The sequence below is a fragment of the Arvicola amphibius genome, chromosome 1, assembly GCF_903992535.2.
Source record: "Arvicola amphibius chromosome 1, mArvAmp1.2, whole genome shotgun sequence".
Classification (NCBI taxonomy): Eukaryota; Metazoa; Chordata; class Mammalia; order Rodentia; family Cricetidae; genus Arvicola; species Arvicola amphibius.
The window spans coordinates 110,741,456-110,885,634 of NC_052047.1; the positions used below are offsets into that span (position 1 = coordinate 110,741,456).

The window sequence follows — 144,179 nt, forward strand, 5'->3', positions numbered from 1 at the left end:
TAAAAGCAGATTAAGGAAGCCATCATCAAGGCATAATGAGTTTTTAAATATTAATTAATATGTTAATAACCATTCTAGGTTGAGGGTGCGGTTTGGGGGCTGTTAGAGATTATTTCTGCTAGGGACCCAGGAATGCCAGCATCCTGCCCCCCCCCCCACTTCCCATGGTCTCCAGTGGGTGCACTAGAAGGATGGAAATCGGGGCTCTGTTTTATTAATAGCCCTGTGCATGTCCAATGTGTCCTTCCAGACCGGTTTCCAGCGCACAGAACATGAAGCAGTGTGCGCTGAAGATCCTCGTGTCACTCCCCCATGCCTAACTGCAGTCTCTGCACCTCCAGAGGATCTGGTTAAAAACGAGAACCCCAGGAGAGGTTCCAGGTACACTTTTCCCAGCAACGCGGAGCCAAAAGCAGTAGGCAAAGGAGAGCTAGCAACCCGGTTCCGAGCGAGCTCATTCCTTGCTTGGGTCAGTAAGGTGCCCGATTACGTGCCTGTAGCCCACATAGCACTGTAGGTTCTGACCAGCAAGCTCTAAAAGCAAAGCCACCATTGGGAGGAGCTGGGGGACAGTGGTCAGAGGATATGTGACATCATGAGAAAGAAAAAGGCATGTTTTCTTCACAGCACTCTTGGCTTCCAGTCTTAGGACAAGCACTTGAGACAGTTCTGTTCCTAGCTGGGTAATTTTTTTCCCCTAGTACCTGAAGCCAATGAACGGGGTGGGTTAGAACGGGACAGTCTCAACGACATCTACACACTTGAACCAAGATTTCACTACTCCCCTGAAGTGGAACAGATAGGGAGGGGGGCACGACAGGGGGCTTCCTGGTAAGCCTGGACTCGGCCCCACGTGGGGCGGAACACGATTCAAATAATCCCGCGCTAGCTCCGAATAGGGTATACTAAGGTTTTGCTTTATTAGAAGGGAAACTCATGGATCACAATGAGGAAATAGGAACGGGATCCAACATCCAGGTGTGGCGAGTGGGAAGGGGCTAAGTGGGCGGTTCTGCAGGCCTTTTGGTACCCAAAGCCACGCCCCATCTGGTCCAGCCCCTCAAAGATCATTGACTGAAGGAGGTTCCTCTTCACTCCCCTTCTCCCTTCTCCCCTCTCTCAAATAACAACCAGCCACAGTGTCCTGGCTAGTACACCATGAATCCCACAGTTGCTAGGAACTCAATGCTAGGGAAGACCCCTGGAATCTGAACCCCTCATCCTTGTTCTGCCATTAAATTCCTACAAATAACCTGGAAGTAAAACTGAAATTTCTTTCTACATGTTAACCCATGTTCAAAATTCTTACTTCTTTGTTGCTTTTTCGGATGAGAAGCCTCTTCTTGGAGGAAGTTTGGAGGTTCAAGGTAGGTACCTCTTTATCCTTGCAGCCTGTATAGGATTCTCCTAGGATCACTTTCAAGATTGATGTTTGGCTCTCAACCCACATGCTCATCTCTAGGGCTAACAGCTCAGGTTATCAGCAGCCCATCGGTCTAGAACACGTCCAGAAAATTCAAGAAATGCTCGCTCAGGTACCCGCATTTTCCCTAGTCCAGCTAAGCCCCTGGGGAGGTGACTCCAGCTTTCTGTCCTGGCATCCTGCCCCAGGACACCAAGGAAGTCTGGATTCTGTGAACACAGAACCTCCTTGCAACCAGATGGGTTTTGACCTTGCTGGTACATGAACTTGAGCCCCATCCGAAGAGCAGCAACTGGGCTTGGAGGAGCCTAGAGGGGCGCCAAGAAAGGCTGATCAGCAGGGAAGGGGTAGGTGAGCTTCCCGCTGGGCACCTGCCTCTCCCTACCTGAAGCCTCCATTCACAATGGGAAACCTCATCTAGGAGGCCCAGCCACAGGCTTCATGCGTAGAGGTTCCAGCCAGGCCCAGGCTGAATGCTTGTTTCTGTCTCTTCTTGCAGCACAGGGGCCATGTTGCTAAGAGGCGTTGGTGCCAATGACCGAACAGGGTTCTCCCCTGTTAATTACAGCTTCAAAAGTCCAACTGGGAGACAGATGGGGGTGATGCTAAACACTGACTTTCAAGAGCAACCCCTCACCACCCCCACCACAAAGTTTGTCGCTCAGAGGTCCTCTGGGTTCTGACTAAAAGATCCCTAAAGGTTTGGAATCAAAGTTCTATTGGACATTGGAGGCCTACAAGCTGGGTAGGGATCGGTCGATAACCTCAGAGGCTAATATTCTCTGTGTGACTATTGAACACAAAATTTGCAGCTGGTGTGAATAAGAAACCAAGCTTGCAAGTTCATTTAGTTCATGTAAATAGCCCTGTGGGGTCCGTGGCTATGGATTAGACAGCATAGCTCTTGGCAGAAGTGAGAAAAGCGGCTCAGATTCCCCTTGGGACCCACAGTTCCTGGCCAGTTGTTTGAGATGATGAAAAACTCCATGATTGTCCTCCAACTCTGTCCTCACCACCAACCAAACCAGAGGAGGGGAGGGAGGAAGAGGCTCAATTGCACCCACTGATGAGGGAAACTATGCCGGGCTTCGAAGGGCTTAGGTCGTCCCGAGGTGGTTAGGAATGCGGGCGAGCCGAGAGTAGTGGCACCCACAGTTCCTCCGGGAGACCTCTTTAACCTGTAGGCCGCAGCTGCAAGCACCCCAAGGTAGCCATCAGCATGCCAGCAAGTTTGTAGATGAAATCACGCAAATTGCAATGCGCAAAGCTGTACACCCTGAGAATGGATAGAAGGTTTAGGTGGCACACCGCAGAGACACCCTGTTGGAGTGTTCTTGTGTGTTCTTTTGCGTCATCGTGGGAATGCCTGGCTTGACCCACTGTGCTAGGGGAGCCCTTTGGAGCTGAGCAGGAGCCTGGGTTGGCAGAGGAAACTGGGAGGCGGAGGAAACTGCCCCTGGGAGGGGCGGGGCTCAAACACCTGGGTGGCACCAGGTCTACAAAAAAGTGGCTCCACACTGCCCCCTAGAGGATGCGCTCAACCTCCTCCCTGCCCTCCACGCAGCAGGGCTGTCATCAGACTCATTGGCTCCCAAGTTCTGAGATGAACTCTGCTCTAAGTAATTACAGCTCTTCAAGTTTCCCGTCCTCTGTTTAAAGAATTCGTCCTCTCGCCCTCAATGCCCCATCAGTTCCCTAATTAGCAGCGCGCAGCGCGATTACACATTCTCCGCAGCTCGCTGGGTCCGGCCCCCCTAATGAGTGTTTGTGGACAGCTGGGAGCCCAGTCCGCCGCCCACGAACCAGGAGTCAGGGCCCAGGAGTGTGAGCTGTCAGCTCCGTGATGGGGCTGGAGCTGGTCGCAGCCCTGCGGGCCTCCAGGAGGAAAAGCCTTGAAATATAAATGAAGATGAATATTCATATTTGGTTCAATAAGTGCCAACTATTAATATACATGTCTGTCGGGAAGAGGAGGTAGCGCAGAGCCAATTGTGCAGGGCATAATTGGGCTCCTAATTCACAATTAGCCTCTAGCTCCAAGCCTCTGCACAGCCAGAGCCTGAGCTCAGGTCCCGGGGAGGGTAGGGGCTGCCTGCAGGGAAGGCCAAACACACCCGGGCCTCCTACCCTTACAGCCTAGAGAAGAAGTGGGGGAAGAAAATGAGGGGATCCCCTTCAGGAACGCTGCAGGAGTTGTTCCGGATGCAGCCTTCGGATGGTCCCTGCTTCCTGGGTCACCTTTGGGCAGATACAACGCTCCTGAAAGCTGGTGGACCGGGTGTGGAGCCGGAGGCTCTGAGGCGCTGGTTCTCCACACGCAAAAGCAGCTCACACTAGGAAACCGGGTGCAGTTCGTGGGATCTGAAGCCAGAACGCTAGTGCTGGGCTCTTCTTGACAGTCAGCCTCTGAAGCCTGGAGTTCCAGCCCTGGACCCCAGAAGGACTAGCACCTCCCTCATTCAGGGTCTCTTCCTGACTGGCTCAGAAGTCTTAATTCCCCAGACTCTGTCAACCAATCCTCCATTGTGACACACTTGCTATCCCCATCTCTTCCCATCTTCTTGGACCTGGGAACGACCCAAGAACTGTGAGGAGCAGATCTAGCGTAGGCGATAGAACATGCAGAGATGTAACATGACATCTGGATGAGTGAGTGAGTCTATACTGGTATGTTCCCTGGCATAGCCTACTAAGAGCACGCAGAACAGTGATAGCCCATGATCGCAAAGCATATCCTGTATTCAAATCTCGGTTTCCAAGTATATGTGCACTCTAAAATGAGCCAGCGCCTTTTGGGGAAATGGCTGCCTTCAGAACTGGGATGGGAAGGTAGAGCCAGGCACACCTTGTTGCCCTGAAAACAGATGGATACACAAAGAATGACAACTGTTGGAAAGACCCCGGACACAGGCACCAACTTAGAACCTCTCCTAAAAATAAGAAACTGATCCCATGCTGACACGAATGAGTCAGCTGACAGTTTAACAAGAAATGGGGTGTTTGCATGGACCCAAAGACCTCTCTGCACAGTTACAGATTGCAAAGACTGAGAGACAGACAGTACCTCAGTCACATGACCCAAAAGGGGCACCAGGAGAAGTCAAGCAAGTCAAGCTGCCCAGTGCGCGCGCACGCGCGCGCACACACACACACACACACACACACACACACACACACATGCATGATAGGGGCATAGAGCAGCCATTTTATTTCCAAGTGGGTCAGTGAGAACAATTATGTGAACTGTCTTGCCACTTTAAAGCCCAGGTTATTTCAGAGAAAATTATAAAATATCAGAGGTTGGTCTTGGTCTAAGCTAAGGCTCAAAGTTGGGAAGACAGAACCCTAGATGTCTGAATCCTAAGGAGGGGACTCCAGGGGTGGCTTGCCGGGAGGAGTTGCTCTAGCTCTGGGCCACTTAAGCATGCATTTGCCTCCAGGTGGTAGAGGACATGGCCAAGGGCAGTTTTTATGAGTGATGATTTCTCTGGGGAGGTCAGGCCTAAAGTGTCACTTCCTTCACCTCCTCCAAAAGATGGGGAATTTCTTGGCAAGAGGAAATTTTTTTTAACTTTACTTTTCTTTCTTGTTTTTTTCTCCCCTCATTTCCTTTGTTTTTTTTTTTTTTTTCCTTTGACTTTTTGATACAAATCTTGCTATGCAGCCCAGGCAGGCCTGCAACTCAAGGCCCTCCTGCTTCTGTCCCCTGAGTGCAGGAACTTCTGACATGTGTCATTAGACCCACTTTAAGCAGGAGAGATTTTGAGGGCACGCAACCTGACTCCTCTGTGCATAGGGGCGAGCCCCAAATGGCAGGGCTGGAGGCCATATGGAACTGGAGCAGCCTGGGCTGCAGGGGGAAAAAGAAGCCTCTGCCCTGGGGTGAGGGTGGGCTTTAGAGCAGTAGAGACTGCCCAGGGGGAGATAAATGTGTCCCCATAGCAAGGTGGAGGCTACAGAACTCCAGATGCCTTAAAAGAATCCCTATAAGAGGGCTGCTGGCAGCATGGGCTGTGACTTCAGGAGATGGCACAAGAGGTTGTGAGGGCAGAGACAGCTTCTTGCTCTGGCCCAGGCCCCCTCAGTCTTCATCTTGCTGAGGAACTCAAAGCAGGATCTGTGGGGTCTCCAGCAGCTCCCCCTGCCTCTCTCTGCTCCTGGCTGCTGCTCACACAAAGGTATCTGGAAAAGTTACTAGTTACTGGAACATTTCTGTGTGACAAACCGTCTAGAATCCCCAGATGAGAGACAGAGCGTTGATTCTATTCCCAGATCTATAGATCACCGGTAAGTCCTCCTTAGGACACAGGCTGGCTGGGTATGGCTGCAGGGCTTTGCTGGTTCAAGGCTGCTCCTCCAGTCTAGCAGAGGGGCCATTATTCCCAGCTCATGAGATCCTCAGACCATCATATAACACAAGAGACTATGCAGAACCATACAAAGCCTTGACCAGAGCTCATACTGTTATGCCTCCGTCCAAAAGAAATCTCAGTGCATATCAGTCTCCCATTCCTTCCTGTGAACAAATAACCACTGACTTCGCGGCTCACAACCCTGGCCATAAGCTCATGAAGTCTATAGGAGCAAAAGCTCTTCACCAGGCTAGAGTTAGGTGTCGTCTTCCGGCTGTGTCGAATTAGGTGTCTTCCAGCTGTGTCTAACTGGGAGTGGGACTCCTCATCTAAGTTCGTTCCTGTTATTTTGGCAGCAGAAGCACCTATGCCCCTGCAAGACTGAGGTCCCCATAACCCTGCTGGCTGTCATCCAGGGGTGCTTTGAACTTCCAGAGGATGTCCTCATTCCTCCCTCCATGGTCTCTCAGTCTTTAAGCTAATTACAGTACAAAAAACCCTGTGAGCTTTAAATCGTTCTGACTTATTTTCTGCCACCAATCAGAGAAAACGCTTTGGTCTTCTAGGGGCTCATCTGATGTCTCAAGCCAAGGACCTCTGTATTTTAAGGCTGGCCAATAAGTGACTTCAACTGTATGTGCAGAATACCTATACAGATTAGGGTTTCATTGGATACGCAGGGGTCAGCAATCTCGGGGAGGTATCTATAGATAGGAAAACATACTACATTCCCAAGGGAAAGGGAAGTAAACTGATGTGACATATTACCATATATATCCTAAGGCCCCCAGGGCACCAGAAGATCCATTCAGCATCCAGCAGTACCTGCCCAGGACCCAACAGAAACAGCAGACTCCAGGCTTCTGTCAGATAATCTGTCCTGGTGCCGGACCTCTATCCTAACCCCAGAGACTCCCCTGAGCCTCTTTCCTTGGGCTTCGGCCTCCTTCACCACTGTGGACCGCAGTCTAGCTTCCCTTCAGTGGACATCAAGTCTTCTGTTGTTGTTCGAATGTGAAATTCCCCTAGAGGCTCAAGTGTCCAGTTGACGGTGCTGTTTAGACTTGTGGAACATTTAAGAGGTGGAGCCTTGCTAAAGGAATTGGGTGGCTGGGGGTGGGCCTTGAGGCTTTTTAACAACTCCTCACTTCCTGCCCACTCTGCTTTCTGAGTGTGGATGCCATGTAACTGGCAACATCTGCTCCTGCTACCCACTGTGCCTCTGGCTTGGTTAGGATGTCTGTTGCTGCAATAAACAGCATAGCCGAAAGCAACGTGGGGAGGAAAAGGTTTATTTCAGCTTAAATGTCCATTCAGACCACAGTCCATCTGAAGAGAAATCAGGGAAGGAACTCAAGGCAGGAACTGAAGCAGAGACCAGGGTGGAGTTCTGCTTAGTGCTTGCTCGTTTTGCTTTCTTACACACTCCCAAGACCACCTACCCAGGAGTCGCCCACCCAAAGTGGGCTTGTCCCTTCCACATTAAACCCTAACTAAGAAAACAACCGCTAGGCTTGCTCACAGGTCCATCTTAAGAGGGCATTTTCTCGATTGATGTTCTCTCTTATCACAGGACTCTGGCATGTGTCAAGTTACATAAAACTAGCCCGCACCACTTCCTACCTGCTGCCACAGTCCCTTTGTGTTGGCCTGTATCTCCCTAGAACTGGAAGCCCGGATAAACCCTCTCCCTGTTAAATTGCTTTTATCAGGATATATTATTGCAGCGTTTGGAAGAGGGACTAAGACACACCCGTCCCAGGCAGTCAGACAAGACTCCTTTGCCCTCAGAGGTCCCAAGTCACTCTGCACATCTCCGTGCTAGACCGGGAGAGGGGCTGTTCCTCCACGGTCCTCTTTCCGCTTCTACCGTTTGCTTTGCCCCCGCCCCGTGATCTTTTCTCCTGTCTCTAGACCTTCCCTAGCTGTCAGGGCCTAGTCAGTCTGCCTTGGTCCTGCTGCCAGTCCCTCTCCACAGGCCCCTGGGCCCTGTCAGCCCTCCACTGAGGTGTCGCCTTACACTGACAGGCTGCCTCGTGCTCACAGGCACCATGTCTACCTACCACGCTGCACCTATATATTCTGGGATGTTCCCAAGAAAAGCTCAGAGAGTGACAATAATATCTCTTGAGAACAAACAGTCTCTGTCTCCTACAGCCCTGGAGCTGTCTCATTGTGAGTGGAGCAGGTTGCTGGCTTCTCTGGGTCCCCCTGTAGATCCTCAGGCGGCAGAGGCACAAGCAGGGAAGGCAGCAGAGCTGCTGAGGGCCTTCATGAACAAGGTCACATCTCAGCAACTGAAACCAGCCAAGCTCCCTCCATCAAGTTTTTAACTAGAAAAATAGTGTGCCCATTTCTCTGTAATACACCTCTGGGCTTTTTTATTATGACTTCATTTCCCCTTGTAATATTGGAACGCCTCTATAATTGTAAAAGTGTAATAGAATCTAATAGAATTTCATTTGGCGCCTGGACTGCTCCGTGCCATGGCCGCTCATTCGGAGTGAAATAATGACGTCTAATGCCCACACACGACTCCCCGTGACCTTATTCAATCTTGGGGCTGATCGGGAAATATATTGATTCAATTATACACTGATGACAAATGAACTCAAAGAAAGAGGAAAAAAAGGTCAGCATATATTTGAAAATGTAAATCTTAGCAATGTCTTTGGGGTTTGCCCAAAAAGAAAAAAAAAAGCCATTTCAAAATGCCATTTGTGGCTAATAGTGTGGAGTTCCAGACTCCGTCAGGGAGACACAGGGTGGCTGGGAAGGCCTTAAAAGGGTGCTACTTCTTAGAGCGGAAATCAGGCCTAAATCCTCTCTGAGATGCTCCTGCCTCGCACGGCTTTGAACCTGAACTGCCTCCTTCAACCTTGGAGCTTCTTCTCTTGCCTCCCCTCCCTCCCATCTCCCTCCTTCCTCCTTTCTTCTTGTTGCCCCTCCTCTCTCCTTTCTACCTTCTTTCTTCCCCTACCTTTCCTCCATTCCCTTCCTCCCTCCTCCTGCCCTCTTCTCTCCCTCTCCCCACTTCTTCCCCACACCGCCCCCACCCTGCCTGGCCCTAACGTCCTTCAAACCACTGGCCACATGCAGACAGAGGCAGGCAGCAGGGCTGGATCCCCAGAGCAAGGGATCTTCAGATAAGGCAAGGTCAGCAGGGACCAGTGAGGGCAGAGAAGGTGAAGAAGCAGTTACAAAGGGAGTCAAAGTGTCAGTCAGTGAGACAAGAATGAGGCAAAGAAAAGTCTAGAAGAAAGAGAATACCAACTTTGGCTAATGTCTAACTGAGGAGCCATATAAACTCCCAAGACACTCTCAGAATTTTCTCACTTTAAAAAATACCAGGGGCTGGAGAGGTGTCTTGGAAGAGCACTGGCTGCTGTCCCTGAGGACCTGGGTTTGATTTCCAGCACCTACATGGTCGTTCACAACTTTCTGTAATCCCAGCCTCAGGTTATCTGATACCCTTCGCTGGCCTCTGTGGGCATTACACATGTAAGAGGCACACAAACTCATGTGCAGGTAAAACACCCATATGTAGAAAATGAAAAAAAAATGGCTAATGCTGTCGCTCAGTGGTAGAGCCCTCACCTACAACACGGGATACCCTGGATGCCATTCTCAGCATCACACACACGTGCGCACACACACACGCACACACACGCATGTGCACGCACACACATACGCACAGACGCACACATGCGTGCACACACATACACACACGTGCGCACACACATACGCACAGACACACATGTGCGTGCATGCACATACACACACATGCGCACACACATACACACACGCGCGCACACACATACACACGTGCGCACACAATACACACATGCACGCATAGGCACACACACTTGCTTGCACATGCACACGCACATGCACACACACACACAAATGCACTCACGAGTTTTACCTGGGAATCATATCTAAAGATACAGATTTTATATACGGTAAAGTACAAGCACCTCAAGTGCATGCCATAGCAATGTATTTTTACAGAGCTGGTAGCCACCACTCAAATCAGGTCTAGAACACAGCAGCACTTCAGCAGCCTGCCTCTTGACCCCCTTCTCGTTAGTCCTCACCCCACCCCCCAGCCGCATTCTGGCTTACACGACACAGATCGGTGTCGCCTGCTTTTGAATTTGTAAGTGTGTACATTTGGGCACCTGGAATTTTTCTCTCCAAACTGTATCTGCTTCGTCTGTCTCTGCCACTGTGTGCCAGCCATCCTGGCTGCGCATGCTGTGGGGGGTGGGTACTGTGAAAATGACACGGAGGTTGGAGCCACACCCAGCAACATCCATGGCAGTGGGGGGGGGATATAGGATTAGTTCTGAAACTTTTAAAAGCTTTTGTCAAAACAGGGAAATATGTATAGTTGGCTAGAAATGTACCATGACATTTTGAAACTGCACAACTGATATATTTAGTGCATTGCAACTTCATGCATTAGAAACATTAAGAATTAAAGTGTTTTATTTCTTCATAGAAGACTTGCCAAGAGGAGCGTGAATAGCAAGTGTGTAGCTTTCAGTGTGGGTGAGTTTTGCACATCTTGGCAAATCATTATATTGTTTCTGAAATTTGAATGTTACTAACATTGTGGGGGAGAGGGTATGTGCTCATGGGCGTGTGCATATGTGTTCCTGTGTGTGCAAGTGCACATGTATGTGTGTGTATGTGTGGAGGCCACAGGTCAACCTCAAATGTCATCCCTCAAGTGCTTTGTTTTTTTTCTTTTTAATAACTTTTAAACACTTACCTACTAATTGTGTGAGTGCACACAAGCCTGAGTAAAACTGACGTAGCACATTTGTGTGAATAGGAGAAAAGCTTGCACGAGTCAGTTCTCTTTTAAAAAATATTTATTTACTTAATATGTATGCGTGAGTTCTTCCATGTATGTATGCATAACATGTGTTTTCCTAGTGTCCATGGAGGCCAAGGGACAAGTTACATGTAGTTGGGAGTCACTTGACATGAGTCCTGGGGACCCAGGTCCCCTACAAAGCATCAAGTGCTCTTAACCACTAGGTCATCTCCCAGCCCAGTGTTGGTTCTTAGGACTCCAGGGAACCAAACTCAGGGCATCTGGCCTGATAGCAAGGGCCTCCTTGTTGGCCTTAGGTTTTTACTTTTTGGGTCTTTTGTTTTGTGTTTTTGTCAGACATGATCTATCACTGGGTCCTGTGGCTCACTGATTAGACTTGTCAGTGAGCATCAGGGGTCACTTTTCTCTGTCTTTCCAGCTCTGGGATTAGAACATGCCACCGCCCCTGCCTTTTTAAAAAACATGTTATTTATTTTTATATGTATGAGTATTTTATCTACATGTATGTCTATATGTCATTTTGTGCTTTGTGCCAGAGGGGTTCAGAAGTTACAGGACACCCTGAAACTGGGATTACACAGATGTGAGCTGCCATGTGGAGCTGGGAACTGAACGTTGCAAGCAGTGAGTGCTCTAACCACTGAGCTATTGCCCTAGCCCAACATGCAATGTCGTTTGACCGCTTTTTGTTTGTTTTTCACGTGGTTTCTGGACAAACTCAGGTTCTCATGCTTCCAAGACAACCTCCTTACTGAGGTCTCAGCCCACCCTCATTTCCAACATTTCACCCTATGTATTTTCCGTGTTCTGAAATATTTCTGAAGGTCAAACGTTATTTCCCTCAGACATCTTCAGCTTTTTGTCGGACCCACACTCCTTGTGTGTGCTGGAAGTTCCTTCACACACTGCCAGTCAAAGGGTGGCAACATCCTGCAGTTTCTCCCATGAGCTCATTAACTTTGACTCTCCGGTCAATTCTAGGATTACTGCCTTTCATTCCTTCACTGCACTTGAGTCACTGCTGAACCCTCTTTCTACTAACCACTTCTGTAAAATGTCACAAGTTTCACAGCCTCAGCCTTTGGAGTCTGTGCATGAAGCAAGCAGTGGATACCCAGTGTCCGATCACGGACTTTGAGAGATGCGACAGAATTGGTCACAGCTCATAATCTGCACCTGCTATTTGTGTGACAACCTGCATGGAACTGTGTGCTTTATATCATTGCTCCTGGTCAATAACGCCCCAGTCTGGTAGCTCCGTGGCCAGAGTGTTTGCCCAGCAGGCGCAAAGCCCTGAGTTCAGTTCCTAGCACAGGCATGGGTTGGGCTTCTATAACCACAGCACTCAAGAGGTCGAGGCAGGAAGATGAGGATACCACAATTTCTTCACCCCTTCTTGTGGTACGTTGACGTCATTTCCAGTTAGCTTCTGTCATGAATGACACTGCTTGAACTTTTCTCAACATACACGTTCATTTTTGTTGGGTGAAGATTTCCCTCCTTGAGTTTCCTAGTTATTCCATGGGACCATAAGTGAGTTGCTACCCTCAAAGGGTTGGAGGCACCATATCTACCTGTGTAAAAGGAGAAGATATGGTTGTATTGAGATAGGAAGGAGAGCCTCCGTGTTCTTTGTCTAGACCCATTTCACAGATAGGAAGACAGACTCTAGATGCAGAGAGAGTGGCACCAGGTCACACAGAGTCAGCCCCTCAGCTACTGTCTCCCCCTTGAGGCTTCTCCAGCTGTGAGATGGGACCTTCCCTTGTTCTTAAATCAAGGGCTCTCATTTTTCTCCAAGGGAGATATGTACCCCCAATCATGGATGGGCTGAGGCCAAATTATATGTGGAGAGAGAAGCCAGGTCACCTTCCCTCTGATATCATGCAAGTTTCCAGGCAAGGCTCAGCCCAACCCTTAGCCTAGGCTGGCCTCCCTATTTAATTCTCATAATTGGCTGACAGCTCATTACCAGCTCATTAGAAGCCCTGGGACTGTGGTGACAGTAACAGATTCAGTGCATCCAGGCAGTCTGGGGGCGTCCCCAGAGACCCGACCCAGGCGGGGACTTCGGGGGACAGCTGGGGATGGGCCCAGCTCGGTGCCACTGGCTGGATCCTCAGAGCTCAGATCCCATCTTGTGAACAAGCCTCCCCAGCCTCCCCACATTGCTATGCTAGCCTCAGGGTTCTCAGCTCTCTTCCTGGGAAGACCAAATATAATGAGGGATCCTAGCTCCAAGAGAGGGAGGGAGAACCCCAAAGCCTTGAGAGGGGCAGAGAACCCAGACTTCCAAGTACAGACACCAACAAAGCCCATGTGGTCCCTGTGCCCCTCTGTCATTCCCTAGCTGCTGGGCATTTGATCTGCCTCCTCTGGGTTCTTCCTCTCTGTCTGTCTGTCTGTCTGTCTGTCTGTCTGTCTGTCTGTCTGTCTGTCTGTCTCAGCCTGTCTTCACTAATGCATTGTCTGCTAGGCACCTGCCGCTTGTTAGTCCTAGCTTAGGTCTGTAGCAGCTGTAATGGTCAACTAGACAGAGTCTATCCAGAAGAAGCTTGTGACATAGTTGGGAAAGAGGCCTTTAGTTCCCACCAGGGAGTTGGGAGGAGCCAACATTCGGGTAGCAGAGGGGGCGCTGCCCAGCAGGCTTTGCCAAGGAGGATGCACTTGGAAGGAGCAGGCGCTCACTGTCTGTCTGTCGTCCTGAAGACACCTTTGCCTCTGCCCTTCTCCCTGCAGGCCAGGCCCTCCACCTTGGGGTCTCAGCCTGTTGAAGGAAGAGGAGAGAGCCTAGGAATTGGTTAGGGTCTGGGAGGCAAGAAGGAATTGAACGAGTTTGTCCACAGAAAGTAAAAGGTGTGGACTCAAGACCAGAATGGGGGTGGAAGAGGAGAAAGAGAGGGGAGGCAAGAAGGGGAATGAGGAAGAAGGAGGAGAAAGAATAGGAGGAGGAGAAAAGGGTCAAGTGTGTGTGTGTGTGTGTGTGTGTGTGTGTGCTGTGCTGTGTCCTGCCTCACCACTGGGCCCCGTCTCAGGCAGCCCAGGGACCAGGGGTAAGTTGCTCACTGCCCTGACTTTACATCTGCATCTGCCCTCTGTGCTCTGACTGCAGAGAGGGCCCACCCTGATGTATGCAGAGAAACCAAAGGTCAGGATGCAGCAAGGGAGGCCTGGACCCAGATCTGGAGCTCCCAGCCCTAGTCATACATCTGCCACAGGGATCGATGGAAGTCATTATCATTGCCACATGTTAATGATACCAATTAATTCCCCATCTGTGGGCCCACTGCAGCCTTCAGCGCTGAAGGTTAAAGAGAGGGGACTTTTTCAGGGTGAGTTTCCCCAGGGTGACATTTCTGGGCCTGCATGTGTGGTTGGCGAGATCTGGGGCCTTGCATTAGGGCTGTATAGCATGTGCACCAACCACGTACTATCCTGTTTGCCTATAGTATAATTAATGTTCATGTCACCCGTGTACACACATGTATTCTAAGTATGCCTGCATTGCTTGTATCCAAAGTTTAAATTCTGTATACATGTATAAGCAAAGTGCTGTATGTCCAGGCTGTGGGCCTCATCCATGTCCATAGCATGTGCATAGAAATCATGCCTCTCATACTTACTTGTGCACAGTGAAGGGCTTATGTTAGTGTGCAGAACATGTGTACAAAAGCTATCTGTTCAAGTCCTGTGTCTGCAAATGTTGAAGATCAGGCTTCTGACCTCTGGCAAGCGAATGATGCCTGGGTGCATATCTTGTCCACGTGCACTGTTGCACAGGTGTGTGCAAGCTGACATCCATGTATTTCTCTGTAGTACGGGACTCCTGTCTGCTCTCTGGTTCTTTACATTCTGAGGTCCTGCCATGGAGCTGGGAGCTCTAAAGAGATCTCTACGTGTCGTGACATGGGCTGGATGCTGCCCAATCTTCAGACGGGTCCTGGAGAGTGGATGTGGCTTTACCAAGCAAGTGGAGCCAAGCAGGAGGAGAGAAGCCCAGGCTAGAGATACTGTTCAAGAACTGCTAATGGCAGGTGCTTCTGTTTGCCAGGTGAGGCCCTAAGTGTATCTTCGCTGCTGTGAGACAGATCCAGTGGGCGTTCCCAATTTACAGATGAGTGAAATCGGTCACAGAGATGCAAGTGGTTTGCCCATCAACACATACTTTGAAAGGGTACCCCACATCCACACATGCTTGCAGGCAGGCACTTGCACACACACAATGGTGTGCATACCACGTGTAGAGAGTGAACACACTTCACTCAGACAAAGGACACACATACACACTCCTGAACTCAGGATGTCTCCTGAGTGTCCTCATCTGTTCAGAGCGCCCAAGGGCAGAGAGGAGTATCTAGGGGGAGGCAGCTCCATCTTGCAATCCTTCCCTAGGACCAGGAGGCAAAGGGCACACCCACCTATCCACACACCCAGTAAGTGGCCATACTTGGGAGCCCTCAGCTCAGCCTCCACTTCGCCATCTGCTGTGGGGGAGGAATGTTGTCCGCCTTCCCTTGAGTAGTCTGTGGAAGGTACTCTCTGGGAAATAGGAGGTCCCAGGTTCTCACTAGGCCTCATGTGCGTGCAGCGTCCTAGAGGGCTGGTACCCACCAGTAGTCACAGAAAGGAAGCCTATATTTAGCTACTGTCTCTTCTTGGACAGGGAGGCTCCCTGAGGCCCAGGATGTCCCTAGCCTAGGCCATCAAGGTCACACTGTACTCTGGTGCCCCTGGAAAGCTCAGAATGGGCAGCTTGCCAGGCCTGCCAGCGCCAGAACGCCTGGCCCGCTGCCTCCCCTGGGCTCTAGCTCTTCTTAATTAACAGAATGCCATTGTGAATACTAAAGAAGAAATTAGCACATGCCAGTCATTTCCGGGTGTTTATAGATTTCTCAATCCATCTTTAATTAACCCCTCTAGTCCTGAAGCCTGGCCCTGCCCTCCAGAAGCTGCAGGCTAGCTGATGCTGCTTCCCTGCTTGCAAGTGGTTTTCCCATCCATCTTAGGAACATTGAGGGGGTCCACCCATCTTAAACTGTGGAACAGTCATATGGTGATGAGAAAGTTGCGGTCTTTGCCCTTCAAGGCCACACCCACGAGCTGATGGGGAAGAGTTATTCACCCATGGGAGCAACACGCAGAGGAGCTGAGCCTGCGTGGCTTCCATCACAGCAAGGTCATGGCCACCAATGTCAGGGCGGCCTCAGAACAGTGGAAAGAAACCTGTGTGTATGCAGGAGAACGGCCTTTGCGCACCGTTTGGTGAAACTATAGGTTGCTAATATGTATTTATAAAGTGACAGAACACAAAATCATATTCACTGAGAAGGAAAAAAAAACCACAAGAGATGGGTGTTTTGAGGTCACCCAGATATTAACAGTGTCTTGCAGTGAGTTTTTCTGCCTGTGCATACTTAGGAAGGTGTGGCCCGGCCATCTCACCAGGTGACTGGTCCTGCTGCCCCAGGACAGACTCAGTCACAAGCAGACCCTCTCATTGGAGCCATCCTGGTACCTGAGACCCAAGCTGAGGGCTAAAGAACTGAGAAAGCCCCAAAGAATATGACTGATGGTGGCCTTCCAGGGGGTGGTTCCTGAAGATGAGTCCGTGGCTGCTCTCTCTGACCTGAACACCCCACGCTTACCACTTACTCCCCAGCTCTTAGCTATGATAGCTAGCCTGCCTTCCCTAGCTCCTTCCTCTGGGGGGTCTCCTTGTCAACACCCTGGTATATGATTGGCAAAGGCTCTCATGACCTAACGTCCTTGTGAGCAACTCTGGCTGTCCACTGGGGCCCTTGCTGCCGCCACCACCACTGTCAGACAGCCCATGACTCTCTACTGCTTCACTCCATGTGGCTCACCCACCCCTCACCTCCCTGGGGTCTTCCTAAACTGCCCAACTCTCAAAGCTAAGTTCCCCTCCCTGCAGCCCGTCCATGCTTTCTCCACAAGCCCCTTGAACCTGGGCCTTTTATGAGGCAGGTTAGACGCAGAAGACTGCCTTCATCAGCTCAGGGGTTTGAGTGGAATACCACACTTGTGGCCAAACCATGTGCACCCATATCCTCTCAGCTCTAAAAGCCCAAGGCCGCGGGCCCACAGGCTGTGTTTCTGCAGGGCCTCTTCCTGGTTAGTAGCCAGCTGCTTTCTTGTGGTCTGGATAGGGAGCCTACGAGCACCCAGGAGAGTCCTCTCTAGGACCTCTTCTTTTAAAAGTGTGTGTGTGTGTGTGTGTGTGTGTGTGTGTGTGTGTGTGTGTGTGTGTGTGAGTGCTGTGTCAATGCCGCAGTGTGAGTGTGAAGATCAGGGGACAGTTGGCAAGAGTTGGCTCTTTCCTCTCAGTGTGGAGATCCCAAGGATTGAACTCGGGTCACCGGCTTGCGCCTTCGCTAGCTGAGCCATGTCACTGGTCCTAGTGTCTCCTTTTATGACAGTTGCTGGGCCAGGCCCTCATACTTATGACGGCTCTTAAGCTTAATGATCTTTGTAATTTCCCTGCTTCCAGGCAGAGTCACAATGGGGGTTGAGGCTACAACAAGGATCTTTGTAGAAACACAAACATCTGACCCGGATCAGGTCTTTATGCAGAGGTCTCCTAGCTAAGGCATTCCTGTCTGCTTCTTGCCTCACAGCAGAGGACACATTATCCCCCACCCCATTACTGCACCCCCATCTCCTTCAACAGCCTCCCAGCCTGTTGAACCTAGGGACCCATATATGGTATTTTGCAAGAAGCATGGTTCCTTTTTAGAAGTTTTTTTGTTATTATTTTTATTTTTAATTGTTCTGTTTTTTTTTAGTGTGCAGACACTGGGTGATATAAGGACATTTTCATATAAGATTACAATGTGCTTTAAGCATATCCCCCATGTCTGCCCCTACCCCCTCCTTCAACCCCCTCCTCCTGTTAGTCCCCTCTGTTCCCCTACACACTTTCCTTTCTCTGTCATGCCATATGCCCATGCATGGCTTTACATATCTATATAAAATCTAGGATCCACAAATGAGAGAAAACATGCAATATTTGTCTTTCTGAGTCTGGCTTAATTAGCTTAATATGATGGTCTCCGGTTGCAGCCATTTTCCTGCAAATGAATCAGCTTCATTCTTCCTTATGGCTGGAAGTTTCTATTGTGCATATATGCCGCACTGTCTTGGCCCGTCCGCTGTTGATGGACCTCTGGGTTGGCTCCACAATTCAGCAGTTGTGAGCAGAGCTGCAGTAAGCACGGATGTGCCAGGAGCCCCGTGATGCAATAGACTGGAGATCTTCGCAACAATACCCAAATGTGGAACAGCAGGGTCATCGGTAGATCTAGCCTTAGGTTTCTGTGGACCTCTAGGAAGAGTTTTGACAAATAACATCCCCACTATATAAACCAGACTAGATGCCCTGTGCTCCCAGAGCTTATGGAAGACTACGCTGCCAAGCCTTCCTAAGACATCTGATAGCACTAGGGCATGGTGGGGCTCCCTATAAATGCCCATTTGTGGGGTGCGAAGGGTTGCTATCCTGAGCTGCAATGGCTTTAATTGGCTGCTATTGCTATTCTACCTTTGAATTAAAGACTACTATTAATTTAGCTCCATCATTATCTCTTTGGCTGCTTATCAGTTAACCCTGAAACATGCAGCGATGCTGACATGCAATGACAGGGGTCCCAGGGTATACTTCTAGAACCGTGAGCATTGAAGGCAGGTCTTCACTTTCCAAGGTGTTCGTTCCTCCCCACTCCCTCCCCGACTGCTTATACAGAAACTCATTATTCGTGATAGACTCTGAATTTGTGTTACTTAAGGAACTAACAATACATCATCAAGGTAAAAATAATAGAACTACTAGATGATTTTCAAGTTCACAGAAAATTGCTTTATAATGTGCTTAAGCTTCTATTCTTTAATGGGATCCAAGGAGTTCATACCCACTGCCAGCAGCAAATTGTGCACGGCTTACTTCTCTGCAAATTCTTTGTTCTGAGAAGTAGAAGCAGATGTGTGGGCCTTGGGCTTAGGGGTCAGAGTTAGGAGGGGTGGGGGAACGCAAGCCCCAATACAATCCCTGTACCGGAGGCACTTAAAGATTTCAAGGCTCCCAGAGGAGCAAGTACAGTTTTGCTTCCTTCTGCAGTGAACCAGACACCTATGGAATATTCCAGGAAGACCCCATGGAGTGAGCTTGGGGTGCTCTTTCGACCAGGAACTCTGGTGGTTACAGAAATCTCAGAGGAGCCGCAGAAACTGTATCTGGGAAGATGAGAGTTCACGGAAGTCCCTCACAGCAGTGACGGCAGGCAGCTGAACAAGCACGTGCTCACATGTGTATATCGTGGAGTGCAAATGTTAGACCCTCCAGCAGGAGCCAGAAGGCAGGAAGCTGGGGGCACACAGAGGATGAGAGAGTATCTGAGGACCCAGGCTGCTGCATCATGCTGTGTCAGATGGGGCCTGACTCTCATCACTTAGGACACATGGCAGCTTTGAACCTCAAGGTTAATGGCCCATCAGAGCCTGCACAGAAAGCTGAAGCGCTGGTAGTAGAAGAACAAGGGACAAGGACATCAGAAGCCACACTTTGTTGAGATGGTCACACTGAGCCTCTGCCTAGGCAAAGCCCAGCCCAGCAGGTGAACAAGGCTGTGTGGTCACATGGGACTCTCTGGACTATTTTGGGTGGCACCGAGGATCTCCCACTAGTGACAAGAGAGAGGGCTCAGAGTCACCAGATTCAGGCACAGATATCAAGTGCCTCCCAGTGTCTATGGGTGAGGATGCACATATGTAGAGGATACCCCGCTTGTCCTGCTGAGGACCCGGGACAGGTGCCATTGGAGCTTGCAAGCCTTTCCTGTTTCCGACCATCCCTTCACAGTAGCAGGCCTGCTAATGAGTTCTCTGGCAGGCCGTCTATTAATTCTGCCTGTGCCTTCTTCTCTCTCCATATATTTCCTCGCATAATTAGCAAGACAGACACTTAAGGAAAACGAGTCTGTCTTCCTGGGTAATCTCAGGGCTCTGTGACTCAGATCCAACCAGGCAGGGCAACACTCACAGGCACGACACTGTAAAAAGGCCCTTTAGTGGTCACAGGGAGTCTGCCAAAGGGCACAGATAGGAAAATAGTCACGCTTCAGGGATGTGTTCTCGGTGAGCCTGGCTGCCACAGATCAGTGTTGACGGGAGTACGAGGGGCCACTCAACAGAGACATGGTGGGCAGACACATTAGAAAAGGTTGGAAAATGTCCGAGGAAGAGTCCAAGAGTGCAGGAGTGTCTGCACAGGAGAGAGCTGCCACTACGGTCGTGTCAGAGGCCAGGTGGCAGCAGAGGAACAACTTGCTCACCTGTGTGACTCCAGGGTGGCATTCATCTGCCTCTGGAGAAAGGCAGCTCCCATCCCAGGAAGCAAGTCCCACAGGTGGGAATTCATAGGACAGGAGCAAACATTCAGATAGGACCCAGTCTGCAAATTTGGGTTTAGGAAAAAAAGATATGGTCTACTATTTTCTGATTTACTTTTGTGTGTATTTTATGTTCATATATGCTTCATGTTTATTTATATATGTGCACATGTGTGCACCTTCATGTCTAAGCAAAGGGTTGACTTCAGCTGTCTTTCTTCTACCATTCTCAATCTGATTGTTTGAAACAGCGTCCTTCACTGAGCTCAGAGGTCATTGATTGACTGGACTAGCTAGCTAGCAAGCTCTGGGGATCCCCTTGTCTTGCCTGCCCAGAACTGAGTTTACAGATGCATGGCATCATGCATAGTTCTCAAATGGATAATGGGGATCCGAACTCGGGTCCTCATGCTTGCCTGACAACTCAGTTTGACTTAGTAAATATCATCTGTCATTTATGTTGTTTCCACAGAGCCTGGTCACTTTGCATTAGGAGTATGTAAAAAATGGCCACTCTTGTTACTACCCTGCCAGCAACTAATATGCCTGTAGGTAAGGCACTCCTGAAAAGATTTAACATAAAATGGGGACTCAGTAATGTCCTTGGTCAGGAGCCAGTGAGTAGAAAGCTGACATGAAATCGAAGTGGCCCGAGAGCTTAAGGTCTCAAATGAAGTTCTGTACTGTTGGGGGAAAAGAATTGAGGCTAGCATCCATTGGAAGAAAATATCCACTTCAGTGATTCGGGAGTTTTGTGTCTGGAAGGCTTTTTCTCTCAAGGTTCTAAACTAGCAAGGAGGATAGTTGGTAAGAAGTGCCTTTCTTCACCTGGGGTCGAAGAATGGACCGCAGCAGAGGGATGGGCAGCACCAGGAGGCACTGCCATTGTGCAGCTGCAGCTGCCCCTCCAGCAGACACCTCTATCTTGTACCATAAATGGCCATGAGGTGCAGACACCATGAGTGCCCCTGACCAAGGGGACAGCAGAGAGCCAGGGAGCAGAGGCATTTATGAACCATCCCTGTAGGTAGGTAACATTTCATAAGTGTGTGGTCTTAAAGAAACTTCTAACTCTCTCTGTGTGTTGGTTGTTCCTCTGTGGAGATGATTACAGTTGCACAAACTTTGCAGGTCATTGAAAGTTAAGAGCTAATGCATGCAGAGTGCCAGGTTCGGGGCCTGCCACCGCTGCTATTACATGCTGACTCTGGAGGGCCTTTCAGAACAGGGCAGGCCGCTAACATCAAAAGAGCAATGTGATGGCTATTCACCAATGCAAGACCCATGGCATTGTGTACAAAAAGGCACAGCCACCATGGACTGCTCTGCGCCTACCTCCTCCCCCTAAACTCCATCTCCTACCTTTCATCACTCAGTAATGACAGAGTTCGAATCCACTGGAGAACCAATCCATTCGCTAGGTCAGAGCACTTGTGAGTGAACCTATCTCTGGAGATGGCCCCAGACATACCCAGAAACGTGTTTACTAATCCCCTAAGTAATTCTTTTTTTTTAAGATTTAAAAATATTATGTGCCTGTGTCTGTGAATTGCAGTTGCAGCAATTGTGAGTCACCAGTCATGGGTGTTGGGAATCAAACCCAGGTCCTGAGCAAGACCAGTGTGTACCCGTTAGTATCTCTCCCATCCTCAGGAGCTACTCATTTATCCTCATGGTATTTGGCCCTCATAACAATTCTGGGAAGTAGATACCGCCATGGCTCCCGTTGTGCAGGTGACAGATGGCAAGTGTGAGGGTTAATATTGGTTGTCAACTTGACAGAATCTAGAATCACTAGGGTAACAGCTCCGGGCATACCTGTGAGGACTGTCTAGATTAGGCTAACTGAGGTGTGTGAAGACCCACCTTAACTGTGGGCTCTTAACCACCTAGCCACCTCCCCAAGTTAGCATGGTTAACTACCCCAAGCGGAGATGTCTGCACTGACGGTTGGGTTACCCCTGAGGTCAGCCTCCGGGCCAGGACAGAACCTACTGTGTTTGGGGGGGACCTCTGAAGACTTCACCCTTTCCCCAGGGTCTGGCTTATATGTTTGGTATCGCTCTGGGCAGCACAGTGCTGGGAAAGGAGGCTAGGTATCCTCCTAGTATCCCACTTTCTGCTTTGTGCTGCTATTTAAAGTGAGGCTGACCCATCGGGCAGAGGTGGGGGGGACCCACCTTGCCTATGCCGCTGGAGGACTTAGGGAAATGTGGAGAACTGGCATAGTGAGTCACACACAAACGCAAGACAGCCACTCAATGTGGCTTTCGTTTGAAGAACAAAGCCAAAGAAAATTGGCTCACCAACGAGAATTAAGTGGTAACAATACGCAGCACGGAAATCAAAATCAGTTCAAAACTGGCTCGCTCAGAAAATATGATTCTGAAGAGGAAATCTGAATTATGGGAGGCCTTTTGAATGTGGTGTTTTAGTTGAAAAGGCTTTTGTAAGGGGATTTTAGTGCTCAGAGAAAGAGAGCTGGTGAAGCCCAGCCCAGGCGTCTGTCTCACTGCAGGTCTCCTGGAGTCTCTCTGAGGGGCAGTGCACACCCATAAGGGCTGTGTGTGTGTGTGTGTGTGTGTGTGTGTGTGTGTGTGTGTGCTCGCGCGCGCGCACACACACGCGTACACATTTGTATGAGTGCATATGTATATGTGCACATAAATATGGAATCTAGCATCTAGGCCATTTTAGACCTCAGATTCACTGGCCTGGCTCCAACTCTGGCGACAGCACCCCTGTGTCCCTCCTCCAACCCCTGTGGCTACCCAGGTACATCATGTCTTCAGGAGGAACTCATTTGGGCTTTGTGCTTCCCACTTTCCTGTAATTTGGTAGGAGCCTGGCAACCAGGGATAAACTGTCCTAGGTCAAGACTACTGAGGGTGAACAAGGGCAGAGTGTTGGGTCCCAGAAGGTGGACGTGCACTTGAATGGGAAGAATGCTGGGGGAGCAGTTGCTTTATGAAGGACTGGGAAAGCTGCATCCCCAGTTCAGGGCACTGGCCTCGCCCTGAGAGCACCCACCAGAAGCTTGCCTGTAAGAGGGTGCCAGGAGGGGCCTGGACCATCAAAAGAGACGCAGACAAAGCCCCACAGGAGGGACATAGGCAGGGGTAGGAGAGGTACCAATGTCTGGATCTCCAAACACCCTCCCTCTGACTTGTTGACTCCTACAATTCAGGGGGCAGGGGAGCCCAACACTGCTGTCCCTAAAAGTCAGCGGAGATGGCAAAGCAGGGAGGACATTTTGGAAGGACAGGCAGAGGACATCCAACTGTTTAGTGACCTTCCTTCTTCTCTGACAAAATACCTGATAAGAAAGAAAGAGGAGGCTTATTCTGGCTCCTGGCGAACAGCTCAAGAAAAGACCAACCACCAGAGCAAGGGACAGTGTGTGGCAGGGAAGGGAGACTGACTTGACAGCCTGCCTCTGCAGTCCAACAGGAGGAGACCTGCCCTGAGTGACCCACTTCCTGCAGCAAGGCTTCACAACCTAAAGATGCTACAACAAACAGCACCGGTAGCCGAGGACCCAAAGGTTCAAACACTTGTCACTTGAGGGATATTTCCTATTCAAACCGCAACACCAGCCCAGGGTCATTTCCCAGAGGCCACAGCTTCTTGGCCTCCAGCCAAGTGCAGCCTTTATAAGACAACTGCTCTGGCCAATTTCAAAGCAAGGCTTCCTGCTGGGAATACCTGTTTGAACAAAGCCTTTATTGTCTGTTCCAGCAGCAGGGCCGGAATTTAAAAAGCTTCATTTTCAAGACTGACTGGCTTTGGTCTGTCCAACCTGGAACTTACATTTTAGAGTCAAATAGAATTATTTAAACAAAGTATTTCTATGATAAGCACATAGTGCTTTTTTTTTTTTTAACACGCTGCCCCCTCCCAACATTTCCAATAAGAAACCAAGGCCCATTTTGTGACTAGCTCTTAAAACCCAGTTTCTCTCAGCTTCTGTTTGCCTGTTCTTTGTCTCTTTGGCCTGTCTGGTTTTACTTGTGAACAGGCTGTGGAGAGGGCTCATCTGAAATCACCTGGCCCAGAGGACACACTGTCCTTGAGCAGTGTTCCAACCTCTGACATCTGCTTCCGGGCTTGACACAGTCACTTGCTGGCATCTGGTTTCATAGACGACCCGCTCTCCCATGTCCCTCTTTCCTAAGCCCCTTCTCTGACAGCAGCTTCCTCTCTGGGCTGCACCAGCCCCCAGCTCCAGGCCTGCATTCCTCTCTGCTCGTCTCCACCCCGAGATGACATTCAAGGGGGAGCAATGGTCAGTATCTGCTCTCCAGGAAATCACACACGTTCTGTACTGTCCCTAGGCCGAGGGTGCCCCTCCAGGTGACAACCAAATTGAGTTCTCCATGCCACAGTGCCCAGGAGGTATCCAAGAGGTTGATGTTGATCCTGAGAGGTGGCCTACTGGTTGCGGGAAACCTGTAGGACATGAAGGAACTGCTTGTCCACAATCGCGGAGGCAAATGCAGACAGAAAGGCCATGGCACTCAGACATGCAACAGGCCCATCACTGGAAACTAAGAACGCAGATGGCCTGGTCTACATGGCTTCCACGCATATATATAAATAAATAGAATGCAGACTCTCTCAAAAGAATGCGCTACACTCTATCTCAATGTTCCACGTGAGTCAGACGGAGGTGTTTGATAGGCTAGCTTCTGCTGTTAGGGGGCTCACAGAATGTATGTTACGACAGGAAGGATACCACCAGCCTTGCCTGCTGTGTGATGGGAAAAGATACGAACACACTGGGCAGAATCAAATTTGCTCTTTCCTACAGGGAGACCAACTGACAGCTGGCCCTCCAGATACCCCCAGGTCCCCGGCTCTTCCCATCAGGGGGAGGTATGCAGCATTGCTCTCTACTTCTAGAGAATTCCCCAGGAAGAGCCATCCCCTGAGCTGTGAAGCCAAGGTCCTCCAGGGTGGGCAAGTTCGTTCCTCAAAGGCTACCTCAGCAAACCTGACACCGCAAGCTCAGGAAACGGTGTATGGGCTCCCGTAGGAGTGCAAATACAACCGCCAAAGCAAAGCGCTTGAAGAAGCTAAAGCTAAGTCAAGGTTGACATTGGGTGTCCTTTTCAATTGTTCTTCCCTTCATTTTGTTTGTTGGTTTTGTTATTATTTTATTTTTCTCTTTTTGTTTGTTTGTTTGAGATGGGGTCTCTCTGTAAAACCCTGGCTGTCCTGGAACTCACTTTGAAGATCAGGCTGGCCTCAAACTCACAGAAACTCACCTGCTTCTGCCTCCCAAATGCTAGTATTAAAGACATGTACCACCATGTCAGGTCACAGTTTGGCTTTTGAAGTTAGTTAATTTAGTGTGTGTGTGTGTGTGTGTGTGTGTGTGTGTGTGTGTATGTGTGTACGTGCATGTGTGTGCATATGTGTGGGGGGCATACAATGACACATTGGTCAGGGGATCAGAGGACAGACTTCTGCAGTGTGGAATGTTGAAATCAGGTTATCAATTTGGGCGGCAGCACCTTTATCAACTGAGCCATCCTGCTAGCCCTCTACCAGGCAAGGTCCCACAGTGGCCTCTTCTCCCCACGCTGGCTAGGCTGGCTGGCCAGCGAGCCCGGAGCCCGCCTGCTCTCATCTCTCCAGCACGGGCATGGCAGGTTTGTGTACCTGTTTTGTTCTGTTTTGTTTTGTTTTGAAGGTGGGTACAGCGAATCTGAGCTCAGGTCTCCACGTTTGTGTGACATGCACCTTGCCAAAGAAGTCATTTCCCTAGCCATCAACTTCAATTTTAAATAAAACCCAATTCACAGTGGGTGTGTTTGAATGGCGGTTTCCTCACCGGAGCTGTGAAAGCACTAAGAGGACACAGGCAGAGCGCTGCTGTGTGCTGGTTTGAAGGAGAACAGCCCCCACAGTCCCTGCTGGAGGGACTGATTGACAAGGGCTAGGAGGCGTGGCCTTGATGGAGGACTTGGCCACTGGGGGCAGGCTTTGATGTTTTAAAAGTCTAGTGCCCTTCCCAGTGTCTCTTTCTCTGCCTCCTTCCTGAAGATCAAGTTGCAGCTCTCTGCTGTTCCCGCCACCCCGCCTTTGCTCGGTATCATGGGCTCTAACCCTCTGAAACTACAGGCTTCAAACTGACTTCCTGCCATACCTTGTCTTGGCAATGGTATCTTTCCGCAGCAATAGAAAAGAACTAAGCTGAGGGTGACGTGGCAGCGTGATCTCTGGCCTGACTGACCACCGTGGGACCTTGTGAACTCGTAACAGGAGGTGCACGCACCTCTTTTAGCTTCTGAGTCAGCTTATGGGTGTGGTTCTTTTGGGGACAAACTGACAATCCTGTAGAGTACAGGATGAAACTGGGTTATTACTTTATAAAGATGAAACAAATTCAAGTTGCTTTTTAAGGGTTTTGTTTTTTTTTTTTGAGGGGGGGAGCTGAGAGAAGCATCCGCTTACCCTGCTTACCCTGCAGTGGCAGAGTTGTTAACCCCAGAGGAAGAGAACCTCCATCACCAGCTCATGACATGTTTCCTGTCCAGTCTCAGGAGACAGAGACAACAGGCCAGCATTAGCTGTCTGGGAAGCATTCAGAGGACTTGCTAAAGTCACCTCTCCTTAACATAAAATGACATGCATGAAGACATCGGGGCTTGTTGATTTAATCAGTACGATGGGAGAAGAGCAACAAGCCAATGCAAGCAGTTACAAAATGTCCTACTTTTCTATGTTTAAAGTAACTTGTCTTAAGCCATCTACAGTGACTAGAACCACAAGGACACTCGAGGGGCTGCATCACTTCTACCACATCGCCTGTGGCCGTGGCCATTTTCTTAGGAATCATCTAACGACATCTCCTAGTGCTGAGTGCTCACAATCATTTAGAACCTCCATCACTGTATTTGGCCTCTCGTTTCCCCTTATAAATAACTGTGCCTAAATATAAGAATTTGAGTAGAACTGAGCAAGTATGGCCCCAGGCTTGCACTGAGAGCACTTGTCCCTTAACCCTGGAACACCTGGAGCTGGCGAGAGCTGCAGCCTGCCCCACGCACACCCATGCTGTCCTTCAGTGCCCCATGCGGTTATGATGCTTTAGTAACTAGCTTCAATTTTAAACTGGTGTAACCCATGCAGGGCTAAGCAGAGCCAAAGGCTAAAAGCTCAGAGCCATGCTATCCCCTCCTGTCCCCTCCCTTCAGTACTGGAGGAGTGGTCTGGTCTTGCGTTGAGCAGCATTGGGCAGAACGCTAGAGCTTCTTCTTTCCTCGTGAAAAGGAAGAGGCTTTCGTGGTGCCCTTAGCTGCCACTGTCTGGCTCGCAGTCCCGGAGCTCTTCTCGGGTTCTGCTTTGAGTTCGGCAGAAAGTGGTTTGCTGGATGTTGAGTTTGAGCTCATGTCAGCGCCATCTACATCTGGCTTCTTGGCAGCAGTGGTGGGCTATGAATGAAAGAAAAGGCCAAGATTAATATTCAGATGTTAAGAAGCATGTACAGTAATGGAAGGGAGCGGGAGACAACAGCATCCTGCAAGACTGTGAGGCCGTGGCGTGCTCCAGAGCATGGGCAACACTGACAAATCTGTAAAGTTACCACTGCGTGCCCCAAAGGCTCTTTTACCTCCTTCAAGAAAACCAAGGCATTTAGAGATTGTAATGAAACCAAAGGGTTGCTTAAAGCTCTGACAAAGAAAATTCACTAAAGGTCCCTGCACAGGGATGTCCACCTGGACACAAAGGCTCCGTCCCTTTCCCTTTCTTCAAACTTGCAGACATGTTCAGTGTGGGTATTGTTTGTAACAGGGGTACAGAGTTGCTGCACTCAGCCTGCCCTCACACCGTCAACCCCTCTCCTGCATTTTTCCCAGGGATCACCTCTTTTACCAGTCAAGCAGGCAGCTTTGTAGGTTTCTGTGAGTCTCAACTCCTCACTGGTCAAAGAGGTAAGACAACATTTGAATGCTCACTTCAAGGGGTGTTGGTAGGAATGGATTGAGGGGGTGGCCGAGAGAACTGCGTGGGGCTACAGCAGGAAAGCACCGGTCAGAGGTGACCTGTGCTCTCAGGTCATCACACTCCGCAGGACAGGACACAGCAGCCTAGATCCTGCAGTCACAGGGAGACGGGGCTCACTCTGACCTTAGGCTCATTTAAAGAGTGATCGTTTTAATTAAGTGAAGCCGAGCAGAGAGTTCTGAAGAGCAGGGCCTGTCCCCGGAGACCTGCAAAGCAGGTCAGAGCAAGCTTCCACTATGCAGAACGACATGGGAAAGGGCACGCGTGCAACAGTGCGATGGCAGACTTGCTTTCAAAGAGGGGAAGATCACACACGCACTAGACAATTGCTCGGGGGTTCCTTGATCTTCCTGCCTAGGTTATGAAAATGTCTACTAATACATTTGTCCGATGAATACAAGTTCCTAGGGCTGCAGCAAACTTCCAGACAGCTACACTCTGGTCCCTGTATTTCAAGAAAGAGGTATGTGGGAGGTGTTGATTGCGGGCACCCCTGCAGAAGGCCTCCTCAGAATGCCCCTCGTGTCTGACTCTATGGGAGTGGCTCTGAGCAGAGAACACTCTAAGAGTGTCCCGTACCTTGGAAAAATCGTGTGAAGTTTGAATTGGAAAAGGTCATTTCCTCTACTCTTCTCCAAATATGCAAGTTGCTGCCACTAAATTCTTTCCAAACCAGAAAATTGAAAAATCTTTCCCATTTGCTACAGGAGCTCCTGCACCTTGTTGAAAATGCACACCATTAGCAGGGCACAAACACCGCTCGGACACTCTGGAGTCTGGCCGGGGACCACGTGCTTCCCTGAGCATGGAATCCTTCTGGATCTTCAATTCCTAAAATTTAACTAATTTTCCACACAAATAACAGCTAAAGGTGAAGCCAAATGCGGCTCTCGTCCTGTTGGACATTCCTACATGGATACTGAGTAGTCAAGGAAATGCTTTCCAATGTGTCCACTACAACATGGACATTCGGGTCTGGTTGAATGCTTCCATTCTGCAGTCTCCCACTTTTGTGATTTTTTAAAAATTTACATTATTGATTTGTTGATTTTTGATGAAGTGATTGATTGTGTTCTGCACATGTGCTACGGTGCATGTGTGGAGGTCAGAGGACAACTTGTAGAAATCAGTTCTCTCCTTCCACCATGTGAGTTCCACAGATCAAACTGGGTCATCACATTTGGCCGGGAGAGCCTTTACCTGCTGTGGTTGTTTGAAGGAAAATGCCCCCCAAAGAGAGTGCGTGGCCTTGGGGAGTAGCTGTGGTCTTGTAAGAGAAGTGTGTCACTTTGGGGGCGGGCGTTGAGGTCTCTTTTGCTCAAGCTTCGCTCAGTGGATGCTGAATCCACTTCCTACTGCCGTCAAGATACAGGACTCTCAGCTCCTTCTCCAGCACCTCATCTGCCTGCGTGCTGCCATGTCCCACCACGATGATAATGGACTGGACCTCCAAAGCTCTGAGCCACCATGTCAATTAAATGTTTTCCTTTGTAAGAGTTGCCATGGTCATGGTATCTCTTCACAGCAATCGAAACCCTAATTAGACAGCGCTGGCCACCTAACTGGCCCCCCTGCAACTCTCAACGGATCTGACTCAGAGGCTACAGGCACCAGGAGGAAACACTACATTTTCACATTCTCAGACTCAACTCCATATGCTCTAGAACTTTCTTTTTGAAGATAGTATCTCAATGTAGTTTTTGGAATTTTATGAAAAAAAAGTGGTAGGAGAAATGAAACAGCCAAGATGTCTAGTTGCTTTTGATGCAGAAGCAGGATATGTCTGCTTCCTTATGTAGCAAGATGAGGAAAATTACATCCCTTAACCACATGAGTTGATTTAAAACTTCAGTGGTCTTTAAAAAGTGTATACTCATGGTTTAATAAAAATCACTTCCTTGCCTCCCAGTTAACTCAAGCCCAGCCTCATAAAACACAGCCAATGCTGTCCATTTACAGTGCACATCTTCTCCAAATCGTACAACTGAATTCCGATTTCAGTGTTGTCACTTCTATGGGGAGTGCTCAAAACTCCCCATGCCTCAGCCTATTTCATCCCAGCTCTTTCATCCTTTCACACAAATGGTAGCGCCGTGCACACATTCCTTCACACAAATGGTAGCGCCGTGCACACATTCCTTCACACAAATGGTAGCGCCGTGCACACATTCCTTCACACAAATGGTAGCGCCGTGCACACATTCCTTCACACAAATGGTAGCGCCGTGCACACATTCCTTCACACAAATGGTAGCGCCGTGCACACATTCCTTCACACAAATGGTAGCGCCGTGCACACATTCCTTCACACAAATGGTAGCGCCGTGCACACATTCCTTCACACAAATGGTAGCGCCGTGCACACATTCCTTCACACAAATGGTAGCGCCGTGCACACATTCCTTCACACAAATGGTAGCGCCGTGCACACATTCCTTCACACAAATGGTAGCGCCGTGCACACATTCCTTCACACAAATGGTAGCGCCGTGCACACATTCCTTCACACAAATGGTAGCGCCGTGCACACATTCCTTCACACAAATGGTAGCGCCGTGCACACATTCCTTCACACAAATGGTAGTGCCGTGCACACATTCCTTCACGCGGAGATGCCAAGCTCATGGTTAGCTTGCAAATCATTCTGTCTGAATCCATATGGCTTACTTGTTCTTTCCCCAGGTTGAGCAGAGACTCTCTTGCTTGGCTAGGCCAGTCCCTTCTCAGCAGATAGTCCGCTCCTCTCGCTCTTTCACTCACATTAATGGTACTGAAAAGTGCCATTCTGGGGCAGTTGTACAAACTGATTCTCTACCCCTCAGCAGAGAGTGTATTTTCTTTGTTAGGTTTGAACTCATACATATTACAGTTGGTATTGGCAAAAAAAAGATTTGTTTTTATCTATGTGTATGTGCGTAAGTGTATGTTGCATGTGTGGGCACATTCGTGGAGCTGAAGGGGGCATCGGACCCTCCGCAGCTGGAGTTACAGTACTCTGCGAGCCACATGGGTGCGGGAACCTAACTCAAGTCCCACAGAGGAGCAGCAAGGTCTCTTAACTGATGAGTGATCTCTGCCGTCCTGACAGCCACATTTTACATAAGTCTCAGAATTTGTTTGAAATCATGGTATCTGTTCCTTCACTCACTGTTAGCATCAACGCAAATACACTTAGAGACACTGCTGCGCCTATGGAGGAGATGCCCTGCGTTCCCACCACCTCCTTTTGCTCAGTGCAGTTGCATCAGGGTTAACGGGCAACTGCTGGGGAAGCAGAGTCCTGGGGTTTCTAGAGTCTGAGTGCCTCCTGTGCTTCCCTGCAGGAACTATCACAGGGCCAAGCCCATCGTGCTGTGCCCTTTGGGGCACGTTCTCTTCACCGGGAACCAAGCCTCTCCTCTCCTTGGGATGTAAATGGCGGAGGCAAATTCCAGATCCCAGGATTTTTCTAGAATTGTACCAATCTTGATTTTTCAGGGTTTTTTTTTTGTTAGGTTATAGACCAGCTAAGTCTGGGGCTTCACCTTTTCTCCTCTTGTGGCTGCTGGGATTTCCCCCAGGGGTCTTTGTTGTCACTGATGCAATTTGACAGTTTTGTAAGTAATAGGACAGAGAAATGAGAAGTGAAATTGCCAGGGCTATGAGATCTTACAGATCATGAAATGCAAACAGAAGGACAGGCACTCCTGTGAGCTTTCCCAGAGCAGGAGAGAAAGGGGAGAGGAAGCCTCATCAATTCCAGGGGAAGCCCTTAGGTGACCATCACGAGGCTGATGCCATCTTGTCAGCCCAGGGAAGGACCAGAAAATCACTGTTGATTGTGTAGTGCAGAGTGCACGTTAAAGCAATGTCCGAGAGCCTGTGGCCACTGGAAAGCATCTGCAGAATTCGGAGGAAACCACATATCCTTACACAAACCACAGTGAAGTCATACCAGCCGGCAGAGAAGGAAGGGACCGGAATCATTTTACCAACTGCTACTAATATGACTACAGGTAGGAATTTCTTTAGAAATTCTTCAGTCTAAAAGATACAGAAAGACTATATATGAAAAAAGGGGGAAATGCCTTAGGCCAGGGATATTGCTGTGCAAGGTTGAGGACCAGTGTTCAGATCTCCATGAGCCATGTATCAGTTGGAAAGCTGCCCATAATCACAGCACTTGGGAGGCAGAGTCTGGGGATCCCTGGAGCAAGCTGGTCAGCTAAATTAGCCAGGATTGGCAAGCTTTGAGCTCAACAACAGAACTGAGCATGGCCAAGAAAGGTATTTGATATTAACTTCAGACCCCCAATGCACTGTGGTCACACATATGGACACACACACACACACACACACACACACACACACACACCACATATGCATGCAAGAATAATAACAAAAGAAAAACAAAGCTAAAGCAAGGCACACAGAAGGGGCGGACCCAGCACTGTGCTGCTACATGTCAGTTCTGTGTGCCATGGCCAGGGTGGTCATGCCAGGGTCACTCTAGCAGCAACTCGTTGTCTGTGACAGATTCTTAGCATTTGAGACGGGGGGAGCAGCTGGTCTGACGGCATAGAGAGAGATGGGAAAGATGACCCTACAAGATGCCCCTCTCCAGGTTTGCCTTTTTCTAATTCAGCACCCTTGGCCTGATTTCTGTAGTTCATACTATTAATCATGAAAAGGGCCTGTGTGTGCAAGGGAAGATATGTAACAGGAGACCAGGCTGAAAACACGCAGTTCACTGCTGGCTGGTGTAACGTCAACCTGATGAACTTATCCGGTGATAATGGGTGCAAAGCCTGTGTGCTCTCGGCACATCCTGCCAGTTAATACCAGAGTGTGATTACTAGAAACTGTTACCATTCCTCTGAATTTTGAGTAAAATACATGCTATTTAAGTAAAGTGGTTTATCGCCATAGCAACCACTTCTAGAGTCACACATTCAAATTATAGGCCTGCACAAGGTCCAAATGACAAAATTCTGAGACAAGTTTTCTGCTATAGTTTTGCTCACAATGGTCACACATCTTATCTCATGTTCATGTGGTTTTCAGAAGGCAGAAGAAAAGGAAAGGGGAGCGGGAACGAGAGAAATAACTTGGAAACACACACACAGACTTTCTTTACAAGGTTACCCACATGAGGATCTGGGTCTTGAATGAAGTTAATGAAAATAAAATTTAACTTGCAAATTAGAGAAAGATGTAAATAGCCTTTTTTCCTTTGCAGTGAGGATATAATTTATATACAGTGGAATACATGGATCACAATTATGCTCTGAGGAGTTCTGACAAACACACAGACCCAGGTAACTGACACCACAGTCAAGAGACGCAGCAGCTCAGGGCATGAGGAGGTGCTCCCTGGGGGAGCACTTTGGACACACAGGCCCTGGGTTCAGTCTTCATCCTGAGAATAAACCCTGTGAAGATCCTTGTGTTCCCTCTCCTTCCTCTTATTTTATTCTAGGGCCACAAGTGTTCTGATATTTTTAGACATAATTAGTTTTGACTCTTAAAACGTCATATAAATGAGAGAAGAGTACAACGTGTGAACCTTTGTGTCTCGTTTCTTTTGCTTAAAATGTTAGTTGAAATTTAATCAAAAATTTCGTGGTGCTGGGGAGATGGCTCAGCAATTAAGGGCGCACACTGATCTTGTTCGGCAAGGGTTCGGCTAACCGCTACAGGTCAGGTGGCTTACAGCCCCAGGGCTACCTGCACTCACAGTCCTTACTCACCCCACACACTAGTTTTTAATTGTGCATGTGCATGTGTGCAATGTGGGGGTTTATGCAGGTTGTGTACCATGCTTGTGTCTGTGAAGGCCAGTGGTTGACATTGAGTGTCCTCTGTTGCTCTTGACCTTATCTGTTAAATATTTTTTATTTTATGTGTATGCGCGGGAGTCTGAATGCATGTGTGTACCACAAGGAAGCCAGAAGAGGGTATTGGATCCCCTGGAATTGGAGCTATAGGAAATTATAAACAGCCATGTTGGTGCTGGGAACCAAACTCAGGTCCTCTGGAAGAGCAGCCAGGGCTAGTAACTGCCAAGTCATCTCTCCAGCCCCACTTTACTTTTTGCAACAAGGTTTCTCACCAGCTGGCCAGATTATTGGTCCAACAACTCCTGGAATTCTCCTGTCCCCACCTCTCAGTGCTAGGATTACAGGCATGGGTCACACACACTTGGCTTTCTGCATATGTACTTGGGGTCTGAACTCAGGGCCTTATTTTTGCATGACAAATACACTGGACAATCTCTCCACCCCTGGTTAAATTCTTTACTGATATATTTGCAGATTATTATATTATTTCAAAGTTTTAAATGTTCACCTAGACATTGGTAATTCATTTTCCTTGTCAAGTAGTATTCTAATAACAAACTATATTCCATTATAAAAACATACCACTACATGTTTACCTCTTCTTCAGTTAATGGACATCTGGACTGTTTCTGTTTTTAGGCTATGTAATTAGTTGTTATAAACATATCCTACAAATCTTTTGGGGTAGTTTACAAATCTTTTGATAAATTTAGAATCAGTGGATGAATGGCAAGTGAATGTTTAACTTTATAAGTAATACCAATTTGTATTTTGAAAGGATTCCCCAGATGGTATGTTTGAATTTCTATCAGCAATATAAGAAAAGTATACTTGTTCCAACCCATGCCAACATTTGGACTGGTTAGTCTTTAGTTCTGGTGATTCTACTATGTATGTGTGATGTCTTGTTAAAGCATTTACATTTCCTTACAGCTGTGAGTGGGGCATCTGTAAGGTACTTTGGCTCTGTCTGCACTGCCTGTTCAAGTCTTGTGATGTTTGTTTTTTGAGACAGAATTTCTCTGTCCTGGAACTCTCTGTCTAGAACAAGCTGGCCTTGATCTCACAGAGATCTGCCTGCCTCTGCCTCTGAGTACTGGTTTTAAAGGCATATGCTACCACCACCTGAAAACTGAGCTATTTAGAGATAGAAACTGTCTGAGCTATTTATTGTTCTGCTATTGTGAAAAGAAAGCATAACCAAGGAAACCCTTACAAGGAAAGCATTCAATCGGGGCTTGTTCGTGGTCTCAGAGGATTAGCCTGTTAGCATCATGGTGGGAAGCAGACAGGCATGGCGCTGGAGCAATAGCTGAGAGGTTTACATCCTCATCCACAAGTAGGAGGCAAAGAGACAGAGACTGGGCCAGGCTTGGATTTTTGAAACCTCGAAGCCCACTTCCTGTGACATACCTCCTCCAACGAGGACACACCTGCTCCTCCCCTCCACAGTCCACAAACCAGGGACTAGACATTCAAACACATGAGCCTATGGGGACCGTACTCATCAAACCACCACAGGAGCAGTTACTAGATTTTGGAGACAAGTCCTTTTTTCTCTCTGCGTGGCCATTGCTTTCCTCATGTGCTTTCAGTGAGCAGGTCTGCTTACTTTTTATGAAGCAATCAACTTCAATCAATTTTAAAAGTCATTATCCGTGTCCTAAGAAATCTTTGACTACTTATTGGATAAAAATAGTCTCTCATGATTTATCCTAGGAATATTATAGTTTAGCTTTTAGATTTATATCTAGCTATCACAAACTAATTTTCATATTCATTTCCAGCTAGGAGATCAAATTTCATTTTTCATTATATAGATGACCTAACATTCTAGCACTATTTATTAAAAACACAATTCCTTCTCTGCTAATGTTTTAAAGACTCTGAAATCAACTGGTCATGTAAGTATGGGTCTGTTTCTGTTTGCCTGCTTTGTCCATTCATCTACTTGTCTGTCCTTAGACAAACACCACTTGCCGTTGACTGTTGTTGCTATGTAGCAAGAGTTAAAATTAGACCATGTAAATAAATCCTGAAAATGTAGTCTTTTCAGTTTTGTTTGGCTAATGCAGGTCATAATATAGTTACAAATAAATTTTAATTAGAAAATTTTATTTAATTTTAATCAGAAAATCAAATGTTGATGATTTCAGTTGGGATTGGTTTAAAGTTATAAACCAATTTGGAAAGAATTGACATCCCAATAGTACTGACTATTTCAATCCATGAGCATGATATATCTCTCCATAATGTGTCAGCTCATCTTAGCTCAAGAATATTTTGTAGATTTGGGTGTAAAATACTTTGTGTATACTTTGTTTTCTTAATCACTTTATTTTGTAAAAGAATTCTAAATTCTAAATCGCATGTTAAGTTTTTGTTCAAGGTTTCTATGTCTGCATTTATGAGAGATACTTACAAATTTCTTCTCTTGGAACATCCTTGTCATATTTATATTAATGCTGTTCTTCTTGCCCTATACACTTCTTGTGCAAAAGTCTCAAGGGTTTATGTGAGTTTCCTCTTATTTCCTTATTAAACAATTAAATTAATCATTAAATTCACTTGACAATGAAACTTTATTTATAGGAAAGATTATAATTTCAAATATTTTGATTACAAATAAATACATAATGATCGAGGTTTTCCAATTTTTGTATATCTGTTTTGGTAGTTTCTAAGGTGGCATTGATAATTTCAGTTCAGTTTCCTAAGCTGGCATATAGGTTCATATCTGTAATCTCCACATTCAGGGGCAGAGGCAGGAGAATCCCTGCAAGTTCAAGACTAGTGTGTTCTATGCAGCATGTTCCAGATCAGCCTATCTCGGGGACTCCACCTCTCCAAAATCCCTCAAAATCAAAAGTTAAAAAATAAGACCTTTCTGCTTGATGTCATTCGTGAGAGTCAGTGACTCTGACACTGACTGAGGGAGCCAGGGTAAAGAGCAGGTGGAAAGCGGTGTGGGATGTGATGGGCTGTCAATAGGTTTCATTGCCATTGGTTAATGAAGAAGCTGCTTTCAGCCAATGGCTTAATAGAATATAGACAGGCTGATATATATATATATATATATATATATATATATATATATATATATATATATAGAGAGAGAGAGAGAGAGAGAGAGAGAGGTGGGGGGGTAGGCAAAGTCAGGGAGAAGCCAAAGCATGTAGCCCTGCCAGAGACAGATGCCGGATGGAACTTTACCTGGTAAGGCACAGTCACATGGTGATACACAGATTAATGGAGATGCATTAGTTTAGAATATAAGAGCTACCTAAAAATATGCTTAAGCTATTGGCCAAACAGTATTGCAAATAATATAGTTTCTGTGTGATTATTTCGGGGGTCTGAGCAGTGGGAACAAACAAGCCCCCCACCCCCTGCCAACAGGAAAGTTTAACCTGATTGGCCTAAGGGACCATCAAAGCAATCATAAACTGACCTGGAATTCAAGGGGAAAGTAAGAAGAATGGCAAATCTTCCCACAAATAGCTGAAGATCAAATCTACCCATTCATAAATCACAGTCAACCTGAGCAGGATCATTGTGAAAAACATGCTTTGCAATATCATAATGCCAAGGATAAAGAGAAAAATCTGAGAGTTCAGAGAACGACGCGATACATATAAATATAACATCTTTATCTAACAAACTCCTAAGGAAACTTGACAGCCAGAAGACACGGGAACAACCTTTAAAGTGCTGACATAATTTACCAGCCAACGAAATAAAAGTCTACAAACCAGGAAGCTCCTAGAATGCTAGGGCAGAACAGAGATGTTTCCAGGTGAAAGACGGTGGAGGGGACCCAGCGGCAGACAACAGCAGAGAGAGTGCAAAAGAGCCTGGGGAATGAAGGGAAACGATGCCAGATGGGAACCCAGACCATAGGAAGGACGAAGAACAGCACAAATGCAAATAGCTGGGTAAACAGAAAAGACATTTTTGCTCTTAATTTCTGGAAAATATACATGACAGTTTAAAATGAAAAGGATACATTTTCTGTGCAGTTTATAATTGTGCAGATAAAATACATGTAACAATTATAGTATAAAGGCACAGATGAAAAGACCAAAAGAATACATGTGGAAGGCAAGCATAATACATCAGAGTTCTCTGCTGCACAGTCAAACAGCCATAGGCCCTAGGAGCAACTGAGCAAAAGGTGGCCTTGAGAGGCAAAGAAGCAAAGGATTCTCTAACAGGTCCCTTCTACCAGGGCACTGTGGGCAAGCTGGCCCTGAAGCCTTAGCCTCCTTCAGGAAACTCTTGGAATAGACGACTTGCTGTGGGCGGGTGTCAGGGTTGCTTACTCACAGTGAAAAGATGCAAAGTGTGGCCAGCGACAGGCACAGCAGTGCACAGCTGCAAATCCCAGCACTCAGGAGGCAGAGGCAGGAGGAGCTCTGTGAGTCTGAGGCCAGGCATGGCTACATGGTCAGCCCCTCTCTCAAAACAAAAGTGAAAAGAAAGGAAAGCAAGAGAAAGGAAGTACATGGAGCGAAGTGTGGCCGCACAGGGCAAAAGCTTCCTACCCCGGAGCCACAAAGGTTGCATGCCATCCGCAGAAGTCAGCGGTGACTGTGCGGGAGCTGGTGCAGAAGCCATGGAGGGCTGCTGCCTACTGGCTTGCTCCCCATGGCTTGCTCAGCCTGCTTCCTTATAGAACCCAGGACCACCAGCCAGGGATGGCCCCACCCACAATGGGCTGGGTCTCCCCATCAATCACTAATTATGAAAATGTCCTGCAGGCTTGTTTACAACCTGATATTATGGAGGAAGTTTCTTAATTGAAAACTAGACAGTATAGATACAGATGCCTTATTGCAATACTTAAAAACTAGAATATGAAAACTGACAAAAATATGAAAATACCATCAAATTTTCACACTAAAACTGATTCTTTTTGACTCAAAAGCTAAAATTTAATTTTTTAGGAAAAAATGTTTTTTGCTGTTTAGCTAAATTCCAGGAAAGTTTGGCTTTTTATCATGAAAGCATCATCATAAAGGGCTTTGTCAGATGTCACTCATTTGAAAACAAATTTGAAGCAGTATAGGGTGAGACCTCCTCTGTACTGAATCTTCCCACCATAGCCAAGGTGAGTGGAGGAGGGAAAGAGAGAGGAAGGTCAAGTGTTCTGGCTTTAAACAAATCCTCACTTTCTCTCTTCTGCCATTGTCTTTTTATATAATTAACTCATAATTTTTTCTTTCCAACTTATATAACTGATATACACTGATGATATATTTCCCTTATTGTTATTATTGGTTTTTATCAATTTAATCTCTCATATATTATATTCCAACCTCAACCCCCCTTCTAACCTCAGTCCTTCCCTTCTCCCCATCTGTTCCTCCTCCATTTCTATTTAGAAAAGAGCAGGCCTCCCAGGGACATCAATCAAACATGGCATATCAAGTTGAAATAAGACTAGGCACCTCTCCTCATATTAAAGCAGGCTGAGGCAACCCAGTATGAGAAAAAGCATCCCCAAAGCAGGCAAAAGCACCCAAAACAGGCATGCTCCCTCTGTTAAAAGTCCCACAAAAGTACTAACCTACACAACTATGCAGGTTGCCTGATTGTCAGTTCAGTCTCAGTGAGCTCCTATGTGTAGGCAGACTTTTCTTTCCCTCCAGGCAGTTCCCAAATAACAACACAGAGACTTAATATTAATTACAAATGCTCAACCAATAGCTCAGGCTTATTACTAACTAGCTCTTACATTTTAAACTAACCCATATTTCTTATTTATAGTCTGCCATGTGGTTTGGTACCTTTTCTCAGCATGGAAAGCTCACATCCTTCTCTGCATATCTTCTGATTTTTAGACTCCTCCTTCTTCTCAACATTCTTCTGCCCCAGAAATCTTGCCTAGCTATGGGCCAGTCAGTTCTTTATTAACAATGTAAGCAATACATATTTAAAGTATACAAAAAGATTATTCCACAGCACCTATGAGTTCAGGTTAGTTGATTCTATGGGTTTCTTTGTGGTGTTCTTGACACTTCTGGCTCCTACAATTCTTCCTTTCCTTCTTCTGCAGGATTCACTGAGTTCTGTTTAGTGTTTGGCTGTGGGTCTGCATCTGTATCTGTTCCCATCATAATTCTCAACAGAATAATCTCAAATTGTCAAGAAACATTTGAAGAAATATTCAATATCTTTAACCATTAGGGAAATGCAAATCAAAAGGACTCTGAGATTCTATCTTACACCTGTCAGAACATCTAAGATCCAAAACACTAGTGATAGCTCATGCTAGTAAGGATGGGGAACAAGGGAAGTACTCCTCCATTGTTGGTGGGAGTGCAAAATATATATCAAAAACTCTGGAAATCAATATAGCAGTTTGTAAAAAAAATGGAAATTGATCTACCTCAAGATCCAGCTATACCACTCCTAGGCATATACCAAAGGACACTCCATCCTACCACAAAAACTTTGGCTCAACTGTGTAGCTTTATTTGTAATATACAGAAGCTGGAAACAACCTAGATGTTCCTCAACTGAAGACTGTATAAAGAAAATGTGGTACATTACACAATGGAGTATTACTTAGCTGTTAAAAAATAACATCATGAAATTTGGAGGCAAATGGATGGAACTAGAGAAAAACATCCTGAGTGAAGGAACCCATTCCCAGGAAGACAAACATGTTATATATTTACCTATAAGTAGATATCGGCTGTAAGTAAAGAATAATCATGCTACAATCCAGAGACCCAGAAAGGCTAAACATCAAGGAGGGCTCTGCCAGTGTCTTAGAGGTGTGACTACCTTGGCCTGTGAGAAACTAAATTTGGGAACTCTAAACAGACTTGAGACTCACCAGGAAAAGTAATAATGGCAGAATGGAAGGCAGACATGATGGGGACCTCCCTTTTCAGTTAAAGCTAAATTTCTATGTTCTGGCTATTATGAATTGTAGTGGCGTTTCATTTCTATTTTAATAAATAAAGCTTGCCTGAAGAACAGAGAGTAAAACAGCCCCACTGGTCAGCCTTACAGACCAGGCAGTAGTAACACATACCTTTAATCCCTGTAGCCACACGAGTTGACATAGAAACCAGGTAGTGCATGCCTTTAATTCCAGCTCAAGAGAGGAATATATGATTGGAGGACACAGCTCTCAGACAGTCTCATTCTGAGATTCTTGGAGGCCAGATTGCTATTTCTGACTGAAGTTGAGGTAAGAGCCAGTGGCAGGCTGCTTTGCTTTTTGGATCTTCAGGTTGAACCCCAATATCAATATCTCTGAGCTTTTATTAATCATGCTTCAATTGGCACCCACTGTGGGGCACAAATTTCCCAAAAAGTCATTTGCCTAATGCTTTTCAGCCATCAGCCCAGGCCAGCCCAGGCCAGAGCTGTGATTAGAATTCTAGCTCTAGGAACTGGAACCCAAACCCAAAATGGAACCCAAACTGGGTTCAGGAGAAGCACTAACGATCTTAGCTCCCATCTGCCCTGGCTTGGGTTCCTCTCCTGTAGTACCTGTCCTTGCTGCTACCCCACGGGGTACCCATACAGTTTCCTGCATCCCACCCTCCAGTTTCCTGTGGCTCCCTCAGTCCTGTAGCTTGTAGTTAGCCCTGTCTGCATGTGGCTTCCATGTGGCTGCCTGGCTACTGCAGTCAAATGCTTGCCAGGAATTTCAGCATAAAGCCTGAGAATGCTTTTAAAAGGGGGGGGGGAATTCTAAATAGACAAAAGAACAGAGTCAAACACGGCTTCTTGGTAACAGCATTTTGTCTCAGGTGGGCTCTGTCTGCTAGAGGCAAGCAGAGGCTTTAAGAGAGGCTTCATGACTCAGAGTTAGCAGCAAAAACCACACAAACCTTTTAAGAGGCCCTGTCACCAAACGCTTCTATAGTGTTTATGAGCGGCCCAGCAGCATGCTTCTTAGAGTGGCATGGGCAAAGAGACTCCACTGAGTTGTGGTAAAAAGTGTGGCTCCTGACAGTACTTCTGTCATGAAGCTAGACTCTCAGGAAGTCAAGGAGTTGGATGGATCCAGTCACCAAAATTGCGACTTTAATCCTAGCCATACCACTTAGCAAATTAAAGACTCATGTGGTCAGGAAAAGAGATATAGTAAATACATATTCAGATGAAAAAAATCTCTAAATGGTTTACAGTGTGTTTAAAAATATGTATAGGCTTGGGAGAGAAAAGAAAAAAGAGAAAGTCCTTTTTTAAAAAAAGAGAGAGAGAGAGAGAGAGAGAGAGAGAGAGAGAGAGAGAGAGTAGCCAGGTGGTGGGGGTATACACCCTTAATCGCAGCACTTGGGAGGCAGAGGCAGGTGTTTTTCTGTGATTTTCAGGCCAGTCTGGTCTACAGAGTGAGATTCAGGACAGCCAAAGAACACAGAGGAACCCTGTCTCAAATAAATAAATAAATAAATAAATAAAAATAAACAGTTTTTTTTTAAAAAGTCATGTGAAGATGGGAAACACACAGAGAACCTGAATGCTGTATGTTACTGTGTTTTTTTTAAAATTGTTTGACTGCTGAGGAAGGAGCATCATCTGCTAAAAGATTTTTTATTATAAATGCTGCTGGATTAATCCAACCTATATATTTTGAAAATGCCTTGACTTTAAATTTTAGGTCAAAAGATATGTTACTTTGGAGAAGAGGTTTTGCTTTTGTTTCCACAGGAAGTAAGAGGCTGTGGATTCATTCTTGGTTAAAAAAAAATGAGGTTTGATCAACAAAGACACCCCCCCTGAAAAATCTTTGATAGGAGCAGTTGGCCAGATGATCCAACGTTTTAGAGCACCTCTGTTGCAGTTTCTTCTGAGTTCTACATCCAGAACAGCTTCAAGACTGCTAGTTGAGATGATCCAGCCTCACAGAATACTCAGTCAGGAATTGACCATAATCCTAGATTTTCTTTGGGTTCCCCATAAGGTTATCAGTGCCTCTACTAAGCAGAAAGTAGCCTGGAAAACTATGCCCACATTTCCAAAAATGGATTATGGATGTTTGTCTTTGTTCAGTGTATTGATTACAAGTTATTATTAGTAATGGTCAGGAAAAAAGTTAAACAAAGGAAATTAGATTCAAAGTCCTTGTTTTGAAAAGAAAAAGGATGTATATATATATATATATATATGTTAGGATAAAGGGTAAATTATTGAATCTACTGTGAAAAAGAGGGGGATAAAGATATGATAGATGGGTAATTATTGAATCTACTCTGAAGAAAGGAAGATATAGATATGATAAGATAAAAGGGTAGATTATTGAATCTACTTTTAAAAAGCAACTACTAATTTTAAATGCCTTACATTGGATTAGAATTTTGCATATCATATATAAATTTTATATATTGATACAAATTTGAGATTAACTTTGTTAGAACATACTGTACATATATTTTCTATGCTTGTTCAAGGTATTGTACCTATATAACTCATTTAACAATGTAATGCAAATTTCTATTTCTTGAAAATTATTATTACCAACTGTTTAGGAGAATAAGGAACTATAAGTTAATAGTTGCTCACCTAGTATAATAGAACTTGTAGTCACCTTAGGTATGCTTTCAAGGTCAAACAAAGATAGATTTTAGATAAACAGGTCATCTTTAAACACATCAGAGATCTATAGAATATGGCATTTAAGATGTTTTAATAACCTAGGTTCTTCTTTTTATGACAATGAGACATGTCTGCTCCTGGCCAACACCAATCTACTTCAGAGAAGGTAACAGGCACTAAAGAAACTCCACATGGAGCTTACTTTCTTTGTGGCAAAAGTAAGTCACTGGGAAAGAAATTGCCCTTGCCTCAACTACCAACAGTATGCTTTCCTAATTGAACAAGCAGGACACAGAAGAAAGTGACAGCCAAACATTGTCAAGACAAGAAGGGACAGCCCTTCAGAATGTCCTGCTTCACAGAAAGGTCTGTTGGATGTGCTAGGCCTGTAGGCCCAAGACAGATGCCCCAATGTTGCAGAGGAACAGTTGTCCAGGCGACCAACTGTTTCTGTCATTCTGTCACACTTTTTGGAAGTTGCTTGCTTGCACATCCTGCTTACTCAGTTAATATTTCCTTCTTGGGTCTCTGAGGAAGTTGAATAGTTAGCACTATAGTCCCCCTTGTTTATGAGACTAAGGAAAGAAATTCACTAAAGAAATGTAAAGTATGTAAGGTTAAGATATATCAAAAAATAGTTTGGGATGATAATGCAAGTTGGGGTAGAAAGTAAATTAGGTACAAGACTTTGGACTCACCAAGATAGGATAGACATGGAGTATATTCTCTGAATTTGTCAAATGCAAATGGACTAGACATTGTTGATGTATTTATTGTCTGTATATATTGTATATAGATATTGTACTTATTGTACATAGTTTTCTTTATATTAGCAATAGTCATTCTATTTTAAACAAAAAGGGGAAATGCAGTGGGATTTCATTTGCCTTTTAATAAATAAAGCTTGCCTGAAGATCAGAGAGTAAAACAGCCCCACTGGTCAGCCTTACAGACAATGAAGTATCATACACCTTTAATCCCAGTAGCCACACTAGTTGCTATAGAAACCGGGCAATGCATGCCTTTAATTCTAGTCTTAGAGAGGGAGATAATATGGGAGGAGACATCTCACAGGCTCAGTCTCATTCTGAGATTCCTGGAGGCAGGATCACTATTTTGGAATAAGGTAGAGGTAAGAGCCAGTGACTGGATGCTTTGCTTTTTGGAACTTCAGGTTGCACCCTAATATCAGTCTCTGAGCTTTCATTAATCATGTTTCAATGAATAATGCTGCTATGAACATAGTTGAACAAATGTCCTTGTAGTATGATTGAGCATTCTGTGGGTATATTGTCAGGTCTTGAGGTAGATTTGATTTCCAATTTTCTAAGAAACTGCCACACTGATTTCCAAAGTGGTAGTACACATTTTCATTCCCACCAGCAAAGGAGGAGTGTTCCCCTTACTCTGTATTCTCTCCAGCATAAGTTATCATTGGTGTTTTTGATCTTAGCCATTCTGACTGGTGTAAAATGGTATCTCAGAGTCATTTTGATTTGCATTTCTCTGATGGCTAAGGATGTTGAGCAATTTCTTAAGAGTCTTTCAGCCATTTGTAATTCTTCTGTTGCAAATTCTCTCTGTTTAGATCTGCACCCCCAGTTTTTGATTTGATTATTTGATAATTTGATGTCTAGTTTCTTAAGTTCTTTATATATTTTGGAGATCAGTCCTCTGTCTGATGTGGTGTTAGTGAAAATCTTTTCCCATCTGTAGGCTGCCATTTTGTCATAGTGACTGTGTCCTTTGCCTTATAGAAGCTTCTCAGTTTCAGGAGGTCCCATTTATTATTTGTTGCTCTCAGTGTCTGTGCTACTTGTATTAAATTTAGGAAGTGGTCTCCTCTGCCCATATGTTCAAGGTTACTTCCTACTTTCTTTTCAATGAGGTACAGGGTGGCTGGATTTATATTGAGGTCTTTGATCCATTTGGACTTGAGTTTTGTGCATGGTGATAGATATGGACCTATTTTCATTCTTCTACATGTTGATATCCAGTTATGCCAGCACCATTATTTGAAAATACTTTCTTTTTTCCAATCCTTAAGATTGTTTTTGGTGAGATTGCCATTGGAAATAACCTAGGTGCCCCTCAACCAAAGAATAGATAAAGAAAAGGTGGTACATTTACACAAGGGAGTACTAATCAGCGGTGAAAAAAAAAAGACATCTTGAAAGTTGCATGCAAATGGATGAAAGTAGAAAAAACATCCCGAGTGAAGTAACCCAGACCCAAATAGACAAACATGGTATGTTCTCACTCAAAAGTGGACATTAGACATAAAGCAAAAGATAATCAGCCTATAGTCCATGATCCCAGAGAAGCTAGGTAACAAGGAGAACCCTAAGAGAAATATACATGGATCCCTGTGGGAAGGGGAAGCAGACAAGAGCTCCTGAAAAATTGGGAGTGGGGGGAAGGGTAGAAGAGGAGGGGGAGGGGGAGGGAGCTAGTGAGAGCTCACTGACTCTGGACTGATAGTGGGGGAACCTGCATAGGACCAAACTAGGCCCACTGAATGTGGGGACAGTTGTGAGGCTTGGGCAGTCTGTGGGGTCACTAGTAGTGGGAACCAGGATTTATCCCTAGTGCTTGAACTGGTGTCTTAGAGCACATTCTCTTTGGAGAGACATCTTGCTGAGATATGGGGAGGAGGGCTTGATTTTGCCTCGAAGTGAAGAGTCAGACTTTGTTAACCCTCCATGAAAAGCCTCACCATTTCTGAGGAGTGGATGGCGGGGGGAGATCAGGATGGAAGAGGGAAGGGAGTAGGAACAGGGACAGCTATGTAAAATGAGAAAAGATTGTATTAAAAAATTCTTTTTTTGTTGTTTGTTTTTTCTTTTTTTTTTTTTGATTTAATAAAGTTTTATTTTTCCAAATGTACAGCTGATTGAACCTGTTCATGCATCTTCACCAGCAGCTGGGGCATCTCCACCCTTTGTGTTTCTGGTGTAAATTACTTGGGCTCTGTGCTTTGAAACCAGCTTGATAAGCCCTTTACTAAGGAGCTCCTGAAGGGCTGCCCTGGCCAAGGAACCACGAATCTTCAGTCTCTCAGAGACCACGGCTGGAGTAATAAGTTTATAGTTGGGAACTTCCTTACAGAGTTTGTCGTATGTAGCCTTGTCAAACAGGACTAGATTGTTGAGCTTGTCCCGAACTTTGCCTTTGGACCACTTCTTCTTTTTGGCCTTGCCACCGGACTTATTTACTAGGTCTTTGTCTTTTTTGGCCGACTTTCCGGCATCTTTCTTCTTCTTATCATCCTTGGGCGGCATGATGAAGCTCGGAGAGTGGCGACGACCACTGCAGCCTCCCTAAGATGTCGGGAAAAAAGCTGTTGTTTGTTTTTTCGAGACAGGGTTTCTCTGTGTATCTCCGGCTGTCCTGGAACTCACTCTGTAGGCCAGGCTGGTCTCAAACTCACAGAGATCCGCCTTCCTCTGCCTCCCGAGTGCTGGGATTAAAGGTGTGCGCCACCACCCTCTGGCTTAGAAAATTTTTAATAAACTTCAATTTTAATTTTGACACTGCATTATCCTGTATGGACATGGCCACTGTATTTCTGGTTATCATTACAGAATTTTACATTATTTGTAATTGTACATACTTATCACGTACAGTGTGATGTGCTAGTTTGTGATATGCCAGAAAACAATCAACTTATGACAATTAGCCCATAAATTTGTCACCAGAAAGTTTTTATCCCTCCTTCTGTTTTGTGTTCTTCAGCTTTACTGTGTCATTTTTATTTTAAAAACTCCTTCAGTGAAGTCTTTATATATTAACTGACAAAATAATAATTTTATTGTGATATTTTACATATCCTATATAACATACTTTGATCATAATCACCACCCAATAATCTATCCTATCCATCCTCGCCAATTCCTCTGATCCCATTTTCTCTCCTAATAGTACCGTTTTCTTTCATAGCATTGTTCCTGTAAATTTCATACACTGAACTAAATTTTGATATGTGTCTTTCTGAGTCTGACTTGTTTCACCTAATATGATTATATTCAATTATTTAGTCTACGTTCCTGAGAATCACAGATTTTCATTCTTCTTTATCCCTGAATACTACTCTATTGTGCACATCTTCCTTTCTTTCCTTCCTCCCTTTCTTTTTTTTTTGAGATGCTGTTCTTGTGTGTGTGTATAGTTCTAGCTGTCCTGGAACTCACTTTGTAGACCAAGTTGGCCTCAAACTCACAGATACTTGCCTCTGCTCCCCAAGTGCTGGGATTAAAGACACGTGTCACTGCCTCCTGGCTATTTTGTATTATAGCCACATTCTCTCTTATACCATATTTTCTGCATCCATCCACTCAAAAGTGGACACTGCGCTGACTCTGTCCTTGCCTATCGCAGCTAGTGCTGTAATACACAGATGTACAGACAGCCTACTGTGAGCTGCCTTTGATTCCTTCAGGAGTATACACAGGAGTGGTACCACTGGATCATCTGGGAGCCTTTGAGAAATTCCCACACAGTCTCCACAGTGGTTGTACTAACTTGTGCTCCTACTAACAGCATATGTGCCGCTTTTGTCTGCACTATCGTGAGCATTTGTGCTTTTATTCTATTGATGGCAGGAATTCTGTTCAAGGTCAGATGGAGTTTTGATTTACATTTCTCTGATAGCTGAGAATGCTTAACATTTTCACGTATTTATTATTACTTTATTGCATTTACTTTAAAAGCTTTTATTATATTTATTTATTTGAGTGTGTGTGTGTGTGTGTACCATGTGCACATGTGGAGGTCAGAAGACAACTTTTGCTATTCAATTCTCTCTTACTGTGTAGATTCTGGGGATCAACATCAGGTCGTCAGGCTTGGCAGCAAGCACCTTTACCCACTGAGCCAACTTGCAGTCTTTTGTACTTCTTATTTTGAAAGTATATTTACTTTATTTGCCCATTAATTAATTGTATTATTTGTTCCTTTGCATTTAATTTTTAAGAATCTTTATGCATTATGTATATTAATCCCTCATCAAAAGAACAGCCACAAAGCCCATTCTGCAAACTGTCTCTTTACTGTACTAGCTGTTGTATTTTCTGTGCAGAAATTTGATACAAATACTGTTTGTCAGTTCTTGTTGTCATTTCCTGAGCTACTGTTGTCAAGACAGTGTCTCATTTATCGCAGGCTAGCTTCACACTCCCTGTGCAGTGAAGGATGGCCTTGAACTAATACTGAGACATAGATATGAGCTTCCACGACAGTCAATGTGGCACTGAGGAAGGAGACCTGGAGTTAGTACAGGCGCCCTACTGAGTTACAGCCCCAGCCCTGTCTTTAAGTGTTTTCCTATGTTTTCAACCACAGGTTTCAAGCCTTACATTGAGTTGGTTTGCACGGGGTAAGACACAGATCTAGTTTCATTCTCCAATATATGGATATTGAGTTTTACGAGCCCTGTTATTAGAGGCTGCCTTTTCTACATTGTGATTTTGGAGCACCTGTTAGAAACCAGGGGCTGCACCTCAATGGGCTTATGTCTGGGACCTCTACTTATCAATTTGTCTACATGCCTATTTCTGAGCTGTGAACATGCTGTTTTATTCAGTATGGCTTTGCAGTGTAATTAGAAACCAGATATTGTAATTCTGCTAACATTACTCTTTGTTTAGGATTCCTTTAGTGACTCTATCTTTTGGGATTGGATTGCATTTGGCTTCCGTGGAGAATGTTAGTGGAATGTTGCTGTAGGCTGAATTGAGTACAGAGACTGCTTTCAACGATGAGATCGTTTTAACAATATCAATTTTTCCAGTCATGAAAATGGAACATCTCTCCAGTGTCTTTGATTTCTTTCTTAGTGTATTTTTTCATTATAGAAGTCTTTCACCTCCTTGGCTAGGTTTATTCCTAGGTATTATAGATTTAGGCTATTGTGAACAGAATTGTATTCCTAGTTCTTTTTTTTAGAAAGTCTGTTATGGTATACAGAAAAGCTACTGATTTTTATTGCTGAAATTGTTTATCAAATCTAACTCCTTTCAAGTCTTTTAGTACAGGAGGGTATCAGCTGCAAACAGGGATAATTTGAATCCCCGCTTTCCTATTTATAGCCCTTTAGATGCTTTTCCCGTGCCTAATTGCTCTGGCTAAGAGTACAAACATTGTATTAAACAAGAGTGTGAAAGTTGAGACAAGGTTTTATTCTTGACTTCATGTGAATGGCTTCAACTTTCTCTATGCAGTAGAAGGTTGACTATACATCTATCCTATTTATTTCTATATTTTCCTAGGCTTTCATGATGAAAGGATATTGAATTTTGTCAAAGTATTTTTTTAAACAAATCTATTGAGATTATCATGTAATCCCCCCATTCTGTTCATGTGCCATATGACATTTGTTGACTTGTACATGTTAAACAATCCTTACACCTCTGGAATGAGACAAACTCCATCATGACTATGATCTTTTTTAGTGTGTTGTTTAATTTGACTAATCAGGATTTTATTGAATATTTGTAAACTACGTTCATCAAGGATACTGCTCTGTCATTGTTTTAATTACACCCTTATCCAGTTTTGATATGAAGAGTAATATTTGCTCATATAATGAGTCTTCCAGAATTCTTTTCCTTTCTCGTTTATAAAATAGCATGAAAAACATTGGTGTCACTTGACTTCTAAGGGTCTGGTCCAGGATTTCTCATTGATAAGAGGACTTTACTCCTTCAGTCTCATTGTTAGCTCCTATAGGAGGGTTATATGTCATTTTGGTTTGATCTTGGAGGATCATATTTACCCAGAAATTTGTTCAATTCATCTAGACTTTTCAATTGATTGGAATATTACTTAAAAATAATCCCCAAGAGACTTCTGGGTTTCGGTGGTATTTTTCATTAAACTTGTTATCTTATGTATATGGGAAGTTTGCCTGAATGCACATCTTTGCTCCACGTACAAGCCTGGTATCTACGGAGGCTAGAACAGGGCATCTGATAGCTTAGGACTGGAGTTGTGAGGCACCATGCTGGAGCAGGGAATTGAACTCTGGCCCACCAGAAAATCAGCAAGTGCTCTTCTTAACCACTGAGCAATCGCTCCAGTTCACACTGTCTGTTTAACTCCTTTCCATCCTAATCTTACTAACTTGGGCCTTTGTTCTTTTGTTTGGCTAAGGGTTTTCCTTGGTTTCTCTTTGCTTACTGGTTCTTTTGCACTATTCTTTTAGTTTCCGTTTCATTAGTTTCTAAGGTAAGTTTTATAATTTGTTTCCTTTACTGGTTTTCGTTTTGGCTTGCTTTCATTTTTTTCTAAGACCTCTAGATGTATCAATAGGTTATTTATTTGAGATTTGCTCAATTTTTTTTAAGTGTAGCCACTCATACCTATAACTTTCTTCTTAGAACTGTTTTCATTGTATCCTAAACATTCAGGTATGCTATGTTTTTGTTTCCATTTAATTCTAGCAATTTTTCATCTTCCCCTTGATTTCTTCAATGACTCATACACCATTCAGAGTATACTGTTCAGTCTCCATTTATCCTTGTAGTTTCTGTAATTGCTATAGCTGTCAATTTCTAATTTCATTCAAATATTATCAAATCAATCACTGATAACAGTGAGTTACTTCAACTTGTTTGCACTTGTTCAAACTTATTTATATCCTACAATATATTCTGTGTGGTAGAATTTCCATGAATTTCTAAGAAGAATGTGTACTCTGCATTCATTGGATCGAATATTTGTAGATGTTTAGCAAGTCCTTTAGACCCACAGTGTAGGTCAGCTCTGATAGCACTGTTTTTTCTGTCCCAGGAACCAATACACTGGTGAGAGTGGATACTGAAATTTTCTACTATTGTTGTATGAGAGTGCATCTTTCTCTTTAGGTCCAGTTATGTTTGTCTTATGAAATTTTGTACATATTTTTAGATATGTTTACAATCATCACGTTCTCTTTAGTGAACTGTTCCCTTTGTCAATATGCAATGACCTTCTTTGCCTCTTCTGACTGATGTTTGCCTATCTATTTATCATTTATTTGTATAAATATTTCTGTTTGCTTTGAGTTTCATTTGCTTGAAACATTATTTTCTATTCTTTTACTTTTAATAAATACATGGAATATTCCACAGGATGGGTTTCTTGCAGACAGTCAAGAGTTGGGTCTTATTTTTTTTAAATCTATTCAGCTACTTCTTGTTTTTTAATTGGATAACTAAGGATTTTAATTGGACATCTAAGGTTATTATTGGAAAGTATTTACAAGTTCTTGGCATTTTTATTGTTTTCCTAATGCTTTATTCTTTCCTAATTCTTCTAATTTGTTTATCTGTTGTTCCAACTGAATTGATTCTTGCCCATGCTCTAATAATGTGTTTATCTCCCTCTTCTATGTGTAAGATTCTGTAAGTATCATCTGCAATTCTGACTCAGTGGTCATGAACAACTTTAGCTTATGCCCAGAAGGCTTTTGTTTCTCTTTGCACCCTGAAGGATAATTTTGACAGATATAATAAAGTAGGTTGAGTTAATTTTTGTAGAGTTTGGAATACATTATGTTCTAGCTTCCTGGCCTTTAGAGTTTCTTATTGGATATTTGTGTTACTCTAACATGTTCACCTTTATAAGCAACCTGGAAGTTCTCACCTCTTTGTAGTCCTGGCATTTGAAGTAGAATATGACATGGGGAAGTTCTTTTATGGTCATGCCTGTTTGGTGTTCTTAATACTTTCTGTGTCTGAATATACATATGTTGCCCCCAACTTGGGAAAATTTACACTACCATTTCATTGAATAGATTTTCTATATCATTATTTTGTATCTCTGTATCTGAGTCTATGCCAAGATTCCTAAGCTTGCTTTTTAATCATATCTCAAAGTTCTTTCATGTTCTGTTTATAATTTATTTTATTGTAATACTGTCTGAATGTTCTAATTCATAAATCTTCCTTCAAGCCTTGATATTCTTCCCTTTGATCCAGTCACTGGTGAGACTTGTAGCTCAACCTTTTATTTTATTTATAGGAGTTTTCATTTCCAAGACGTTTACATGATTTTTTTCTAGAGTCTCTCTTTATGAATTGCTCTTTAATATACGAAATTTTCTTATCTCATCCATATTTTCTCTGTGTGTACACACATGTGGAGTCCAAAGAACAGCTCTGGATGCTATTTTCACGTGCTGTCTACTTTTTCTTTTTCTTCTTTTTCCTATTCCTCTTTTTTTTAATTAAAGATAGGATTTCTCATTGGCCTAGAACTTGCCAAGTAATCTTGGCTAGTTGGCTGAACAGCGAATTTCAGGGAACCATCTGTCTCTCTTTTCTAATGCCTGAATCACAAGCAAAAGGCATCATGCCTGGCTGCCTTCCCTTCCTTCCTTCCTTTTCTCCTCCTTCCCTCCCTCCTTCCCTCCCTCCCTCTCCCTCTCTCCCTCTCTTCCTTTTTCCTTCCTTTCTTTCCAGTGTGGGTTCTGGAGATTGAACTCAAATTCTTGTGCTTGCAAGGCAATTACTTTGCAAACATCATATCAACTGAACCGTCCTCCTAGCCACCTCCCTAACCCCATCATATTCTCCTTGAATTTGTTGATTTTAAGTTCATGTTATAAATTCTTTGTGTAGTGGTCTACCATTGTCAGTATCATTAGATTCCAATTGTGGGGTGGGGGCTTATGTTGCCTTGGTTTTTCATATTTTCTATATTTCTACATTGAGATTTTCATACTGGGGTTAAGTCACTGTCTGTGAGTTTTAATCTTTTGAATTTTTAAATTAGAGTATTTGCCACAGTTCAGATGGGATTAAATCATAGCTGGACTGGGGTTTGTCACAGCTGGGTTGAGTAAGCTTAGCAATAAACTCGACTTAAAATTCTCTAGGTGCTAAGCTCAGTCACCAGTGCCACTCAGAAAGAAGTACACAAACTGCAGTGACAGTCATAATGTATCAACAAATCAAATATGTAATCATTGTTTAAAAATAAGTGTCTGCCACAACACCAATAACAATAAATGAGAGGGGGCAAAAATAGCATAGAATAAACTAAAAAAAGATACCAATTAATAAGGAGTTAAGACAGGGAGGGAAAGAAGAATCTAAAAAGAAAACAATGAAAGGTAGATGAGAAAGGAAAAGAGAGAAGATTTACTTAAAGATGCAAAAACGAAAAAAAAAACAGAAAAAGAATAAAACAACAAACGGGGAAAAAAGCAAAGAGGGAACAACACAATTAAAGGTGTTTCTAAAGGGTGAATGGAAAGAATTTAAGAACGGAAGTGTATTAAAATTAAATTGTGAAATAAGAGAAAAACTTTAGACATAAATATTCAAAGTAAGCAGGTATGGTTAACCAAACAAACAGAAACAAAAATTCACAGGCTCTCTTTCCAGTACTGAGGTCAAGTATATACTATGGGAGGTATAAAGCTTCTGTTTGTGCTAAGGAGCCCTTTCTAGAGGCCGAGTTCCACTTGTCTTTTCCTTCTTTGTTTTGGGGCATTGCCGCTACAACCCACAAGCAAGTGTCCTGGCTGGGGGGAAGGTAGACCTGCACCAGTAGCTCTCTTTTGTTTTGTTTTCTCTGCACATATTCCTATGGCTGCACAGGGATGAGGTGTGTGTAAGGGGCTGCAACCATCCACATTAAATGGGGGACAGTGGTGGGTCCCACATGGCACCGTCAATTTTCTGACTACTGTTCTGAAATTTAGTTATCACATATAATTACTTGCAATGGCTCCTTCTGAGCCTGCCCAATCAAGTTCCCAAATAGATGGCCCTAGAGGGCAAGGGATCTTTGTTCCCTTCTGTGTCACATCTGACTTCCCACTACAAGGCGCTTTCAAAGTACTTACTTCTCCCTTGGCCATCACTCCCTGGATCAGTTTATAAGTTCCTGGAGATGGAGAAAATATAGGAACCTTTGACTCCCAAGCATCATGCTCAGATAGGACCTCCTAGCAGGCTTCCTTACACTGCAGGGGATGTTGTATCAAAAGGACATCCCCCTGACCAGTATGCAAATCACATGTCCACAGTGAATCTCTCCCTTAAATGGTTAGCCTGCACTTCTGGGTTTTGTTTTTATTTTGTTTTGTTTAGATGTATCTTATGTATGTGTCTTTTGCCTGCATGTCTACTATGTGTGTGCCTGATGCCTGCAGAGCCGGAAGAATATGTTAGATCTCCAGGAACCAGAGTTACAGGCAGTTGTGAACTACCACGTGGTGCTAGAAACCAAACTTGGCTCTCAGCAGAGCAGCAAGTGCACCTAACCACCAAGCCATCTCTAGCCTTTAAGCCTTCATTTCCGCATAGTAAAGAGGCCAGTCAGTGCTAACTCTATCTTGTGAGTTTCTCTCGTTTACTTCTTTTACCTCTATCCCCACCCCCTATCACACTACTGGTTCTGGGGCAGGCTTTTCTGCTCTCTGTTCCGCTTCCCAAAGTCTCTTGACCACCTTCCCATCACCCAGTTCAAGGGGTGGCTTCTCTTCTGCTGTAGTGACTCCTACCTGCAAACCAGTGGCATTTGCTGTGTGCTTCTGATTCCCAGCGTGGAGCGTCCTAGCATTTTCGATAAACAAGGTCATGGCATCTGCAAATAGGCACTTGGACTTGCTCCCTTCTGTTTTGGATGCCCTTTTTTCTTTTCCCTAGGAACTCGGGCTCGGGCTCCAGCGCCATTTCAGCAGAAGTGGGCACCCTTGTCTTGTTCCCGTTCTTAGAACAGTGCCTGGTTTTCCTCATTTGGTGTTTCACATATTCCCTTTAGTGTGCTGCATGTACTCCTATTATATTCAACTTAGAAAGAGGTTTTAAATCACAAAACTATGTTGATTTTTGCTGAATGATCTTTCTGTATCTATAAAATGATTATTTGTTATGTGATTGATTATTTTAATATCATGCACAATATTCACAGAACTGTATGTGTTGGACAATTCTCGTATCACTGAGATGAACCCTTGATATGGTGAAAGGTCTTTGCTAAGTGCTGTTACTTTCACTCCTTACGATTCAGTTGGCTTTTCCATCTGCTGCTCACGGGGACTTGGCCTGTGGCTTTATTTTTATGCTGCACCCCACTTGTCTTGAGTATTAGGCAAAGGTTGACCTCAGAGAATAAGTCTGGAAGGTTTCTCTCATCTTCCATTTTGTTGAATTTTTGTGAAGAACTGATATTAATTTCTCTGTAATGTGTGATATAATGCAGCAACAAAGACATTGGATCCTGGGATTTGCTCTTTTATGGAAGACTTTTATTACTGACTTGATTTTGTTCTTGTCATCAGGCTTTCTGAATATTTAATGATTCATTTTGGTAGTTTGTGTGGTCTGGGAATTTACCCATGTTTTGTTGCTCTGCTAACTCTTCTGTATCCAGCTGTTCACAATGGTCTCAAGTGAGCCACAGCAGCTCACAATGGTCTCGGGTGAGCCACAGCAGTTCACAGTGGTCTCGGGTGAGCCACAGCAGTTCACAGGGGTCTCCGGTAAGCCCCTGTGCCTCTGCCGTGTCAACTGGAGCGTCCCCATTTTCATCTCAGACTTCGAGTTTTCTCTTTTTCTTACTCCAGCTAGAGACGTGCCTATTTTGCCTTTCAGAAGAATAACTCTTTCACTGATATCTAATACTGCTTTTGCAATTTATGCTCTGATGTCTACTATTTTTTTCCTTTCTTTTTTTTTTTTTTATAGTTCCTTGAGATGCACCGTTAGGCTGTTGACTTCACATCTCCACTTTTGGGTGTGTTGAATACACTGACTGTGTCTCTTGTTGTTGGTGTATCCTGTGAGCTTCGATACATTGTTTTTCCATTTGATTTATCTATCAACTATTTTATTAGGAAAGTAGCGCTATACCATCGTTCACCATTATTGCACCGGTGCCTCTCTCCTTTGGTCTTCTGATGCTTGTTTTGTGCATCACCGTGCCCCATGCTTGCTGAGAGCACGTACACTTACAATCACTACAGCATGTTGTGCTGACCGACCGCTGCCTGCTACCTCTGCCACGGGCACAGCCGACTGGCAGTCTGCTTCCCCACAGAACTCTGGCCACTCCCGCTCTTCAGGGTCCAACGTTTCCATCTATGCCGTTGTAACTTGTGTGGTCCTAGATGGTGGAGAAAGCTCTTGCATATATTTGGATCGTATTTGTGTGCATGCCTTTGTGCTTTAGTTCAGTGTGCCCTGGGCCTTTTCCTTGGAGAACTTGATTTCTTACATTATAGGCAACTTGACAGAAGAAACCTGCCATTTTTTTTCTTTTGCTGGATTTCTATGTTTTATAGACTCTGTATACCTTTCTTCCTCTGTCAGCTACTTCTTTTGCAGGTAAGTGATTTTTCTGTATTATTATACTTTAGTTCTCTCTCAATTCTATTTTGTATTTATTACATGTTTTATTCTGTGGTTACTATGGGGCTTAGCAAACACATCTGCTACAGTTTGGGTCTGAACTGTTCCACACAGGCTGGTTTGTTTGAACACTGACTTGGTCTCTGGGTGCTGCTGCTGTTCTAGGAGGCTACTGAGCCTTCAGAAGCTAGGCTCCATGGTGAAAGCAGGCTACTGAAGAAGAGGGCTTGAAAGTTTCATCCCCTCTGGTTTTGGTCCAGCTCTGTGAACTGTCTATGGGTTGCCATAATCTGACCAGTCAGCAGCAAAGCACCTCAGCTGCTGTCCCTGCCCTGCTGTGACAGACTGTATCCCCTGAGCCAGAAACCAAAATAAGCCTCTAGCGACTTCTATTGTTTCAGATATCTACTGGAAGGAATAAGAAAAGTAACTCCCAAAGCTACAGAGAAACCGGGTCTCAAAAAAAAAAAAATGTAGCCGGGCGGTGGTGGCGCACGCCTTTAATCCCAGCACTCGGGAGGCAGAGGCAGGCGGATCTCTGTGAGTTCGAGGCCAGCCTGGTCTACAAGAGCTAGTTCCAGGACAGGCTCTAAAAAAGCTGCAGAGAAATCCTGTCTCGAAAAACCAAAAAAAGAAAAAAGAAAAAAAATGTAACTCACGAAATAAAGTTCCAATAGGCTATTCTAAACAACTTTAACATTGCTCAGAGAAAAACTATCCTACATTTAAACTCTGTTGTCCCCACATTTTCATCTTCTGATGTCTGTATTTACATCTCTTTGCTACCAGTTATTGTAACTACCTGTGCTTTGTCTTCTAACATTCCCACATGGAATATAAGTGGTTTGTTTTATAGCCGTGCTTTGCTTGGCTGGTTGGGTTTTCAGGTGTGGGAGTATGTGAATTTTTGCTTTGACCTGTGAATTTTGCATCTTCAGATATTTTTTGTGTTAGACATTAGTGTCCTTTTAATTTGAAGACTTCTCTTCGGCATTTTTGCAAGATATGACTTAGCCGATGTTAATGAACTCCCTCAGCGTTCACCTGCCTAGGAGTCATCTCTCTTCTTCACTTCTAAAGCACAGCTTTTCCAGGAATGACATTCCTGTTTGGTAGTTCTCCCTTTCAGCATTTTGACAGTATCAGCCTGTCTCTCCTGGCCTGCAGGATTCTATAATTGTATGGCATGATTTCTTTTCTATGCTGGTCCTTTTTGGAATTTTTCTTTGTCATGATGTCTGGTAGTGTCTTTTTTCTGTGACACAGGGAGCTCCTCTTTGCATTCTATTTGAGTACAGGTATGTGAACTTCCTTTGAATGTGGCTTTTTCCTCAGATTATGGAAAATTCCTCTCAATACTTTAAAAAATTATGTATTTATTTTTGAGACAGAGTCTCATTATATATACCTAGCTGGCCTGAAACTTGATTTGTAGACCAGGCTGGCCTTGAACTCACAGAGTGTTGAGATTAAAGGTGTGCAACCATCACACTGGTCCTCGTCCTATATTTCTTTAAATAAGAATTTTGCTCTATTTCTCTATCTTCACCTTCTTTAATTTCTATTATAGATAGGTTAGGTCTCTTGATGGTAGCCCACATTTTCTAAAACTTTTTCCATACTCATCTATCTATCTATCTATCTATCTATCTATCTATCTATCTATCTATCTATCTATCTATCTATCGTCTATCTATCTACCTATCTATCTATCTATCTATCTATCTATCTATCTATCTATCTATCTATCTATGTCTCAAAATCTCTATCTCTGATATTGGACTGACCAATTTCAAATGTTTTGTCTTCAATCTCACTGTTACTCATTTTGAGCTAATAAAGCTTCTATTGCATTTTACTTGACCCATTATATTCTTAATCCATTGTTTAGATTCTCTCTCAGCCTCTCCCCCACTCATTCCCGGTTGTCCCTTCTTTTCTTTCTTGATTGCTTTTGCAAAACTGTTATTTTTGTTTGTGCACTATTTTCAAATTTCATTTAATTTTTTATCTATGTATTCTTGAGTTCAATGAACTCTTAAGAGGTATTATAAATTCTCTTTTCTGATATAGCATAGTTCTCCCTTTCTTTTGTGTCCATTGTGGTTTTATTGGAGGTTGTGGTGATATGCTGTCTTTGTGTTGTTGTTGTTGCTGCTGATGCTGATGTTTTGTGTTTTGAGACAGTGTTTCTCTATGTAGCACTGGCTGTCTTGAAAATCACTCTGTAGACCAGGCTGGCCTTGAACTTAGAGATCTGACTGCTTCTGCCACTCAAGTGCTGGGATTAAAGATGTGTGCCACCACTGACTGGTGACCTACTGTCTCTGTAATCCCATGTTCTATCAGTAGGCCTTCATGTTTGCAGAAGCAGCTACCTTGGCTCCTTTGGGCACTTTGGAAACTTCACAGTCTATATTATGATGGTGGCCACCCCCACTGGCAAAGTCACTGACCAACAGAGTTTGCTTTCAAGATCTTTAGATGGCTACATTGCTACCTTTTTACTGGCTTTATTCTGCTTTCTAACAAGACAATTGAATTGGTTGTGCTCTATAGTTAGGCTGAGCTGCTGGGTGGGCAACTGCTGCTAATCAGGCTGGGCACAAAATGCACTTCTGGCCATGATGGTAGTCTTGTTACTCCCTTGGGGAGTCTGAAGGTGGCTTTTGGAGTCATGGGTGATGTGGCATGTCCTTCTGTAACTGTGTTGCTTTAATGGTTTGTGAATAAAGCTGCTTCAGCATATGGCAGGGCACAATAAAGGCAAGTGGAAAATCTGAACAGAGATATATAGAGAGTAGGCAGAGTCAGAGAGATGCCATGTAGTTTCTGAAGTAGACAGATGCTAGAACCTTGCCCAGTAAGCCACAGCTTTGTGGCAATACACAGATTAATAGAAATGGGTTAATTCAAGATTCAAGAGCTAGCTAGAAATATGTCTGAGTCATTGGCTGAACAGTTGTAATTAGTACAGTGTCTGTGTGATTATTTGGATCTCTGTCTACAGTGGAGAACACTGTTTAAACTCTCGGGTGTGACAGAACCAGCAGCTGTAAACTGTAATTCACAGCTTTGGTAGTGCTCCTCTCTTTGCAGCCTCAGAAAGAACTGTTTAAATTCCCAGTTCCTGGTTATTAATTAAACAGGGAAGGGTCTGGAGTGGTCTTTGTGGCCACATGACACTATGATGCTCAGAGAATTCACTGGGAGGGCTTTCCTGACACTGGGCAGACTTGGAGTACAGAGAGAGGCTTGCTAGAGGCCTGCCTTCTAGGGAAGCAAGGCTGGAAGAATGCCCACCTCCTCTAGGACGCACCCAGCTTTGCCAGCAGGCTACATCATTACCTGGAGTAATGACAACCTCCACTGTCGGCAGCCATAAGCTTCCATTCCAGCGCTGCCATGGCCCAGCCCTTGCTCACTGATGCCGGGAGCCTGGTAACAGGTGACAAAACTCGCATTCTAATCCCTTTCTTCCTTAGGAGAAGTAACCAAGACCAGAACAGGTCACATTAGCCCGCGATTTGCAGGATGACTGGGATAGAGAAGAAAGCATGACAGAGAAATGGAAAAGGAGATGGGGTACACTTGACCCACAAGCAGATTTTATATCACATTCATTAATAAAGACAGATCTAACCCAGCACCCCATAAATATGTGCAGTGTGTATATTTGTATATGTGTACGTATAGATGCATGCGTCTATGCATTACACCAACATGCCAAATACTGTATCATGGATGTGTATATGTGTAACTGTGTGTATGCTGCTGTGTTGGCACACAGAAAATCTTCAAACTATGTTCAACAAAAAGAAATGTAAACATGAGTTTAAGGATATAACTTTTTAAAGAGAATATAAAATACACATTGTGCTAAGCAATGTAGGAGTTGTTGTCAGATGAAACAAGAAGGGAATTCAATAAGCTTATGTTTACATTATCGTAAAAGTGTGATTCTTTCACACAATCTAAGTCACTATGCTAAGCTTCTTATCCAGGCATTTACTATGCAGTAGACGCAGAACTTCCCAGCCAGGCAGTTACTCTCCCAGGCCCCTTCTGCAAGGTTCTGGCAGAAATCTTGGCTGGGAGTGGGTCCAGCAGTATCACACATTCCCAGGCATGGGTCAGAGCCCACCTGGACAGTCTCCTTGTGCGCTGACTATCTGATGGCTACAGGAAACTGGAAAGCAACAGAAAAAGAAGAAATCTGGACTATCTGGAGCACAGGATGCAGAGTTTAAATAGGACACAGACAGAGGAGAGCAAACCCAAACAGAAAAAGAAAACATATTGACAAATATAAAAAATAGGGAAGGGGTTCTCTGGGCAAACCATCTGGACAATTCTGTATTCTGTAAATTATGTTTTAAATAAATGCTGATTGGCCAGTAGCCAGGCAGGAAGTATAGGCAGGACAACCAGACAGGAAGTAGAGGAGAATTCTGGAAAGGAGGAAGCCCATTCCTCGGCAGTCTTGCCCAGACACAGAAGAAGGAAGATGTGAGTGCCTCACTGAAAAAGGTACCGAGCCATGTGGCTAACATAGATAAGAATAATGGGTTAATATAAGTTATAAGAGTTAATAAGAAGCCTGAACTAATGGGCCAATCAGTTTATGATTAATGAAGACCTCTGTGTGATTTCTTTGGGACTTAACTTCTGTGGGAATAGGGCAGGGCAGAAAACCCTGACAACAGAGATCCAGTTAATAGACTATAACCTAGAACCAAATGTTAACAAAACCCTGCCACAGACATGAAAATATTCAGATCTAATCAGGTAACATGACAAACCTATGATTGGGACTTTATGAAACAATATACAAATAATTGTATATTACCTACCCTTTGCATATAGTACCTAAGCCAATTGTAAATTCTATAGCTGGGTGATGTGGGAGAGTCTTCTGTTTGTGTTGATTTCATTCGTTAATAAAGAAACTGCCTTGGCCCATTTAATAGGCCAGCCCTTAGGTGAGTGGAGTAGACAGAACAGGAAGAAGGAAGTGAGGTAGATGGCTCGGACAGTCGCCATGCCTCTCCTCTCCGAGATGGATGCAGGTTAAGATCTCTCCTGGTAAGCGACCACCTCGTGGTGCTACACGGATTACTAAATATGGGTTAATTAGCCAATAAGAGGCTGAAACTAATGAGCCAGGCAGTGATTAAAAGAATACAGTTTCCGTGTGATTATTTCGGGTGTAAAGCTAGCTGGGTGGCGGGACGCAGCCCGGCCGCTCCATCTACAGCTGGGGAGAGTACAAACTTATTAATTTGGAGCCATGGGTGAAATCTGGCATACCATCTGCTTCATCAGAAAAGGCTTAGCTGGAATGAAGTCACGTTCACTCATGGCTGGCTGTGCCGTGTCCATGCTGCTCCATCAGAGCTGAGGACTCATTGCAGAGACTAGTAAGGCCCCAAGGCCTACAGCACTTACTGCAGTCTGAGTGTCCTTCATCTGAAATTGCTGGATGTTCAGATTAGGGAAGTTCAATCTGCATGCATTCTCTCACAAAGAAAAGCCGACGCCCCCACTCCAAACAGCCACTGATCTTAAATACGAGGCCCTGCTGCTAAATGGCATGGCTTAGAAGGCAGAAAGACCTTACCTGCTGAGAGATGCAGGTCTTTGTTAGCAACTAACAGAGAAATGATGGAGCTGCACAAAGGTCCCCGTGAGCGAGTGCTGAGCAGCGGAGCCTGCCACGGTGCTTCTCCCTACCTGCTTTGCCGCCTTTGCAGATGGACTGTCATTGGCGTCAAGGACCTTTCCCCTGACTTGGCCACTTTTCAACTTTTCTTTCGCAGGCTGCTTCGTCTTCTCAGCAGTCGTGTTGTCTTCATCACTTTCAGGGTTATTTTTCCATTCTTTCATCATTTCTAATACATTGGTTGGTCTCACTGAAGAAAATGTATTGCCCTAATATTAAAAACAAATGTTTGTTATAAACACTTCAGATAATTGAAAATTTCTTAAAATTTCTTAAATGTTCTCCCCAAATCAGTGATAGTCATATGGAAAAATTATAAAGCTAAGCAAGAAGCAAAACTTTCAGCGTCTGTTGGAGCACACTCCCTGCTTCAAGTGGCTCACGGATATAAGCATCACTTATGATGGGAATGAGGTTGGAGGAAACCACTCTCAAGCCGTCAAGCAGTAAATGTAGCCCACTTGTGCCAAGGACACAACATGACAATGCTGTGGCAGCCAAGACCCCGGTAGCACTGTTCTTAAGAAGCTGGTAAGACACTACCCAAAAGTTAATGGGGGCAACACTGAAGGTGAGTCTACAGAACACCAAATGTCTAGAAAAACATCCACACTGAGTTAGTTAGGTAAGCACTGTGTCTAAGAATATAGATCATCAATTTGAAAGCTCTTGCCTGGAATGTTTCTATATAATGTGACCATTTGGCTATAACTTGCTCAGTGTGCTGTTCCTATCCCAGCTAAGATTGTATCAAACCAAAACTGGCCATGACACACTAAGTCTATCTCCCAAATACCCCCATTGAATGTCCAAGACACATAGATGTAAGCTGAAATGGCGCCTGCTTGATTTAATGCTTTTTTATTCTAATTCAAACTGTCAGAGAACATTTGGAGAGGATGTTTGGATTACCTTTAGGTTAAAAAGAGACCACAGGTATGTAGCAATTCTAAGTAGTCTTTGTATGTAGGTAGATTTAAGTGTTACACTGTAATGACACATAAAACCATGAGACAGGGAACATTAAGGGCAGTCATCTAAATATACTGTGGAGGATTTATTGAGTTTAATATAGTCATGGTTAAAAATAGATCAGCATCAAGAACAGAATAGCAATAACAAGAGATCATTAGGAGACTGAGTCCCAAGCTCTTCTGTTCTGCCTCCTAGGAGTTCAGACCCTTACCTTTTTCCTAGCATCTGCGTACTCTATACTGGCTGTGCTCATGTCTCCTCTGCCCCCTGATTTATCTTCCCTTTCTGACAACCATGGCCTACACCACCTTCAAGGCCCAATTTAAAAGTCACCTCTGTTAGGTGCCATTAGAGCTGGAGCACACACTGAGCTGAGGCAGCAGCCAAGGGAGACTAGAGCCATCTGAAATCTCGATCGCCTTGGAGCGCTCATTGGATTGAGTTCTGGCCTCCAGGTTTTGCAACCTCTTAGATTCATCCTGACTTCCGTCAGAACCCACAGTTCCCAGGCTCCTAGACTTTGGATATGAACATCTTGGGCTTAATTTAATTCTCTCATTAGCAAAGATACAAGCCAACATAACAGTCTAAAACCTCAGTCCTGTCCAAATAAATATCCCCAGGTTAACTCTTTGGATACTGTGGATTTCACCCCTCTACTCTCTCTGAACAGGATTTGTGACTTTGTCAGAATAAATATGTCACTTTTAGATGGCACATTTTGGGAGATACTACATAATTCATCACACTCCCCGCACCAACCAGGTACCCACAAAGATCTGGAGCCTCTCTTAGCCCTGACTAAGAACAAAACAACTCCTAGTCCTGCCAGGCAATTTGCAATGGAAGATACTAAGCGGTGGGACTTGGAATTCATTCTTTATCACAGGACATGCAGCCTATCCTGACAGGGAGAACAAAGTGAATGCTTGTACCCTGTAAATCACCTCACAGACACCTTAGCAAGACGAGCCCGTCTGCACATGACCATGCCCAAACAGACAATAGCCATGGTGGAGTTCACATGTGAGCTGCATAGTATGACAGCAGCTTATTATACCAATCTTTGCTTTGCAAAGTCCTGATGAGCAAATATTTAGTTATCACGATTTAACTAACAGCATCAGTCTCTCGAGAGCACAGCTCAGACTTCACACACCATGGTATATGAAATGTCATTATATAAACTGCAAACCTCACTGCTGGGTTGGCAGCCCACACCTAACAGGGGCCCAACACAATCAATGATCAATTGGCTCACTTCTTTCAAAGTGTATTTGTTCCTGGGTGCTAGTTATCTGCTGGTCAGTTCATCCACCTGTCTCCTTGTCTCCAGGGAATTAGTCACCAAAGATACAAGTGTAGCAAAGAAAATGTTGATACTAAGAGTAAAATTTGAATCAGACAGAGGTAGAATAGCAGAAGAAATAGTTTGTGATGGGGACCCTGACACTTCCTCATCTGCAGCCAAAGGAAGTAGAAGATACAAATTTGGCAAGTACCAGAAAGGATGGAAACGCTGCTGAGGAAGGATGCCTACAGAGAACTCCCAGAGAAGTCTCAGAAAGCACAAGAATACAATCTGGAAACAGATAAAATGCAGCAAACAGCAGGCGAGTTTGCCAGACTCAACACTGACCCTCAGTCCATAAGGTCACTGCTAGGGCAAGAAGGCTGGACTACACAAACCAATACTGGTGAACGCTTACCACCACCACCACCAAGCTTGCCGTCATGAACGCTTACCACCACCACCACCAAGCTTGCCGTCATGAACGCTTACCAACACCACCACCAAGCTCTCCATCGTCACATCTCTAAAATCCTATAATGTATGATATGTACATTGGCCTGAATTTATTTCACCTTTATGTACATCTACAATGAGCAGAGAGTTTTTATATTTAGGGTTTTAACAGAGATGTTTGGACATAGATTTTTTTCCCCAATTAGTTAAGATCGTTTTGCAGAGTTTCACCCTATGCTGTCGTTTTACATCCCTGTGTTATAACGTAGAGTAAGGATCACCTACATTCTCTTAAATCCTTATCTCTAGGGAGCTTTCAAGTGTCCGGGATTGTCTATAAGCCTACCCAAGAGCTCAATGGCTAACACTATATGGTGATAGCATCTTTGTACTCAAAGAAATTGCCCTATTTCCAAATCCAAAGAGATTGTGAGGAAGGGAAAAGGATCTAAAACAGAATCATCATCACAAACACTCCACTACTTAGAAAGTTAACTCCTTGCCTCCAGTACTCACTTGTGCTAGCAAGCTTGGACACTTGGACACTGGGAAGTGGAGTCCATGCTGTCTGTGTCTAAAGCCCATTCACGGGCTATCACTTCCTGCTTGTTAGCAGTTGAAGAAGAAATTGCATCAGATACGTAGACTAAGCAGTAAGTGATGGTCTATAGCTATGGGTGTTCCAGTCTAACAAACTACAAACAAACTAACCAGCTGAAGAAACAAATGAAATGGGCTAGAACTACCAGCAGGCACTAGATTGCATGTCACCTCAGCGCGGCAGTGCTAGCTGAGGAATTCTCTTTGCTGGCTGAATCCAGGTCAGACACTGAACTCTTCACTTCCGAGGAAGCAGTGACCATTTGATAACTGGAGGTTACCCCAAGTAGAGACCTTTTGGGTTGGAGTATTTCCACTGCACAGTCAACAGGCTAATATGTTTTAGTATGGAAAAACTAGGCAGGGGTGTGTACTCACAGAGAAGCAATGATCATTTGGTCATTGCAAAGGCTTTGATTCTTTGCCTTAGTGGCTAGCCCCACAAATGGAGACTAGGTGGTATTCCCTCATCTAATGAAGTCTGACTTTCAAAGAGTACCTATCATTATTCTGTAAATAGTGCATGTTTAACAAGGACTTTTCATGAACTAGACATGTAAGCTGCAGTAAAATGTGAGAAAATAAAATCGGCAAAGCTGGAGAACACTCTGGAACTTCGGCTTCTTGTCAGTTCCTACTTTTGAAAACAGCTAGGACATTTCCATTAGTGATGTTACTAGGAATAAATTTTTTGACAAAAAAGAAACACTTTATTAAAAGCATTTAAAAGGATAATCAACTTTACAAAATTAATAAAGCCCAGTCCAAAAACTGAAGTATTGATTTTTACATAACAGTTTGAATAAATTAAAATGTGATAACCTGTGTTTGTGAGGGTGCAATCAAATTCTATTTCTTTCTTTCTTTTTTTTTTTTTTTTTTGGTTTTTCGAGACAGGGTTTCCCTGTAGTTTCTAGAGCCTGTCCTGGAACTAGCTCTTGTAGACCAGGCTGGCCTCGAACTCAGAGATTCGCCTGTTTCTGCCTCCCGAGTGCTGGGATTAAAGGCGTGTGCCACCACCGCCCGGCTTCTATTTCTTTCTTTAAAGATTTATTTTTAGGTGTGTGTGTGTGTGTGTGTGTGTGTGTGTGTGTGTGTGTGTGTGCGCGCGCGTATGCGCGCACACACGCACACGCGCGCGCAGGTTTCTAAAGTCCAACAGAGTCTAGAAGAGGGCACTGGAGTTCCGGGAGCTAGGGGTACAGGCAGCTGTGAGTTGCCCAATGTGGGTGTTGGATGAGCACTCTTAACTGCTGAGTCCTTACTCCAGACCCAAAGAGCCATATTTACTTTCTTCCTACAGCAGGCAAACTATTGATAACCTATCAAAATGTGTAACATGTAGTCTCTCTGACCAGTGATCCCATCATTCAGAACTTACTCTATAGATATGCTAACATAATATAATGCACAAAACTATATTTATGAGAACATTTACTGAGTCACTGATTTTAACAGGAAAGATATGAAAACAATTTACATATCTCGTGCTATAGGGGGAAATTTGCAAAATTATAGAATATCCATAGTTTAAGATACAACATTGTACATTCTTAGGAGAATCTTTCCAATATATATTAAGGGGAAAAGAGCAGTTTACAGACTATGAACCTATTTGTGTAGTGTGAGAGGAAAGAGGGTAAAATGTTAATCTTCCTGCTTTGTTCACCATTTAAACCATTTACCACGGGCAACGCTGATGTGGGATCCCCTCTGTATGCTGTGAATACCATTGGTTAATAATGAAACTGGCTTGGCCTGATAAGGTAGAACAGAGCTAGGCAGGGAAAACTAAACTGAATGCTGGGAGAAAGAAGGGTGGAGTCAGAGAGAAGCCATGTAGCCCCACCAGAGATAGATGCCAAAACTTTGCTAGTAAGCCACTGCCACATGGTGATACACAGATTAATGGAGATGGGTTAAATCAATATGTAAGAATTAGCCAATAAGAAGCTAGAGCTAATGAGCCAAGCAGTGATTTAATTAATACAGTTTCTGTGTGGTTACTTGGGGGTAAGGAGCCGGGAACAAACAAGCGACCTCTTAATACACAATGCCACAGATTTCATAGAACTAATTAGCAATGTAAGCAGCAGGAAAAAGCATGTGCAGACTGTAGAGAGCCACATAAGCACTGAATGATCAATCACCATGATGGCCTGGATGGCAACAGCAGCCACTAAGATAGGCTTCAGTTTGCTGCTTCATGATGAACACAGTTGGTCCCTTGATTTCTCACAAGTGTAGCAGCAAACGAGTGGATGAGGCTAGTGTTGGTGCTCCTGGCCTGCAGGAGGTAGGAGCCCGGGAATGACTGTATTTCAGAGGTGCACCTCCAACTGCAGCCCAGAGTTTCTAGTCAGCGGTAAAGCTGAGCCTTCACACCAACACTCTTCAGACGGGGCATCACACCTGGAGCACAGGAGGCTTTCCGATGTGAACAGCGATGGCTTGAGGAATCAGTTTCGGGACCCTCAGTCTGCCTGAGCAAGGATTTGTACTAATCCTCTCCATGCTTTCCCCTGAATCAGCTTCTTCCACTTCACAAGAAAAGGAAGGCATAGCTCATGCCATCTCCAATATTACTTTATATATGTGTGTACATATAATCTATGTAGTACCAAAGACAATTCAAATTGTCTGTGTTGGTGTTCAGGAAGCAAATGAACCTAATGACTTTGGGGGAAATCTTTCAGAAGTGAGATTTTTTATGTCTTTGCTTCCAACAAAAAAAAAATAGAAAGAACTATTTAAACTCTTAGAAGGTAGAGCATTTAAATCATTTTTGTGATTTAATTTATTATGTGGTTCTAAATGCTTTTTCCTGGGCTTTGGGTACACTGGAACTGCATTTATATCCTTGTTGTCCAAAAATGCATTTTCATCATTAATCCAGCCAAAGAATTTCTTCCATTTATCCTCTCTGTTACAATGCGGTGCACTTCTGGGGTGTGAGGATACAAGTAGAAAACGAAAACTGAACTCACCATCCACTTCCTTCCTTCCACCCTGGCTTCCTGAGGGACCGCCACTTCCCCCATGTCTTGTTCAGATTTTAATGATACCCGTGAGTATTCAACGTGGAACATTTCTTTAGCTGTTTTAACTTGATAAACTGAGGCTCAGACCTTAGAACTTTTTCTCATTCAAAATGACATTGCCAAGGCCATTGGCTATCCTGTCATGAGGAATCATGAACCTTGAGTCCTATATCACAACACGTGAGAAGTACCTCACGGTATAGCAAGGATCTAAATGTGAGGCTAGTACCAGAAAAGCTTCTGAGGGAACACAGAAGGCTGTCTTCACGGCCATGGGGTGGGGGCTAAAACGTTACTGTGCAGGGCGCCAAGTCTATTAAGTATACAAAAAAAAATGGTACATGGAATTTTTACCAAAGTTATAACTCTTCACCAAAGACAGTACTAGGAAGCAGAAAAGATACATAACAAAGGGAAAATTATATACACATATATACATTCGCGTGTGTGCTTATATATAGATGGCAAAGGGCTTGTATTCAGAATGCATGGAGAACTACAAATCTATAAGAAAAATACTTTTCATTAAAAATTTATTTTATTTTATGTACATAACTTCTTGCCTGCTTGTATGTATGTGCACCACATGCATGTGATGCCCCAGGAAACCAGACGAAGGTATCAGAGCCCCTGGAACTAGAGTTACAAAAGGTTTTGAGCCACCATGTGGCTGCATACACACAGCACACAGACATACACACAGGAAAACACTTATACACATTAAGTAAATAAGTAAATTTATTTCTTAACAGTTTATTTTGTTATTCTTTAAAAGACTTCCTCGCCAGTCTCTGCTCTGCCTTGGCATCCTTGGCTCATTTCCACACCCAGTCTCACTTTTTCAATTGTTTTATATTGGTTTACTCTGTTAGGGTTTTCCCATGAAATTTTAAGGTCAGGAAATCAGAATGCATTACCTACACACATGTAGGAAATAGTCAAAGAAAAATTTAGTAAAAGATTAAAACAAATGTGTTTCTGATAAATAGATTTTTTAAAAAAAATCAACTTGATGATATATCTTTAAATGGGCATTTAAATCAATTTGTTTATAATTATTTCTAAACTAGGAGATGTTTCTACCATCTGAGTTTGTTATTTCAATTGTCCCCCGTGTACCTCCGTTTACTCTTTCAGTATTTAACCCCATTATCTATGCAGTCGCCCTTCTGTCTTTTCAAGAGTCCATGTTTTCACTCCCTCCCCAGGGGTCCTAATGTTGAGATAATATTCATATTATCTGAACTTTTAATTCTGGATTATTATGAACACTTTTCTCATTTGGTATTGTTTATTGTTTTGCTTAAGACACCAATAACCCGTACTCCGGGTATGTAAAGATACCACGCATATAGCCCCCTTTAACACTTCTAGCAAGTGTGCTAAGTGTGGGCCTCGTGCTGGACTCTCTGAGGTCTCATTTATTTACAAATACTTTCACATTTATTTTCATGTCAAGGATCATTTGGATGGATATAAAATGTTAGGTTTAAAGTTATCTTTCCTTTGATGAACTCAAATTATTATCCCAGTTATTCTCAAATTGCACACGACTGCTGAGCGGCAGGGTGTGGTTCCTCCTGACGAGTCAGATGTGGAGAATCCACAGACAGACGGCACCAGACTGGCCCACAGGGCCCCTTCAGCTTTGAGGAATTAGCAGTGACTGAAGACTGACTAAATCTTGTGTCCTGGTTTATGAGCCTCTTCCTGACATAATTTTATTGAAAGTTTCATTAATTAGGGATGCAACAACATATTCATACATGCACACATATGTATGGATAAGATAACTTAGAATTCAAGAGAACCATGTAGTAGAATGGAAGAAGGGATCCTAAAATGTTTAGGATGAAAATATACAGGAGGAAAAAGTAGCCCACAATGAGTTAGGTGCCGTAACATGTCCATTCTCTTATGGGTGTGGCTATCAAGGCTAAAGGTCAAAAGCTAGTGTCTAAAACTTGAATAACTGTTTGTAAATTAATGGACAAGGGCCCTGCTGGCACAGCGGGAGAGACTCTCCTGGAAGTGGCCCTGAACTTTGGTCACTAGTGCCTCTGCAGACTGTGGTCACAGAGCAAAGTACGTACTTCAACTCATGGGAACTGGCTTGTGGAAGAGATTGTGTTATTAATCTTTGTGTCCTGACAGTGCTGAAAATGTAAAGTCAAATGATACTTGTTAAGATTGGGGTCAATATTTAAATGGATATTGACTTACTTAAAATAAGTCATCTTGCAAATCGGCCCCACACACAATTGTTCACTACAGAGTGAAGGTAAAACTCTTTGACCTTGGATTCAGTTCCTTTACTCCCCTGGTTTCCTTCCCCGTTCATTTCCTTCAGCATCTCATCTGCCTGTCAGATTGAACTTCCTGGCTTCATAACATCTGTCCCTCTACTTCTGACCACTTAAAATTCCCTGTGTCTTCTTCCTTGCAATGTATGCTATATATTGCTTGCTTGACTAGATTGCAGGTTCCTTACTGCAGACTCCATTTTCATTATCTGGCTTAGACCTGAAAGCGGTGTTGAGCAGTAGAGAAACAACAGATAGTTTGTAGTAGGAGCTGACACCTAACCACCCGTGAGGATGAACCGTTGTAGGGGAGGGCCTCCCAACCATGAGAGCCATGTTAGAAGACACAGCATCGGGACCTGAGGCAGCACAACAGGGCCTTGCCAACAGTCTTCCCTCAGGAGGACTACACTACAGCACTCAAGTGTCAGTCTTAATAATCCTAATCAAAACCCGGAGCCAGATATCAGGGGAAAGACCGGAAAGAGCAGAGAAGCAGGAGCTGTTGCCAGTTGCCTCCTCCCTCTCTGGTTCCAGCATCCCACAATGGCTGAGATCCTGTCTTCACCCCACCTTATCACTTCCCGTCTCCACCTCCTGAGTGCTGGGATTGAAGGCATGTGCCCCCACTGCCTGGCTTCTATGGTTAACTGGTGGCTAGCTCTGCCCTCTGATCTCCAGGCCAGCTTTGTTTGTCAGAACACAAAATACCACACAACACAACATCATGCGTAGTGTGGCAGGGGCCCTGAAGGGACAGACGTATCCTCCAGTTCCAAAGAACAAAGTTCTCCATACCATGTGATCTAGGCTGGCCTACTTGTCAAGAGCACAGGGGCAGAACTGGTAGGACCACAAATTTATCCTGGAGCTGCAGGAGGGAGAGACTGCAAGGCCCACAGTACAGCATCCGTTCTTACCAATCCTGCATAAGAGAGAGCCACGGGGGCCTGGGCCGGGTTTCTAGGAAAGAGGGGGACTGCTCGTGGGTCTGTGACCTAGCAGCAGGTATTAAAAACATGTTGAAGGATTTACCCTTGAAAGAAAAATTCTAGTAATGCTCAGAACTGGAGCTATCCCTTTTAAAGACACAGAATAAAATAATTCCCCTAATATATATTCTCTTTATGCCAGTTGTCTTCAAATGTAAGAGGTCAGAGGAAATTCCCTGGAGATGTGTTTTAAAAAAGTAAATTCTTGGTATTAACCTGTGACCTAGGGACTTGAAGAAAATGAAAGGCCACCAAAAAGATTTAGTAAGAAGTGCCCATTTCCTGATCTGATGCTGACAGGAAAGAAGAAGCAGAAGAAGCAGAAGCAGCAGGCAGAAAATTCCAGCACACTCCTAGTCAGAGGAGGGCTCTTCAAACCCTGCCCCTAACAATGGTCACCTTGGCTGCTGCTTCTCACATGTACCATTCAGCTTTTGGAACCACGGTGGTACTTAGTGTTTATTTGAAATTCTGTTCACTTAAATGTATAGAAAAAGAAACAATTCTTTTTCTTGGGATACTTTTAAGATACGTACCATGCTCCAAAATGCACAATACATAGGCTAAACTACAAACACCTTTTTGTGTAATAAAGCTCTTCAAAAAGAACCTGTTACCAAGCATATGGTATTAGAAAAAGCAGGCTCTGTACGAAGCAGTGAGGGAACCGTCTTGCTCGCTTTAGACAATTTCAAACAGCACATGAATTACAGGAAGGGAAACTTCAGTGTTAGGAAGAAACGAGTCATGCCTCTCAGAAGCTTGGAAAATGCCAGCATGCTAAACTTCATGCACTCAACTAGGAGAGTCCAATATAGTACTCAGTATCTGTCACTTTTCATCCATTTGGCAAAGGCTTCAGAGAGACAAATGTTAGAGACTCGAAAATGGAGACTTCTGGAAAAATGACCAAAGCCAGAAATAAAGCTGTACTAATTAGAAAACAAATAATTAAATGGCCAAACCCGAATGCTGTGTGATGCTGAAAAGAGACAACTTTCGAAAGCGAGCCATCTGTTTTACAACTCTCTCTCCCGTACCACAGATCTACTGCGCACTTCTTACAATGATCTAGCTGCTAGGCCAGAAATAATTAAGGCACAGAATCCTGGAAAGGATCAAAATAGTTACAGAAGAGGGCAGATACATCATATTCTTGAGAGAAAACTATGTTTTAGCCTTAAAGAAAAAGAATTGTTATTCAAGAAATGGTTCCAAATTGTAAAAAGAAAATTAGAGAATTTTAAAACTGCTACCACAACATATTTATGGCATCTAAACTTCTGTGGGCCTCTTCTAGACGCTGCAGTGTTAACAGCATGCTATGAGGCCTCTTCTGTCTTTGCCTGATTCCTAATTTATCTCTTGAGCCTGTGGTTTTACATGGCATCTGTGTATTCATGATTCTCCAGTTTATAAGCGCAGTCCAGATCCGTAGCTACTTGTCTATCACATAACATTTTAAACATCACCTACCTCAGAGATGATTCACCACCCATGCCCCACAGAGAGAATCTACTCTCCATAGCTGTCCGCATCTCCATGAATGGATCCACGCTCAACCAGCTGGAACAAATACCCAACTGCTGAACTACAACACAGCCCTCTCACTCACACGTCTAAATCCCGTATCTCACGTGTGTTTCTCTGTTTCTGTTGTTGCTACCATATCCAAACTGCCACCACCTCTCAGAAATGGTGCCTCAATAGTTACCAAATTCTCTATCTCTAAGTCATTGTTCACCTAATGCCTGGAATGACTTCAAGAATAAAACTACACACATAATTTTCATTTCAAATATAATTGTATTTGTGTTCTTGGTACCTAAAACAGTGACTATCTAAATATATGTTTAATTTTCAGTGAATACTGTCAATAATGATGATCTCATATAATGCTAGGAACTTCTAGTATAAAATCGCACACTTTTCTTGCGATCTCTATCGATCTAACGACAGTGAATTGTTTACTCAAAAGAAATCACTCATTATTAATAGGTTATTGATAATTGTAATAATGAGGATTAGGCTTGCTTGCATATTCCAAAGTACCCTAAAGATAAAAGAAATTTACTTTCTGCTAAAACAAAAAGTTCCAGAATGACTTGGCATGGTGACTTTGTGAACTGTGTGCCCTGGCAACAGTGTTTTCTTGTTCACCAACCCCAGCTCAGTTGCAGTTCCACTTTGTTGTCCAGGATAGCTACCCAATCACCAGCCATTATATTCCAAGTCACCAGGAAAAAAGAAAGGCATGAAGAATGCCATGGCTGCTCCATTTAGGAGGGGACTGCACACTTCCTTCATATCTCAATAGCTGTCAGCAGTGACTAACACAGAAAACTGGGGACTAAAGACACACTTAACTGGATAGCAATGTTTCCAGCTAAAGACTCAAGAGAGCCTCGCCCAAATTCCAGCTGTGACTGGGTCCTGTTCTGGCATAGCAATGCAGAGGCCAAAGTGTCTGCATCAAGGTTTGTAGTTGAATGGCGGAGAGCAACATGCAAATAAATAAAGCCTAACAGTTCAGCCCAGGTGATAGACCTTTGGAAACATGTTTTCCAAGGCTCCCCGAAGACTCTCTGAATCAAAGGACTGAGAGCTAGAATGGGTTCTAGGGCTTCACATCTGGATGTCCTGACTGCCTCACTCTGCACAACTTCATAAGACATTCCTCAGCTCTGTTCTGCTGGACAGGAAGCCTCTGTGACAAAGGACAAACAAAGTTCATTTGAATGTCTATAAATACACACGAGCAACTGTGGTGACAGTCGGAACCATTTGGAACTGCCCATTTCAGAAATGTGTCAAGACTCGCTACTCCTTTTCAACTTGTCAAAGGATGGGACTAATTGACTGTTTCAAGACTCCAAGACTGGATAAAATGAGTGCTGTCAGGAAAAAAAAAGTTTTTAAAAAGGAATATCATAACTTACTGTCAACCACTGGTTATCCAGAAGTTCCTTAGCTGTGATTCTGTGAGCAGGATCTACTTTCATAAGTTGTTTCAGAACGTTTTTTGCTGCAAATAAAGGGGAGAAAAACCTTGAAATCTTACTTCTCTTAACCTCAGGTAAAGCCACAATCAGCTGGACATGGTTTCCACTTAAGTTTTTAGTTGGTATTTTTTGTTTTGTTTTGTTTTGTTTCTGGAAGTTTTGACCATGAACAATCACGGTGAAGATATCACTATTTCTACAAGCAAATATCATTGAATCTAAAGTAGATTTTTATGATTAACCAGAGATTTACAAAACTCTTGCTAGTAGTCAATTTTCTTATATTAATTGTCTGCTTTAGAAAATAATAACAAACCCATACTCACCAGAATCACTTACAGAATCCCAGACCGGATCTTCAAATTGTAGCTCTCCCTTTCTTATTAATTCAAAGAGTTTTTCCTCCGAGTTTGCCAAGAAGGGTGGCTCTCCACACAGTCTAAACAAAGGCAGTCATTTGTTCAAATGCTTTCAACATAAGATTATTAAAACATAGCTTTCTGCAGGACTCAGAAGCAGTGGTGCTTTGTAGGAAAGTAACAGATGGAAGAAGAGAAGGGTCCTCTCTGACTAGAGAGTGGAAGCGATGGGGTCTTGCAGCTCAGTGCCGGCCTCATCTCAGTAGGCACGCACTGAGACCCCAGATCTACAAATGCCCCAGGCTTCTGTGGGTGGGGAGACACTAGGGTGCAGGAAGGTGTACGAGAGTTGAGTGCATAGTAACAGTGGCAAGCGTAAAGGGAGGCAGGCTGCCCCTTAAAATCCATACTATACACCAGATCACAGGAGCACATACAGGGTTATCAGAGACTGCCAACACCCATAAGAGTTTAATAGGCTAGGCAACAGTTTTGTCTGTGGAAAATACTATATCAAATGTTAGTAATGGTAACAGTAAAACAAAATAAAACCAAAGAATAACCCTGGGAATTCTCTAGGTTCTGAGTCTCAGACAAACGGTATTGAAACAGGCACAATTGTGTCAATAGTATTCAAAAGAAGGCCAGGATGAAAACCATCAGTGAGAAAGGGCAGATGCTGGGTAAACACAAAGCCAACGCCAGCACAGCCCAAGCACTCGGGGCTGCCTGCATCTGTAGCAAGGGACTATTTTATTGGTTTCTTTTTAGCAAAGCTTGGGGCAAGTCAACCAAGCTGAGTCCAGATCTAGGCCAGAGCTCTAACGGTATGCTTCAGAGTCAAGTTCGGAGTACATTCTCAGTAAATGTTAACCTAACCATCAACAACAATCCCAACATCTAAGGACAGCCAGCAGGTAAGTCCAGGGATACCCAGGCAGAAGGTGACGCAGCAAAGACAACTTGGCACAGCAATGCCTCAACTCTTAGGCACAGACCTTCCCCCTTTACTAAAAATAAAATGGCATTACTCCATTGTGCTTGCCAAGGTACAGTCTATTCTCAGTATAATAAAGTCTAAGTCTTTTACATTTTGTATTTTTACTGACTTTCTTCAGTTATATTTTCTAAGTTTTATTTTAAAGATCCATTTGTGAATATTTTCTGATCAAGCTAAACTGTGGTATTTTCTGACAATGACGATGAAAATGAAGGAACTTTGCCGGCAGTCAAGGGCACAGTGTGGAACAGGGAGCTTCTCCTGCAAGAATTTCTTCTTAGGGGATCAGGAGTTGTCAGGCTGTTGTGCAAACTCTTACTTTAATACTTTTTATTTTCAAGCTCATTCTGACACTTTTCTTCTTACTTGGTTTACTACTGCTTAGTTTTAAAATGGAATTTTAAAAGCCATAGAACACAAAAAGAAAATAACCAGAAAAATGGTTGTCTGGACATTTGCTATCTATTATAGCTAGTGCAGGCCAGCTAAGGCCCAGCTCATCGAGCCTGTTATCAAGCAGAGTTGTGCATGGTCCCCAGTCTCTTAGCAGCCTCTGCAAGCAACTATAGCTTAAGGGCTAGATTTTAAATTTTCCACTTTTTTCTGTCCTTTGCAATTTTATTTACGCAAAATGTATCTAATGGTTGGTCAATCAGCAGCATATGGAACTTTATGACAGCAATTTCCTAGCGCATCCAGAAAAGAGAATCTAAGACATGAAAAATGCCTCCTAAAGCTGCCTATTATTTTCTGTTGCGTTAATAAGAATCAGGACAGCAGAGGAGAGGAGGCATAAAGAGTTTTTATTTATGTTAATTTCACCTTCAGAACGTATGCTATCATTGTCCAATTAAGTAGAAACGAATCAGAGTTAACGGATAAACAAGGAAGTAACCCTCATGGAGAAGGGAATGTGCTGTGCTCGGGACGAAGGGAATTGTCTAAGCTGCCACAGGGCTCGGGCAGACTAATGAGTAGGCCCTGGTGAGCTACAGGAGAATCCTCTGTGAAGGAAGGACGCCGCCACTACACTGATGTGCAACCGCACTCTGGAGCAGTAACATTCCAATTAGATATTTAAGAGAGAGGGGAAGTGAAAGGTGTGGAATACACTTGCTTTCCTTAACAGCAAATCCAAAAAGTAGAAAACACCATATGGATTATGTGAAGATTCATTATGCAGATTAATATGGACTTTTATAGACAGTCTTAAGAGAATGAAAGACTTATTTAAATAGTTGCATGTTAATTGAAGACTAAACTCAGGATTTTTGCCCCATGGTTCTAATAGGCACAAGCTTTATGAATCCATTCATACTTCATGCGGTCTAAGCAATGACGCATGTGGACCAGCCCAGTCTCAGCTGCAATCACATCATCTGGCTTCCATTTCACACACTGTGAAGATGTAGCTACAGTGATGTTAGTATTTAGACATGTATGGAAGAGCAAAATCTCCAACACGACCATAAAACTAATGCCGCGGCAACGCCAAAGCCCTCGGATTCACTAAAGACAGAACAATGGTCACTAACAGAACACCTCTTAGAAAATTCACTTAATTTAACAAATGTATTGAGCACTGAATATGGTCTGACTGTTATATCCGATGCCAGGGATGCAAAGATGAATAATTTGAACTGTCTTTCACAGAACTTAAAACAAGGAAAGTAGAGATGATAAATAGAATATTGTAATATTACCATGTAATTTGGTTTTTTAGAATGTTATTATTCACTGGGTGGTGGTGATGTACACCTTTAATTCCAGTACTTGGGAGGCAGAGGCAGGCAGATCTCTGAGTTTGAGGCCAGCCTGGTCTACAGAGTGAGTTCTAGATCAGCCAGAGCTATTATGCAAAGAAACCTTGTCTCAAAACAAACAAACAAAAATTGTATTCTCATTTATCACAATGAGTGCTATCAAAGGTACACATTGCAAGCAAAACTTACTGCTTATGTTTCTATATTAGTATTGTTATTGTTATATTGAGACAGAGTCTCATGTGCCTGGATCAGGCTATATAGCCAAGGGAAACTAAGTTCTGATCCCCCTGCCTCTGTTTCCCTAGTGCTGAAACTGCAGGCATGGACCACCACCTGGTATATGCAATGCTGGGGATCAAACCAGGGAGTCCTGTGTGCTAGGCAGGCACTTTATCAACTGAACTAATGTCCCAGTCACATGGTTTTAATTTGAGAGTTATTATTTTGTATGATTTTTAAAAAATGATGCCTTAAATCCTCTGTGAAATTCAGAAAAGGTTTATACATAGTAAATATATATCTACATAGAAAGCTCTAGTGTTTGGCCAACCTAGGAGAAAAGTTCACAGAGAGAGTATGCACTCATGACACACACATTTGTGCTTACACACAAACACATACAGACAACATGCAATGCAGAACTTGAGGAATCGAGTGGCCTGGGGTCATCACAGAGAAAGGCAGGCACATGAAAACACACATGCAGCCCAAGCCTGGGAAAGCAAGCTAGAGCGAGGTTGTGAGCGATCTGCTCAGACACACCATGCCAGATGATCTGGTAATTCTCTAGAGCAAGGACCACTTATCAGTCAGAGAGCTTTAGTCCAGAAAGCGTGTGCTGCAGACAACAATCGTGCGAGCAGTGCAAACAGCAGAGAGAGTGGAAGGTGAACAGGAGCAGGAGAGACAGCCAGAAAGATCCCGATATGATAAAGCCAAAGAGGGATGGGTAGGTTCTCACAGGCAAACTCTGCAGGACTTGGGATTTGACTGAATCATGAGAGCAAGAGGGAAGGAAGAGCAAGAATTACCGAGGCTCTCCTGGTATTCAGGGAACTAGGAAATACAAAACACTCCCTAAATCCTGAAGCGACCTCCACCTAACTGTGCCCACGCCCCACTGTGTCTGTGCATGTGGGCGGCTCTAGGGCTAGGTGGCCTACTTCCCTACTCCTGATGGGCTACCGGGGCAAGGGATCAGGAAGGACAGATTTTCACTCGGATACGTGGGACACTCTTGCATTTGTAGATCAGTGCAAAGCAAAAGTGAACATCATGAGTTATAGCACGAAAGAAATACTTAGGAGGTGACCCTGAAAGCTAGTGACAGAGCGCTCAGGGCAGCAGCGGACTGGATTTTAAATTACACCTTTAAAAATATATTGTTTAGTTTTCACTTAAAATCACAACAAAGAGGACCCTAAGAGAGACCTACATGGATCTAATCTACATGGGAAGTAGAAAAAGACAAGATCTCCTGAGTAAATTGGGAGCATAGGGACCATGGGAGAGGGCTGAAGGGGAGGGGAGGGGAGGGGAGAGGAAGAAAAGGGAAGGGGAACGGAGAAAAATATATAGCTCAATAAAAACATTTTAAAAAATAACTAAAGTAAAATCTAAGCCAGTCTACGGTCAGGGACTTCCCTTTTGTTACACTGGACATGCAGTAGGTACTCACAGAAGGTACATTATGACACCTATGCTCCAGATGTCGCACTGCTGGCTGTACTCGTGGGCATTAATGACCTCTGGCGCTGCCAAATAAGCAGAAACAAAATAATATTAATAATACAATAAATGACTTTTAATTGCTTAAATACAAAGCATAAAAATGTGCTGATGTGCTGTGATTTATTCCTCCAGAGGGAAAGGAAAGAGCCAACAGCAGATGCTGGATGAATAATGTACAGGCCTCCCAACTGATGCCACCAAGTCCTCACTCCTATCACTCAGCTCCTAGTGGGGCAGTGGCACCAACTGCACTGCTCAATGTGCACTTCTCCGTTCCTGGGAGACGACTGAGGATTTCACAAAGGCTGTGCAGCTATAACAGAAGACAGTGATATCTTAGACTTTCCCTCCGGTATAAGGAGACACACAACTTAAGTAAATATTATTTAGATCAAAGTCGATATGTACAAATCTGGATTCATAGAAAAGCTAATGTTGTGGCTATGAATCACGTCAGTAGAATAGTGAAAATGATTATGAAATCATAGCACTATAATGACAGAATATGTATTACTTGCCACATTTTCTAGGTAAGAAAACTGAGATAGAAAGCACGGTCACATAAGACTGGGTCAAAACACCAGTGAACCCCGGTGCAGGATGAGGTTCCCAGTGTGTGCAACTGATTCTTGGCCCTCTGATTGACAAAGGTGCTCACAGCAGGGCCCTTCAAACAGCCTCTCAAAGTAGCTCCATGCCTTTAACCTTAAGGTGGTGCATGCTTTAAAGTTGAGGTCTTAGGATTTTGTTTCCTAGTGAGTGGCTTTTTAAAAACCAGTATGATACTGAGAAATAGGTCTAGTCTACTTTTACACATATTAAAAAAAAACAGCCACAAACTCAAAAATAAGATACATGTTTAGACTTCAAAAGAACATTAAAATTTACAGTGTTTTCGTATAATAAATTGTGTTCAGAATCCTATGAGCCAGTCATGCAGGCATTTGATACCCTCTGTCAAAGAAAGTAAAAAAACATGGAGACTTAGCTACAGTGGCACGCTGCAGAAAGCTTCCTATGGGAAATCTGCATTCTTATTGAGAAAGCACACCCGTCTCCTCAACTAACACACTGGCCATATGCATATAATGTCCTCACATGTGAGTGCACACTCTCCAGCATGCATACACTCACACGCATGTGCGCGTGTGTGCGCGCACACACACACACGCACACACGCTTACACACGCACACACACACACTTTTATAACGGATTCTAAAAGTAAATGGAATTTTATCTTCCCCACTCTCTATGATTAAAGGAATTGAAAACAACTAAAAGAAGCCAAAAGATACACAGGAGAATGAGAAAAGGCTAAACTATAATAGTTCACAAATTAAATAATTTGTCTCCAAATAATTGAAAATTTACACCATTTCTCTTTTTGCAACTGTTGTGTGTGTCTGCAGTCTTTAGCTGCACGTAAAACTTGAAATACAGAACAGCAAAGTGCGAGTTGCTCCATGGCCATGCGTCTATCACGAAGGCAAATTCCGAGGTGAGATCCAGTGAAGGCTGCCTGAGCGCTGCACCCACAGCAGGGCTAGCCTCCTGGCCTCCACCCTGTCAGTCTTCCTAATTATCGGGGGCATTTCCACGTGCACTGTCACTGCAGCCCTCGGGGAAGCAGAAGCCAGAATATCTGTGCCAAGGAGCCATTTAGGAAGTCAGCAAAGCTCCACAAACCATCTGTCTTCCCTCTTGTTCTCTCACTTGTTATCAGTGTAGACAACTAATAAGCAGGCATAAAACTCAGGGTGCTGGGATGTATTTTCCCCATGTAACCACAGACCAGATGTCTTTTGCCAATGGGAGGATCTGAACAGAATCTAAAGTAGCCTTTTCCTAAGTAAGATAAAACAATTTAAAAAACTTTATGCATCAAGTAGGCAAGAAAAAGCAATGAACAAAGTATACTTTTCAGCAATAAAACAGATAAACTATGGGTACAACATGCATAAAATAGCAAACTCGTTCTGTGGAGCAGAAGACACTGTATGGTTCAAGCACAGCTAAGTTCAGAGATGGAAAGACTGGGAAGTATGGGACGTGAGAGGGGAAATGGTGGAAAGAGATATAAAATAATCAAATGCCGTGCACGCATTGGCATGGCGATTATATAAATCGGAGCTCACTGTGTAGCCTTTCGCAATCCTCCTGTCTCAGCCTCCCGAATGCTGGGGTTGCAGGTATTGGCTACCCCCCACTTCAGGTGTTCTACCTTTTCCGAGTCTTCTCACTTACCCATATAGATAGGAGTGCCACACGTGGTCTGCATCATGCCTTCGCTCCTGGAGCCATGCTTCCTAACCGCCAAGCCAAAATCAGTCACCTGAGAGCAGATACACAGGCTCAGCCACCCAGTGACTTCCATCCACGGTAACTACATTTAATCCTCACTTCTTGGGGATGGACTTTTTGCTTGTATTACTAATAAAAACTTGACTTTCCCTCTCTGCCCAACCTCTCTGAGTGCAGAGAAACTTGGTAGAGAGAACCCAGGATGTTGACTGTTCATGCTTTTTATTAATTCTTTTGGTAAAGATTTTTATAAGTTATTTCATTGCAAAAGCCTAGCCTTGGAATGTGTTATCTATTTTTCTGATACTGGAATTGTGGTTCAGTAAAAGCAGAGCTTAAGTGAAAATAGTTAGCAACATTAAGACTCCTTTTTATCATGTATAACTAGCAATGCTTGTTTTTCCTTACTACTATTTCCTTTGTGAGGACCAAGTATACTAAGACAACTGCTACACTACTTGAAATGAAGCAAATTAGCTCACTCACTCCAACATGACCTGGCCACAGACAGCCTGAAGGCCTTTTGCTGCAACTTCAGTCTCTTGCTCCATTCTAAATCTTGGTAATTACACCTCCAGTTACTAAATATTTGTCATGTACCCTCGGTTGTCTCTCAAACGGAATGCCCTTGCCCCACAGCAGTAACAGAGGCACATCCACGGCACAAGCAAGCAAAGCATGAATTCTTTGTTCGCACTGAATGCAAACGTCAGGGCCTTTCAAAGCGCAAGGAAATGATTTTAAATAATATGTGACTTTACCAAACCCATCTCTCGTTTCCTTTCATACAGAGTCTCACTCTGCAGCCCAGGCCAACTTAAAACTCATTTTGCAGCCAGGCTTGCCTTAAATTCATGGCAATCCTTCTGCTTCAGCCTCTCCATGCTGGGAATACAAGTGTGTATCAGTATGCCTTGAATCAATCGTTTTCCATAAATAGCCCACGTGGAGCATAATATCTGTCTCTCTCCACACAACATCTCTACAGACACAAACATACTAAAGCCTTCATGACCCAGTCCCATTACTCAGAGAGAACGGAGTCTCTCGTTTGCCAAAAGTTAACTGAGCATGCTCTGTCTTAGGCACTCCTCCACATTCCAACAAAGAATAAACTGACACTCTTGCCTGCATGGAGTTCACAATGAACTAGAAAGAACATTCTATGAGGGACACCAGCAGGGTTGCTGAGTCTGTTTCTACTGCATATGGATTCAGCTTCTGCAGCACCAACTTACAGACACATTTGATTCTAGAGTTAACACTTGCACACATTTTGAAAGCAGCCACTATTAAAGTGCTAAGTAATAAATAATGTATTCTATCATTTGTTTGACATTAAGGAACACTTAATTTGAATAAAATCTTCAAGAATAAACACTTGGCACATTAATTGTGGTTAAGACATAAATATTAATACCCGGGGAAAATTTCAATGAGAAATACAGACTGTAGCATTAATTTAGTATCAAAAGCACAGCCAAGGTGTGTTTTTCTCTAAATCTGTAACACATTTACATCAAATTACCAGACATAATTTTGAAATTAATTAGAATTCAGAGCATCTGTTTGCTTGCTATTAACTAATGATTTAGAATCATCCAAAGGAATATGCACTTTGAAAAACACATTTGGTAGTATCACTTAGCTTGTGAAATCATTTTTATCAGTTACAACTTCTTTTGTGAATTTTTTACTTCTTAGCACAAATGGCTTAGATTCAAAAGAATCCAAACTGTGTCTAAGATGTTTGTAGGCACTTTGCTGCCGGCTTCCGGGCAAATATTGAGTAGTATTTCTGAGCTCTTACCTTTATGTTTAAGTTCATTTCATTGTTATCATCCATAAAGCTGCTTTTAACCATTATGTTTTCCAGCTTTAGATCTCTGTGCACTATATCTACCAGGAAAACAGACAACCAACGTGAATAACAGAAGGACAGAGAGAACAGGAACAGGAGCAGGAGCGATAAACGCAGCATGAGGGGAGACCAAGCATCACTCTTCTCTGTCCCATGCTACTCACACCCCCTTCTCCACATCTCTGTCAGAAGCCATTCTCCCATGTCTGCATGTGCCCTGCTGTGCCAGCCGGTGTCCCAGCCTGGTGAGTGCAGAAGGGGATCTGTCCAAGGCTACACACTCCCAGGAGAATCAAAGTAGCCTGGGTCACAGCACAGCTTTGCTTACACAGGTAAGGTTTTCTGTGTCCTTAGGTCTCTAAATGGGAGACTTGTGCCTCTGTATAACACTGCTGTCAACATAAACATTTTAACACATTGTAATTTGGCTACATGTGCATAAACTGTATTTCAGTGTATTTTTCTAAAATAGCAGTATACATTTTTTTTTTACTGTTCATATGTTGAAATAAAATTCACAAATCTTGGGGGCACAAACCTCTAGTTGAACAGGTCAGAGTTGAGGTGAGATTTCTGTGTACATTCAAATAATGTATCAAACATTACTCTGCAAAAAAAACTGAGTTCTCATTCACAGCGAAAACATCTCAAGCTGTAGAAAGTTAAGTGTTTACCTTTGAGGGAAATGAAGCTGACCCAGACTTGGACTGGCAGCTGTAGCTAATCACTTACAGTTCTCATACATCCTCCTGGTTTTGTCTGTGGAATTCTTACTAGTTCTGTTACTCCACCTGTCTCTACTTACATAAATCCCATACATCTTAACTAACGTACTTTGGTGATGTTTCAATCCTTGATGGGGGCAAATCTCCCCAACACTCCACCTTTTTATCTTGGCTATTCTCACCCTCTTTAGAATAATTTTTAAAATCTCACCCCCCCCCAAAAAAATGCTGTTGATATTTTATAGAAATATACTGGAAAACTGTATCATTGGCAAGGGATACTGGACACAGGCGTGGCCTTCAGCCTCTGCAAGTCTTTCCCTACCTGAGTTGTTCTCTTGTCTGAGCCCGTGTTCTGACACACGTTTGTGCTCCATTGAGAAATTGCCACATGGTGTTACAAGCTGTTTCTGCACTCTGTCTCCTGCTAGCCTAAGCTACTTGAGGGGTGGGGGCCTTAATTTTTTCATTTTTGTAACTCTGGAGCTGAGCACAACACAGTAGGTGCCGAGGAAACAGATCCCAAAGCCTGCAACTGACCACTGTGGAACGAGTACTTCCTCACCCGTTAGATGAGAACGTTCTAGAGTCACACCCAGGAGCCTCAAAGAAAAGGGGAGCAGGGACAAGGGGCAGCAGTGGAGCTGTTAGAATAAGCAGGGCTCTTTTTAAGCATGTTTTTTAAGTGTTGGAAAATCACTCCAGATGATACCTTAGTAGATAATGTTGTCAAAATCAACAGAATAAAAAATACCAGCAATGAGTCCTAGTGCAACTACAGGGTGTGGGGACCATAATGTGAGCGGATCTGCACACGTGGCACGGGTGCACACTGCAAACTGCTGTTCCTTCCGTTTTGAAGCCAAACCACTCTAAAACTGAAGCACACTATTTCACAAGGTTAGAACATGTGCATTTTTAATATTAATATACAAATATTTTAGGAAAATTCACTTTATCTACTTTGATTTTGATGACATTAGCCATCATTAAACTTCTAGAATAAGAATGATCATGACTATTTGCTCTTGCATATACAATGTATTTATATGCCTGCATTGTTGCTAATTAAGATGTCTATAAATACAATTAAAGGGAAACATGGAAATGTGCTTGTTATCCACTTATATTACCAAGTTCTACCAATGTGATACGAGTCTTAAAGACCATCCTACTTAAGCAACAGCGGCATCTTCATTTATGGAACGGCGAGGAGTGCGGTTCTCTTCTTACCCTTGTTATGAAGGTAGGCGATAGCAGACGCAAGACTCTGAATTATCAGCCTTGTCTCGTTCTCTGAGAAGTGCCCTTTTGTATCCAGAACTTCTTTGAGTTCTCCATCCTCACAAAGCTCCATCACAAGGTACATTTGCTGACATTGCAGATTTAAAAGTCAAAATAGGAGAAAGTTATGAATTTCTATGTGTTATATACATCACAGGTATGATCACAATCAATTCATTCAAGTGGAAATGTCTTGCATACTGTATATAAACTATTGTACTGAACACAAGAGGAACAAAGAACCAGGAGACATAGTGCTGGCCTCAGGAAGTTCAACAGAGTTCCAATATCTTGTGGTAGGTACTAACAGCCCAACATGCCATGGGACTGTGGAAGAGAGGCTGCCTCTGCATAATGAATGCTCGCCAAGGAGAGTTGAGCCTGAATATGTGAGCACTGATTTCTGGGTAGGGAAGGTGGGGGGGAAACCAGGCAGAGCTGGTGGCCAGTATACAAAGGCCTAAAGCCTAGAACAAAGCAGCTATTAAAATAAATGTGGAACTCCGTTAACAGCACTGGAGGCTGTTGGGTGGAAAAGAGAAAGACGGCAAAGGGTGAAGCTAACAGGAAAGGTTGGAACAAGTTTGTAAGGAGCCTTGGATAGCACGCTCAAGACTATGGATTCCCCAAGTCCCATATGAAACAAGGCATTGGAGGTGTTTAAGTCAGAGTCTCGAGGTAAAAGTTATATGATGTCAAATTTGCATTTCTAGGTCAACATTACAACCATAATGTGCAGCAGGGCTCAGCAAAAATTCTCCACAAAGACCAAACCCAAGAGTACACATAATGGCCGATGGCCTCTGTGGACAACATGGTCTCTTTTACAACAGCACAGCTCAGCAGCTACCTTGGGGATCAGCCATAAACAACACAATGCTGTATTTATAGACTCAGAAACTGAGTCTGGTGTAACTTTAAGGTTATGAAATATTACTCTTTTACATACTCTTTTACATTTTGTCCTTTATCTGGAAGTGTAAAGAACTTATCTTACGGGCCCTATAAGCAGGCAGCAGGCAAGACTGACTTCAAAGGCTTCCTGTGTTAACAGGGGGAAGCATGGACTGGACACAAGAAAGGGGGCAGCTTCTTGATAAACTATCCTGACAAGGGTTCCCTAAAGGGGAAAGGGTATGTTCTGGCTCATAGTTCAAGGGACAGTCTACTGCGATGGAAAAGTCGCTGGCTGCAGCAGAAGCATGAGGTGGCTGCCCACACCACATCCAGGCGAGAAGCACAGACAGTGTGTGCTAGTGCTCAGTTGACTTTCTCTTTTGTAAGAAGTATTTTAAACGTTTAAGTTGATTTCTGTATGCCCCAGCAAACCTATAGAGATCAAAGGATAACTTGCTGGTTCTCTTCTACCGTGTAGATCCAATTGATGTCAGTAGGCTCAGAAGCAAGCACCTTAGCCCACTGAATATTCTCACGAGCCTCAACTTTCTCCTATTTATGTGGTCTGGGACCCCAGTCCATAAAATAGCACCGCCCACAGTGGGTGGGTCTTCCCACTTCAATTAGCCCGGTCCGGTCATGATAATCCCTCAAAGACATGCCCAAAGCTCACTTAATGTAAATAATCCTTCACAAGTCTGCCTACAGGTCTGGGTCCAAGATGATTCTAGACTCTATCAAAGCAAAGATATGAGAAGTGTCAAAGAGGAGACAGCGGAACTCAGCGACTAAGAAGCAAGGATGAAATGTCTCTTCTGCGTCTGCCTTTAGATATCCCACAGTAAAGCCGCTTCCTGGCCCACTAAAAGGTGTGCCTTCCCATAGGCCCTGCCAGCAGACGCAATCACCCTCCTTGTCTCCATTCGGACGTATATTCTAGAGTTTTGCTGTGTGGAAGGTTTGGGGGTCTGATTCTGTTCTTGTAACAGCTACTAATCCAACTATGCTACTAATCCAATCTATGTTCAGTCAGTATGCTTAAAGTGGGGAGAGAGGTAAGTGTCTTTCTTCCTAGAGCCATGATTCTGAGTCACTGAATCTCAGGCTGCTTGAGGGTTTTACAGGGTGTGGCTTTCCAACTGAGCCACACTCTCTTCACAGACAGCGCTACGGCGTGGCTGGGATGGAAGGCAAACTATTTGGAAGGGAAAGTTGCATTATCAGTAGTTACAATATACATTGACACAATTTATAAAATGTGCAAGGGGCTGGAGAGATGGGCATTGCTAAGAGCACTGGCTTCTCTTCCAGAAGACAGGTTCCATTCCCAGCTCACAGGCATCTGTAACTCCAGTTCCAGGGGAATCTATCGCCCTTTTCTGGTCTCTGAGAGTGCTGCATGTGTGGCACACAGACACATAAAATAAAAATAAATCTTTCTAGAAATGTTAAATATCTGTTGATCAAAGTTATAGTGACAGAGTGCATTACTCAAGTCTTCTACAACTATCTGAAACAATTGTGCATATCTAGAGCACAGACAGACTTACAGTCTGAGTGTTTGATTGGCAGTATACAACCAATTAGATACCATTTCCTTAGCATAGTTTCAGCTGTCTAGATGTGTGTGTTTATGGGCAGATTCAGCTCATGTGAATCAAAGTCAAGCAAAACAGAAAAGGACAACCACAGATGACCATTTTCCTTACCTTCAAGCTCCTGTTCATACACATAATAGACTCGTTTGCCCCTCTGCTTAAGTAAGTTAAGAACTGGAAAGCCATAAGTCAGCACAGAAGGGCAGTGTTCTGAGAGAGACGCCCATGAGACAAGCCCATGAAGAGTTGCCGCACCTCGGGGCAAAACGGGGTGTGACTAACAGATGACGAGATGAGAAGGGCTCCATGGAATTGGGGGCATCACAGAGCCTGCAGAGAACAGCAGCAATGATGGGAGGGGAGGAAGCTGCCAAGCCCAAGTGTGCAGCCAACAGGAGAGCACCATGCAGAACTGCAGGCCCAGTAGCCTCCGTGAATTCAGGAGATGGGGATCCAAGACAACCAAAGTTTCCAGGGAAACATATCAAAAAGGGAAACTCTACGTATGTAACACACACACACACACACAGAGAGAGAGAGAGAGTGAGAGAGAGAGAGAGAGAGAGAGAGAGAGAGAGAGAGAGAGAGAGAGAGAGATCCTTAACTCTTCGACAGAGTGTTAATCAGTATGTTCACTGTCCCAAAGCTGGGAACTAACCATGTGCCAGGCCAGAGGGACAGTCACTGGTGCTCATGAATGGCAGAAAAGCTGTGTTCTCATTGGCCATAGAGAGAAATCCCATAATCATATAGCATTGGAGACAGTATGAGCACTCAGAAGGCCGCACCTCAGGAGAAGAGGAAACTAGTCCTGTAGAGGATACTCTATTACCCGTCACAAAGAATAAATCGAACACCAAAGACATTGAGCTGTCTCCAGATTACTTACTATGTCATAAAATACAATTCCAGAATCATTATTAGAGCCAGATGTGGTAGCGCATGCATATAATCCCAGCTACTGGAAGCAGAAGGCTCACTAATTTCAGTGTTATCTAGTGAGACCATATCATCTCTCCTCAAAATAGACATTAAAATCTAAAAATCTAGTCCCCAAATGGTAATTTTTACAATATCTGGCAGCCAATTAAAATTAAGTGGCAACCAGGCTTTGTAGAGCACACCTGAAATTCTAGCACTCATGCGCTGAGGTGAGAGGTTCACAAGTTCCAGGCCAGCCTTGGCTATGTAGCAATTTCCAGAGCATCCTGCCTACATAGAAAGACCTTACATTAAAAGACAAAGATAGGTAAATAAATATAGAAGTAACAATATAAATAGTAAGAAAATATAACACAGAATGAAGGAGGAAAGGCCCATCAAAATTGAGCTAACAATAACATACACAATACAATCAGTAGGAAAAGGACTTTAGTTCCTATCACTGTATTCATGAAGTGTGGAGACACAGAGTATGTTGAGATCGTATGTTGAATATACACATGAAGGAAATCAAATTTCTACTGGATGAGATGAGAAAATATTAGATGTAAAATAATAGTGAAGCTGAGTTCACAGTAAGAATCAAACTATACAGATTGAACACAGAAAAACGCTGGGAATGAGCAGGACAGCAGTGTGCGTGAGTGGTACCAAGGGATCTGGCATATGTACCAAGCCCTCCAGAGTAGGGCACGGAAACAAAAAATACTTAGGGAAATAATTACTAAAATTTTCCTAGATCAGATGAAAATCAAACTCACAGAACCAAGAAGCTCTATAAATCCCAAGCACAAGAAACATGAAGCGAACTTTATCAAGATCCATTGAAATCAAACTGCCTAAAACTGATGATAAAGAGGCTGGGAAGATGGAAAAGATGTCAAAGCACTGGTTACTGCAGCAGAAGCCCGGCTTGCATTCCCAGCATCCACGTGATGGATCATAGCTGTGTCCAGACGGGGACAATCTGCAGCCCTCTTCTGACCTCCTTGAGGACCAGGCGGGTGAAACGAAAGAGACACACACAGACAAAACATTCATACACATACAGAAACCTTAAAAACTGACAACAAAGAACAAAGTTATTAAAAATTATTGGGGACAAAAGAAATCACAATTCAGGGACGGGAAGCAGGGCATCACTTAACACATACAAGGCCAGAGGTCTGACCTTCAGGATCACCAAAAAGACAAAAGGTCAGCTGCAGTCCCGTTGCCAAGCACTTTCAGCTGATAAAGTGTGGCACATAATCCGAACTGACTATTAGTAGCTACTTTCGAGTCTGGCAGAGAGAACAAAGAACGATAGCTAACCCTGGAGGAGAGGGATGCATTATACCCACAATCCCATTAGTCTTTAATCCCTCAACAACCAGATGAGTCAGCACTTCACCGGTGAGACGCCTGCAGAGAGAACAGTTGAGTAACTTGGCCTTATTCTCACAGCTACAAAGTGGTGGAATCAGGACTTAAAAAAACAGACCATCTGTCCACATGCCTAGCCACATAGTGTATTGCTTCAAGTGCAAGTAATCCCAAGCTCACGAGGGAAAAACCTACAGTTAAGATTGGAGAAGGATAATATCTAGGAAAGAAAGGAGACGAAACACACTGGAAAGACAAAGATAAAAACGTGTTATGCCCTGTTCAGTTGGTATTCCTGGGAGGCCTGCTCTTTTCAAAAGAGAAGAGGAAGAGGAGATCTGGGAGAGAGGGGCGGGGCAGCTGAGAGGAGTGGGGGAGGGGGAAACTGCGATTGGGTGCAGTGTAGGAGAGAATTTTTTTAAAACATTTTCTACACTGTGCCAAGTAAGCCTCTTCATTGGATCATGAACCTAACCTTGTGAGACCTTCACAATCAAATGGTCTCTAGCAGAGAGACTAAGAGCAAGAGCAAAAGGATGCCATCTCGATTGCACGAAGCTATGCTAACCTTAAACAGTTTCTAGTGTGCCACCCAGAACATGTAACTAAAAACATCAATCTAATCATTGCACACCTAATTATACAATCAATAATAAAAGTCCTCGAGAACGTTCTCATCAATCTCTGGTGACAGACTTTTGCCAAGGACATGAGCAACTGCACCCCAGAGGGCTCCTTCGGAAGGAAACAATATTCGTTTTGTAATAATAACCCTCAAACCGCAGCACCTGCTGAACCTTTACCTTGGGCGTCTCAAACACCTGCTCCAGATGGATGATGTGTTTGTGCTTGACACTCTTTAGGATGTTCACCTCCCGCTCAAGTAGCTTCACCGCGGAGCTTCCAGCCTTAACCAAGGAAGAAACAGATTGCAGATAGGAATGCCACTTCTACTTTCCTCAGTATGGAAGTTAGCTATGTTACACCTTTTTCTGCAGTTTTGAATAGTGTCTTTCTTAAATGATATCATGCAATTTACCCCATAATCAGATCAAATTATGCCCCTTCTTTCCCTTGTCCACTTTCAAGCTGTATTTCATTTGGCCTCAATCAATCTCTTGAACTGTTTCCATAAATTAGCTACAACATGGCCTCTGGCCCCTCACAATTTTAGCATTTCTTTTTGATATTCCCTTCAATTGAAGTGATCCTTTTGCATTAGCCTAACAAAAACAAAGTCTTCCAATCAGAGATGACTTCATAACCAAAAACTTGTTTTTTGTTGTCTTGTTTTCATTCATATGTATAAGAAATAATCTATTACATAATATATTATATTTATATATATAGGCAATGGGATCTTGTATTTAACCTTGTGTGTGTTATTTTCTGTTCTTCCTGGTTAACTGAAGAGACAGAGACAGAGACCTTGCCTTAGACTAATTCAACAGTGTCTCCTAACATCCAGTCTTTCCCATGCCTGGGACAAAGGTAAATGAAGGGACCACGTGGTTGTCCTTCAGAAGTAGGTAAGATTGTCTAATCATCTGGAAAATTCTAGGGTGCTCCCCTAAGGCTGAAATTGCCATTATCTTACAATAAATATTCTTCTCTTTTATTTTTGTCTTTCTTCAACACAAAAATATTCTTGAGAGAAGTAACAAAGGACTTATTTCTGCACACACATTTAGAGCCAATCTGGGAAAGTACATAATGGTTCTTAGGGAAACAAACTGATCATACGGCATTTTCTAGTTCAAATTTTACTTAGGACCTTCTTCCAATTCCGTTTCTCGTTCAACCTTCACTGTCTTTGAGTGGGGAGGATACTGATCCCTCTGCTGCACCCCACCCAAGTAGGATGAAGGCGCATTTCAAGCTTAGCCTAGAGCTCAGACAAACAGTGACCATGAGGAGTGAATTCCCGTGAAGTTAGCACAATTTCTCCTGCTACTCATCTCAATTCTGTTCCTGCCTCTTTCCCCAGGTGGCTTGACCTGCATGTACTGTAATCATATACTCTCCAGTTCCTGTATTGACAGATCATTTTATTTTGCTACTTCAGGATACTGTACTTCCAGTACCAGCATGTGAGTGAGACAGTAATTCCCAAAGTTGCAAATACAATCCCCATACTGAACCTGTAGTCCTGACAACAATAAAAGCAAAGAAACAGCGTGCCAGGCAACCCAGTGGACGACAGCGAGAGTTCAAAAGAACTGCAAAAGCTGTTAGAAAGGCTCTGAATTGTTTTACTAAAGTTGATTATGTCACCTCGTTAAACCTGGAAATTTGCTTTAATCACAAAAAACACATAGAGGTTGCTAGTTAATTTTTTTCTTTCTTTTTTTTGTGTGTATGTGTGTGTGAGAGACAGGGTTTCTCTGTAGCTTTGAAGCATGTCCTGAAACTATCTCTTGTAGACCAGACTGACCTCGAACTCACAGAGATCCACCTGCCTCGGCCTCCTGAGTGCTGGGATTAAAGGTGTGCGCCACCACAGCTTGGCAGGTTACTGTTTAATTTTATAGATCCAATACTTGTTATCACAAATCCAAGAAGAAAAGACCACAATGGTGTCATTTTGCTTCTTTATCCAGACAGAATTTTTTAACAGTTGATGATGACCTGATGTGATGTTTGAGCTCTTAAGGAGAAGCCCAGTCCCCTGCCAACAAGTAACACAGAGGGAGTATGGAATTTACACAGGGATGGGAGACTAGATGGGAGGGGAATTGGCCAATAGTAAAGAAAGAGAATTTAAAAAAAGACAATTCAAGAACAGTATATCCAATAACTCAGGAGGGGCAATGGGATTTGCTTCCAGCAGAGACACCCGTACTTCCAGCCTTCACCTGCACAGACTGAGCACCACTGCTGACTTCAAGTTCACTAGCAAAGTTTATAAATCTGGTTATACTGGTTATGCTGGTGCTTTTGCATTTTCCAGACAGCACATGTCTACGGAACTAGTCCAGGAACTCATCCCCTCACAGGAGACTAGAGCAGTCTCCATGTTTCTCCAGCAGTTAGCCCAACCCTGGTCTCCAAGGGAAGACACAGCTTGGGTTAGAGGAGAAAGCTGCACTGCCCACCCCTACCCCACTTGGGTGCTGTACCTAGGGATTGCACGGAGAAGCCTTACCTTTTCTTTATTCACTTTTTTAATTGCCCACTTAGCTCCTGTTTCCTTGTCTGTAGCTTCACTGACCATTCCAAAGCTCCCCTGTCCCAATATTCTTCCGAAGGTATAGAATTCCTGGAGACAAAACAAGAGTCCCTGTCTCTGCGGTGGTCGTCAGGCATTAAGAATGAGCATATAATAGTGAAAGATTCCACCTGAGGGAGGAGGAATTCTGTTCTAGGGTAATCGAATGGTGATACTATGGATTTGCTTCAGGAGTAACAAACACTTCTTAATTAGCCACAGTCAAGTTTCAAAGACTTTTAATAATTGTTTACTTTTTGCAAGAAAACCACAAAAGTTCTAAAAGTGAATGTGGAAAAGTTCAAAAATGTGGAAATTGATTTATTTCAATCTACACATTATAAAGTAATACTAATATAAAATTTTATAATAAAATGAAACACTTTCATGAGGAAAAGAAGTGAAATATTAATATACATATGTACTTGATACATACATACATATGCATAAACAATACATTCAGCAAAATTTCACCCCCAAACTCGAAGAGTCACACTAGGAAATCAATCCTAATAACCACCAGCCAGGCGGGGATGTGGCTCAATGGTTTAGTGTTTATCTACCATGCACAGGGCCCTGAGTTTGACCCTGAAACAATGAACAAGTGCCTCCTTCTTTAACTTTATATCTTCTTATTTATGTGTTGGTGTTTTTGCCTTATTCATTTTATTTTAGAAAAGAAAATAGTAATAGAAATTTTAATAAAAATAGAAACAAGAAGAAAATACACTCCCCATGATACCACTATCTGAACCGGCAGTTCCTCACATTGTGGTGACCCCAACCATAAGACTATTTTGTTGCCACTTCATGGTTAATTTTGCTACGGTTACAAATTTCAATGTAAATATTTAATATGCAAGCCCTAGATGAGTTGTGACCCACAGGCTAAGCACTATTGAACTAAACCAAGACTCTGACTCACCATTTAACTCTCTTACAAAGAGAGAATGAACTGGTTTGGCCAACAGCAGTGTTCTGGTTCACAGTGCAAAAGAAAAGCCACACAACTCACTACATTTCATTTCCTGGGGGTTGGCAGGAGTCAGATTCTGTGACACAGAGGAGCAGCAGAGTCCCCATCGCACACATGGACTGACACATGGGACAACAGCCGAGTCAGCTCCACCAGGCGCAGCCTCTGTGGAGTCAGCGCCATGGCCGCCCTAGAGATGTCACTCTAGCTCTGTGGCTGCCTGCACCTGCACCACGGAACAGGCGGCTGCGCTGCTTACACCTCCTTCTGCTTTCCCTTCTGCCCTGCTTTTCCTGAAGACTGAATGCCCCGTGAAGGGCATCCCTTTACCACATGACCTGCACCACGGTGACTGTCCCTTTATTTCTACACTCTCAGCACATGACTGATCTTCAAACACTATCACCATTTTCTTACCTATTCTCAAGACAGGGTTTCTCTGTAGCTTTGGAGCCTGTCCTGAAATTCACTCTGTAGACAGGCTGGCCTCGAACTCACAGAGATCTGCCTGCCTCTGCCTCCCTGGATGTTGGGATTAAAGGCATGTGCCACCACTGCCACTCTGGAACTATTTCTCTCTTGTCGATTAAAAACCTCATCCCATCTTCCCCAATACCATTTACTAGCCTAGTATTGAGAATGAAAGTCAGAAAACTTAGGTAACTAATTACAAAGACATTTGAATTTGTTACATTGATAAACAGCTTTTGCCTGTGCTTTATTTATTATATCTTCAATAAGATGATCATTTACCTGAATTTTCCCCTCAGAACAAAATCTTTATTGCTTCTTTCCAAATTCCCCCCTAAAACCTAAACATCTATCTCTCTCTAAACATATATAACCATAATTTGGATAGAGTATTATAACACTGGTCTAAGGAGATTGTATAAAGTAGAGAATATCCAATTATATTTTATAATTTAATATTTTCTTCAACTAACTGCTTGATACATCATCCCAAAGTGATGAAAATAAAAAGGAAATGACTTATTGTCTCTACTAATTTTAAAGGGATGGGATAAAAATGATATTTTAGAAAGGTTTTTATTGATACAGGAAATCGTAGTAGTATAGAATATAATAAACACGTGTAACATGGTCCCTTGGTAAACATGGATCTATGTGGAGGTATTGATGTTGATGTCTAGAAAGATGCTCATCAAAATATGAAAAATAGCTGTGGGCAAAATTGTGAAGAACTGTAACTTTGTTCATTATTCTCTCCCAAATGGCCAAAGTATTTACAATGAGCCTGTGCATGTTAATTGGGAAGGAAGCTTTAACTTCAACTATCTTTCTGAAGAATATTTATCTAGGTGTACATAAATTTAAATATTGTATAATTTCATAAAAAAATAGGATAAGTGAAGTAAAGGTGAATAGTAAATTGGTCAACTCTAACTCAGATCCACATTTTCACAATGAATACATTTTGCTTTTAGAAAGGTTTTTACAGCTAAATTTAAGACCTGGTAAATTTATATACTGCTTTAAGTATAGGACTTTATTTCAGAAAAATCTTACACTTTTCAACTGAAAGTGTTTCAGGTTTTCCTAATAATTTCAAATAAATTAATAAAACACCTTTTAAAGTTACATAATATTAATGTAATTTTTCTTGTCATTACTCTTTCATAGTTCCTTTAGTCATATTTAAAGTGACATGTCTGGATTTTCAATATTTCTTTCTCCCTTTTCGCTTTCTCTCGTGTGTAACGTGTTTGTGTGTGGGTGTGCATGTACATGTGTGGGGGTGTGCATGTACGTGTGTGTGGGTGTGCATGTACATGTGTGTGGGTGTGCATGTACGTGTGTGGGGGTGTGCATGCACGTGTGTGGTTGTGCATGTACATGTGTGTGGTGTGGGTGTGCATGTACGTGTGTGGTTGTGCATGTACATGTGTGTGGGTGTGCATGTACGTGTGTGGGTGTGCGTGTGCATGTGGGTGGGTGTGCATGTATGTGTGCGGGTGTGCATGTACATGTGTGGGGGTGTGCATGTACGTTGGTGTGGGTGTGCATGTACGTGTGTGTGGGTGTGCATGTATGTGTGTGGGTGTGCATGTACATGTGCTCAAGAGTGGATGGAGGCCAGAGGTCAACACCAGGCATCCTCTTCAATCATTCTCCCCCTTATTTCAGTGAGACAAGGCTCTATCTCCTGAACCTGCAGCCAGTTAGCACTGAGGATCTTTCTGTCTCCTATTCCCTAGCACTGGGACTACAGCTACCAGTGTACCCCACTTTCTAGATAGGGCCACTGTACCCCACTTTCTAGACAGGGCACTGTACCCCACTTTCTACACAGGGCCACTGTACTCCACTTTCTACACAAGGCCACTGTACTCTACTTTCTACACAGGGCCACTGTACCCCACTTTCTAAATAGTGCCACTGTACCCCACTTTCTAGACAGGGCCACTGTACCCCACTTTCTACACAGGGTCATTGTATCCCACTTTCTATTCAGGGGCAGTGTATCTCACTTTCTAGACAGGACCACTGTATCCCGGTCTCTACACAGTGCCACTGTACCCTGCTTTCTACACAGGGCACTGTACCCTACTTTCCACACAGGGCCACTGTACCCCACTTTCTACACAGATGCCAGGGATCCAAATTCTGCTCTTTGTGCTTGCCTTGCATTTCCTTTAGAAAAACATCAATGTGCTTAAATTTTTTCCTGTGGTCTTTACTTCCTTCCTCAGAGGCTGTTTCAATTGTCTGCTCTGTCACAAACTACTGACTCAGAGGAAAGCTGAAAGTTCAGGTCTGCTGTCTTTATCCTTGGAGCCATCCATTACCCTGGATCTTGCCACCCTCTGCTTCCTCTTCCGCATAGACCCCTGAACCATAAAGGCAGGGGTTTGATGAAGACATCACATTTAGAACTAAGTGCTCCAAAGTATCTCAGCACAATGTCCAGTCATGGATCTCTGTATTAATTCCCATCTATTGCAAGAAGCTTCCTTAATGAGGGTTGTGCAAGACAGTGGTCTATGGGTATAGCATTATTTGAAGTTATTTTATTGCTATGTTCCTTTAGTAGAATAGCAGTGTTAGGTTTTCTCACAGGGCTGTGGCCTATCTTAGGCTCACATGTGAACTCACAGAAACTATGGCAGCACTCATAAGAACTGCACAGGTTCAAGTCAGGGAGGTCCCAGAACTGAGTGGGAGAAGTGGGCGTGGAGTCCACTCCTAACCAAGAAGCTATTTGCAATTGATACCTGCTGGCAAAGGGAAAATCAATTTCTCCAATCAAGTGTTACTGACTATACTAATCATATTCCAGGACAGGTCCTGTACCTGGGACTACTTGGTCAACACAAAATGAACTCCACGTTTTTTATTTGATTGTTTGGTGTGTGTGTGCGCGCACACACACACACACACACTTTTCATATTTGGCATATTTGTCTTCTTGGTCTTCTACTTGTTTATTTTTGTTTTGTGTTTTTGGGGGTCTTATTTTATTTTGAAAGAGAGAGAAAAAGAAGATCAGATTGGGTGGATAGGAGGTGGGAAGGATCTGGGAGGAGTTGGAGGAGAGGAAAACATGATCAAAATATATTGTGAAAACTTTTTAATTAAAATAAGTAAATTTTGTTAAAAAGATGAAAGATAAAAACAAAACTTTAAAAAGAAAGTCGACCCTCTCCAGTAGCTTAGCTGGCTTCCTGCGTACCTCAATATCAGCTCCATTCTCCATTCTTATGTGTGGGACTTTCCCTTCTGTGACATTGCTCCGGCTCCACTGGGGCTGAGAGGCCTTTCTCTCCACATTTGATCTTGTGGACTAGGGCCAAAGGAGAATTAGGAAAAATAACTCTTAAGATGTAACACTCTTATTAATGATGAACTCTAAGTGTGATAAGCCATAATATTTACTGTATACAAAATAGTTTACTGTTTTTTTCAAATCCAGAACTCAGTGCAAGTCACTGCCTCGTTGGGCTAAAAAAGACCCTAAGGTGAGGGTGCAATTGTCAAAAGATTCAGGTGAAGAATGAGGAAATGACTTTCCCTAAACTTCCTGTTCCTTGGGACCAAATCAGAGCTAGACTAGCTACGGCCTTCCACTATGCTCTTCACACTGATGAATAAGCCGAGTCAGTTTGATTGGAAGCCCACATTATTTGAAAATCATGTGAACCAACCTTACAAACACATTTTATATTCTAGATCGATGTCTAGAACTTCACCTTAGATGTTGAAGCCACACTTTAAGCTCTGTCATAAATTTCTCTGTCTCAGCTGAAGAAAACTAACAAAAAGTCTGAAGTTTGAAAACATTTTCTCTGTATAAACAGTCTTTAAGAGCTGGAATAATAATGTTAATTGTTTGGAATCCTGAGAAAGGATTCAGACAGTGACTGGAAGCATTATAAAGCATAGAACTAACCGACTTTGCTCATCTCTGCTGAAGAAAATAAGCAGTGCTTTAAGAACTTTAAGAAGCCGATGAATTGGCTGACAGGGGCTCCGTGGACGGGGCCCGAGGGGGGGAATGAAGAACGAAGAAGGGCTGTCAGTCTGTGTTGAGGAATCTTCAATATTTACCAAGTCTTTCGTGGAAGGTTCTCTGCTAGCACCTTTTTCTTTTCTTCTCTCTTGTGAAGCAAAAATGTCTGCACTACCAATACTCGATGTCTGTGACATTTCCACCACCAAAACGGGAGTGTTAACTGCTGAACACACACAAAGCAGGTCGGCCTGAGAAGATGCGCAGTGGGGGCACTTTTTAGGTATTTCCTCCAGGCCATTGTCAGCCATTTGCTTAAATTTATAACAAAAATAACGTGAAAGAGATGTTTCCACTTTGTGCAAAAAAAAAAAAAAAAAAAAAAAAAAAAAAAAAAAAAAAAAAAAAAAAAAAAAAAAAACAGGTTAAAAGGGATGTGATGGATTGCTGGTAAAGATGACAACTTCCGGCAGGCGAGGTCCTTGGGCTAATGAGGCACTACGCTTCGCGCATGAGCTGTGGGCAGAAAAGAAGGCACCATTTAGCCAACCCGACCACCTTCCTGACAAGCACAGGAAAGTCTTCAATTCCTTTGAAGTGGAATAAACTTGTTAGCATAGGAAATTAAATATTCTTATTTTGCTAAAGAAATGTATTTCTAGTCTTAGATACCTAGAACCAAAATACTCCACCAGGAAAACTCATACTTGAAAGAAAATTGGACCATAACATGGTTACAACCAGCAACAATAAGCCTATCTTAGCATTTCTCAAGATGAACTATGACTTTAACACTGGACTGAGCTCCCAAGGTCCTGATGAGGAGCAGAAGGAGCGAGAACTTGAGGGAGAAAGTCAGGAACGAGAGGGGTGCATTCACTCATGGAGACGGTGGGACAGAACTAATGGGAGATCACCAACTCCAGTTGGAATGGGACTGATGGATCATGCGACCAAACCCGTCTCTCTGAATGTGGCCAACAGCGGGGGCTGACTGAGAAGCAAAGGACAATGGCTCTGGGCTCTGATTCTTCCGCATGGACGGGCTCTGTGGGAGCCTTCTCAGCTTGATCCATCACCTTCCTGGACCTGGGGGGAGTTGGGAGGGCATTGGTCTTAGCATAGAGTGGGGAACCCTGATGGCTCCTTGGCCTTGAGAAGGAGGGAGGGGAGGTATGGGTGGAGGGGAGGGGAGGAAAGGGGGAGAAGGAGGGGAGGGAAGGGGGAGGAGGAGGGGAGGGAGGGGGGAGGAGGAGGGAAGGAGATGGAAATTTTTAAATATAAAAAAAAAATAAACCATGAAAAAAAAAAAGAAAAAAAAGAAAAAAAGAAAAAAAAAAGAAAGAAAAAAATCTAAACATACTGGTGTAAAACACACTGCTGTGGTTTTGTGACTTAAAACTTTAGCACACTAGTTAACGGCCTCAGCAAAGATCTCATGCACTTCACTAAATGAAGGAATAATTTGATTGTATAAGGCTCTCTAACTGTAAAAGTTCAAAGGCAATATTAAAAGTAGCCTTACTTTTTGAGGGGGAAAATGGGCACAAGGGTTTTTTTTTTTTTTTTTGAGTTTAGTATTGGTGTGTACAGAATTCTACCAAACTTGGCTCACTGGCTGTATGGAATTGAGCTGGGAAGATCTGAGCTGAAGAGAGGAGAAAGAATGAGCTCCGTGGTGCACACCGAAGAATGCCTTGGAAAACCTGCAGAAGCAACACGGAGAATATTCCAGTGGCTTCATGTCATCTGACTTCAGATGCTCTTCAAAAGTATAGATAGCTTAACCTGGCTTGGAGGTATAGAATATATTTACTTTTATCCTTTGAAGTGGAATAACTTGTTAGCATAGGAAATTAAATATTCTTATTTTGCTAAAGAAATGTATTTCTAGTCTTAGATACCTAGAATTAGTTGCTTATTTTTATTAATTAAATTTGTTCTTTGACAATTCGAGAGAGAGAAAGAGAAAGAGAAAGAGAGAGAGAGAGAGAGAGAGAGAGAGAGAGAGAGAGAGAGAGAAATCTTACAAATGCTTGACTTTGTTTTTCAAGTACGTGAATCAAGACAAAGATAATGTGGAATATTCCTGCATACATTTTATGATTTAACTTCAGGCCCAGAAGAAAATGCTCTGTATTGCAAGATAAGTATAAATCCTGTAACCAACAGTGACTCAGAGCAGTGGAATAGACCTGCAAATAACAGCCTTTATGCTCAGGGCAAATAGTGCTTTTTCTTGGCAGGTGTACAAAAGTCCACATCAAATGCGCAAGGCATCATTCTATGGAGTGTTAGTAATAAGGTCCTACGGTACTTTTTTCTTTAGCAGTGAGAAGCAGACATTTTTTTATAAAAGTCTGTAAGATGTATTCATAATGCAAGGCCAACTGAAAATGTAGTTGAGTTTCCTCCCTACAAACACTACTCCTAAAAACATGTTGATAAAGTGCAGGCATGAGGACCTGAGTTCAGAACCAGGTGTAGTGGCATACATCTGTAACCCTGGTGCTGTGGGGAGGGGAGACAGGCCAGCCCAATGAGGAAGCTCCACTCAGGCTCAGTGAAAGCCCCGGTCTCAAACACGAAGTGGCTAGAGGGCATGTGGCTTCCCATTTGCAGAAGCTTTAGTTTACCCTCATCTTATTTCCAACAAGTCACTGCCGAGGCCAAGGAGCTTCCGTTTACCTTCTCGCCTGCGTGTATCACGGCTTTAGGACTCACGTTTATTTACGTTTAGATATTTTTACCTTGTAAAGTCGTTCTTATGAATCACGTAAGGGTCCAATTCCATTTGCGTGTGAATCTCGAGTTTTCTCAGCTTCATTCACTGAAGGGACTCTCCATGTCCCCATACTGTCCTTGCCAAAACTTACTTGACTGTATTTGTTCAGGCTGATTTCTTGGGTATTGATTCTGTTCCACTGTTCTACCTGGTTTTATGCCAGTATGCTGTTGTTTTGATTACTTTAACTTTTTATTACATTTCAAACAAAAAAAAAGTCTCTGCTAACTGATTTTCTTGTCTGGTTCTTACTAGTATTTTCATAACTATGTTGAACAGAAATAGTGAGAGTCAGGTGGTTAGATGGTGCAGCCAGTAAATCCTGGTGACCAGTGTTTGGTTCCCTAGACCCATGTAAAGGTAAACCGGTTTCTTCACTGGAGAGTCATAGGTATATCAAGCATACTCCAGGGGAGGCCCCCTGCCCAAGAATAGTTGGCCAACAGAAAATGAACACTGTTTTTTCTGTGGATCTTTTGTTTTATTCTGTTTTATTTTATCCTATTGGTCTTTTTCTTGTTTGTTTTTATTCTTTTTTGTAGTTTCGGGGAGTCCTTTGAAAGGGAAAGAAAAACAAAGTTGAGTTGGTAGGGAGGTATAAGAAGCTGGGGGAAGCAATAAAAATATATTAAACAGATTTTTAAATAAAAAGAAACACTGGCAATGATTTTTTTTACTGTTAGGTAGAATTTAAGCATTAAGTTATCTGTTCCTAGGCTTATCTTTTTGGAAGGTTTTTGATTACCTTTATTTTTAACCCAATTTAAAAAAACAAGTATATGAAAAGATACTCAACATCAGTAATTGGAAGAAAACAAATAAAAACAGAGTGAGCTTTATCACCTATGTGAAGTGGAATAGTTTGAACATGCAATGTCTCCTACAGGCTCCTCGTTTGAATACCTGGTCCCCAAATGAGACTATTTGGGTGGTTGAGGAAACATGAAAAGGGACTGAGAGAAGGGAATGGATCCTGGCTGCTTTCTGCCTCATTCCCTGATGTCTGTCTGCTATGACGTACACAGCTGTTGTCTTCCTTAACATGATGCTTTTGCCCAAACACATGGAGACAAGAAACTGTGGACCAAACTCTCTGAAACCATAAGCTAAAATGAATGCTTCTTCTCCCAAGTTGTCCTGCCTGATATGCTGGCCACAGCAACACAAAGCTAACGAATACAGTCCATAAAGACAACCAGCACTTAAAACAAAGAGCATTAAAAGGTTAGTTAGCGAAACGGATCAATTTATAAACCTGAATTAGAGATCTGAGTTCAATCCACAGAACCCAAATGAAAACGCTAGGCATGGTGGTGCAGGTTTGTAATCATAGTGCTGGGGAGGCAGAGACAAGAGGATCCCTGGGGCTCATTGACCAGCCAGTCTAGACTAACTGGTGAGTTCCAGGCCATTGAAAGGTCCCGTCTAAAAAGAAAAGAAAGGTGTTCCTAAGGATGGCAACTGAGAGTGTCTTCTGACTTTTGCTCCCATTCAACTACACATATGAATGTGTACCCACGTATACAAAGATGTACACACATATGTGAATGTGCACCCACATATACAAAGATAAAGACATACAAATATTTATATGTATTATTAGACATGCGGTAACAAATCCTGCTGCGGATATACAAAGGAGTGAACTCCAGCACACTGCAATGGAATAATCTTTTTGTAAAATATTTGTCACTAAAATTGGTTTAATAAAACCAATAAAATATTAATAAAATATAGGCAGTACAACCAAAATAAGGATGCTGGAATGAAGGAAAAAAACATTGTTTAAAAATAAACAAGGGTAAAGTCCTTAAAGAGGGAGAAAAGTAACATAAAACAAAAAGCCACGTAAAAATAAAAACACACAGAGAGTCTGGGTCCTGTAGTTTATTATGCTGTTTTTGAATTTTCTGGCTGCTAGATTAAACTAACCTATATATTTTGAAAATGTCTTAACTTAAAATTTAAGTCAGAAAGTGTATTGCATTGAGAGAGAGAGAGAGAGAGAGAGAGAGAGAGAGAGAGAGAGAGAGGAGAGAGGTTATGTTTTTATTTCCACAGGAAATGAGAAGCTGTGGATTCATTCTGGGTTAAAAAAAAAATCAGGTTTGATTGAGGAAGACTCCCTGAAATCCTGACTACAGACATAAAGAAATAAACCTAAAATAACTACAGGACATGTGATGTATGTTTTACCTGCTCAAACAAACTCAACTTTGGCTTACTTGTGTATGATGCACAATCTATACTTACATTAATACAAATATGTATATTGTCTTTAAAATATATGTATTTTCAGAACACGGGAACCAGACACCAATGAAAATGGATGGCCTAGGTGATCCAGCATCCAGAACAGTTTCAAGACTTCTGGCTGAGATGATTCAGCCTCACAAACTATTCCAGCCAAAACCTAACAATTATCCTGATTTTATCAAGGCTCCCCAAAGATCACAGGGCCTACAAACAACAGGAAGTACTCTGGACAATGGCACCCACATTTCAAAAACATGGGTCATGGATGTTTATTATCATTTAAGGGTGTTGTTACAAGTTGTTATTGATAATAGTCAGAGAAAAAAACTAAACAAAGGAGATTAGATTCAATGATCTTGTTCTGAAAATAAAAGAGGAGATATAGAAATGATAGGATAAAAGGGTAGATTATTAAATCTACTTTTTAAACTAAAAAAACAAACTACTAGTCTTAAATATTTTATAGTGTTATGAATTTTGGTATATTGATACAAATTTAAAGTTAATTTTATTATACTGTATGTATATTTGTACTGTTGTTTATGGTAATATGTTTATGCAACTCATTTAAAAATATAATATATAATTAAGAAATACAGGTTATTAGTCATCTCTAATAGTCAAATTATAGTCATGTTAAGTATGTTTTCAAGGTCATAAACATATATTTAGATAGATAAATGGTTTTTCAAAGACCTGCAGAATATAACATTTAATAATCTAAGGTTTTTCATGACAGTAAGATACATCTGCCCCTGACAGCACCAATCTACTTCAGAGAAGATAATGGTCATTGAAGAAATTCCATCGGGAGTTCATTTTCATTATGACAAAAGCTAGCCATTTGAGAACAAAAAAAAACTGCCCTTACTTCAATTGCTGACAATATGCTGTCCAAACTGGACCAGCAGGACACAAAAGAAAGTGACTGCCAAACTTTGCCAAGACAAGGAAGGAAAGTCCTTCAAAATTCTCTACATCTCAGAAAAGTCTGTCAGTTATACTAGGACTGTAGGCCAAAGATGGATGTCTGACATTGCAGAAAAAAAAAATCTAGGATGACTGTCCAGTCAGCCAAATGTCCCTGTCATTAGGCAATATTTCATCCTTCTGGGGTCTTTGTTGGAGTTAAATACTAAATAATTAAAATTAAAATTTTCTTTAGTTAGGACAGAAAATAAATTAGGTACAAGACTTAAACTTACCAAGATGGGATAGTATTTTCTCTAAATTTGCCAAATACAAATGAACTGAATGTTGCAACTCTAATTCTTACTTATTGACTATGTTTGTTGTATATAGATTTACTATGTTAAAATTAAAACCTTTTGAATTAGACAAAAGGGGAAATGCTGTGGAATAATCCTTTTGCACACTGTAAAGATTTGCCACTTGAATTGGTTTAATAAGATGCTAACTGGCTGATAACCAGGCAGGAAATACAGGCAGGACAACCAAACTAAGGATGTAGAGATGAAGAAGGGCAGAGTCAGGGGGGAATTCCAGTAAACACAGAGGAAACAGAACATGTAGAAAATGAGGTAACAAGCCATGAACCACATGGTAGAACCTACATAAGAAATATGAGTTAATTAAGTGTAAGAGTAAGCTAATAATAAGCCTGAGCTATTGGCCAAGCATTTACAATTAATATTAAGTTCCTGAATGATTATTTGGTAGCACTGTCAGGACAGGAAAACTCCACCTGAAGTACACCACTGGTGGAAATATAGACTGGTACAGGCAGTATGGCAAGGAGTATGGTGTGAAGTTTCTAAAGAAATTCAAACTAGTACTATCATCCAAGCCAGCAACAGCAATGTCCCCTTGGGGTATAAACAAGCAGGGTGAGATCACAAGCTTCTAGTGATCCTACTGACTCTGCACTCTACCATCTGCAGTATCATTCACAATAGCCAAGACGTGAACAAACCTAAATGCCTGCTGATAGACTAGAGGGGGAAATGTGATATATGGATATAATTCCTCTTTTAAGAAGGAAAACTTACCATCTGCCACAACATGGATGACGTTAGAAGACGGTTTAGTAGGCAAATAAGCCAAACACAAAGACCCCCATATATATGGAGTGAAAAGCAAAAAGATCACAAACATAGAGATGGGATGAAATGTTGATCAATACAGTGTCAGGAGAAGCATATGTGCAGAATAAACAAGTCTAGAGATCTAATACACAGTGGGATATAAAGGTAATAAAACTGTGCTGCATTAGGGAATTCTTCTAAAATAAGTCACTAAGTCACTTTTAGCTGCTTCTTTCACAAAACCAACAACTATATAAGATGATAGATATATTAATCTGCTTCATATGGAAAAGTATATATAATATATATACTACACACACACTATCATTATGTTGTAAACCTCAAATGTACATCATAAAATGCTAAGTAAATGAATAATTTTCCATCTTAGGATGGATGTGGAGGGTCTAACAGCAGGTCTTCTGGCTCTGTCCAGACTGCATGTCCTTTATGTGTTCCCCAGTCCTCCGTAGGTCAGCATCACAGCATCACCCACACTGACATGGGCTCACAGTGCTTTCCTGCTCTGGCTTTCTGATTTGCCCCTGCTTAAAGGTGTTCAGCGGCTGCATTTGGGAAGCAGGAGTTTCTGAATTGCTCAGGAGCTTCATTGCTGCTCTCCAGCCTAACAGCTAGCACAGTTGCCAAAGCAATGTCTGCCTCTTGCCACAGCAACTCTGAAACAACAGACTGAATAGCCACATGCAGAATTTCTGGATAAGAGCCCAAATATGAGAACATTCTCTCACATACACTTCTTTCTCAATTATAAACTGATGTGACATATTTATTAGCCAAGAAAATCTACAGTCTGAGCAATCAAATGTTACTCATATTTTAGAGGCATAAAATTAAGCATTGAGAACTCTTCTTTATATAAACAAGATTAATAGATTTTTTTCTACAGAATCCTGAAATTATGTTCAAGTGGGAATAAATATAAAAAGATTTATTAGAAGCCAAAGATTCTTCTAATATGTTTCTGTGTATCCCCAAAGACTGGACATATGCAAGAATTTTTAAAAAGCAAACAAATTCGAATCCTGTCAGTATTTAGCTAATGTATGAGTTTTCTTTTGGGTAAAGATTTTTCTTTCCTTTTTAGAACTAAGCCAAGTCAATGGGACATTTTTGTTACTGAAAATCTCTGAGTTTTTATTTAAACATAAAAAGGTTTCTTACATATTGCCCCTAGAAAATACACTTACAAGCAATTTCCTTGAGAAAATGAACACAAGAATGGCTTTATGAGATATAACTAGCTGCAATTTTCTTTGCCAAAAGCAATTTTTCAGTTTTCTTAGCTAAGGCTGTGTCTACAAGAAACCTAAACAGTCAGTCAATTCAGTCAAAAATGTGTTTCATTCAAGTCAAAAGAAGAGCCTTCCAGGCTTCCTGACCTTGCACAGAGCAACCAAACTGGCTGCCCGCTCACGGCTAAGTCCAGCTGCTAGCATGGAGAGGAAGCTGATGAGCTTCCCAGGTCACTCTTCCCTTTAGACACCAGCTGATCCCCCATCCCACTGAGGACAGGCTACAGAAACGATATTGTCTTATCAAATGATTTTTAGTATATTTAAATTTTACATTATTTCAGAGATTTTTTTAAAAACCTAGTTAATAGGGGCTCGAGAGCTGGCTCAGCAGGTAGAAAACTTGCTGCTCTTCCCGAGGACCTGGTTCAGCACCCAGCAGACACATCAGCAGCTCACATGACTGTGGCTCCTCTTCTGAACTCTACAGCACCTGCATGCATATGGAGCACACACACTCACTGAGGCACACACAGACACACGCAAGTCATTTCAAAACTGAGAATGTGCGATGTTAGCTAATCCTTGTCTTCTTTCTATTGTGAGTCACTAACATTCTTCACTACAAAATGAGGATGGTCTGCAATGTGGTCCTAACTGGTAGTTAAGGTAAGAACAGAAGTGTTGTGAAGGATAGCTTAGTGGGCTGGAGGGACAGCGCTGTGCTGAAGGACCCAAGTTCAGTTTACAGCATCCACGTCAAAGGATCCACAACCACCTGTAACTCTAGCTGACACCTTCTTCTAGAATCTGTGGGCACCTGCACTCACACATGCCATCACATCCATGGACATGATTAAAAATAAATAAATACATCTTAAAGGTTTTATTAAAATAAAGAAAGTTCCGTTTAAAGAAGCAGGATAAAACCAGAAAACACCCTCCCCCCTCTCTCTTTCTCTCTCTCCTCTCTTGTATTACCAATGTCTGTTCTCCCTATATCACTAGTATCAGGAAACTTCATATGCACAGAGGCCCTTCTTTGTACACACTCAGCACTCAGTGAAAATTTGAGTGTGGATTTTGTGAGAAAGGGCTAACAAACCACCTGTATAAAAATACAGAAAAAACTATCAAGGAAAGGAGAGGGCTGTGTAGGGTAAGGGCTACTCAGAGTGAATGTGGGGCTTCCTTGTGGAGCTGAAGACAGGGCACAAGGGAGTAGATCTCTCCAGCTTAAGGCGAACATATGAGTTGCTTCAGCTGAACACAAGAGCTTCCTAACATCCACAGTTGTCAACCACGCAAGGAGGGCAACACAGTCAATGGAATCGATAGACCAGATATAGGAGGGCCACGTGGTGGGGAAAACATGAGGGGGATTGAGCTGGGGCACCTTAGAGATCCTTCAGTCCCTAAAATCTGTGAAAATGAGTCACTTCTAAGGGTGACCTGAGATGTAGCAACCAGTGTAAAAGAACGGAATGGCAGTGAAGCTCACCTCAACTGTAGAGTTCAACATTACAATGGAAACCTTGCTGTCCTGCTACAGACCAAGTCAGTCACAAGCCCTAGAGTTTGCCTTGGCCACTGTGAATTCGCCTGTGACACAGTGGTGGCCTTAGATTGCCATGTGGGCTGGGTGGTAAGACGGAGGGGGATAGGGGGATGAGCTGAAAGCTGGGTTTGCTGAGAAGAAGCCCCGCCAGAGAAGAAATGATGGAAGAGTAGAAGACTCCACAAGGAAAGGAAATAAGCACACCTGTGCCTGTCAAATCAAAGAACAAGGGGGAAAGGAAAAGCCTGGCTCAGGGAGTGAGGGCACTTGCCGCCAAGCCCAATGCCTGAGTTCCAGCCCCAGGACCCACATAGGAGAAGAGAAGAACCCACACCTCCAAGCTGTCTCCAGACCTCCACTCCCATGATGTGGCATGTCCACATCTACCCACACACACATACATACACATACATAATAATAATTGTCATTTAAAAAGTGGGCCCAAATATGACTTAGATAGATAGATAAATAGTTATTAATATGAATATGCAATATGAAATATTGTGGGTTTTTTTGGCATCTGTATCCTGAATATTCTTAGGAAGCACTCAAGAGAAGAACTCCAAAAGGGCAGCAACTTTCCTTGAATTTACTTTGTTATCTAAGAAAATGTGTGACATAAACTACAACTCGGATATGAAAAATGCATTCTGACCCTCTATATCATGAATAAATATGAAAAGAATAGCTCAGATGGGTCAGACTCCACAAACCAGGCAACACCTAAATGCCTACAAACATACCAACAAATGCCACACCCAATGTTAGAAAAATAATATTAATAAAATACAACTAATAGCAAAAACTACTTCTCCAACCAAGAAAGAGAATTACAGACCAATCTCACTTATGAACATGGATGCAAAAATTCTCAATAAAATACTGGCAAACCAAATCCAAGAACACATCAAAAAAGAATCATCCATCATGATCAAGTAGGCTTCATCCCAGAGATGTAGGGCTGGTTTAACATACGAAAATCTATCAATGTAATCCATCATATAAATAAACTTTAAAAAATGTGATCATTTCATTAGATGCTGAAAAAGCATTTGAAAAAAACCAACGTCCCTTCATGATAAAGGTCTTGGAAAGATTAGGGATACAATGATCATATCTAAATATAATGAAAGCAATACACAGCAAGCTGACAGCTAACATCAAATTAAATGGAGAGAAACCGAAAGTGATTCCACTAAAATCAGGAACACGACAAGGCTGTCCACTCTCTACATAACTCTTCAATATAGTTCTTGAAGTTTTAGCAATCGCAATAAGACAACAAAAGGAGATTAAGGGGATTCAAATTGGAAAGGAAGAAGTCAAACTTTTGTTATTTGCAGATGATATGATAGTATATATAAGTGACCCCAAATACTCTACCAGAGAACTCCTACAGCTGATAAATACATTCAGTGATGTGGTAGGATACAAGATCAGCTCAAAAAAAATCAGCATCCCTCCTGTACACAAAGGATAAAGAAGCTGAGAGGGAAATCAGAGAAACATTGCCTTTCTCAATAGCCACAAATAGCATAAAGTATCTTGGGGTAACTCTAACCAAGGAAGTGAAAGGCCTATTTGACAAGAACTTTAAGTCTTTGAAGAAAGAAATTTAAGAAGATACCAGAAAAGGGAAAGATCTCCCATGGTTTTGGATAGGAAGGATCAACATAGTAAAAATGGTAATCCTACCAAAAGCAATCTAAAGATTCAATGCAATCCCCATCAAAATCCCAACACAATTCTTCACAGACCTTGAGAGAACAATAATCAACTTCATATGGAAAAACAAAAAACCCAGGATTGCAAAAACAATCCTGTACAATAAAGGAACTTCCAGAGGCATCACCATCCCTAACATCAAGCTCTATTACACAGCTACAATAATCAAAACAGCTTGGTACTGGCATAAAAACAGAGGGAGCCATTATGGAGTTATCAAGAAACCTGGCTCTAGAAAAATTCCCAGGAATCCACAAGGATGACCCCAGCTAAGACCCTAAGCAATAGAGGAGAGGGTGCCTGAACTGGCCTTGCCCTGTAGTCAGACTGATGATTATCTTAAACATCACCATAGAACCTTTGTCCAACAACAGATGGAAACAGAGGCAGAGACCCACATCAGAGCACTGGACTGAGCTCCCAAGATCCAGTTGAAGAGTGAGAGGAGTGAGAATATGAGCAAGGAAGTCAAGACCATGAGGAGTTCACCCACTGAGACAGTTTGCCTGAGCTAATTGGAGCTCACCAACTCCAACTGGGCTAGGAGTGAACGAGCATGGGATCAAACTAGTCCCTCTGAATGTGGTTGACAGTTGGGGCAGACTGAGGGGCCACTGACAGTGGCACTGGGATTTGTCTCTGCTTCATGTACTGGCTTTTTGGGATCCTATTCTCTTTGGATGTATATCTTGCTCAACCTAGACGTAGTAGAGAGGGCCTTGAACTTTCCCAAGGCAGGGTGCCTTGTCCTGTCTTAGGATTGAAAAGGGAGGGCTGGGAGTGTATGAGTCGGGAGTGGGAGGAGGGGAGGGAGTGGGAATTTGGATTGGTATTTTTAAGGTAATAAAATAATAATAATAATAATAATAACATCCACTTCTCTGAACTATAAGCTCCATCAAGACAGAAACCATTTCCTCTTCAGTCTATTTCCTCATCTTCAGCAAAAGCTTCCCATTAAATAAAGACGACTGGCAGTGATTCACTGTATGAACAGTGTTCAGAGCTTACACACACAGTACATATTATAACGTATGTAGCAGTGCTATATGATATGCAAAACCAGAACCCATGGAATCCCCTAACCAAAAGCACTGAACCACAATCCAGTCTTGCCTCATTTTGTAGCTATGTTCCAAAGAAAGTCACCAAACGCTGCAGGAGCCTGGCTGCAAGCGGCTAATTTTCACCTGGTTCTGAGGTCCCTCTCACGCTTACACTCTTACAGCTATGCTTTTTTCAAGACTGTTTTCAGGCAACAGAAAAACATAATCATTTCAGTGACTTTAATGCTTTTATTTTTTTGGGTTTTTTTGGTTTGGTTTATTTGTTAGAAAGACAAAGAAAGAACATAAAGTTGGGTGGGTAGGGAGTTAGGAAGAACCTGGGAATAATTGAGGAATGAGAAAATACGATCAAAATATATTGTATGAAAAAATTCTATACAAAAGCAAAAACTCAAGTGAGAATGTTGTAGAATATCGATGTGTTACATTTGTTTATGCTGTGAAACATTTGTTCAATAACGCAAAGATGTGTTGCATTCTTTTATGCTGCATTTGTTTAACTCTGTGAAGCTGTGCTACTTTCCCTGTCTAAACACCTGATTGGTCTAATAAAGAGCTGACAGCCAATAGCAAGGCAGGAGAAAGGATAAGTGGTGCTGGCAGGTAGAGAGAACGAATGAGAGGAGAATTCTGGAAAGAAAAGATCGAAGGAACGAGTGAAGAGAAAGGAGTGAGAAAAAGAAGGGTCCAGACACCCAGCCACACAGTCAGACACGGAGTAAAAAGGAAAGAAAAGATATACAAAAATGGAGAAAGGTAAATGCCCAGAGGCAAAAGGTATAAATGGGATAATTTAAGAAAAATTGGAAAGAAACAAGCCAAGCAAAGGCCGGGCATTTAAAAGAAAGAATAAGATTCCATGTGATTTATTTGGAAACTGGATAGCAGGCCCCCAAAGTGAAAAAGAGTAAAATAAAGCCAACTGCAAGAGATGAGGGCACAACAGCGGCATGGCGGTGGGGTGAGAGGGTGACCAACTGTTTCCGATTGGATTTCAGGTCTGCTTCACAGGAAGAAATTCACTATATATTTCATTTTTACACCGGAAACAGAGAACAGGAAGTGGGACCTTATATATGCTCCCCACTTATAGTGGAGACAATAATGCTACCCAGTCTATGTGATTGTTGTAAGAAGTAACTAAGCGACACTGTAAATGTCCCATATTTTGGCCATGTTATTGATCTGAAGATCATTACTACTTACTTGTACTGCCACAGAAGGATTCAAGAGGCACATCTTAAGAGCATGGGTTAGAGTTCACATGATGAACACATTAAGGAGTGAGGTGGCTCCCCAGTCAAAGAAAACAAGGTGCAGGGCCTATGGCCCAGAGCAGTAAAAGAAGACGGTTTTCATTTGAAAGCAGCACAAGAAGAGAGAAATCTATGTTTTGATTGAAATGAAAAGAAGGAAGCATTTCTAGAAAACAATGACTTCACTGAGAAAAAAATCCTACCAGACACAAAAAAGGGTTATGGCAGTAAGGCAGGTAAGCATAGGGAATAGCTTAGCTATCTGGGACTCCACTTGACTTGGGCTATACACACAAAGCTCTTTAACAATGCATCTACCAATAAAGAACCCTCAACTCTGGTCAATGGAATAAGTTCCTCTTTCCCCTAACAACTGTCGAAAATGCCCCCTTGGTGGACAGTTCCTATTCAAATGTATTCTAGATTTGTTTGGGTATGAGATTAAGGGGTCCAATCCAACCTATACTAGTTTGGGACACATGTGTCATGAGGTAAGCTGTTTCCTCCAGGTGAATTTTTAAGAACAATCCCGTATTTACTAATTAAACCTATAAATAAATTGGGTATGCGTATGATTAAAATAGAACACATTATGGAAAAGATATACACAGAAAACAAAAGCTCATATAACCCAAACCTGTCACTCAAAACACAGAACCGCCCATAGCATACCCTTTAGCAACCAAAGCCCTCCTTCTTTTAGACCCTATAAAAGACCCATACAATAGCTTCCAGCCTTTGCATAATCACGTGCTCAACTGGTCAGCTATTCTTGACAGTGTTTCTGATCAGTACTATCACTTTGCTTTCGAATAAAGTTTCCTTGCTACTTTGGAATTTGTATGCATTTTTACTTCAATTATTAAACTAAGAGGCCAAGAACCTGGAAACACCCATACCAGACATCAACCACTGTTGACAGTGGAGTGGGATGCTAAGTGGGCTGAGGGAACCGCCATGAAGAGATGACTGCAAGAGCCCAATCTTCAGGCTGCGTGTCTAGCCCTGATACTAATCAATAAGACCTGAATGAACAGAGTGGCTGCAAATTGCCTACAGTAACTTTCAGCAAGCAGAAGCTCAGCAGTGGGGTCCCTACCTGCTGAAAATACAGACCTTCAAAAAGGTAGAGACTAGGCTACAGCTGGCACCATCAGTCCAAATCTATTGCCATATTAATACATTAGTATTCGGTGACAAATTCACTGAGGCCAGTATTTCAGTACCATAAAATTTATGGCTCATTCCTAATTTGTGTCAAAATAACAAACAAACAAAAAACCAAAGGAAGAATTCCCCTGTAACTTTAGTGATAAAATATTAACTTCCTTGTTTTATACACACACAATACACACTCCTATTTCAAATTCAGCACCATTGTCAACGAAGCCACATCAATCCTAAGCAATGTACTGCCATTTGGGAGTTGAAGCCCCTCAATTCTTAAACCAAATGTGAGTATTAAGTACCAGAGGCTGTCAGAGGCAATGATTCCTGTCACATGCACAGAAACTGAAGAGCACTTGGCTGGTGTTAAGGGAAGAGGAAACCAAGCTCCAGCGCTGGACTTCCAAGACTCAGCTTGCTCACGGGCCCTGACCCACATGCTCTCCGCTGCCTCGTATGCAGCAGACACCAGCAGTGCCCACATGCCTGCCCGGCAGCACTGTTACAAAGGCACAGTGCAGGCAAGATCCTGACACAGTCTGCACTCAGTAAATGGAGGCACTTATTCATGCATCTCTACCAAAACCCAGTGGGTAATAGCGGCAGAAGAATATTTTGCCAGTTTTAATCTCTAAATCTACATGGATTCTGGGATACAAACTATCATCTAATGAGCTCATAGCAAGTTTAGAATACAACCTTGGGGGAGTCTGCTCTGGCTATGTGCAGCTGAGCTGCAGAGGAAGTGATTTGACGAACTGCCCCACAAGCAACTTGTCATATGCTAAATTAAAAATGCACAAGGCACTCAAATTTCACATTTATAAGAATTTTTTTAAGTATGTAAATTTTCAATATGATGGGTAGCATTTTAGCTTAGCTAAGACCACAGATTATTAAATAAAAATGTTGCTAATGTACATTGTAACTTCACCACCGATTGGGAAGGAACACTATGCAAATGATCGGGTTTCGGGGAAAGAAGTCGTCAGTCCACAGATTCGTATCGGGTGAACTTCTGAAGCCCTGCAAGGGCACTGAAGAAGCATGTGATTGAAATCGATAGAGCACACCATTTTCTAACACTGCTGCCCAAGGAAAGGCAGCAAGCCTGGGGCATGCTATTAGTAGATTATATGATTTTATTGACAGGTTCAAGATTTTTAAAGACAACTGAGAATAGAGAGGATTTCTCTTTTGGAGTCAAAGGATTTTTCTCTTCAATTAAAAAGAAATACTCAATGTCATTTTTACTGTGAAGAGTAAAATGTCCTCTGTAATGTTTGAATATTAATATTACACTTTTGTTTACTCCCTAAAATAATTGTCAAGCATACTGATAACTGTCTGTAGTCCCTGCTCTTTGGGAGGCTGAGGCAGGAGGATCATTTGAGCAAGGAGTTTGAGGCCAGTCGGGGTAACAACACAGTAAGACCCTATCTAAAAAAAAATGGTAATTCTGATTAAAATTAAAGCCATTTTGTTTGACAGCTCTGTGTCAAACTTCATATCCTTTACCAAAAAATACAATGATTGTTTAAGGAAGAATGATTATAAATTTATTTATAAAAAGCCCATGCAAACGAATATAAAAATCTAAACATCTGGGCTCCCAGACCATTACATGTGCTTCCTCTGCTGCTGACGGAGTAACAAACGAGCCAGTCAGTCAACTCCAAAGGCTTTGGGGCAAGCAGTAGGACTACACTTGGCAGCTTTCCCAGAGTTGTTTAAGGGAGCTTAGGTGGAAGTTAGGCAGGAATGTAACTTAAAAAGAAACTATAGGGCTGGGCAATGTAGTGCACACCTTCAATCCCAGTATTTAGAAGGCAGAGGCAGGCAGATGGATCTCTTTGAGTCCAATTCCAACCTGGTCTACATAACAAATCTAGACCAGGGGCTGCATAGTAAGACTCTGTCTCAAATAAAATAAATAAATAAGCAAACAAACAGAAACCACGCTACCTGTGGTGGGCAAGGAAGCTGATCCTCCCCTTTAGCCTGGGCAGCACAGTAGAGCTGACCCTGTCCGTGGAGGTGTGAGCGAGCATGGGAGAGCGGAACCCATGCTGTCGCCAGTACTGGTCTGTCATGGGCAGCATGGGCCCAGGAGAGAGGCCTGCCCCCATCAATGTGGAAGAGCCGGCCCTGAGGTCATAAAGGGCAGGAGAGCTGACCCTGTCCTTCATCAGCTACAACACGGAAGAGAGGCCCCTACACCTCTAGTAGGCAGCGCAGTACTGGCTCTGCCAGTGTAGGAGGACTGACCCTGAGGACAGGAAAGCAGAAAAGCTGGCCCCACCCTTGCTCATCACTGGTAAGGGGTGAGCTAACAAAGCGAAATGGAGGAGAGCTCACCCTGGTGGTTAAAACAGGGAGAGCTGGCAGGCTGTCCAGCCCTGCAACTACCAGGGCCCAGAACCAGGTTAAGAGTTGGCCCATCCCAACATCCACTCCATCTGTAATCTGCTGGAGAGGGGTGAGGGAGTGGGGTTGGGGTCCTGTGGACCCAGGGCGGCAGGATCTCCACAATACAGGGCAGCAACGGAATCCAGGGAGAGTCCCAGGGAGGCCCAGCACCGATGGTGCAGTAGAGACCAGGGGCCTGGAACCAGACCAGCGATTCTCACTGTGCCATACTATAGCTTCCATGGTGAGATTTTCCCTTTCTTCCTTTTTTTCTTCTTTTTCTCTTAAATTTTATTTTGTTTCATTTTTGTGAGGTGAGTAAGAAGGGTAGGCTCGGGAGGCATGATGTGAAAGACATGACAAATACATAAAAAGAAAGTTTAGAAAACAAAGAGGAAACTACAAAATATTATCTACTATTTGTCACTGGTATAAATATTTATTTACAGTACAATATAGTCACTCCATATGCTAAATAGATAGCAGCTAATGTAGCTTTATAAATGGAATAATGCAAATAATTTTCTCTCTCATTTAGCAAGCATATTCAAGACAGATCCATTTTACTTCCAAGTCCTTCTCAAAACTACCAGTTTTGTTTTGTTTCTATTCAAAATGTCATATCCTAGTCCATATCACTGTCATCTTGTAGCTCTTCAGCAAGAGCTTTCTAACTAGTCATGTGACTCCACCTCAGGCCTTTTATCGAAGGACTCCCTTACTCTGACCAGGGAACTCTTGCTGCTGACACATACAACTAACCCTGCTCCTTCACTCCCACCAAAGCCACTCCAGTCAGCTCAACAATGCTAGAGCAAATTCCTTAAGAGGGCACGAAGGAGCCTCGGCGATATGCCTTAGATGCTCCACACAGACTTGCAGAGTTTAATGATTGACCTGAGGGACTGAAGTCTTGCTTACTTTGGTCCAGTATGCTCTTGCTATATCCCATTTCTCCATTATAGAATGAGAATTTTTGCTCTCTGCAGTAGAATGCTGGAAGTACATAATTTTTTGTTTGATTTTAGAATGCTCACAGGTAAGAGTACGCCTTGAGTCTCAGAAAAGACGTTAGGCTTTGTATGTTTTTGACTCAGCGTTGGGAACTGTAGGACTATATAGACTCCGAAAGTCTATATGCACTAAATGCACTTTGCATTATGAGGTGGTAACGAGCCTTCTCTGCACTCTGCTCTGCCTTCTCCACCACGATGAGCAGAAAACTCTCTGAAATCATGAGTCCACACAAACCTGCCTCCCTGAAGGTGTCTTTGTTAGGTTATTTTTATCGCAGCAATGAGAAAAGTAACCACAGATACAACAAAGACAAATATATACACCATGGGAAGGGGTCCTAAGGAGGAGGAAGAAATAATGTTTGAAGAAATGATCAAACCTTTCAAATTTAATGGAAAAAATTAGACTATTCATCAAAGAATCTTAACTCTAAGTAACATAAGCTAAAAAAGAACACTCCATAAGAGAAAGCAGAAAGATTGTGAGAGCCAGAAAACTAAGAAGTCTGCGGTGAAACAGCCTCTCCTACAAATGGCTACTTAAACAAAACCAGAACAATAGAAATAACAATGGACATTTTAACATAGGGGCCTATGGTCTGGGGTTCCACTCCTAGACAAAGAACAAAGTAACTATTGATGGCTGAGAGAAGAAAAATTAGCATCTCTTAGGGAGGAGCCCCCTTATTGGCTGTCAGCCTTTAAACTATATACACACAAACAACAAAAACAGACCAGCAGGCTATGTGTGTGTGTGTGTGTGTGTGTGTGTGTGTGTGTGTGTGTGTCCAATATAATCAAAGAAAAAGAGACTATCAACTCGAGAGGAGGGAGGCATGGGAGAGACATGAGGGAGGGCTGTTGGGAGGAGCTTGAGGGAGGAAAGGGGAAGTGTAATTGTATTTCAACTAAAAACATTTTTAAAAAACACTCCTAGATATGTATAAACAAAACTGACTAAAACAAAGAGAAAAAAATCTGAAAAGCAGCAGGAGAGAAGCAACTCATTGTATAAAAAGATTTCATAATATCCTAATAAGATTCTCAATAGAAACCACAAAGGTCAAAAGGAAATGAGATGATATATTAAAGGTTCTGAAAGAAAAAAAAACATAGAAATTTGTCAATAAAGACTTCTAAATGAAACTATCATTCAAAAATGATTACTATTATACCAGTAACAATCAAAGACATCACACATACACACACACACACACACACACACACACACACACACACATCTTTCTATTAATAAAAAATGAAAACTCGGGCCGGGCGGTGGTGGCGCACGCCTTTAATCCCAGCACTCGGGAGGCAGAGGCAGGCGGATCTCTGAGTTCGAGGCCAAAAAAAAAAAAAAAAAAAAAAGAAAAAAAGAAAACTCAAGAAAATAATATCAAACTGAATCTATCAGGATATAAACTATGATGAAGTGAGGTTTATTTTGGATTTGAGTAAACATATAAAATTCAATGTAACAGACATTAAGTAAACATGTGAAATGAACATGGCCATCTTGACACATGCAGAAAAACACTTGATAAAACCAATATCCTCTCATGACAAAAATGTTCAATGAACTAGTAACAGAAGGCTGCTTTCTCAAACTGACGCCGGCCAGTTGTACTCCTCATTGCTACCATGCTTAATGCTGAGAGGCTGACCTCTTCCCCTTTCAATCAGATATGAGGCAAGTCAACCTTACCATGTCCATTTAACATCATAGAACCTCATCAGCACAATAAACTCATCAGCAAAATAAAATTAGGTTATAAAGAAATTATAGCTGGGCAGTGGTGGCACACACCTTTAAACCCAGCACTCAGGAGGCAAAGACAGGTGGATCTCTGTGAGTTCGAGACCAGCCTGGTCTACAAAAGCTAGTTTCAGGATAGACACCAAAGCTACAGAGAAACCTTGTCTCAAAAACAAAACAAAACAAAGAAAAAAATGAAATTATAAAGGATTATAAAGATTATAAAGGACTAAACAGAGAGTCATCTCTATCTTTAAAAATTAACATGATCTTATATATATAGAAAGACCTAAGGAATAGGCCAATAAACGACATTAGGTTACAGGTCAGAAGATCTATATACAAAAACACTCATATTTCTATATGCTGGCAATAAACAATAAAAAGAAATTAAGAAAACAGCCAGGTGGTGGCGGCACACGCCTTTCATCTCAGCACTTGGGAGACAGAGGCAGGTGGATCTCTGTGAGTTCAGGACCAGCCTGATCTACAGAGTGAATTCCAGAACAGCCAAGGCTAAATAGAGAAACCCTGTCTCGATGAATACATACATACAAAAATACATACATATATACATACATACATACATACATACATACATACATAAAAAACTTAATCCAACAATATCAGAAAGCAAGAATGACAGGATAATTCTTGTTTGCTGAAAACTATAAACTTTCCCAACAAAAACTGAAGACACAGGTGGATACAAGTGGAAAGTGTTTTGTCTTCATATATTAGAAAATTTATATTTCCCAACTTAATCTGCCAATTGAATGTGATCCATTCCAAATTTTCAACTGCCTTTTTGCAGATTGATAAAATAATCATAAAATTCATAGAAAATATAAGAAACCCAGAATAGCCACACAAATCTTAAAACCAAACAGGATAAATTTTGCAGGGTAAGATTAAAACAAGCTTGGTATACATAATGAGATGTTATTTTAAAAATGAATTTGGGGAGCCCATACTTTATGACTTTAAAACTATATTAATTAAGGATACTTATAGCCCCACTTACTTGGGAGGCTAAGGTAAAACAATCAAGGGCACTCACCACTTCCAAAAAAAAACGAAAAACAAAAAAGACTCTAATAATTCAAATAATGCTGTGGTTCTGATCACTGGTGCAGGCTGACATGCAGATCAGCAGAACAGAGCTGAGCGCCCAGGAATGCACCTGTACATCCAAAGTGGATTGATTTTCAACAAGATACAAATTCCATGAGGAAAGAACAGGTGATTAAACAATTTGTACTGGAACAACTGGATGTGAATCTCAACCTTAAACCACACTGACAATGCAAAATAGGTCAAAGACCCAAAAGAACCACAACTCTAGAAGAAATATGGAGATAGTTTGCGTGTGTGTGTGTGTGTGTGTGTGTGTGTAAATATGGAGGTCAAAGGCTGACACTGGGTGTATTCCACAATTGCTCTCAACCTTTTTGGTTTAAGATACAGTCTTTTTCTGGAATTGTAACTTTCTAATTCCGCTAGACTGTCTGGCCACTGAACTCCAGAATCCTCCTGCCTCTCCTTCCCCAAGGGAGGGATCATAGGCATGCATCACTACCCTTGACTTTTTACTTACACCCGTGCTGGGGATCAAATTCAAGTCCCTGTAAGCAAACACTTTACTAACATAGCCATCTTCCCAGCCCCCATAGCTGAATCTGTATAACTTTGATTAGTCAATCATTTTTAGATACGACACTTAAAGCATAAGCACCAGAGGGGGAAATAAAGGGATTTTATCAAAACTAAAAACATCTGTGCCATAAAGGCCACTATTCAGAAAGTAAAAAACTAACTCACAGAATTGGGGAAAATATTTATAAATTATACAGTACATTGGGGTCTAGGATAACATATGGCTCAGCAATTCCATGCCTAATACAGACAGAACTGAAAACCTTATTCACATAGATACTTAAACAGGAATGTTTATAGCAGCATTGATTTTAATTGCCGGAAAGTTGAAAACATCTCCAATGCCTACCAGCTGATGAATAGAAATAAATTAAATGTAAATCACATACAACAGACTATTTTTAGCCACTCATATAGGTACAACATAGACTAGCCTTCCAAACAGCCACATACAGTATGAGTCTACATGCATAAGTAGGCAAATCCACAAGGACATAAAGTTGATAAAGGGTTTCAGCACCTCTGTGACAAGCTCCACTCTGCTCCCTGAAGCTACCTTTGCAAGGTAAAAAGGGAGCAGTAGGTATCGGGCTCAACAGAAGGGACGTGACTGTTAATAGGTACAAGGCTTCTTTGGAGACTGTGGTGGTTTGAACAGACTGAATGCTTGGCCATAGAGAGTGACACTATTAGGAGATATGGCCTTGTTGGAGTAGGTATGGACTTGTTGGAGGAAGTGTGTCACTTTCGGGGTGGGCTTTGAAGTCTCCTATGCTCAGACTATGCCCAGTAAGGCTTACAGTCTCCTGTTTCCTGCAGATCAAGATGTAGAACTATCAGCTTCTTCTCCAGCACCACATCTACCTGCATGCAGCCATGCTTCTCGTCACAATAATGGACTAAACCAGCCCCAGTTAAATGTGCAAAGTTAAAAGTGCAAAGACATTTACTTAACTATTGCTTCAAATAGTAACATGTGGGGTAGAAACTAAATTTCTACCTATAGGAGGTGATTAAGTTAATTTTAGTAATTTATACTGTAGAACAAAATTATTTTAAAAATGGACATATCAAAAAATCACTAAGAAATTAACTTTATCTTAGTATTAGTTTTTAAGTCTTTTTATTGTGATTAAGTTTTTTGCATTTATTTTTACATCCCGACCACACTTTTCCCTCCCTCCTCTTCTCATGTTCCCTTCCCCTGCTTCCCCTGATCACGAACCCCATCCACTGCTCTGTTTCTGTTCAGAAGAGACAGGCCTCCCATGGGTGTCAACAAAGCATGGCATATCAAGTTAAAGAGTGTTCCCCTTACTCCACATCCTCTCCAGCATAAACTGTCATTAGTGTTTTTGAGCTTAGTGTAAGATTATCTCAGAGTCATGTTGATTTATATTCCCCTAATGGTTAAGGATGCTGAACAATTCCTTAAGTATATCTCAGTCATTTGAGATTCTTCTGTTGAGAATTCTCTGTCTAGCTCAGTATCCCATTTTTTCATTGGATTATTTGGTATTTTGATGTCTAGTTTCTTGAGTTCTTTATATACTTTGGAGATCAGCCCTCTGTCAGATGTGGGATTGATGAAGAATTTTCCCATTCTGTAGGCTGTCATTTTGTCTTATTTACTGTGTCCTTTGCATTACATAAGCTTTTCAGTTTCATGAGGTTCCATTTATGAATTGTTGCTCTCAGTGTCTGTGCTACTGGTGCTATATTTAGGAGGTGGTCTACTGTGCCAATGCATCAAGACTATTCTCCACTTTCTCTTTTATCAGATTCTGTATAACTGGATTTATTTATTGAGGTCTTTTATCCACTTGGAATTGAGTTTTGTGCAGGACGATATAGATACAGACCTATTTGCATTCTTCTACATGCCGACATTCAGTTATGCCAGCACCATTGGTTGAAGATGCTTTATTTTTTTCCATTGTATAATTTTGGCTTCTGTGTCAAAAATCAGGTGTTCGTAAGTGTGTGGATTTATATCGCTGGTTCAATTCCAGTGATCTACCTGTCTGTTTTTATGCCAATACCAATTCTCTTTTTATTACTATAGCTCCATAGAAGAGCTTGTAATCAGGGATGATGATAGTTCTGGAAGTTCCTTTACTGTCCAGGATTGTTTTAGCTATACTGGGATTTTTGGTTTTTCATATGAAGTTGAGTATTGTTATTTCAAGGTCTGTGGAAAATTATGTTGGAATTTTGATAGGAGTTGCACTGAATTTGTAGATTTTTTTGTAAGATTGTCATTTTTGTTATGTTAATCCTACCAATCCATAAGCATGGGAGATCTTTCCCTTTTTTGATATCTTCTCCAATTCTTCAAAGACTTAAAGTTCTTGTCATACAGGTCTTTCACTTCTTTGGTTTGAGTTGCCCCGAGACATTTTATGTTATCTGCGGCTTTTGTAAAGGGTGCTGTTTACCTGACTTCTTTCTCAGCCCATTTATCATTTGTATATAAAAAGGCTACTAGTTTTTTTGTTTTTTGGGGTTTTTTTGTTTTGTTTTTTGTTTGTTAATCTTGTATCCAGTCACATCACTGAAGGTACTTATCAGCTGTAAGAGTTCCTTGGTAGAATTTTGGGGTCATTATATATACTATCACATGATCTGCAAATAGCAAAAGTTTGATTTCTTCCTTTTCAATTTGTATCCCCTTCATCTCAGTGTATTTGGAGTACTCTAAGTTTCTTGTACCTTTATAGGCATGTCCTTCTTTAGGTTGGGAAAGTTTCCTTTTATGATTTTGTTGAATATATTTTCTGTGCTGTTGCATGGAGGGCCTGCTTGTTCATCCTGGCCACCCAGCTAACTTAGCCCCAAAATAACCACACAGAAATTGTATTAATTAAATCACTTCTTGGCCCATTATCTCTAGCCCCTTATTGGCTAACTCTCACATCTTGATTTAACCCATTTCTATTAATCTGTATATTGCCCATGGCAGTGGCTTACTGGCAAAGATTCAGCATGTCTGACTCTGACAGTGGCCCCATAGTGTCTTTCTGACCCCACTCTTCTTTCTCCCAGCATTCAGTTCTGTCTTCCCTGCCTACCTAAGTTCTGCCCTATCACAGGCCAAAAGCAGTTTCTTTATTAACCAATGAAAGCAACACAAAGACAGAAGGACCTCCTACACCAATGTGCCTTTGAGCTGGGGTTCTTCTCCTTCTATCCCTATTATTCTTAGGTTTGGTCTTTCATGGTTTCCCAGATTTCCTGGATGTTTTGTGTTAGGAATTATTTGGATTTAACATTTTGTCTGATGAATCTATTTCCTCTATCATACCTTCAACACTTGAGATTCTTCCATCTCTTGTATTCTATTGGTGATGTTTGAATCTGTAGTTCCTGTTCACTTATCCAGATTTTCCATTTCCAGAATTTCATCAGTTTGTGTTTTCTTTATTGACTCTATCAATTTTCAAGTCTTGAACCATTTCCTTCACCTGTTTGATCCCCCCACCCACCCCACCCCCCGCTGCCTTGGGTTTCTTGGCTTTCTTTAAGGGGTTTATTGATTTCTTCCAATTTTCTGTTTGACTTTTCAGTTTCCTTAAGGGAATTTTTTATTTCTTCTTGAGGGGCCTCTATCATCTTCATAAGGCTATTTTTAAGGTCATTTTCTTGTGCTTTAGTTGCATTGAATGCTCAGGTCTTGCTGTTGTGGGGTCACTGAGTTCTGGGGCTGCCATATTTCTCTTTCAGTTGTTGAATGTATTCTTACACTGGCATCTACACATCTGGGATTTGCATGATTGTGGGTCTGGGTGTTGATTCTGTGTTGTCTTTGCTTGATGGGGGCTGTGTTCCTTTATTATCTGTTTCCTTTATTGCCTCTGGCCTGAATAGCCATGGGTTCTGGTGATTAGCAAATCTTAGGTCCAGTAGGGTGTCTCAGCTGAGGTTTGAGGGATTTGGGGTGCCTAGATCCAGTGTAGCCTCCTGTTCTTCTGGCTGGTAGGGGCTATATCTATGTCCATAGATAGAGGAATCTGCTGGAGTTTGGGGGAAGGGCTGAGCACTGGAAGGATGATGAGGTAAGTGGGGTTAGGTGGTACAACTTACAGGCAGATCTCTCACCTGCAGGTCAGCTGGTGTGGACTGTACCAGAGCAGTGGAGTTCTACCAGAGTGGGGGAGGGCATGGCCTTGTATTATCTTTTTTACATTAACATATAATATAATGAATTTCATTATGACAGTTTTATCTGTACGTTGTTCTTATTGATCCTCCTTCACCTCTTTCTTGAAGCTGAATTCCTCTTGCAGACCCTACCTCTCCCTAAGTAACCCCTCCTTCTGCTCTCATATCAACACATTCTATCATCCTCCTGCCTTGAGATATCATCTTCCTCTATTATAATCTCCACTCTAGTCTCATGCCCCACTCTCACTGAAATCTAGGATCCACATATAAGAGGAAAAAGGCTATGTGGTGTTTCTGATCTGGCATATTTTGCCTAACAGTTCCGTCTATCTTCCTGTAACTGTTGGGATTTCATTTTTATTTATCTTTAAATTTTTATTAAATTTATTTATTCATGGGGTGGGGCATGTGGACAAATGTGGAGGTCAGATGGTAACTTATGAGAGGTGATTCTCAAGATGTGAGTCTTGAGCGTGAAACTCAGGTCAGGCTTGGCAGTAAATGTCTTTCTTTACCTTTTGAACTCACTGGCCCATGATTCCATTCTATTTCTCTTTATGGCTAAATAAAACTCCACTGTGTGTGTGTGTGTGTGTGTATCCATATTTTCTTAATCCATTAATCTGTTAGTGGGCATCTAGACTGGCTCCATATCTTAGTTATTGTGAATAACACAGCAATAAAAAAGGATGTACAAGTACAAGACATTAATTTTAAGAAAAGAGAAACAAGTAGACTATAATATTTATGTCACATATAAACATTTATGTCCGTAGACATATTGGGGAAATGTCTGACACCAAGAACACCAAACTTCTAAGAACTGCTCTTCTAAAAAGGAACCAGACCCAGGGCTGTGGTGTCTGAGGGTGATTTCACTATTTATTCTGCCACTCATTCTTCTACTCTAATGGTTTTTACAGTGAGAAGGTATTTGTATATTATCTGCAATCTTACAAGGTGAAAACTTTAAAAGGAGGAAGGGCTTAACTCGCTTTCTTTTTGTCACTGTGGACTGAATCAGCTCACACTGGACGCTCAGGTCATGCAGTGCAGCAGGCAGAGGCCCTGCCTGAACCTGTCCACCCAAACTGCTTTTCCAGATCGAAGTTGTATGCTTAACCAACTTTCCAGCCAGTCCAGTTACCACCCACTCTCTTCCCTGATGAACAGGTGCTTTTTATTTCCCCATCTACATATGTTCACCTCTTACCATGATGTGACTACATATGCTCACCTCTTACCATGATGTGACTACATATGTTCACCTCTTACCATGATGTGACTACATATGCTCACCTCTTAGCATGATGTGACTACATATGCTTGCCTCTTACCATGATGTGACTACATATGCTCGCCTCCTACCATGATGTGACTACATATTCTCACCTCTTAGCATGATGTGATCACATATGCTCGCCTCTTACCATGATGTGATCACATATGCTCGCCTCTTACCATGATGTGACTACATATGCTCACCCCTTACATGGTGTGACTACATATGCTCGCCCTTTACATGGTGTGACTACATATGCTCGCCTCTTACCATGATATTCCCCACCAGGCCTCACCTTTTATATCTCACTTAGAAATAATCTTCTTGTCTGTAGACTAAAGGGACCCAGAGGGGCTCCCTTTTCATTCTGATATTTCTCTTAAACTTAAACTAAATTTCAGTCTTTGAAATGGACAGGAGCCTCTTTTTTCTCTATCAATTAAGAAGCACCCATGAAACGCAGTAGTTTTAAGCAAAAATCATAGAAATGTTTTTATAGTAAGCTTTAAAACTTTCTCTAATTCTCAGTGGCTGAGAATAACTGCCTGAGCTGCCAAGGACTCATAGAAAATGGGAATTTTTTTCTCCTCTTAACAATAACAAAGTAAGTGCAATAGACTATTTTTTTTTTTTTTTGAGGTTTGAAAGCCTGTGATGGTCACTTCTTTGGACAGTCATGCTCTTGATGACTCTCACTTTGTCACACACATGGTCATTCTTTTTTTTTATCTTTACATTAAAAAGATATGCAATAAGGGCAATAGACTATTTTAACTGAATATAAGTCAGATAGAATTAAGGGGAATGGGTAGATAGCAGCCTTTCTACTCCACCCCCATGAAGCTGGCTGCTATTGTTCTCATAAGAACACGCAGCATTATTGTCCCCAGGGCTTAGAACACGTAAGCCCTGTAAGAAGCACACAGAGCCCTCATCAACCAGGCCAGTTCTCAAGATACCAAGCCTCTAAGTAGCATTCCCAGGGGTGACTGCAAAGGTGTGCTAATGCTGGCCCATGTTAACTTGCAAAAGCCATCTGTCACATTTGCATAAATCCTGGGGTTATTTGTTAAATGCAACCATTACTAAGAATATATATAAACTTACATTCAAATAAGTTATACTTTAAAACAGGGGTAAAAAGTATTCAAAATTTATTTCCTAATTATTTAGAACCATTTATACCATGCACTTGAGGTATTATTTATGCCTACTACATGGTGTCAACACAATGTAACTGTGTTTGGACACATCTCTTCCCAGCTCCACACCAGTGATGGAGCAAGAACATTTACATCATCGAATCAGGACTGTAAGACATTTACCAACATGCTTCAGGGAAGCCATGGCTGTAATCTGTTTTCTCCTGTAACAGTTCTTTGATTCTACTCCAGAACTCTTGTTCAGGACTGAGGATTACCTGAATGTGCCTGACAGAAATATATGACTAAAAGTAGTATCCAAATGAAGTCATGCATTGGATTACATACAAAATATTTCTTCATAGAATTACTGAAACTTACAAAGCTGGAATGAGCCTTAGAAAGCAACTATCCCGTCGTTTGGTGCAAGGGAGGAGTATGGTAGTGGGTTCTGGCCTCCTTGTCCTTCAGTCCTCCTGTTCCTGAGATAGAGCTCCAGTTCTGCTTTTCACAAGCTGTGGGCCCTCCACTGTCAGTCACTAAATGGAATGACTGATGAATATAAAGCTGTTGGCATGCTGCATGTTGTCTTTTCTATAGTTCTGGGATTAAGGGCATGCACCACTATCCCCTGGTTTCTATGGCAAGCCAGTATGGCTACTGGGATTAAAGATGTGTGTCACTGCTGCCTGGTCTGTAAGACTGACCAGGCAGCAGTTTTACTTTTCTGATCCTCAGACAAATTTGATTTATTAAAATACAAATGAAATGCCACTACAGTCTTTCAGTCTAATTGAGTGTTTCCCAAACTCATATAATCTGATATATAACCCTATCTCAAAAAAGAATAATCTGATACATAATAACAAATGCAATTTTAGATTATGACCTAATACATATTCACATATATACTGAAACAAATGTTCCATGGAAATTACTGTAGCATTTGTGATATGCACTATATTTTATTCTTTCTTAAAAAGAAAGAAAAAAACTTGTCCCAACATTCTCTACCCCACTAAATCACTTTTACTGCCCAATAATAGTCATAGCCCCAAGTTTGACTGAATTGATATTGAAAAATATCAGTCTGAATAAGCGATTAATTAACCTTAACAGAAAGGAGAATTAAGTGCTTGGTAGAAAGGTTGCTACCATGGGGACCAGAATGAGTGAATAACTGTAATGGACATCCAGGATAAACTACATAAACTGTATGCACAGATGTAAATTTAACCAATAAAGATCAAGAATGGTTCATTCTTGGTCTCCGTTTCACTATTTCCTAGTCTAGATGAAGAACTGTCTTAGTTACTTTTCTATTGCTGTTAACAAAACACCATGACCAAGGCAACTTATAAAAGAAACCATTTAGCTTGGCTTAAAGTTTCAGAGAGTTAGAGTCTATGATGACTGAGCAAAGGAAGAGCTGAGAACTCACATCTTGATCCCCAAGATGAGCCAGAAAGAGAGCAAGCTCTGGAAACTCATGAATCTTTTGAAACCTCAAAGCTTGCTCACCCTGGTGACTCATCTCCTCCGATAAGGCCACACCTCCTAATACTTTCCAAACAGTTCCACCAACTGGGGACCATGTATTCAAATATATAAGCCTATGGGGGGCATTATCATTTAAACCACAAAGACAAAAAACATAATTGATACAGAGCAGCATCAGATCTCAGATATAAACGTGGGAGTTGTCCTCAGGGTTAGGGAAATAAATTAGGGCTTGATTATAACTGGTATAGGGACCTCTCTGAAAAAAGAAGGAGAATTGGATGGGATAATAGGTACATTAGTGTGAACTTACACTAATAATAACAGTAATAGAGTGAATACTTGTGAGCTATTATTTATAGGCAGTTTATATTGGTATAGATTCTTGTATGTTGATACAAATTCAAATTATATTGAATATGTTCCTATTTCTGTCTACAATATTTGTACACTTATGCAAAGCTATTTTGTCATACTGGATGCATGCATGTTTCTACCTCTGCTTAGGACATTTTGTATATTGATACAATCTTAGGATATATTTATCACATTGCACTATACATGTCTACCTCTGATCAAGATACTTATACATTGTTTATATTTTGAGGCCATTGTCCTCAATTGCTGCACAGTTGCTTAAAGATTATTTAATATTCTAATATGAAATCTTAGTCTTTAAGCTATATAGGTATTAAGTATTATAGGTCTATAGTCAGTCATCCATGTTTGTCATACTAATCATGTTCTTTAGATACATAGAGATTGTATTTTGCATAGACAGGTAATCTTCAACTACTTCAAAGAACTGTAGAATATGGCACTTAAATAACTTAAGAGTTTTGTTGACATGAAACACAATTGCTCCTGGCAGCACCAACTTATTCTTGAGTGAATGTTGGACACTGAAGACACTCCACCTGGAGTTTGGTTTCTTCTTGGCAAAACTGACCTTTGGGCAAGGAACTGCCCATGCCTCAACCACTGACAAAATGCATGGTATCCAGACAGGACAAGCAGAATACAAGAAAAAAGACTGCCAAAACCTTGCCAAGACAGAGTAAGATAGTTCTGAAAATTTACCTGCCTCTGAAAATGGTCTGCCAGTTACTCTAGGCCTTAGCCAAAGTTGGTTGCTCCAACATTACAAATCAGACTTTGGGTGACTGCTAGGTATACATGCCTGTGATCCTAGCACTTAGGAAGCTAAATCATGAGGAACATGAGTTCAAGGCCAATGGGATGCTGCTGGATCCTACTCACCTAAAAACACATGGAAAACAACTTTTGAACATAATCTCATTTTAGTTTACTTATAAAAAATAACACATACCAGGCAGTTTCTGAACACTCATTATATGTAATCTTAGCAGAGGAGGGGGTGGGGTGTGGCTCAGTGGGTGAAGGTGCCTATTGTCAAGCTTCAGGACTGGAGCTGAGTCCCCTGGGCTCACATGATGTGTGAAGAGGAGAAAATCAGCTCTCTCAAGTCTTCTAATCTCCAGGAGCAGAACACCATGGCACACATGTGCCCCAACCATACAGACACATAAAAAGGAAATAAATGAAAAATATTCCTTAATGTAATATTTATAATATTATTGGGATTAATATCATTATCCCCATTATTTAGATAAGGAAATTAAGTCAGTGTGACTATCTGACTTGCTCCAAAGGCACAGGTAGTAAACGATGACTAGGATTTGAACACCAACAGTCTCTTTCCAGAGTTCTTGTTCTTAGTCACCGAAGCAAATTTTCTGCTAAAGCCTCACTTTACTTTGTACAAAATGCCCTTGATTCAGTAAACACTAATTTACTGTGTATCCAGGAAGACAGAAACTAGAAAAGTAAGTGTGGTCTTTTTGCCTAACTTTAATCCAATTATTTCTCTTAGTTTCTGAAGCCCAGAGACAAATACGACCTTGAGAACGTGAGCAGGCATTTTAACTGCTCTCACGGTCTCAGAGCCAGAACAGAACTTTTTTCCTTAGCCAAAGTATAGACAGAGGGTCGGTGATAAAGAGCCATGTCTAAGATTCAAAACAAAAGCTTCCTAGGAAAATCTTGACCTTGAGAGATCTATGAATCACTGCTATAGACCCATGAACCGTCGAAACAGCCATGGTCTGTCTAGTCCCCAACCTGGACCTGTGACTTTTGATTATGTGATTGAGCTACAAATCACAAGATGAATAAGATGGTTATCTTAGAACCCAGATGGTCTGGGTAGGTCCTGAGTAACCACAAGGACCCTTAGAAGAAGTCATCTAAGAAATTCCCACCCAGAGTCCAGCAGGAGATGCAGTGACAAGAGCATCAGAGTGATGTGGGGTCAGACCCATTAAAGATGTAGAAGGAGGCTGTGGCCTCCGGAATTTGTGCAGCTCTCAGAAGATGCAAATGGTTGGGCAGTTGATTTACCCAGAGAGTATCCAGAAGGAGCCTGGACCCTGCTGACATTTTGTCTTCAGCCCAGTGAAATTGATTTCAGATTTCTGTCCTCCAAAACTGTATGATAGTAAGTTCATATTGATTTAAGTTGGTGGAAATTTGTTATAATGGCAAGGGGGTAAGCAAGTGCATCAGTCGAGAGGAGTGACAGGGGGTTTATGGACACGCTGCTCTCCCTGGCCACAGAGGAGCTGGGAAGTGTGCAATCCTCCCTGAGCCTGAATGAAGAGAGAACCTGGACATGGGATGAGAATATGTAATACTAGTGAGGAAAACATCCTCAGAGACTGGAACAAAGAATTGCTAAACTATTTGCCTTTGCACCTAGGCTTTAGGAAAGGGGTCAAAAGTATGATGACTGGGCATGGGAAAACAGGAGCTGCAAAACTACTTAAATGGGAACCAGGAAAGTCAAAGTCTGCTAAGGTAAAATCAAATTCACTAGTAAGGAAAAAAGAGAAAGCCTTGGTAAGAAAATAATTGGAATTTTATTTATTTTATAGTAAGTAGATAAATACCTACTTGTTTTACCTGTTTAAAAATGGGAGAGCCCATCCATCACCACTTCCAAGAAAAAAGAAAGACCAAGTGTTTGAAAACTTAGAAACTCTTTCCAAAATGTTTTGATGAAAATAAAATTGAAACTGAACTTCTCGATGCTGAAGAAGACAATGAAGAGCATGCTTCTAATAAACTTACAGGAAAGGTGTGAGCTGTCCTCAGAGGAAATGTACAGCTTCAAAGCATTTCTGAGAGAGAGAGAGAGAGAGAGAGAGAGAGAGAGAGAGAGAGAGAGAGAGAGAGAGAGGAGAGAGAGAGAGAGAGGAAAACTGAAATTAGCCTAGCGCTCATCTCTGGCAACTGGGCTGAGAACAATTCATTGGCAGAAAGTAGAAGGGGGGGAAATGAATAAGGGCAAAACTTCCATTAGTGAACCTACAATGTCTCAACAGGTAAAACTAACAAACCTAAAAACTGATTCTTTGAAAAGATTATTCTTTCTCTAGTTCTGAGAGAAAAATACATAAAAGATTTAAAAGGGTAAAAGAAAATGATACACAAGATATGGAAGACATTAATTAAAAAAAATAATTGGAATTGTGGATCCCATTACAACTGCTGCTTGAAAGCAGCTTACGACACCAGCTGCCCCTCTAGTCTGACACTCAGGAAGCGCTCTCCTCGGCTCAGAGCTCCAGGATGGCTGCACAGGGCTGACAGCCAGGCTGCAGGGATCTGAATGTACAGGGGAGAGGTCCTATTCAAGATGGCACCCTAAGTTGGTTGAGAGAAGAAAAAACTGCTCCAGAGCTGAGGCCACAACAAGGGTGTTTCACAGCACGCGGCTCCAGATGCACACATGACGTGGCCACAGCCTTCTCCACAGCCAGTAGCCCTGAGCTGGGTAAGCGCCTGCGTGGCCTCTCCTGTGTGACTGCTTTGGGAGTCACACAGCGTCATTCTGCCATATTTCACTAGTGGCTTACATTCACAGAGAGTGGCAAAAACGCTGGGTTTTGATAGAATAATTCACAGTGTTACAGAGATGTGAAAACACCTCAGAAATAAGATTGATTCAGAGAGCGAGTAATCTTCCTTTTTAAAAAAAACTACAGAAGTGATTTATTTATGAACTATTAAAAAGGCTGTGCCAAATGGCTGTGAAATTTTTTGTTATCATATACCCATGATACACTGTATTATAAATAGTTTTATAAATAATAATATAGCAAAACTTAAATTTCCAAATGTGACACAAGAAAAAACAGAACACTTAAGATAGGAAAAGTGATTCAAGATTAACTATAAGAGAAATAACTTGGTAGATTCACAGCTGAGCTCCATAGGTTTCAAAAGTAGAAAGACAATGTTATTCCAACAGGGCTCTCTCTAACTTCACTGGGCACCAGTACCATATCAGCTAGAAAACACGCAGAGCCCCAGGCCCCACTCCCAGATTCTGAAATTGTAAAGTGTGAGACAAGAATGTATATTCCTAAGCAGACAAGTAATAATATTGCTAACACTGTTCCTGGGAGACGTTTTGAGTAACAGTAATTTAAACAAAGAGTGTACAAACTGTGGTCTAGGAGCCAAATCTGACCTGTGGCCCATGCTTACAAGCCAGGCTTTAAGTAATAGAGCCCTGCTCATTCGTTTGCAAGAGGCTTATGCCAACCTTTACAGTGGTAAAGCAGATGCAACCGAGACTGATAGCACACAGAGCCTAGAATGTTTATCATCTGGCCATAGACCAAAGAAGACTACTATCCCCTGCCTAACCACCATCTTATTCTGCTTGTAAATTCCCTCTTCCAAAGTCTTTGTGTCTTCTGCTGATACACCACACACACATACACACACACACACTCAAGCCTAATGACTAAAGTTTAAACAGCAAATAACTTTCATCTAGACTCTATACTCAGTTTTAGCAACAAACTGGATCACGATGTTGAAGAGGGAGTGAGACTGCCCACAATCAGAAAGAAGGCTGCTGTCAATCAGAGATGTCTGCCATGGGCATTGAAAAGGGTGACCTGCAGCCTAGAGACTGTGTACTCACTGAGCCAACTGTAAAATATACTAGGGTTGAGATTTTTTTCAAAAGATGGTTGTATAACTCCAATGAAATAAGGAAGTAGTACATCCTTTTTAACTGCACCATTAACAATATATAGCTTTTGCTTCAATGGCTGTGCAAGTTATTGTAATAATATGCAAATGTTTCACATTCATAAAAAAGTAGAAAAAATAAAAGCACCTTGTGATTTTATCAGTTTAGTCATGTTTGTACACAGATTTCTGAGACTGATGTCTGCTCTTGAAAGAACACTAACAGCATTTTGAATGCTTAAGCCTGTATTTTATCTGTTAAAAATGTCCCCATTATTAAGATGTCTTTCAAAGATCCTAAGTCTAAACTTTGGGGTGATTTTTGCACTTTAACACTATTTTAGCATGATGTTAGCTCCAAAACAATGGCCCAAACATATCAACAACATAAATTGTGCTTTATGATTTGCATGTTTATATGATTATTTAAGAAGAAGAAAACACTGGTTGTTCCAGGGTAAAAGAAAAATTGCACAAGAAAATTTATGTTTGTGACTGTTGTCCTGGGCAGAAGAGAAACTGCAGATGATAATTTCAAAAATGGGTAAGAAGCAGTTAATACTAAATCTACAAGAAGCAGGAGCAAGGCTGCCGGCGAGGGCACTGATGGTACCCCGGGGTATCAAACTACCTCTAGAGGAAGGTCCTAGAAGAAGGAGGACCAACTGCACACAGCCAGACATAGAAGCTTCTCACACCATTGTGTTCTCCACACAAACATATCCTGTCTCACAAAAAGAACTTAGTATTTATGGAAGGAAAGATAAAAAGCACAAAAGGACAAAGAGGGAACACTGAAGTTCACCAGAGTATTATAACCCTTCCAACAAAGCTGTGGCTCAGGTATACCAGATGGCATTTGTACAGATGAAATGCCAAGGTAGGGCAAGGTGAAATGAGTCTCTCTAACAGAAATGTAGGTAGCCACAGTATCAGCAGCTGCTAAAGGACTAACCTGTCAAGGACTAGGACAGCTCTCTGAAGGACAATGGCGCCTGACACATCAGGAACAAATCCATTTCTCCCAGTCCCACATATATTGACTATAAACACAACTACACACCAAAAAAGAATAAAGAACTCCTGGTAGTTTTAACTTTAACAGTTATTGACTTGTGTCATATGTGCATGTGCATACCACAGCACACACATGGAAGTCATATACCCTGACAACTTTTGGGGTTCCTTTCCCACATTTCACCATGTGGGGTCCAGAAGTCAAGCCCAAGTCATCAGGCTTGGCAGCTAGGCCATCATCTACTGAGCCATCGTGCCACCCACCATGTCCCAAGACTTTTAATCCCGATACACAAGATGAAGTTGCATTTATTTCACAGTTTTGCTCATGGGCTTTATTTATTTATGGGCTTTATTTATTACATTCTTTTTCTAGCAACCCTTTATTAATTCTACTTAGAAAGAGGAAGGGCAGAATATCTGCTGTGCAGTTGATGATATTTGTCCAAGCATGCTGAGTGAAATATGTCAGCAAAGCAAGATAATTCCAAACAGAGAAGCTTTAAAACTAGGGATCCATGTTTATTCCTAGGAACTGAACCTTCTAAAAATATACACACATAAATGTGTAGGCTCACATTCTTCTGAAGAGAGATTCTAATACTTCCATTAGAATCTACAAAGGGTTCAAACTACACCCCACAGACCAGAATATTAAGACCCATACTGTAGTGTCTTATGAACTCTAGGCTATTTGTGGGGCATATGGCTTAAAATAAATAGAAATTTAAGAATTTAACCCTATCCACAGTATGCTACTTCTTCAAACTTGCTCAAAGTGTGGTGTGGTGTAGTGTGTGTGTGTGTGTGTGTGTGTGTGTGTGTGTGTGTGTGTGTGTGTGTGTGTGTGTGTGTGTAAAACAATGTTAATTTCATATTGTTAAGACTGGGTAAAAAAATTGAAAATCTCTGTTCTCAAGCATAAAAATGGTTATATTCAGTGAGTTTCCAAAAATTCAAATTTCTGACCTATAAAACCATCTTCCATTGAGAACAATTAGATAACCGTGGTTCCAATGGGCACTGCATTGTGCTGCCTTGAGTAATATGTGATCCACCAAAAGGAAATCACTATTATTAGAGAACACCAATCTGTAGTCATCAGAAATGAAAGAGCATCTCTGTGAGGTCCTGTTCAGCATTTGAAGACTAGGTTCCCTGAAGAGGCTGCCAGAGGATGGACACTGCACCCTCAGTTTCTCTGGGAAATGAAAATACTGGGTAAATACTTAGGGATTAAAAGAGAATAAGTATTACCCTGGAGTAATGAATTGAGTTCCCCAAGCACATCAGAGGGAAAAGAAAACATAGAAAGTCATCCCTAAACCTGGAACAACAGTGAGCTTTAGAAAAACAGCAGCAGCATTTCATTTACACAGAAAGAGACAGCCGAGCATGGGCATCCTCCATGACTGCTCATAGGAGTTTACTCTGCCCTCAGTCTTAACACAGTGCCCCGTACCTTCATACATTCCCTTCTAAGACTCAACTCCATACAGGAAACACACAAGGCCCAGGCACTGAGTTACTGAGCTTTGCTACAGTTTAAATCTGAAATGTCTTTCTACAGGCTCATATTTCCAAAGTTTATTCTTTGATTGGCAGCACTGGTGGTGTGAAATATTCTGGCTACTGGAAATACAAATACAGATAGGTATTTGAACATCATACCCTCTTCTGTTTCTGTCCTTATCATTTTCTGCCTTCAGTTCCCCACCATGTGAACAGTGGCCACCTCTCTTGATGCCATACCTTCTCCTCTGCTGTGATGAACTGAAATCCCCCTGAAACTGTGAGCCAAAGTCAGTCTTCCTCCATAAAGTTGCCTCTGTCAAGCATCTCATCATAGCATCATAATAAATAGATTTAACTTACTATGAAAAGCATATAAAAGCAATGAGTCTTTCTTTTGTGTCAAGTGTATTCCTTAATATTACTAATTCCAACATGTCTATGTCAAATGCTGGTATCTGTTGCTGCCTTTTTTCATGGAACCCGAGTTTTTTCCTAACTTTTGATATAATGAGTTACTTTCTATTGCATCCTTGATATTACTGTTTAACAAGAAAAACGAATGCAAAACTGATGAACATGTATGTTGTGGGATTTCGATCCATTTAGCCAATGATCTTTGGGGCAGTAAGCCCTAGGGCACGGTCTGCCTATGTGACCACTTAAAAGCCTGTTACATGAAACCACATGAGTCTGTTAAAGGGTCTCAAGAATTCATTTAGGTATAAAATGTGGATAAACGCTCACTGATACAAATCAGATGCTGCTGCAATCCAGCCTTGTGTCCTGCAGTTCTGCCCATGGGAGCTGCAGTTCAATCTCCCAGTTGAGAAAGCATGAAAGCAGGGCAGTAGCAGTGCATGCCTTTAATCCCAGCAGAGGCAGACAGATCTCTGTGAGTTCAAGGCCAGCCTGGTCTACAAGAGCTAGTTCCAGGACAGGCTCCAAAGCTACAGAGAAACCCTGTCTCAGAAAAAGAGAGAGGAGAGAGATAGAGAGAAAGTGTGAGAGTGCTCAACCCCTCCCCATCAGCTTTTAAGCAATCAATAGGCAAACAAAACCACACCCTAGGGCTTGCTGCCCAAAGGTCATTGGCTAAATGGATCAAAATCCCACAACATAGGTGATTGATAAATTGACATACAACTGAAGAATGGATATGCAGTTGATGAATTCGGACAGTTTTGTCTATTTGTTTAGGGTTTGTTTATTTTTCAGTTTTTGATACAGCCCAGGTTGGCCTCAAACTCACTGTGTACCTTGAACCACTCTTCTCTTGTCTCTACCTCCTAAGGTAGAGGTAGATACTGGGATAACAAGTATGAGCCACCATGTCCTGTTTATGCAGTGCTGGGGGTTTAGCCTAGGGTTTTGTACATGCCAGGCTTTATCAACTTTATCAACTGTGCTATATCCCTGACCTGAGGGGAAATTTTAATAAATAAAAAAGCACATATGTATGCATTATGTGTATATGTTAAGGCAGAAATAAGAAAGTTAATAATAGGCAACTGATGAATTGGGGGCAGTTTTTATTGGCAATATATATTATATAAGGAATATAAATATTAGTGTAATAATGACAAAAGCAATACTAACAAAGCCCCTACTATGAACCAGGCAATACAGTAAGAATCTTATATACATTAGACTCATTTGACACAGCAGTTCTTTGAAGTAGGCTCTATAATTACTTGAAATTTAGAAATAAACCTATGCCAATGTCACACAACCAGTAATAGCAACGCTAGATTATGAACCCAAACAATCTGCCTCTGAAATCCACAGTCTTGAAATCATTCTGTTATAATGTCTGCAGTCATTTACCTGCATGCAACAATGGAAATAAGGGTGAATCTTGTCATTTAGTACAGCCATAAGTGTGAAATATATTGTGGCAACCAACCAAAGGAAAAGGCTAAAAACAGGACTCTTTCTAGAAAAGAAGGCAGCTTCCCATGATTTTTACAATGGTCAGCCTGATATGTTTCCTCCCACAGTAGTGCGCTGGTGTGTGAACACACATGTGTGCCTGTCTCTGCAGACTTTGAAAGGGAGACAATATGTCTACACCTCATAAATGATACCAAGAGGGATGAGTGGAGGGCTCTAGCCTTTTAGGAAGAATTCCTCCAAGGCAGGGGTCAGGAACTGCTGTCTCAGATAATTGCTGACCTATGAAGCACTAGTTCTGACCAAAGACCCATTCTGACCACGGCAGGACACCTAGTCCCTAAGAAGGAAATGCCCCAGTGCACTGAAGCATGAATGGTGTGCTGGCTGAGGGTTTCTTCTCTGCACGTGCAGACATACCCAGACTGCATCAGGAGAGTCGAAAGGATGTTACCACCACTCGACATAGTTTATAGAAAGGCTTTAAGGGAAAAAAAATCAGAAATGACTTCTGAAAAAATAAGATTTTAGATGGCCTTGTTAAAAATACAAATGTAAATCCAAGTAAAAGTTTAGACCCACCCAGTGCTTCCCACGGAGACTGGCACTGCTCTCAAGCCCAGTTCCTCCTGGCACTGTACTGCATCGGGGCTTTGTTCTCTCAGCAGCGGTGATGGCTTCTCTTGTGCTGGACTAGCAAGTGACCACTCGGGGGACAGTGTGAGTAGACACAGTGAGAGAGCAGACCAATGGCCCATGGCATCAGAAGTGTGAGGCAGGAGGACTACAGAGTAAGATCCTGTCTCAAACAACCTCTTTTAAAAAAAAAAAATCACTCACCTGGAAACTCACTACATCCAAAGTCAGCTGAACAGGTTCCAACTGAAATGAGGATCTTTCCACTGAAGCAGCAGAGCACCCCAAATCACCAACACCAACAAGAGTAAGTTAATCTGTAATTTTGCTGCAACGGGACAGCAAGCGCTTTGAATAATATACCTATAATCACTTCTTCATTTCATTTATTTTGAGACAGGGTCTCACTACATATACTGGCCTGGAACCCACTCTGTAGGCCAAGCTGGCCTCAAATCCATAGAGATCCACCTGCCGCTGCACCTGGATGCTGCTGCTTTGTGCCATGGAGACAAGAAGATGCACTCGAACCCCTTGAACTAGAGTTATAAATAGTATGAGGCCCTATGCAGGTTCTGGGAATTAAACCCGGGTCCTCTGGAAGAGAAGCCAGTGTTCATGGCCTGACCATCTCTCCAGGCCCTACAATTGCTTCCTTGTGTTAAAGAATGCCCCTTAGCAAATTAGACAAGAGCTATTAAGTATTAAAACAGACATGTGGGGCTAGAGGGATGGCTCAGGAGTTCAGAGCTCTGTCCTTCCATAGTCCTGAGTTCATTTCCCAGACACCACTGTGGTTCACAACCATCTGTAATTGGATCTGATACCCTCTTCTAGCCTGCAAGTATACATGCAGAATGCAGCTAGATCATCCATATGGATAAAATACACAAATAAATTTTTAAACATTAAAAAACAGACATGTGACTTTGTTGGCATTTAACTACCATGAAAAGGAAACTGCTGAAGTTATATTATGGCTTTAATAGCTAATGCACAACCACAATGACATATAATCATATGTTAACATAAAAGTTAAACAACTGAGCCGGGCAGTAATGGCGCACACCTTTAATCCCAGCACTGGGGAGGCAGAGGCAGGAGGATCTCTTTGAGTTTGAGGCCAGCCTGGTCTACAGAGGAAGTTCCAGGACAGCTAGGGCTACACAGAGAAACGCTGTCTCAAAAAAAAAAAAAAGTTAAAGGGAACCCTGATGGCTCTTTGTCTTGGAGAGGGGTGGAGTGGGGGTATGGGTGGAAGGGAGGGGAGGGAAGGGGGAGGAGGAGGGAAGGAGATGGAAATCTTTAATAAAAAAAATGAGAAAAAAAATAAATTTTTAAAAAGTGAAGAAAAAAGTTAAACTTCTGTAGGTTAATAAATAATGTTTATGCATCATCCATTCATGAACCTTGAACTAAAGAAAAGAGTAAATGATCAACTTAGGTTCTCAACATGTAAACATTTTACAGTAAAAAAATAGATGAATCCCCTAAGGAATTCAGTTCTGTTGTTTACCTTTAGGATATTAATTGGATTATTATATCAATTACTTCAGAAATACATACATTTTCAATGAGCATATTATTTAAAATTGACCCAATTTACTAATGAAAGAACAAGAATTTCATCCCTGCCTTTCCATGGAGAGGTGTGTGTCTGTGTGTGTGTCCGTGTGTGTATGTAAGAGAGTGTATGTGTTTGTTTCATGCATGGGTGTGCCCGTGAACATGTATGTACATGTGTATGATTTCAGAAGACAACTCCAGTGTCATTCCTTGGATACCTTCCATGTTTTGTTTGAAACAGGGTTTCTCATTGGCTGGAACCTGGCCTTGTAGGCTACACTAGCTGGCCAGCAAGCAGCAGGGTTGCACTTTGTTTCCACCCCCACCTCGCTGTCTCTGGGACAAGCACACTCTACCATGCCCAGCTTTTTACATGGGTTCTGGAGGCACAAACTCGGGTCCTCACATTTGCAAAGCAAGCACTTACTGAGTCATCTCCCCAGCTCGGTTACAAATACAGTTCTGGGTTTCTGGATCCAGGGTTTTGGTGCAGTGCATACCTCGTGCTCTGTCTGCTGAAGCAAGATAACTCAGCAGCTATTGTGTGGGGAGAGAATCAGTTCACCTAAACCACAGTTTTATACAGAGGAAATTGCCCAACTTTTCTGAGAACTTAACAACAGCTCCTAATCAGAAACTCTTCAGCAGCTCCAAGAGAACTCAACGAAAGAGTCGTGTGCAGCATAAGCAACTCCTTATGAAACTGTTTTTCCCACCAACCAACCGTGCCTCATGCATATCATTATACCATCAGATATTTTGAACTTAAACACACAACTGTAAGCCGTAAGTCAGTTGCTATTTTACTTTTCATTTGTTTCAAATGTTTCACAACCAAAGTCTGTGATATTACAAGCCCCTCCAACAAACTTAAATAGTATTAAAACACTACTTTCAATTTAAAGGGCAAAATATCTGGAAAATTAAGGTCATGGTGTTAGAGAGCCTAATGGCGTATAGATTTCTGCTTGAAGCACTTCAACCAGAAACCTCAGCAATCTTCAGTCTTTCTCTCCTGGATATAATAAGTTTTAAAGCTTGGAATGAATTTTCAGAATATGTTTCACATCTCTCATAACTTCAGGAGAGGATGCAGCAGAGGGGCAAAGAGAACACACTCTGCAATAATGGAATTTTTATGCAGTGCCAATAAGTTACAGAGCCTTTAAAACAAAAGATGAATAGAACATTCCTAAAGGAGAAAAATAACATTCATTCAAAGCATTCTTTGTAAGAATTTGTTCTTAGGTACAGAGACCTTTCAAAAGATCAAGAAACAGTAGGTCTTTGATTCAAAGGGTTATTAATGTTATAGGATCATAATTAAATCAGCGATTAATTTCAGCACATCTATGGTAAATATGGCAGGATTGATATGCCATTATAAACTGAAGTCACTTTCAGATAAGGTTATATACAGGAAATATTAACAAAAATCACACAGAACATGTTCAGATCTGAAACAGGAAAATGAAGAAAATACACTTCAATCGTCTTTCATTTCAAATGTGTATTGTCTATGAACGTAGAAAGGACAGTACTAGGGGCAGAAGGGCCTAAATGGGAAGCAGGCAGGGAAAGGTGGAGCAGGAGTAAAGGCAGGAGGGGAGCGTGACAGGAAAATGCCGTAAAGACCCTCGCTGCTTTGCAGGCTATCTAAAACCAGTAAATAAACAAATGAAGTTTGCCATCTTAAAACAGGCTAACAGCCAGGGGTGCTTTTGTCTTCCAAGGGACACTTGGGGCTGTCTGTGGACATTTTTCATGATTAGAACTGGGGAGGTGCTACCAGCATCGAAATGATAAAGATCAAGAACACAGAACAACCCTGTGACAAAGAACTATCCAGCCTCACATGCTGCAAGCACACCACTGAGTATGCTTAAACAATGAGCAAATATTTGCTGATGAATTTTAACAAACAAAACCTGTGGTTTCTACTTGCTGTAGGATCTTACTACTTACATCGTTTTGAAGCTGCTTAATACAGACTATTTCTATCCTCAAGGTCCTAACTTGTCGTCCATCAAATTCTCTTATGCTGCTAAGTAGAACAGGTGGAAAGTCACATGTACACTAGCTACATGGTTCTATATGATTCCAAGGAGTCCAAAAGAGAGGCAGGATTTTGGCCATTTAAATGCCATTCAGATTAAATGCAAATAACACTATCTTAAATGTGTTCAATGATTAAAAGCTCAAATGTATGCCTTTCAATCAGCGGTTTGTTTGTTTGAGGTAGGACTGTGTGTGTTTATGTGTGTGCGCGCACATGTGCGTGTGTGTGTGCATGTGTGTGTGTGTGTCAGTATGACCTCAAATTCGCAATCCTCCTGAGTCAGCCTCTGAAGTGCTGGGATTATGGTCATGTATTACTGCCACTATGCCTGACTAAAAATATATACTTTTAAACACTGAGAATTAAAATGTCATTATTTTATTTGAGCCCATTTGTTGATAAGTGAAGGGATTTTTTTTTACATTTGTTACGTAACTAAAGTAACTGAAACTGAAATATTCATTGTATACACAATGTAACTGGAGAGTGATAAAGAGCCCCGAGGGCTTTCTATTATTCTCTAAAGTAATTTACAATTTTCAGTTCAAAACAATTTTAAAGAAATTTTTAAATTCTGATGTCCCCAATTTAATCTTATTTGAAATTTCCCCCCAAATAGAAGTCCAATTTCGCTTTTTGGGTTTTTGTTTGTTGGTTTGGTTTTGGTTTTGGTTTTGGTTTTGGTTTGGTTTGGGTTTTTTTGTTTTTGTTTTTTGAGACAGAGTTTCTCATGTGGCTTTGGAACCTGCCCTGGAACTCGTTCTGTAGACTAG

At 42.4% G+C, this 144,179-nt stretch overlaps 2 protein-coding genes across 2 annotated transcripts; both read right to left on the minus strand.

Annotated features, from left to right (window-relative positions):
* Window positions 1–27,272: 27,272 nt before the first annotated feature.
* Stk33 (serine/threonine kinase 33) lies at window positions 27,273–99,930 on the minus strand. The gene is made up of 13 exons (XM_038345260.1): window positions 99,718–99,930; window positions 98,843–98,953; window positions 94,113–94,226; window positions 91,771–91,875; window positions 86,115–86,253; window positions 84,106–84,194; window positions 82,239–82,326; window positions 79,941–80,016; window positions 75,464–75,576; window positions 75,075–75,160; window positions 62,562–62,686; window positions 62,489–62,513; window positions 27,273–27,461 (listed from the first exon to the last, which is right to left on the minus strand). The coding sequence occupies exons 1-13, from the start codon at window positions 99,928–99,930 to the stop codon at window positions 27,273–27,275; spliced, it is 1,473 nt and encodes a 490-aa protein (XP_038201188.1).
* Window positions 46,264–46,749, minus strand: LOC119824796 (40S ribosomal protein S25-like). Its single transcript, XM_038345272.1, has one exon. The coding sequence runs from the start codon at window positions 46,694–46,696 to the stop codon at window positions 46,319–46,321; it is 378 nt and encodes a 125-aa protein (XP_038201200.1). The 5' UTR covers window positions 46,697–46,749; the 3' UTR covers window positions 46,264–46,318.
* Window positions 99,931–144,179: the final 44,249 nt, after the last annotated feature.

Coding starts and splice junctions, on each gene's coding strand:
- Stk33 (XM_038345260.1), bottom strand. CDS start 99,930: ATGGCTGACAATGGCCTGGAGGAAATACCTAAAAAGTGCCCCCACTGC. Junction 75,161..75,463: donor GGATTCTGTAAGTGATTCTG/GTGAGTATGGGT, acceptor CTTTATTTGCAG/CAAAAAACGTTCTGAAACAA. Junction 62,687..75,074: donor TGGATAACCAGTGGTTGACA/GTAAGTTATGAT, acceptor TTTTAATATTAG/GGCAATACATTTTCTTCAGT.
- LOC119824796 (XM_038345272.1), bottom strand. CDS start 46,696: ATGCCGCCCAAGGATGATAAGAAGAAGAAAGATGCCGGAAAGTCGGCC.